Source organism: Pholcus phalangioides, unplaced genomic scaffold (genome assembly GCF_987345545.1).
Source record: "Pholcus phalangioides strain wild (caught in Gottingen) unplaced genomic scaffold, Ppha-v1.0 ptg000008l_1, whole genome shotgun sequence".
In the NCBI taxonomy this organism is placed as follows: domain Eukaryota; kingdom Metazoa; phylum Arthropoda; class Arachnida; order Araneae; family Pholcidae; genus Pholcus; species Pholcus phalangioides.
The window spans coordinates 36,247,844-36,351,846 of record NW_028301601.1 but is presented as its reverse complement, the minus strand read 5'-3'; the positions used below and the strand labels follow the sequence as shown (position 1 = coordinate 36,351,846).

Here is a 104,003-nt window from a genome sequence, read left to right as displayed (position 1 = left end):
AGCATTTCTGTTTAAAGTTAAAATTAAAAAATATTTTGATACTATTGTTTATGGATAGAATCGGAACAATCACCAGATTCTTGTGATACCAAACAAACAATATTATATTTATACCAAATAACATTACATTTTGATCAACATATACATCAGTCTTGATATTTTAACATCCAGTCTTAACAGTTTACAACCACAGATTAAGAGATATATGATATGGACATAACTACAAATTGAGAAAATTGCAAAAGTATCTCATCTTCAAAGAGATCTTATCTTAGAGAATATGAAACAAAATAACTTTGGTATGTTGCTAATCAATTTTCCACATCAAAGATGAGTTCGAAAGTGTTATTTTTTGGCACGTTTACAATGTTTTGTCTGAAATTGACAAGATTGCCACAAAATTTTTACAGGCTCTAAAATATTGGAAGAATTTAGAAGACATTATGAGCAACTTTGAGGTCTGAGCAATTTCAATGATTTTTTTAAAAACTGGTAATAAATTATAAATGTCATATAGATGTTGAAAAATAATTATTTGAGGCTATCCTCTTCTAAAATTAAATATCTTTTGCATATCCATGCAAAAAGTATCAACAATTCCATATTATACAGCTTGCAACAACCACTCTGATGCCCAGATTTGATTTCGGAAATTTTTAAATCATAATTACTTTGTTTTCAAATATTCTTTCATTCGATTGCTATGTTAGAGTAGTACAACCTGCCTATCTCCAATGGGAAATAATTTACAGATAAAGAGGATTTCAAGATTTATAGGCTCACAGGTGCATTAGAAGTAAAATACATCTGTTCTATACATTACTACAAAAATAATCTGAAAATTATTTATTATTTTCCTGGATAGGGTGATCAGAATTGAAGAAACCAGTATATGCGATTAACACTAGAAGGACCAGACTATACGTTATACCTATAAAGGCCACTGGCAGCCATTTTGATGGCTGCTTCTTTTCAGCACAATATAATTAATCATACAATTTAAAAAGAAAAAAAAAATAGCAAGAACTGTCCCACATGGTTAATCTATTAATTTCGAATGAATTTACTTCTTCCTAAGCATACAGGGTGTCCATAAAACGACTTTCCATCTTTAAATATATAGAGGACAACTGTGTTGAAAAGATTTTCTATTAAAAAAATATTGATAAACATTGCACCAACATCACAATGCACATTGTTCCATTTTGATGTGTGTCTTTTTATATGTGCATCAAGGTGTTTTATATTCAGACAATTTAGTTGTTCGCACACACTGCAGATGACATGTAATCTTATGGCACCATGAATTTTCACTATTGGGGAAAAAATACCCTAAAGCACTTACTATAATTTCATTCTACAAATTTATAAAGAGCAAAATGAGAAAAAACACATTTTTGTCTTTTTCATCCATATTACCTGATACAGATCAGTCTCTTCCAGAATCACTGCTTTCTCTTTTGGGTATATATAGCAAAAAGTCATGATCTGCATTATCAGAGTATGCATCATAAGTCTCCTCAGCCATAGATTCATTGTCAGAAATATCATTTGGTTGCGATATCATTATTTTGCAAACACGTCCGTCTTCTAAGAACCATTTCTACACATTGTTAATGAACCTCTATTTCCCAAGGGAGCTTATGAATCAGATGGTGGCATGAAGAGTTATGAAAAGTCTAACTAAAACTGAGTTCACCAGGTGAAAGATCAGAAAAAAAAAAGTTTCCTCAACCTTGGTAATAGAGACTATATATATAGCTAAATAATAAATGGTGTTTGGGTGTGAATACACAAATTTCTGCTGTGCCCATGAATATCCTTTTTAGCTAGTGGAGTACAATGATAGGGAATAAACCTAAAACAAAAACATTCAACGTAGCCCCCAACAAGAAAACATATAATTTAAATATAGCAGTCAAAATGACTGTTCTGGGCCATTCTAAGTATAAAGAATGATATCTCCCTGAACAAAATATTCAATGTCTTAAAGTTTTTTTACACAAAGAAAAATGCAAAGATAGTTAACAGTCACAAAAATGCCTGTCACAAAAAGTCAATGAGTGCCTATAGCAGATTATAGCATTACAAAATCAAAAACCATCAAAATGACTGCTCCGGCCATTCTAGTGTTAACTAGCTTTTTCAGCTTCCCTTCCTTTGGTAACAATTCTCCAAATTTTTAATTCTCGAATCAGAGCAAAAGTTTAATTACCTGGGAAAATTAGACCAGAGTCCTTTTTTTTATAGGACTTTTTAGAAAAATCTACCACTGGTTTTTGTTATAACTAGAGCCCGGATTATATGCACTAAAAAAGTGGCAAAATATGCTCTAAAAATATGCAAATATGCACTTAAAAATGTAAAAATATGCACTTAAAAATGCAAAAATATGCACTTATAAATGCAAAAATAAGCACTTGAAATACAAAATGTGCACTGAAAATTCCAAAATATGCATTAAACACCCCAGAATATGCATTAGAAATCTTGAAAAAGTCAAAAATTCCGAAATATGTATAAAAAAAGGGAAAATATGCATTAAAAAATACACCATGCAAAAAAAGCGAATGTGTTTTTAAAATACATGTTTTCTATTAGTGCATATGTATTTCATTTTTACCAAAAAATATCCCCTCATATATATGCATACAGCATATGCAAATAACTTCTACATATTTTTTATTCAGGCATTTTTTTAGTTTTCAGTTTGTTGTAGCTGCTCAATAACGAAAATAGCAGTAATAAAAGAATTTCGACACTATTTCTAAAAACAAAATTAACATTTTGACACATCTCTAGAAATAGCCTTACAATAAAACAGTTAGTAATCGTAAAATACTTTATAAATATGTATTAATTCACTAAATTTCACATACCGGGAAAAAAATCGATGTTATGAAAATATTATGAACAATATTTATTTGGAAAATTATAAAAAAAAAAGTGAGTTTAAGTAAACCTTCAAAAATATGCACTTATACTGGAAATTCTTTGATTTTATGCATTTATATGCATTAATACTAAAAAAGGCCAAAATATGCAAATGCATATGCACATATGCATTTGCATATAATCCGGGCTCTAGTTATAACATTTTTCTGGCATTGTGAGGTGGGAAAACCCACGCTGTGTGCGCCAGTGAAATTTTTTTAAACACTTCCAAAATATGGCCCACAGCTGCATACTCACAGTCTGACTTTGTATGCAGATACAGAAGTTTTATCAAAATCTTATTCAAATAAACAAATACATTTGATTGAATGGAAAATTCAGAGAAGTACAAAATTTAATGATAATAACGTGATCAGCACATATTCCCTGGACAGATCATCATGATCTGTCCAGGGAATTTGTTAGTGTTAGTAGACATTCATGCCCGACCCGGGATTCGAACCCAGACCTGCACAGTCATAAGCTAGCTCCCTAACCACTGGGCTGCCAGGCGGATTTAAATAAAAGTTTTGTGTCAGGCAGGTTTAACTATATTGAATCACAATTCATCATTTAGAAAATAATTTTAAATAGTTGTTTTATCATTGAAATAAAAGAAAGCAGTTGACCACATGAAAGTTAAATTTTATTGCAAATGATTCACCACCTAATATGTTCAAATGCTTTCAATTTTTCTCTTAATGTCACACATGTTCCCAGTGAGATAGAGTATTGATGACAGAAAAATACTATAAACTGATGGTCTATAAAACTTTTATATTACATTGAATTAACACTAATTCACATATTTGAAATCTTCAAACAACATTTTTCATAGTTCAATTCACAGAGAATTTTCACACATAAAGCTGTCAAAAGATGCTCACCCTTAGAAACATCTAACAGTAAAATATAATTGCACAATAAATCTGCTATGCACATATGTTTTCTTCTCATTGGCAATTAATTTTTTCACAAATGCTTGAATATTAATATTTTATTTAATAAATTGAAAATCTGGAAGAAACTATGAATCAACTCACAAATAAAAAGTGATGAGAGATTTCAGAAGTAAGGATTTAGCTTTGTCTTAACATACAATATAAGATCATTTGGATAATACAACTTTGCATAAAGAAAACTCAATGCAAACATAAATAGAATAAATGGAATGCTAATTTTTTTCTCCAAAACAAATGGAATGGAAATAACACTAAAGAAAACAATCATAAAAATAAAAGCGAAAAAGGTGAGAAGATAATTCAAAGCATCATTTAATGACTACATTTCATTTTTGAAGTTACAATAAATGAATAAATTGCAGAGATATGAATTTCTATTCACAAAATATAAATAGAAAGTTGATAGAAACACTAATTTCTATAAAAAAATAAACAATTTTAAGTTGCATAACTTTATATTAAATATTTATTAACCATACTGCCTAGTGGTTATGTCAGCAGCCTCTGCGAACTTCGATAACAATTAGGTTTTTTTTCCCCAAAGAAAGATTAACTAAAAGTGTTGTAAACACAACAAAAACTTTCATATTTATAACCTGTTAGATTAAGTGGAGATGTATTATATAAAGATTTTTTTTCATTTAACTATTAATATTTCAAAACCGATGACGTATCAGAAAATGCCAATGTAATTTTGAGATTCATCTCCGCAAAGAACTGTTTCTGAACTGCAAACTGAAGGGTTTTCACTAAAAAAAGTATTGATGCTACTGTACTGTAAGAAACATTCTAGCAACAAGATATCAACTATATGAGAATGAAAAGAGGGTAAATCATAGAAACTGTGAAATAAATTTTTATCAAAACTATCTTTCAAGGAGATTTTGAAACAAGCAATCAGATTTAGATTTAAAAAAAACATTGATAAAGTGAAAAAAAATTTTAACCATCACAAAACTGTAATGTATGAAGCTTACATCAATTCTAAGTGCTTTAACATGTAAATTCAGATTTTCAGTTTATAAATTAAATAGTACTACAGTGGAACTAAATCAATACGGCATCATAGGGACCAAACAATAAAAACATATTAAATAGGAAATATGTTTTTATACTGAAAACAAAATCAAGAAAAAAATTACTTTTAATTGGGAAAGCATCACAAGCAGGGACTTCTTAAATAGGATCCAATTTGCATAGGAAATTGATAAAAGTTTGTATTACTGTAACAGGTAATGATAATAAAGCACTCATATTACCATCACATTTATAAAAGAACATAAACTTTTCCTTTTTGTGTCATGTTTGATTAAATAGGAGAGAAGGTAGGGGAAAAAAAATTATAGGAGAAAAAGTAGCTCTTTTCATTTTTTGTAAAAAAAACTCTGCCTTGGAATAAAACAATTAGATCATTTAATGCTTGAAAAGCTGCATTTTTACTATGATCACATAATTTATGAAAACTAATGTAACCTAATCATAAAGAAAAAATTAAAAATTCATTTTTATTAATAACAAAAAGAATTAAAATAAATATAATCAATTACGTTTTAAGAACTAATAATCCTAACAATTTTGATTTTTGTAATTTTTAACTGGTTTCCCTTATAAAAACAAAAACATATAATAAAATCTACAAAAATATCAACAAAAACATAAAATTAAAATTTTTTATGAAACACATTAAAAAAAAAGAAACAAAACTTATACATTATTATTTCATATGACAAACAAATTAGATTTCAATTTAAACAATTTGGTAACTGGAAGTTGAAAAAAATAGATTTCTCAATAAAAATGTATAAAAGACAGAAAATTCTTTTTACTGATTTATGTAAAAAATATATTTTCACATTGCAAAAAATTACTGAAATTTTCATTAAAGTCACTGAGACACAAATCTTTCAACACAAATCTGTTTAAATAATTTGTAAATCACAGTTTTCCAACAAGAAAAGGAATGACTAAAAGATGACAATTATGAAACTACAAAGAAACAACTATCTCCGCATACTTAAAAAATATCAAGAGTTTTCCACTGGAATATTAAGACAGAACAAATGAAATGTAAATGCATCATGCTTATTACATATTATCAAAGAGATAACTGAGATATATGTAAACATAGTACTGTCTTACCAAAAAAAACATGTAATAAACAAGTTTGCAAGAACTTTTGCTAATGATACCTTTTAAGCTCAAAGGTGAATCTATCAATTCCTGTCAAGGAAGATACAAAATTGCATAGCCACAAAGTCTGAATTGATTAATTTTAATTTTTTATTTGCACCATAAACTATGGACCGAGATTCCATGCTGTTCTTGAACATGCTCTGAACTTTTTGTCTCTCCAGGAATCCTTATAAAATTTGTATTTATTCTTCAGTGATTGACAGACATTTTAACATCTCTTAGGTGATCAGTTTATGAAAATATAAACAGGGAACACCAAGGCTGGATAAATATATTGCCTGACATCAGAAGCAGCTCAAGTCTACCTGCCATCCTCATGCAACCTCATGCAAAGCCCCTAAAGATGACCCTGGTGGAGGTGCTGACAGGGCTTTCACTCAAACTAGTGAGTTTAACTCACTAGTTTAAACCTGACTTTTTTTAGTATAAAACCACAAATAATTTTCAACTGTACAAAATGTTAGTGATCATACATCTCTCTCTTAAAGTAACGGTCCAGCATTTTGGTCCAGGATGGATATACCATTCTAAATTATGGCCACATTACTGCTCTTACTGATAAGCCATCATTACTTATATTTATTCTGTAAAGATAAAGTAATGAAGCAAAAATTTTCAAGAAGCTTATTATATATCTATTTTTGGTGGTACAGCATCAAACAAGTAAGAAGTTGAATTTTTAGCCCCCCCCCCCCATGAAAGAGGACATTCTTGTTTCTGATATATGACGGTCCGACATCCTGTCTGTTCCCTCACAAGTTTCCTCAACATCATCTTCGTCAAAATACAGCTATGGCTCAGAAATGAGATTTCATTTTAGTTTTAACTACTGCAAAATTTTAAAAACTTAGGTGTCTAAATAAAGCCTATCTTAAGCTTCCACCCCTAACAACCTGCCACATCGTACACCTTGCACTCTCATTTAAGCCACCCTTGCCTGATATGACAAGGGAATGTAGAAATTTGGACTGGCATGCATGCCCCCTCCATAAGGCTGGGGATTCCAGCTTATAAGCCCTGTCAGACGATTATAATTTTTTTTCTACACTGTAAATTCACTATTGAGAAGTCCATGAAAAATATGACCAACAACCTGCCAAAGGCCTGAGGGCCCTGTTGCTGGATGTGGGGCCAGGCCAGCCTGTGATGATACAAGTGTTCCTACACACAATGTGTGAACTTCCAGAAAAAGGCTTTGTTAGGCAGTCATGATGTAATGTGTAGTCAATGTATTTTGATTAACTTTTACACCACTTTAGAGGTTTGGTGTGGTCATGGCAATCATGTCCTGCAACTATGACCATATGCTGGAATCTGGCATCCATCCAGGCTAGATTTTTTACATTCCTCTCACTATAGTTAAATACATAGGTAAAGAAAGTTAATGGGATTCGTCATAGGCAGTGTACAGAACCTTGTCAGCCAATTGCTTTTTTTGTGCAATCTCTCTCTCTCAGCTGTGAGTCAGGTTCTATTCCTAAAGATGATGTAACAGAGTGGTGAGGAAAAAAGTTATTTTTGGATATTAGTATTCAGCTACAATGTGGCAAATTAACTCTGAAAGATCATTGATTACCCATAACATTTTTTAAACATTCACTCTGTTACAATCTTTTACTCCATTAAAATATGCACTTTGTTTAGTGCTGATAAATAGGTAATGCTTGGAAATCCATGGCAATAAAAGTTCATGGTACACCGAAATATCTAACCCATACAAGGCATGTGATAGACTTCATAATGAGTGAAGATATAGGTCATAGATGAACCAATACCCTTCGCCCATTCAAAATATTGATATCATAGGTGTCAAGGCTTTGTTAGGCAGTCATGATGCAATATGTAGTCAATGCATTTTGATTAACTTTTACACCACTTTAGAGGTTTGGTGTGGTCATGGCAATCATGTCCTGCAACTATGACCATATGCTGGAATCTGGCATTTATCCAGGCTAGATTTTTTACATTCCTCTCACTATAGTTAAATACATAGGTAAAGAAAGTTAATGGGATTCATCATAGATTCATCATCATTCATTCATCACAGACTTGAAAATTTGTAGTTTATCCCGGGATGACACATTCCACATCAAAGAAAACATTTCAAACAAATAAAATGGAAAAACTGGGGATTTTTTAAAATTGTGACAGGTGGCCATATATAAATCTAGTTTTTTGGAACACATTTTTTCCTGCCCTGATTTTTTTAGCAATAATTACCCAATTTGCTTACTTTAACCATCATATTTGGTGATAACTACCGATTCTTCTTACTAGAAATCCTGATTCCCCATATTTTTCTTGAGAAAAAGGGGTCAGCCTGAAATTGCAAGGACTGGAAGAGTATTTTTTTTAGGGATTTCTCATTCAAACAAAGTTCAATATGATGACTTTTAGGGGTTTTTCTATGGAAATACGAAAAATCTGAAGAATTAGATTTCCAACTGGAAGATTTTAATACGGCTGAAAAATTGGAAGGCTTCCGGGCAAACCGGGTAAATCGGAAGCATTGGCACCTATGTGCCATAATTTGTTTCCTCTAATTTCTTAATCAGAGAAAAAATGCTACCCGACAGCTCATGTTCTAAGCTCCTCACCCCCGCATACACAAAATCAACACATATATCATTGGTGTGTATGGTGACGCATCACTAAATATTGTCAAGCCTTACAGACAAACAGGTTTGTGCAGGTGAAAATAAAATTACAGGAAACATTGCTGACAGCTGATAAGTTAGAATCTGAATCTCCAATTCAAGTGGTCTAGTTCTGATGTCAGGTCTTGATTCAGCCTTGATGATTCTCTGTAGCCAAAATAAGTTTAGAATTGCAGGTTCTAGTTTATTTGGCCATTGAGCCTATAGAAACATGCCATTCTGAATACAATTAACTTATTTAATCCAAACCTACGAAAAAATAAATGCTACACAAACTAAACTGAGAATTAAATTCTTTTTTAACAGACTCCGAAAGGTTTACCGAAAAAGTTGCAGAACTGATGTTAGTGCTAAGAAAAAAATTAGAGTATGAAAATTACATCTAATATTCTTGAAAATAACCACCTTCAGCAGCAATACACATAATAAACGTCAGTGCACAACTGTAAAAAAAATTGAAACAGGTTTCATAGACATTTGAAGACATACATTGAAGTTTTGTTCTCACCATTTTAGAAAATCTGTGCCCTTCTACAGTGGATTTCAATAGTGAAAAAAACGAGTAACATATGAGGATAGAGAAAGTGACACTTCTTCCATCAGCCATTCAGTTGGAAACTGCTACACAGTAACAGCAATGTGATGTTTCCCATTATCGTGTATGAGAAAAAAAACTATTTTCCATTCGAAATTGAGATATAACACAATATACTTTTTTCACCAGTCTGACCAAAAAAAAAAGTTGTTCCTTATTGATAGCCCCACATGGAGAAACAAACTGGTGGTTAATAAAACAACTAAATAACTTACTTTCTCCAGCCTTTTCAGAGCCCATACACCAGGCTTTTATAAGCTAATGCATTGGCTAGCTTTCAGGCTCTCTGCTCAACCTCAAAACCATGAACACCACTAAAAAAGATGTGAGAACAGAAAACTAAAAACTATAGTTTTTTTTTTTGGTATTTCATAGCTTTCAGTTGGCACTTTTCTAAGCTTAAAACTAAACTTTATTAATCCATTGATCAATCACAGACAATGCTGAAAAGAAAGAGCCTAAAAAATTTTTGCTGGGAACATAACTAATGTCAGAGAACGCATGTAACCAACTCTTTTATTAGCTAGATGATTACAGATTCACCCTCTGCAGGCAATGCTGTCTTCTCAAGTTTTCCAAGTTTTCTTTTAAGTGTGTGCCCAGTTCTAGAAAATTTTAGACAAACCTTATATAGTTTGTAACAATAGAACACAAATGTGATAGAAGCAGAGAAAAAACAGTAAAAACTAAATTTAACCTAACCATTAGCAAAAGTTCAGATGCTTTCGGTAAGATGCTAACATATAAACATGTACATATTTTTAAATTTCTTATGATACTAAAATAAAGAAATTATAATATTTTTTATGCATTTAACTAAAAATAATGTATATATATAACACTATGTTTATATAAATAAAGAGTAACCAAATGTGTGATCCAACTATACATATTTCTCTCATATCTACAAAGCAACAATATACATACTCACGCACATATATATATTATGTCATCTAGTTAACAATTTCATACCTTTCTTGTGTATGAAATCCATAAAAGTGTTCTCGGTAAAAAATTTAGTTTTCATCTTTTAAAACTCTGGATGTATCATACATGTTCTGAAACTGTCATACCTAAGCATTTAAAAACTGTTATTAAATTCATTTTATGTGGTTAAAATGCATGTCAGTTAATTTACATTCAACTCAAAAGATCCACCAATCACCTTGTCTTCCCCAAAAATTTGTTTTCACTACATAAACACAAGTTGTTTTTTCTCCCTAAAAATTGGTTTCCACATAATCAGTGAGATATACATTCACAAATGTCTGCCTGCAGACAATATTTGATCACGTGCGTCATCAAGAAGCTGTTTCTAAAAAAAATACAAGTTTTGATTTTCCACATCATGCAGACATTTATGCTATGCACAGGAGAAATCGCAAATTAGCATCCATGGATTCTACCAAGAGTCCTAAAGGGGAATCTAAAACAGCAAAAGGAAAAAACTGAAATGAAAAAAAATTAAAGAATAAAACAACTTTAGAGAATCATTGGGAGAATTATTTTATAAATAAAAGTCAATTATAATTAACTAGCACATAAGGAAACAACACGAGACAAAGGATGTAAGCATTGAACAATGTAAGCACAAAGCAATGTGTTAAATGCATATAATATGGCCATTACTTAAGACAGAACCTCGCTCAATAATAAAAACACAATCACCACTATTTATCAATATGCACCACTAAATATGATCACACATCAAGACAAATTTAAAAAAAAAAAATAATATTAAAAACATAATTGATAATAATAGCCAAAAAATAAATATAGTTCAAGAAGGGCGACCATACTTCCACTTTTTTCATATTTTCAGCTGCCTGGTCATTTTTGTGAAAATGCTTATCTAATCAGAAATCCATTATATTGACGGGAAATTGTTATATCATAGATATCAATAATTTGAGTATCTATGAGCTAATATGTGAAAAAATATTAACAAACCAGTTTAGAGCAAAGTGGTCACTCTAAAAGTTTAATCTTCTTTATCAGGTGTCAGAAATAACTAAAGACTTCAAATTAAAGGACTTTGTGGATATTATGCCAAGACAAATTTGGAAAGAAAAGTTTGTAGTCTTCACCACCATTAATCAAACCCAAGACCTCTAGCAATCTGGGGAAATGCACTGACCATCATAGCACAGAAAAATATGACTCCCCCACCCAAAACATTCACTGAAGCAAGACTTGCTGAGCAGACACATTGCAGCCTCTCTTAACTTCAGCAATTGGTCTCCAGCTGGCGACTGTAGGATAGATTTTTTTTTATTATTGTATAATTTTACTATGCATGTTCTAGGGGGAGACATGTTTTTTCCTTGTCTCTGAGGTACAATAATTAGTGCACTTGAACGGACTGCAAGAGACCTTAGATTTGATTCCTGGAGAAGAAACAAACTTTTCTTCACCTCAGCACAATATCCAGAGAGTGATTTGATATACAGTCGAATACCGTTATAGCAAAAATCTTGTTTTAACAAACAATGATGAAAATAAGGAATTCTTTTATAACGAAATTTTGTTAAAACAAAGAAATTTCTCCAGTCTCTTGGAGTTCGTTATAACTGGATTTGACTGTATTGTGGCCTGAGAGAAAAACATCATTCATTGCTAACCATAGATTATTAACAATGTTTCATTTACATTTGGCTGTGGCAATTATGTGATGTATTGTTTTCATCTGGAACATATATGATCATCTTAAAGATGAGTATTTTACTGACTAAAAAAGCATGTCTCAAAAAATTGATTCTCCACAAACCTGCACATAAAAGCAGGTTTGTGGGTTTAGTGAGGAAAGTGTGAATGTTAAGAGTAACATGTTGAATTCAACAAAAGACGAAGGGTAGTGCTTCTTATGCCTAGTGGGATTAATTTCCTATGGTCTGCAGGTTGGCTACTGTGCAGTTGTGTGGGAATTGTGCTGGACTTTCATTATCATGAGGATCCAGATTCGAATCATGTTGATGGCACAGTGGTAGTTGGCTGAAGTAGTTGTTCTGCGGTTTTACGGCTTCAAGGCGTGAATGCAAGCTGGTATCCCATTTAAAAAAGTCTCTGCACAGAGAGCAGACAGACCTTCAACACGATATTCACATAACGCGAAAATTCAACCATTTATCACCTTTACTTCAAAATACAGGATACAGATGGTAGCAGCAGAAGAACATGAAACAAGCACAATTCTGACAATATAAATACACTAGAAAAAATTATAATGCTTGGATTGGAAGAATTGGAAGGAAAGAGAGGAAGAGGCACACATTAAGGTCACATACTGTCAGAACACACATTCTGGCATGTAACAATTCATTAGAAATTATTCCGTAAACGAATATTTCTGAGGTGCATGTATGGATAAGTAGAAGTAGTCTGCAGATTAATAACAATTTTCGGCATAAAAAATTCCATTGGAACTTCATCTTTAAAATATAAACAAAATCATTTGCTAAATAATGAGCAGTAGGTGGATCACCTGTTACTTTGAACAAAACAACTTGATAACATAAACCAAAATCATAATTATATTTAATGACATTTTCAAAAATAAAAATACTAAAATGATAAAATTATCTATTATTTTAATAAGCAGTGCGTATAATACAGTGAAAAATTTTAATTTTAGAAACCGAGTAGAAACATTTAATACCATAACCTACATTGATGCAAATCATTTAAAAATAAAACAATAATGACAATCAGAATACTTGATGAGGCATTCAAATAAAAATATCTACATACTGTTCTGACTTCACTGTACAGGTAGCGAAGATGTACTGGCAGTAGATTGATGGAAGGTACCAGGAGGAACATTCAGTAACCCAAGTCTATGCTTCTGTTTCCTTTGCTCGGTCATCTAATAAAATAAGGAAAACACATTAAGGAAACATATTAGGAAAAAAATATGTTAACAAAAAATTAATATAAAGTACCATAGCACTTATTTTTATTGCTTCATAAAAATTCCAAAGAAAAAGGTGGAGAATTATATGCGCAAGAAATAATGGAATATATTTGAAAATACAGAAGAAAAATAAATGTACTTGGTCTTTGAGGTCAGATAGCTGTTGAGATAAGTTGACAACAAGCTTTTGTGTAGTTTCTAGCTGCGACTGAAGTATCCTCATCTCATTCTGTTCACTTTCTGCTTCATCAGCGGCTAATGACATGGCTCTCATCCTGGGAAACCAATCAAGGTTTCGATCCTGTGGGATATATGAAAATTAGAATCTCAAATCTGTTCAAGTCATTCATAAAGCGAAATTTTGTTCAATCCAAAGATTATGCAAAACAATTGAGCTATAGTTGTGATGTCACATATTAAATAAAAGTATTTGAACATATTTTTGGATCTGTGAGAAGGAAGAAACAAATTAAAGTCTGTAAACTATACATTTATGTCACTGTAAAAACAAAGAATATTTACCTTAATCATTGAAGCCACGTAACTTTCTGGACCAGTGAACTCTGTAGGGTCTTTAACTTTTACCAGAACAATGAAGTATAAGTAGTGCCACATATTGTGCTCGCAACGAATGTGCTCTTCAAATGAAACACTCTTATTATCAAAAGATGCTCTATCCAAACCTGATTTTAAAAGAATGAAAAACAGAAGACTAAGAATTGAAATTCACTATAAAAATTTAAATCTGTTTAATCGATAAAATTCTCATGGTCAAACAAAGGATGGCAGAGGGAGTTTAGATTTATAACAACGGAGGAATTCAAATTCTTCTGTTGGTGAATTGCTTTTACCTGCAAAAACATTGCCTAAGCATTCACCTTATATCAGAGAACTCTGATTACAGGCACCTCTTTAACAACTGCTTCACCGAATTCAACTTAGCAATTAAGTATTGATTCCGCTGAAGCAATGCAAAAAAAAAACCCAGCTGAATCCCACCACTGCTTATAAATTATATTTATGAAACAAAATTATAAGAAGCAGCAATAATCACTTGAATTAATTGAAACAAAAAAAAGACAAAAGATAAAGCTGCAAATCATTTTAACCCGATTATATTTTGATATTTTTCATCACTCACCGCAGACAAAGCATGTGTTCTTGAGTATTTCTTCCTTTTGCTGTTTTTCACTTCTCAAATCCGCAAATGTATCGATAATGACACCAAAAATTAAATTTAAGACAATGATGATGACCACGAAAAAGAACAGAAGATCATAAATGACTCTTGCAACAAATAATGGTTCCTACAAAAGGATAATAATCACCCACGAAATGTCAATGGGATCCAAAACAATAGTAATGCAGAAAACATTATGCAGTGGATATATATAATGAACTCAGTATAATGAATATATTTTATTGTAACTATTTCATTATAATATTATGAGTCCTAAATGTTTTCCTATTCATTCCCCCTCCATTTTTCACTCAATATAACAACCTGCAAAAGTCATTCAGTCCAATAAAGCATCCAAACTAAGTTAACTCCCCCCCCCCCCCCAATTCAGGACAGCAACTACATACTTTGTCAGTCAGGTCGAGCAAGTATTTTAAGTATTTTGGCACTCCTGTGTAATGTAGGAGCAGTTACAGGGTGAATTCGGCACCCTAGTCTAGAGCCTGTAGCACCAGACCTGCCTACTCTCCTCCTAGTTGCAGCCCTGTACTTATTTACAAAGAAATGAACAAAATCTATCCTGTATGTGTGTCCTTTGATAGTGAATTTTTTTCTATGTAAGTGTGGGCGTGCAATTAATTCTCACGATTTTTCTTATTTTCCTAACCTGATGCATTTTAATTTCAACTGCTTACATTGTAACCAGGTCCAAGATGTTGATGGCATTTGCATTTTTTTTAATCTTTTGATTTTTTTTTTTTTTTTGATTTTTTCCACAGTTAGGACACTTTTTCAGTTTTGGGACATTCTTTTGGTATATATTCACATTTTCTCTCTTAAATTTTTTCACAATAAAAAAGTTGAAAAAACTGTATCAATACTGATTGCATTGAGCACTTATGAGAAAATATGCTTGAATTTCTTGTAAAATAAAATGAAAGATGCTTTTCGGCTTCCTAGCCATTAACATACACAGGATTTTCTTGGGGATATTTTTTATTTGTTTTTATTACTACAAAAAACTCTATCTCCCCCCCCCCAGTACGCCAGTCATCAGAATGGCATGGTGGTAAGATGCTCATCTACCACCATGCAGGTTGCTGTCATGGTCCAGGGTTCGATCCCAAGGGAGGATATAGATAAGATAATTTCCCTAATGAGCTTGAGGCGACCACTGATAGACCGCTCCTGCATTTCCAACCCATCTCATTAATGGCAGTAAATTGCAATATAACGATATATGGCCAGAGTTGGTGTTTGGTGAGAAGTCGTCATCCCCCCCCCCCATCTATCAACAAAATCCTCCAGTCATATTCTTCACAGGTCACTTAAAATCTTAAAATAGTGAATATCTTATGATAAAACAAAAAATTATGAGAATCATCTCTGGCTCCCAAACCGGAGCCCTATTAGCCCAACCTTTGTGGGGGTCATAATGTCAGTGTTCTTAACCGATTCATGAATTACAACTCGTTTATTAGAAAAATTATTTTTTATAAAATCTAAACAAAAGAGGGGAAAAAAATTTACATATTGTTACTTCGCGCCGCCGGGTCACTCGTCGAACCTCTTCTCACCAGACCCGTCCCGTCGTGCGGATCTCTCCAGGGTTCTTCGCCGAGGACTTGAACATGGGTAGACAATCACACGAACGAGGATTCGAGAACAAATACTTGCTTTTATTTACATAAGCTGCTAAAACTGCTGGTAAACTAGAGCAGCCTTCCGAACGTCTTCTCCCTTCGCGTTCTACTTTCCGAGTCTATTTAGAATCTCGTTCTTCTATTATCACAATCGCATGCCACGCGAACCTTGCATGCGTTAACCAAGCCTCTTCAAATTCTACCCTTCGTAACATTGCCCCCCTCCTGGAAAGTTGCACGTCCCGGGCAATTCAGTCCTGAAATCGGTGAATTTCACTTATTCACTGTTATAATAAGCTAGCCTGTTCATATGGACCACCTTGAACTTCGACGATGGTGTCCCTTGAATCCGCACCACGACGTTATTCAGTATCTTCACGACACGATAAGGCCCCTCCCACGAAGTCTGGAGTTTCGGGCACATCCCTTTCCGGCGCCTCGGATTCCAAAGCCAGACGAGGTCTCCTTCCTTAAAGTCACGAGAAGTGGCCTTCGCATCGTAGCGCTCCTTCATCTTCTCGGAGCCGATGTTAATCCTGTCTCTGGCGATTCGATGCACATGTTCAAGGTGCTCTTGGAGTTTTCCAACGTAATCTTCTGTATGAAGAGAAGCATCAGGCGGTCGCCCAAACAGCAGGTCACTCGGCAGCCGAAGATCCCTTCCCATGAGCATCTGTGACGGTGAAAATCCAGTGCTCTCGTGGACGGCACTCCTATAGGCGAGCAAGAAAAGTGGTAACTTCGAGTCCCAATCCTGTTGATTCTTCGACACGAACAGCGAAAGGTGATTCAGGATGGTTCTGTTGAATCTCTCCACCATCCCATCGGATTCCGGATGAAGCGGAGTAGTTCGTGTTTTTTTTATTCCCAGAAGTTCGCACATGCCGATGAACACAGCTGACGTAAAGTTTCTTCCTTGATCGGAATGGATTATCATTGGGACTCCGAATCGAGACACCCAATTCTGTACCAAAACTTCGGTCAGCATCTCGGCTTCCTGATCGGGAACGGGATACGCTTCCGGCCACTTGGTGAAATAGTCCATCACCACAAGTATGTACTTGTTACCATTATGGGTCTTAGGCAACGGTCCTAGGATGTCCAAGGCGATTCTCTCGAACGGTGCACCAACGTTGTAGCGTTGAAGTCGGGCACGAGTCCGCTTCGGAGGTCCTTTTTGGGCGGCACAGGTGTTGCAGGCCTTGCACCATTTCTCCACATCCGCCCTGGACTTGTCCCAATAGAATCGCTCCCGAACTTTCTGTAACGTCTTGGTTATGCCGAAATGTCCACCCGTCGGGTTTCCGTGCAACTCTTCCAAAACTTCTCCCACACGGCCTTTAGGTAGAATAAGTTGCAATCGGAAAGTCTTTCCGTCCTCTGACTCCCAACGGCGGTAGAGCACGCCATTTCTCATCTCTAAGGAGTCCCATAGGGCCCAATATCTCTTAGTGGTCGGACTGGAAGAAGCGACGTCTTGCCATGCTGGTCGGTTTCCCACGGATTCTTTCAAGTGTACAATCGGTACAAGTGTATGTCGGCATCTTCCATCTGTGCCTTTCGGGTGTTCTCATCACTCCAAGGATCGTCACTTGAGACTTGAGATGTTAGCTGTCTCACTATTGGGTCTTCAGGCCCATATTTCTCTTCTGCCTTGAGGCAATGACGGCAGTTCAGTGGGCATGGTCTCCTCGACAATGCGTCGGCATTTCCATGCGAGGCTCCCATACGATGCTGGATCTCCATATCATATTCTTGCAGCCGCTGTATCCATCGCGCCACTTGACCCTCGGGGTTCCTAAAGTTCAACAGCCACCTCAAGGACGCGTGGTCAGTGCGAAGAAGAAATTTCCGACCATAGATGTAGTGATGGAAATGTTCGACAGCTTTGACGATTGCAAGCAGCTCCTTCCTCGTGACGCAATAATTCCTCTCGGGCTTAGACAGACTTTTGCTGAAATAGGCAATGACGTGTTCTTTGCCGTCCACTTCTTGTGACAGAACAGCCCCGATACCGTTGTTGCTCGCGTCTGTGTCGAGAATAAATTCCTTCTCTGCTTGTGGGAACGCCAAAATGGGAGCCGATGTTAGCATTTGTTTCAGGGACGTGAAGGCCTTCTCGCACTCATCAGTCCACAAAAACTTCTGTTTGGCTTCAGTGAGTCGGTGGAGTGGTCTCGCTATCTTAGAGAAGCCTTGGACGAATTTCCTGTAATAGGTGCACAGTCCTAGGAAGCTCCGAAGCTCGTGCACACTCTTTGGTTGCTTCCAGCATCCCACAGCTTTGGTCTTCTCGGGATCCGTCCGTATTCCTTCTCGAGAGATTATATGCCCTAGATATGTGACTTCACGTCTGAACAGACTGCACTTCGTCGGACTCAGCTTCAGGTTGGCATCTTTCAATTTCTGCAACACTTTGTTCAAATTCTCCAGGTGTTCTGAGAATGTCTTTCCCCCGATGATGATGTCGTCCAAATACACAAGACACGATTCATAGGACAGTCCGTGCAAAACGGTCTCCATCAGTCGTTCGAAAGTAGCGGGTGCATTGCACAACCCGAAAGGCATCACTTTGAACTGCCACAGTCCCTGTCCGGTCGTGAAGGCCGTCTTCTCTCGATCGTCCGGGTGTATTTCTACTTGCCAATATCCACTCTTCAGATCCAGGGTCGAGAACCACTGATGTCCGGAAAGCGTGTCCAGAGTGTCGTCGATTCTTGGCAGCGGATAGCTGTCCTTCTTGGTAACGTCATTCAGCCTTCTGTAGTCGACACAGAAGCGGGTGGAACCATCCTTCTTTCTCACCAGTACGATCGGCGAGGCCCATGGGCTCGTTGACGGTTCTATGACGTCATTGGAGTGCATATCCCTCAGGAGGTTACCGACTTCTTCTCCCTTGGCAAACGGGAGTCGTCTAGGATGTTGCTTGATCGGTGGATGGTTCCCGGTGTCGATACGATGTTGTGTCAAGCTGGTGCGTCCAACATCAGCTGATGACGTAGAGAAGACGTGTCGGAATCTCTCGATAATTGACTGAGCACGTAGTCTTTGATCCGGATTCAGTTGTGTGTCTCCAATCAGACTCTCGAATAGTTCACCAGAACCTTCTGACTGGTTCCCCGTGGAATCCCGAACCACACACGTGACTGGAACACACGTAGCGATCTCCTCGCTTTTCCGAACCTCCCTCGGCTTGTCACTGATGTTGACCAATCTAACAGGGACAACATCCTTCGACGAATCTATCAGAGCAGCAGCAATCAATAAGCCTTTCTTATTGTCATCAGGAAATTCTACTAATCCCAGTCGAAAGTCCTTGGTCTTCCCAGCTGTTCCGTGAATGATGCATTCCGTTCTTGGCGGGATCACGAAGTCCCGAATGGCCAATATCTTCCGTGGGAGAATCACCTCATTATCGCATCCGAACAGGGTGACGTGCTCTTTTGGCGTGTACAAATGATTATTTTTCAAGTCAAGAGATATCCTGTATCTTCTGAGAAAATCGAGTCCTATAATGCACGGGTCTTGGACATCAGCCACGAAAACAGTATGGCAATAGGTGACCACAGCGAACTTCACTGATACCTCCATCTTCCCATGCACCTTCACCTTCTCCCCGGTAACGGTCTGTAGGGACAATGACGGTGCTACCTCCAAAAGCCGTTGCTGGGATTTTTGAGCCAAATCGGTTCGGACGATGCTCACGTTGGCGCCAGTGTCGATGACCATGCGGCAAGGAAGTCCACCAATCTCACCTTCCACATATATTCCGTGGTCTCCGCCACTCAGCTGTGAGATCTGATAGACAATGGGTGGGGCATCTACACTTCGCAGCGATCTCTGCCCCGCGAGATGGCCGCACTTCAGTTTAACTGCTCGGAGCTTCGAGGGCTGACCCTCCTTTTGGAAACTGTGTGGGGGCATAACCGCCTTGGATGGCCTTCTTCATTGCATCCCCAGCAGGTCAAAGGCTTGGCTTTCCAGTTCCCACGGTCATCCTTGACACTTTTCAAGAGTTCCTTCAGTTCCTTGATGATGTCCGAAGCAGAGTCTTCCACGACGGCACCGCGGACCACCCGTCGCTCTCTCCTCGAAGCCTGACTAGCTGCTTCGAACTTCATGGCGTAGACCAGGGCACTTTTCACATCCTGGTATTCCCCCAGACGCAATGCCTGCTGGATGTCCGGATCCCTGACAGAGTCAACGAAGCACTGCAAGGTCAGTCCATTCCTGATGTCTGGTGGGCAATCGGAGTAGGCCAACAGCGAGAGTCTTTCCATGTCCATTGCCAGCTCCTGCAATGTTTCTCCGGCCTTCTGTTGCCTAGTCTTCAGCTGCAGCCGGTGAAAGTCCTTGAGATAATTCTCGCCAAACCTCAATTCGAGGGTGTTAGCCAGGACTTCGTAGCTGGACCGGTCTGCTACAGCGAGGGTCTGTAGCACCTCAGCCGCTTCTCCTCGGAGTGCAGCGGCTAGATGGAAGTTCTTGAGTACAGAGTCCCATCCGTTCGCTGAGGCGACCATCTCGAACTGCGTCTTATAAACCGTCCACGAGGTTCTTCCGTCGTACGTCGAGGGCTTGATGTTGACGTTACCTGCAGCCGGTAGAACGTGGTGAGGCTCCCCACAAGGTGCATGCCCTTCGATCTTCTTTTCAAGCTCTAGTATCTTCTGTGAGAGCTTCTCGTCGACTGCAGTAACAGTTCCCTCCATAACATTCATCCTCCCGACCATCCCGTCCACTGTACTTTCAAGGGTGGCCATGCCTTCCTTCACACCGGCGAGAGCCGTGGCGATGTCTTGCTTCACACCCTTGACGATATCCTCCTTGGCAGCAGCGATATTGGTCTCCATGCTAACTTTCATCTGGGCCATCATCTCCATCAGCTGCTTGAACTGTTCTCCCGTCTCGTTCTTCTCCATACTTCTCGTCTTGACCATTCAAGTCCTTGCAGCGTCGCTCTTCTGACACCAGTTTTGTTACGCCGCGCCGCCGGGTCACTCGTCGAACATCTTCTCACCAGACCCGTCCCGTCGCGCGGATCTCTCCAGGGTTCTTCGCCGAGGACTTGAACATGGGTAGACAATCACATGAACGAGGATTCGAGAACAAATACTTGCTTTTATTTACATAAGCTGCTAAAACTACTGGTAAACTAGAGCAGCCTTCCGAACGTCTTCTCCCTTCGCGTTCTACTTTCCGAGTCTATTTAGAATCTCGTTCTTCTATTATCACAATCGCATGCCACGCGAACCTTGCATGCGTTAACCAAGCCTCTTCAAATTCTACCCTTCGTAACAATATCATGTTGATACTGTCAAAACCTTTTCTTTCGACGTTCAGACATAACTGCCTTTTCAAGGGAATGTTGTTTAATTATTTTGATGGCATTTTTTTTCTAGTTTTTAGGACATTTTTTTTTAAGGTAATTTTTCAAGATTTTTTCAGAGCAACATCTGGGCTTTGATTATAACAAAATAATCATAATATTTTATTCCGTCCAAATATAAAATTCTCTCAAAAAGTAAATTTGTTTTTAAAATTTCGATATAACAACTTCCTGATATAATGTCCTTTTTTTTCGTGGAATGATAGCAGTCATTATAACTAGCTTAATTCTTAGATGATTCTTTCAATGAATCAAAAAAACAGTTGTAGTTAGTATATGACTAATGACAAAAGTCTGTGCAATTTGCAAATTCACCAGACTTTGAGCATTGAATAACATATGAAGAATTTAAAAAACTTCTGATATTCATATATATAAATATCAGAAGTTTTTAACTCTCCATTATGGACAATTCGTCTCACAGGTGCTTTACAACAACTTTCAAATATTGAATTAAAAAAAAAAATGTCATGCTTCATGCCTACATCTTTAATTTGTGGCTGAATAAACATTTTTTTTCTGAAGAAATAAATGAGCCTGTTCACCCATGGTTTAATGAATTGCATCAGGAAATCACACTTCAATATTTTTTGCTAACAAAATAAAAATGTTATGATTGTAACTTTCGATCTTGACAGAGGTCTAATGAATTATGCATATCTGATAATTATAAAAGCATTCAAAATGTGAATAAAATAAGAAATGTAAAATTTGAGTTCAATGTGTTGAGATTTGAATATGTTTTTGTTACAGATTTTAAGAGATGAGATAACAATCTTGTCACCTTCGAGCTAGGAGCTCTTAAAACATCACCGATTCCTCCCCCATTTCTTAGACCTTGATTTAAAGTAGTAACAATACACATCAACAATGAATCACATGCTCTCTCTTTGTCTTCTTCATCTTCAGGGTCAATCATAAGAGAGCTAACTGACTGAACTGATGCATTATTTGCTTCTCCTGAATGAACAAAAAAAAATCATTCACATATTTTCTCAAAAACTAATGAAAATCAATAATTTTCATAATCTTTTTATTTATTATATAAAAATAGCCATGTAAAATGCTGCCTAAATACAATTTTCAGTGTATTCCTTGAACTTGTGAAAATTCAATATTAGGTATGTTACCATTGTCAGTGTTATTGACAACATCTTCAATAGGGGCAGCATACATGTTATGGCCGTAATGTGGCTGCTGGCAGTTGCTGCTTGAGTCACCTGAACACAAGTCCTTATAACTTGCTGTATGCTGAGATGGATTAGGGTTTGCTGAGTCATAGGACACACCAATAACGTCTGAAAGAAATGAATTTATGAAGGCATCAAAATCTAAAAAAAATTATTACACAAAAGTAATAGATCTTTTTCATAATATATAGCGGGCAAAGAAAACATCTCTCAGTATTAGAATTACTACTGGACTTGCACAACAACACAGAGATTGGTTGTGATGTATGATACAAAAAAAGGAGGGGAAAATGCTAACTTTAAAAAATTCTCCTTATAATGTTATACCTGGCATAGCTGACATCTCTCTGACATCAACTTCCATAAGAAAATCATCACGAAAGAACAGATAACCAATGATAGAAAATAAGTATACAAGAATGAGAGCTAAGACTGCTGTCAGAATTATAGACCTCCCGTTTCTGGTAACGGACTTTATAACATTCTTCAATGTTTCCTCTTGATACACAACATCCAACAACTGAAATTTTCAAGAATAATTATTTAATCATAAAAATACAATAGTAATGAAAAGTATGTTCAGAATAGTTTCAGACACTGTTCCAAACGAATTAACCAGTCAAATGATAGAAAGACATAAAAAACACTACAATTGTACCTTAGCTAACAAAGATAATTCGTTCCAGAACTTCATTTGTTAGCCAAAATGCTAACGAAAACCTTTAAATTAAGTAAAATCAGACAGAGATACCTGATTTTAATTAACCTTGGAACCTTTTCCATAGATTCATTGTGTTTGAAACGCTAATACAATAGAAATATTTACTAATACAAAAAAAATATATTTTTTTTTTCCCTAACTTTTACAATACATGTGTTTAATTTCTGTGCATAGAGATATCTATCATAAATATCTATATTTTCAACAATTTTCATGAACACTAATCAAAATTTGAAGAGATAATACTATGAACAAGATGTATTTTTTGTTTTAATTTTAAATATTTTCAACATATTTTTGTGATGTTATAAAAATCCAATTATTGTGCGTGCACACGATCATAAATTATTAATGTTTTTTTTTTTTGTTCATGATAATAGAATAATAATGAATGTTGCTTGAAAAATAAAAATATAGTATTACAAATTATTCGACCTTCTGGAAGGACAAGTAGTCCCTTGAGGGTCACAGAGTGGGTGTATATGTTTGTCCATTTTTGTTTATTTATTATCTATTTTTTTTTGTCTCTGTCTTTCTTATGTATTCTGTAACGTGTTCTGTTTTGTCCAATAAAAAAAAAAAAAAAAAAAAAAATTCTAAGATAAAAAAAGATAAGTTTCATAAAATACTAAGAAGCACTTTGAAAAATGCAAACACTGACTGATGGTAGAGATAAACTTTACAATTATCACAAAAAATGAGTAACTTTGCCTGGTTTTAATTTATACAAAAATTGCCACGTTTTTAAGACAAATAAATTCAATTGGTCGAATGGTCGACGCGTTTCGGCTCTTCAATGGAGAGCCGTCATCAGGACCTCGTGGTCAGAACTCACACGAATGAAGAGTGATGTTTACGTCTGGTCGTCCGAAGAGTTCGCCTTTGTATTTGCTGCGTCCGAGTGGTCTTTGGATGCGAATTGGGGAGCCATCTGTTGTAAAGTGTTGAAAGTTTTTTCACGACTGAGGTTAATAAAGCCTGTCCAAGCTGACGAAATAGGTGGTGTGTTTCTTCCATCATTAACGAGGAAATTCTGGCATGTTCTCGAGGGATACTTCATCAGAACATGCCAGAATTTCCTCGTTAATGATGGAAGAAACACACCACCTATTTCGTCAGCTTGGACAGGCTTTATTAACCTCAGTCGTGAAAAAACTTTCAACACTTTACAACAGATGGCTCCCCAATTCGCATCCAAAGACCACTCGGACGCAGCAAATACAAAGGCGAACTCTTCGGACAACCAGACGTAAACATCACTCTTCATTCGTGTGAGTTCTGACCACGAGGTCCTGATGACGGCTCTCCATTGAAGAGCCGAAACGCGTCGACCATTCGACCAATTGAATTTATTTGTCTTAAAAACGTGGCAATTTTTGTATAAACTTTACAATTATTATGAACTTGTTTATCTCAGTTGTTGTTTATCCAGTTATTGAGTAAAGGAGAATTTAAAGGAAGAAGAAAAACTGAACATCTTTTTATTTTACACTATGTATGTTATGCAGTCGGGTTCATGAGTCATACAGATAAAAAAGTGTGTGAGGTGGTATGCTATGTGGTATAGTCAACTCATTGCTCTTTCACATACATGCAGATGGAGAAGATAAGTCTCTACAATGACACATTTTGATATTAAGAATCCTGACATATGCAGCTACCCATTCAAGTAAAATGCTCTCTTTTTCTTTAATACACATTTTCTCTCTCCCTTAGAGTTTAATCATTCATCTCACATGAAACACATCAAAATCTTTCTGAAAGAGAGGTGCATCTGGGCAGGGATTCCGCGGTGGAAATAAATTCATCTAACTTGAGTGACAGTTATGCATTGGATCCATTTCGACTGGCATGAAAATTTAACTCATGCCGCAGCTATTTTATGTCTCATTACATGCATTCATACCTAAAAAAATGTTTCTTAGCAGAGGCAGAAAAATGTTTAAAACAAATCTCCGTTAACCAACAAGTTCATAAGCAGAGACATTCATTAGCCAAGGTATCACTGTATTTGTTATTTAATAGTAAAAATTACTTATGTGAACTATATCAAGTCAAATTTACACATACCAATACACTGTAAAAAAAGGGATGAACACATAGGCCTAAAACACAAAATATTAGATACAGCATATGATACAATAGCTCGAAATCGGTGAGTATTTGTCGGAAACTTTTTGTGAATGTCCCATGATTGCCCATGATGCTAACCAAATGAACCGCTGTTGTAATAACCTAGATATAAAAAAAAAATATTTATAGTAAGTTGGAAAAAAAAAAAGTAGTATATTGTAGTCACATAGAGAGAGAGTACTTTTTTTTTTTTTTTTTTTTTTTTTTTTTTTTTTGTATTTTAAAATTGCAGAAATTTTTTATCATAAACTTAATTGAAAGTTTGGGAGCTCACTCTGTTGATGAACACATTTCATTAAGACCATAGCAATTATTTCAGAAAAATCTAATTTTAATAACTTGAATTCACAAATTTAAATAATTCAACTTTATTACAATTAATTGAATATTTTCAAATTGGGTATTTAACTATATTTAACATATTTAAACTCAAATAATTTATGTTCACAAATTTAAATAATAGACATCGTTCCCGTTTGCTAGAGACATGAATGTATAAATTTTCCCTTTTTGGGTATATCAGCTAGCTGGTTGGATCATTATTTTACTAAGAAACATGAATGTGTATCCCTATTGAAACACGTTACAAAACATTTTAGGAAAATAACATTCATAGAGTAACATGGGTAGAGTAAACATTCAAACATTTCCCAAGTATTGGAAATTTCCACATTCATGTTTATGGCATAAGGGGAATGATGTATAAGAATAATAATAATAAAATACTGTACGATTTTTTTTCAGCTAATCCAATTTCCGATGTGATGAAAAAAAACAGTTTGAACTCTCCTTACATTTATAGTGCCAAGTATCCACAGAGTTGGTTGAAGGCCAACTGAATAGATCATCCTCAACATAGAAGATATAACACATGCTCGTACAACTGATGTGCGAGCAACTGTTATTACTGTGGCAAATGAGGCAAACATCACAGTCCAAATCAAACCAGAAAGACGAGGATCAATGATACCTGCAATGAAAAAATTTGAGAAAATGTTGAAGCTATTTCTGTGTAGAAAAGAAGCTCATGTGCACACCACAGATTTTTTTTACATTTATTCATTCAGAGTACATGTGGTAGCATAAACTGCATTTCATTCTTAACTTTCAGAAGTCCTCATTCTTGTTCTCAAATAAATAAAATAACCTGGTGCTTTTTTTCTCCTTAAGTACAGTAGAGGCCCAAATTATCTAAGCTAATAGGACCTGAACCTCTGCCTCACATAATGAAGAAACTCAGATTTTATAGATATTACTATATTTTAAGGCAAAAATAAGATAAAGACATAGATGTAAACTGTGTTTGCATGAAGATTATTTCAAATATTTCAAACTACAACGTAAAAAAATGTCAAATCAATGATGAAATTACATTGAATATTAGGACTGTATTACATTCACAATTTACTTGTGTAGAATATTTAGATTATTGTATGTACTTTGAAAACAGTACTTCCATATAACACTTAAAGTCCTTGCTACATGCTGAAGATGTAATGGAACCAGTTTCTGACATAATATAATTGATGAGCAATTTTTACTCATCATTATATACTGCACCTACATTTTAAAAATAAATTCATGAAAAGTACCTAGGATAGCTTGAATTTTAAATAATCGAGACTCTACTATATGTGAAATCAAATATGATGCTGGTTTATGAAAAATTAGTAAATGGAGAAACTTCATAGCCATAAATTGTTAAAAATACATTTTATTCAACTCCACATCAATTTCTTCTCACCACAATTAAAATTGCATACGTGTTCAAACTAAAACATTAAGTCAAACTGAACATTGAGATTTAATGTAAAGAAAAATGAGTGAAGAGTTAAATCTTGAGATAATCTGAAAATCTTAACATGAATTAGAAATCTTAATGAATTCTTGTTAAAACAAAAATCATTTATTAGAGATGAAGCAATGTACTTGCTGTGCTTGCAGAGTACAAGTTTTTTTATCATGACTATGTTGCGTAAGTAATCTGGCCAGAGCATTGCAACAGTCTATTAAATATATGCAGAGTATACAAGGGGGGTCGATTACCTGAATTTTGAGTAATTATTAAAAATGAATGTTAACTGTAAATAGCACATATACAATTTATAAAAAGTTTTAGTGATTAAAAAAAATAAGAACAGACAAATAGAAGTAAAAGTTGACACTATACACACCTTTGAAGTCAGGAAAAGGGTAAAAAATGGCAACTATGATATTGACCAAAACTGCTAAGTTGAAAGCAATTGTGCTCCACATGGACATATGTCTGCTAACCCAATAGAGCAATGGTTGACCTATAACAAGAGCAGAACAATTTTACACATGATATTGCACAATGCTTCATGAAAGAAATCAAAGCAAGAGCTAAGTTGTACCATATTTTCTTCTGTATGATACGCAGATCTGTTAAAAAACTGGTTAGACATTTAAAAGGATGATGAAAATGCGGACAATCTGCAAAAAATGTTATCAGCCGGATGAGTATTTTGATGAGTCTGAATTTGAAAGTTTTTGATTGAACTGTAAATTTTGTTTTGAGAGTAAATAATGCTATTGGTACGTAAATAAATTTCATCAATTAGCATACCAATGAATTGCTTATTGGTACAATCAGGTAAGTTTTTATTTTTTCTTTTAAATCCTGCAGATAATACACCACCGCAGATATTTTACACATTGTTTTATTTTTCTTCAAATTTCACATGTGGATTATACGCAGGAAAATATGGTAATAATGCAATTTTCACACAATTTAAAATGAGGGGAAAAAATTACATGTAAACAGTCATTGAAGAGTTATGCGTTTTCAAAAAGGATAATTTCAATCACATAGCTCAAGAACATGACGCATTTATTATTAATAATAAGAATATAATAAGATAATAAATGAAAGAAGGTTCTTTTAATGAAATCTCTGGTATAAATGTTACCTCTTAACTTCTTTTGCCATTTCATTTCATTAAATAGGTCATCAATTCGTTCAAAGAAATCAGATACCTGAGAAAAATATGAGTATATAAAAAATGATGAATCTAATAGTTTGTATTAAGAGATGGTATTTTTTTGGCCCGAAATATACTGCCAAATTGAATTTTCTGGATGTTATGCCGAAACTAATATTTGGAAAGAAAAATGATTTGTCTCTTCCGGGAATCAAACCCAAGTCCCCTTGCATACCGGACATTCAAGTGCACTAACCATTACAACAGAGACTCATTTTTCAATTCCTTATAACATGCATTAGTGTGAAGCGCTGAGTGGAGACATAGCAGCCTCCCTTTACTACAGGAATTTTCGCCCCAGTTGGCGTTTTTTTGGGCCGAAAAAATACCATTTCATAATACAAAAACGCCAACTGGGGTGAAAATAGCTGTAGTTAAGGGAGACTGCTATGTCTCCACTCAGGGCTTCACACTACTAATGCGTGTTATAAGGCATTGAAAAGTGTGTCTCGAGTGCAGTGGTTCTCAACCTTTTTTGACTCACTGAGCCCTTTCTGATATATAATTTCTATGACGGAACCCAAATGGCCTATTTTTTATTTATACATCAAAGTTACTGATTTATTTTGTTAATTAAAAAAATATTTATAATTTTTTTTTTTTCAAATTTAAATTTATATTTTTCTCTAGCAACCAAGGAGCCCCAAGGGCTCTGCAGAGCACTGGTTGAGAACCGCTGCTCTAGTGTATTGGTTAGCGCACTTGCCTGGTATGCAAGGGGACCCAGGTTCGATTCCTGGAGAAGACACAAATCACTTTCCTTTCCAAATATTACTTTTGGCATAACTTCCAGAAAAAAAGTTCAATTTCTCACAAATAAAGCTTTATTACCTTTTCTATGTATTGCCCATAGAAATTTTATAAGATTTTCACATTCTAGATTACTAGTTTCTGGCTTATGTTTTCGGAGGAAAAAAAAATGAAATTTTATCATCACAGTACAATCCTGCTAATCCGAACTAATTAGGATGGGACCAGTTCGGATTAGTGAAAAATTGTGATTACAGGGGGGCTTGTCTTTTAAAAATGGCTTTTTTAAAAATAATAATAGTATGAGTGAGATAAGAGTTACAAACCAGATAATTCCGTTTAACAATGACCAAAACAATGCCAGGAAATTTAAGTGATTTTTTACCTTTTAATGTTACATCTTTGTTTCAGTCAATGGACTAAAGGGCGATACAAAATATCAAACAGGTGTACAAAAAATGTTGCTTCGATATGTCATTGAAGATGAAAATGAATCTGTTTCCATTCTCCAAAAAATGGAAAAAAATTGGGTGAAAAATTTTTACTGGCCTGCAGAAACATATGTAATAGAAACCTCGCAAAAGAAAGTCATGAAAAAATTATGACCAAGAACTGCTTTCAATGATAATCAAAAGACAACAAAGGAATCTGGTGAAATCCTTCAGCTTTTCAAATAAATCCCTGGCTGTGAGAAAGCAGAGGAAAAAAATGTGGGTGAAATGTTATTATTCCACTCTAACAGCAATAAAATTTTCACAGATGCAGAAATTATCTCAGAAGTTTCAACTGGCAATGACTCATCATCAAACAATGGGTTAGATAAAGTGGTTATCAAAGTGTGTGTCGTGTCTCCTAAAGACATCGCCACATTTATCAAGGGGGCGTTGGTTGCAATAGGCTGTAAACATTGATAATTGCCTATTAAGTGCTTTGTAGTGGTTCTTCCTTAGCATGTTTTGTGGTGTCACAGATAAACATTGTCACAGCAAGGGAGCCACAAATGGCAAAAGTTGAGAACCACTGGGCTAGATTACTCATTCAAAAAGAAGCTGAAGTAGGTTTTGAAGTCACCCTTCTATAAGTGGAATAGCATGATAATGCAACTCCTGCAGATATCAAATTTCTGAGATGTGATGACTATGAAATGCATCACCTGTTAGGTATATGTTGCTTCTTTAAATGAAAACAGAATTTTTTTAAGGCGACTATGTAATTTTCATCATTTTGAGCTATTTGTATTCATTGTTCTGTTGATGCTATTGAATGCAATTTCCGTATTGAGCTCAGCTTCCCTCATGCGGTAATGTGAACTACTTGTTAGTTGCTATTTGGCCGTCGTACTGTACACATGTTTGTATTTATATTTTATAATCCTGTGTTACTTTATTATGTGTAATAAATGTTTATATTATACATAATGTGTGTCTATGACATTGTTCACTGACATTGAGATGTTCATATGTAAAATGTAACATTTTACAATGAGGAATTGGTGTGTTCATTTTTTTCTATTGTATGTGATTCTTCCACTGTCTCACACGTCTTTTTCTTTAAGGGTTGTTCAGATTAAGCAGAATTTCAGATTAGCAAGGTTATACTGTATATGTTTTTGAATTATTTTAAATAACTATGCAATTAAAAATATATATATATATATATATATATTTATTTATTTATTTACCTTGCTACCCTGTTCATCTCTTTCAGCTGTATAATAAACATTATTTTTTGACTCTCTTGTTAGGAACTCACAAATCTGAGGAACTGGAAAAACTATTTGCTCCATTGTGCGGTCATGACGAACAATCTATAAAAAATAATGTGATAAATCAAGAAATATTGAGATAACAGTGTGTTTTATTTTTTCATAGTAAAAAATTGTCAAACAAACATATTACATACTTTCATGCTATTATTTCCACATTATTTATGTTAAATATGTTTAATTAATATAGTGATCAAATTATATATCTATAATTAAAAACCAAATTAAGATTTTTTATTCATAAAGTAAGAAACAAAATTACAGCTTCAAATAAGAAAGCAATATATGTCCAATATGGACCAATATGGGAAGACTTCGTCCATTTATTGTATAAATCAAACACTTTTATTTTTATCCACTTTTATTTCAACCAATAAAATTTGTGAATGAAGAAACAACTTACTTCAATTTGGGCTGTATGACTAGCATAGTACTGAAGCGCCTGATTCATTTTTGAGTCCGGGTCACACATATTTGGTTTTAGAAGTGCAGCAAGTTCTTTGTTATGCTGAGCAAGCTGATGACAGAGAATGTAGATATTGTGACCGACCTCCTTTGGTGAGACACCATCATCACATTCAACAACTTCTTCGCCATCATCATCGTCTTCGTCCTCTCCCTCTTGATGGTAGGCAGTGCAAGCCACATCAACCTGAAGCAATAAAAGGCAATGACATTTTTTTTTCCACATAAATCAGAATCTTTCAAGTTATGCATCAACAAAACCTATATGCTCATTATACTTAAAACGTTATCAATTTTAAAGCACAGACATTCTTTGAAATCAGTACAATTTAGAATGCGATTGAGATTTTGTGTGACAACAACACTCCAAGATTGTAGTCACAAGTGGAAAACTAAGAAGCTTTGGAAAAAGTAGTGAATGTGGCCAAGTTTTGTGCCTATGATAACTGAAAATTCAGTTTCAATCAAAAGCTGAGTTCGTGTTCAGATAACTTTGGTTTATCTGTCTCTAAAAAGATTTTATGGGTGTCTGCACTTTTTTATTTTAACGACATCATCCTTTCTCTTCAATATTCAACTTTAAAATATAGGCTAAATTTTAAAAACATACCAGCTGCTTTGGACTCATGTTATAAAGAATTCTTTCAGCATTTTCACTGTCTCCACGACTTTCCATGATTGCCAGAAGCAACTTTGATGCATTATTCTGAAAAATTAACAAAATAATGTTTGATTAATGTAGTGATTTTGTTTCATTCAGAACCAATAAAATTTCAACTCAATGAATATTTCACTGATACAAAAATCGCAGTTGAAAAAAAGCAAGTAACATTCACCTTCAACTCTAAAACAAGATCCATTCTTTTCTTCCCTAACGGATTGATGTCATTGAGAATCAGAGCAATGATGATATCAATGCCATTGCTTTCATGCACTGCAATGCAATTCTAAAAAAATTTAAAAGAACTTGCTTGAGGAATTTTTTGGGGGGGAGGTAAATGGCATCAATAATCAAGAAACTAATCTAGTAATTTACTTACTTGATTTTCATGGCATGGACCTTGACAATATTCAGTGAGTGTCTCTAAAGTTTGATTGACAAGGGCAACATTGTGTTCATTTATATACAAGCCTAACAATCCAAGACCACCAGTGGTACTGCCACAAATGCAATCCAAGAACATCAGAGTTTCTGAGACCAAATTGTAGTTGTTTTTATTGTTCTGACTTCTCAAGAAATTCTAGAAATATAAAGATGTAATGAGTCAGAAAATTTTGGGAGAAGAAATTACAAAAGACTACACATTAACCCTCTCTGCGGCATTGATCTCAGCATTTTAAAAGCCTTTTACTTATTTTAACACTGACAAATCCACTAAATTTGTAAAGTTTTTTCACTGAAATACTTTTCCCTATACCCCTTACTTAGCACCTGCTCAAAATTGGAAGAAAGCCTGATTCATTGAAAATAATATGGCATTTTATAGGGGTTTAGTGATTTCTACTATGCCACAGAAAGAATTAAAAGTAAATATCTAGAGTTTTGATGGGGCTTATTATATAATCACAGGATAATGTTATCATTCAGGTATCATTACCACTTTTGCAAAGAATGGAAAAAACCAAAATATCATAACATGGGGTAAAATATGTTTGTAGTTATCAGGACTTTAGATAATGTTACCTTTTTTTCCATCATAAGTTTTTGTGAGCATTCTTAAGCTAAAATTTTTAACCAAACTTATTTTTTCATTGTAAGTTATAATTATTACATTGAAGACTACGTGGGAGGCCATGTTATATCCTTCACCAACCCCCCGCCCCCAACAAAAATTTCTGTACTTAAAGTCGTAATCAGTCCATAGTATTTACTACAATGCATGCACATGTAGAGCTGCTTTTTGCAATGACCTTTCTATAGCGAAAGCAAATGTTGAACAAAAACAAATCATTTCCGTTTAGTTCTTGATCAGTTTCTTTTCAGTTGCCCATAGATAGAAATTCTTTTTCCAATAGACTTTCTCAACGGAATATATGGAATGTACCATACATTATAAAAGCATCATGATTTCTAATACTCATTAGGCAGTTTCTTTCCAACAACTCCCAATGGTTGAATAAAAAAAATGCAGCATTTTAGCAGAAAGACAAAAAAAGTACCATTTTACAATAATTTTTTTTTTTAAAAATGGAACGATTAAACATTTTGCAACCGATTATATGAAAAGAAAACAGTTGTCCTGTTTACCAACACCTGTTTACCATACATCCCATATGGCCAAACGAGATGTATGGGTCACCGTATTGCAAAAAGGACTTTCCCCAGACATAGTTATCATTTGGTTATTATTATCAGAAACTCAGAGTCCAAATGTAATGGCATTAAAAGCGGCACAGACTGTAATTTCAAAATTTATGCTTTTACATTCAAAATTTTAAAAATTCTACAATCTCAACCATTTAACAACCAATTGTACCATTTTAACCATTCTCAAACCATTTATTGCAGTGTTTTATACTTTCACATGAAATAGCATTGTTATTTTGCCACTGGCTTGAACAATTTCATCAACATGCTTCTTATTATCATAACAAGAAACATGTTGATGGAGTGTTCCAGCCGCGCAAAATGCTATGGTTATTTGAGTACCCTTAGTATTGTAGTAAGTGAGGCAGAGCTCCTAAGTCAGAAATTGAAATTTCTTTTTACTTAAAACTAAAGATGAGCATTCACGGGTCAAAAACATTTCTGATTGCTTCTGCATACTAATCCAGCACCTCCTGGAGATAGAAGGCCTCCACACTCTGCTTGTGACGCTAATTAGTAGTCCATTTCCCCTCAGAAATATTCATGAAAAAAAATATCCCTGCTCGTGCCAGTATCATCGTTCTGAGGAAAAGAAATGATTGGGCTCAGAATTGGCGATTTCTATGCCTCACATCCAATCACTATGCTGTATTTGTGAGCCAATCAGGAAGATTCTACGCCAAAATAAGACAAAACGAAATAAGATGCTGTGTTTCAAGATGTGGAAAACTTGCTAGGTAGTCTGAATGACGTTTACGGCAAACAGTGCAGAGGCGTTCTATCTCTAGGAGGTGCTGACTAATCCGCATCAGGTTAACAATAACATTAAAAAAAATAATAATAATACCTAATAGATATAATTTTGCCATTAAACTATTTCCAGGAAGAGAAATAAAGAAAGACGTTACAACATAATAGAAATATCATTGCTCCGAAAATTTTTTTTTCTCAAATCTCACTTGCAAATCATAGTTATGATTTTCACAAAGTAGCTGAAGAAATCGAAGGATTGGCTGCATGACCATGACTTCAGGTGGCAATTTGTTCTCCTCAGCATCTTTTGCTTTTTCCGCTTTCTCAGCTAGAATTTCTTCCAGAGCTTCAAAAAGAAAAAGGATTGAAAACAGAAGTTATATATATAGATTTTCCTAGTCGCAAAAAACAATATTTGAAAATGTAATTACACAATTAAGTACTTGAAGATTATCTATATCAGTGATTCCCAATGTGGGCATTAACGGCCCCTTGGGGGTGGTAGAAGCTACGGGTATAACATAGGATTCTATGAGCTAGATTGTGTTGGGGGAAATGGGAGAAAAAATTTCTGAAGGGGCGATGGGACAAAAAAGGTTTGGAAACTGATCTATATTATGAGCACTCAGTGAATAATAATAACTAGTGTAAGTTGTCAGTACTTCATTTTCAGGATACTATGATCACACACACATAAATTACATTAAAATATACACGAATCAGCAACAAAGGTGCTCAACCTTTAGGAGAGTGTGCGGGCCAATTCATTGATTTAAAAACATGCCTAGTGAAATGTGTGGAATATGTCACGATCACTTCGATGATATGGAAATGCATTGCAGGTCACTTTAGTCAGTCATGTGAAAATGTGCCCTAAGCCACTTGAGTGATCTAGAACTGTGCTACAAGTAACTTGAGTGATGTGGAACTGCATTGTAGGTGGCTTAAGTGCAGTGGAACTCTGCCACATGTCACTTAAGAGATCTGGCAAATATGTCATAAGTCACTTGAGCGACTTGTAAATGTTCTGTGGCTCACTTGAGCAGGGCTGTCTTAAAACCATATTGGGCCCCAGGGCAAAGTGATTTTTCTGAGATTCCCTACCAGACAAGACATGTTTAATTTCAAAAATTCTAACCAGATCTCATTTCAAGAGGGCCCCCCACACGTGAGGCCAGGGTAGGCCCATGCATACAGATTATGGCAATGTACTTGAGTGATGTGAAATTGCAGCATAGGTCACTTGAGTGATTTGTTGTAAATGTGCCACAGATCACTTGAATCAAGTGATTTGGAAATGCATCGTGGGCTGCTTAAGTACTCTGGAATGGTGCCATAGGTCTCACTCAAGTCATATTTTATGGGTCACTTAAGTGATCTGTAAATGTGCTGAGGGTCAATAAATGATCTGGAAATACATCACAGACCATTCAAGTAATTTGGAACCATAACATGGGCAGCTTAAGCTCTGAAAATGCGCCATGGGTCATTTAAATGGTCTGGAACTGTGTGGAAGGTCCCTTAAGTAATCTGTGAATGCGGCACTCAGTTCAATTTTACAAAATTAGGTTCAAGGTTGCAGGTTCTATCAGATGACTCAGAAAGCTACAATTAGCCCATGGACGGTTGAGCATATATGAGCAACAATGATAAAAATAGGGGGAAAATGCATCAAAAACATTAATCAATAATAAAAACTCAGACTCTATTGCTGTTTACATAAAAAAATACTTTAAAAGATTTGAAGTATCCCATATTATTAAAAAAGGGTCATAAGATATACTTACACTGTCCCAAACTCAGCAAATCAGAGTCAGGCGCAGATGCAGCAGTTGTTCCAAGATTTCTAACATGAGCATAGGCTTTGCTAGTGGCTTGCGCTGCATCTTCCAATTGCTCTTTAAGTTCCTCAGTCATAATTAGACCATTTTGTTTTAACGCTGGTAAAAAAAAATTTACAACATGAATCCTCAGGCTGGGTAAATATGTATATAGAAAGCAATGATGATGTGGCGTATAATATTTATATTTTTTGCAAAAAAGAAGAAAAAAGCATATTGATTGTTGTTATCCATCATCGTCTAAAAAAATGTGTGAGTATCAACAAACAACCAGACATCTTTAAAATTGTCCACAGATTACTTTTACACCCTACTGTATAAGTAGTTGGAATTGACTGTACTGTATGATGGCGGAAGTGAGTAACTGTTGGTGGCAAGTTTATATTGATCGTTTTGTAAAATTAAATATAATATGTATCATTTACGTTTAAAGGATTTTATTAATAATTTTTTCCCAAGCCGCAGTGAAATCATGTTACTGTACATATGCGTTAAGAGATTTCTGTTATCTGTCTATTCAGTTATTTGTCACAGCCTTGGTCCAGGCGGTGACAGTTAAACAGTTTTACCGTAGTTTTGTGTTAGTACAATATTCTATCGCCATCTATGACTGCAATATAAAGTGGCGCCATTGTATGTTATTATTATGGCATTTCTTGATGTTATCCATAAATGAGGATTATACAACTTTTGTCACTTAAGAGCTGATTAAATTCTGTTTGGTGATATTTAATTGCAAATTCAAATTTTATGAGAGTAATTTTTTATTCATGAAAACATGTAAAAAAAAAGAAGAGAGAAATTGATTTCATTCCTACTTTTTAAAAACAGGCTGGTGAATTACACCAGCTATTGGGCTTAGGATAGGCTTAGATCAGGTTTTTTTTACTCCCAGACCACGTAGTTGGGAATGTGGGTTAGTTAATGATAATAACAACATTGTTGACAAAGAATTACCCACCTCTGACTTGGATGGCTTCTCAATTGACACTAAATCACAGGGAAAATTAAAATGTGTGCTAATAAATTCCAGGAGCTTGGGTAATAAAAAAGATCTTTTAGAAACTATGATAGCTGTGGAGGGCCTGGATCTTATAGTTATTACAGAATCTTGGGCAAACGATGAATATGAATCTTTCTTACACATTTCAGGATACAATATTTTTTAAGAAATTGATAGGATAGGAAAGGGGGGGGGGGTGGAATGTTGATATACTTGAAATCATGTTTGGAGGCTAGAGAGTGTAACATGCAGAGAAGCGATTTTGAAACTATACGGGTTGAGCTTGAAAACAAAAAAAATGTCATAAACTCATTGTTGAGGTTTGTTACAGTCCACTGATCAGGGATCAAAACTACATCGCCAAACTTCATGATAAAATTTCCATGTGTGTAAGTGTAAGAGGGTTGTCATAATACAGGATTTTAATTACCCGGGTATAGATTGGGAGCATCTATCAGATAGAGATCAATATGAGACTCTTAAGTTGGTGCTTGATAATTTTTTGTATCAGTATGTATCAGAAGAAACTAGGTGTACCGCTATTTTGGATTTAGTTTTCACTAGTTCCGAGGATGTTCTTGAACATATTTTCGGAAGGGCGAGTTTTCTTCCAGTGATCATCGTGTCATCAGTTTCCTCTACAGGTTTTCTTTGGGTAAGGTTGATAACAAAAGACTTGTTCCTTGTTTTCAAAGAACTAACTTTGATGTTTTAAGAGAAAAGTTAGCAGAAGTATTCAAAGATTTGTTGGAATCAGTGGGGGTGGTAAGTCAGTGGGAAGAATTTAGTACAAGCTATCTTCTGTTTTGCGCGATGTCATTCCCTTTGTTAGGAAAAAGTGTTTGTATATCGCGACCCCTATGAGGGTTGAAGAAAGCAATAAAGGATAGCAAAAAGGAGAAGTTCAATCTAGTTTGGCAGATAACATTGGCTCCGATTCAAAATCACCTTTTAGGTATGCCAATAATGGATGTAAGGGGACAGTTTGCCCCCTCTCAGTAGGAGGGTCTAGGGTAGGGAGCAATGTAGGTATGTGTAGTGCTTTCAATGACTTTTCCACGTTGGTTATTAATAGAAAATATGATATTCAATATACAGGTGTTGCATGGAGTAATAAAATCCTCAGGATAGCAGCATGAGCAAATGAATGGAGCATGAAGTTGAGCATTAACAAATGCATGGTCACTCATTTTGGTTCGAACAACCCATGCTTCTCTTATGGGTAAAATGGTGTCACTATCCTGGATGCAACTAGGGTGACTGATTTGGAAATTCTCATTGATCAGCGACTTGAGTTTTCTCAACATTGTTCAGCGGTGGTAAAAAAGTGAATAGAATGGTGGGTTTTATTTTCAAAACAGTGTCTTTGTGTTCTCCTAAAGTCATTCTCCTGCTTTTCCGAGGCTTAATTCATCCTGGACTGGAGTATGCTGTAAGGTTTTGGAGAGCATACCTACGGCGGGACATAGACTCAGTCAAAGGGGTGCAGAGAAGAGCTACGCATGTCTTTGTTGGCACACATGGCTTGAGTAATGAAGAGAGACTTCATTTGTGGAATATGTTTACATTGGATGAACGCAGGTGTCTGGGAGATATGATAGAAGGTTTCAAAATTTTCAATGGTATGGATAGGATGGACCATGATTTATTAATTCGCTGTCAATCAACTGCTATTACAAGGGAACACCAGTATTGTTTGGTAAGGGACAATTCTTGGTTATGGTGTCACAGGGAATTTTTCTCTAATAGGGTTGTTAATACATGGAATAGCTTACCCTGAGGGGTAGTAAATTCGAACACAATTGACACATTTAAAAAGAAATACAATAAACATGTTGGTGTAAACCGAGAAGCTACTCATACTTAGATTAAGACAACCATAAATACATTTATGGGTAATGCATAATATTTTATCATGTGCAATTGGCCATTGCCCCCCCCCCCCCCGTCTTGATAGGAGGGTCTAGGGTAGAGAGCAATGCAGGTATGTGTAGTGCTTTCAATGGCTTTTTTGCGTCTGTTTTCAGTGACTGTTTTGTATGATATTTTATCATGTATATATATATATATAATTTTTGTAGTTGTATTTTTAATTGGGTTGTTGTATTTTAGTAATATATGACATCCATACTTGTTATGGCCATCTTTTTTCTCAGCCACCTTGTTGGGCATTTTGCCTGTTGTGGTCTTGTATTTGTATTTATTTGTATTAATGAAGAGAATGATTATGATGAGTGTTGTCATACTTTGATAAGGACTCATTAGTACATGCAGTGGAACTAAAGTGGTATATAAGTGGAAATAAATATGAAAAATGAAATTAATAATATGTGTGTGTATAATACATTTGAAAAAGTATTAAATCTTCAAAAAAGAATATAACCTCTGCTTCGCCGTCCTTCTTTTTCAAAGTCTTTGACGAGACCATCTTTTTCTTCGCCAGTTCTGGTGGTGATATCAGCAGTATTCACAGTAACAGTAGCTTTTATTTCTTGCTGGGCAATTTTCATCTTCTCAAAAAATACTTTGAAAAATTTTTCAGAAAAATTACCATTTGTAAGTTTCAGCAACATGGATTTCTGAAAATACAATAATCATAAACCTGAACTAACCATGACCAAAAAACTTTGGGCATCATAACTGAACCAATAACTACCTTTGAACATGTTTTGGAGAGTAAAAAGAATAGAGAAGGGTGACTGTAAAAAAAAAAGTTCTTATTTGAAGCCTTCAAAATAAAATGAATTATTATTTGACCATAAAAGAGCAGCAATCATTAATAAGGGTTTCATTGTCTATCCACAATTTCCATGCTTAAAAAAAAAATCTGGATAAGACGTGCAGTTTCAACTGTATATAATCAGGATTCACTAAATTGTACCACAAAACATTCCCTTGAATGTTGCATGAGAATGTTTCCCCTCACACAAAGATTTTGGCAGGAAGAAGAAATTTACCATGAAAAAGAACACTGTTTTGTCATTCAGTGCAGATATCAAAACAAAATATTGCTGAGTAGCGACAAGGCAGGTGAAGAAAAAATGTAAGAGGGGCACGTTGGTTATCTATATATATAAAATTGATTTTCTCTGTGTGTGTGTATGTTCTCAATAAAAATCTACAATTTTAGATCTATCATTGACAAATTTTGCATATATACCAAAAGGGACCAGACTTGAACAATAGGATACTTTAAAAGTTCGTCACAGCTGGGCAAATGCCTGAGATGGGCAAAAAACTGTTAGGCAACAATGTTGAAAAGGGTGTTCATGTTGTAAAGTTGTTTCATGTAGCACAGATTGTCATAAACATTAATAAATAATTAATGTTTGAGACAATCTGTATATTATAAACACACTGGTGAAATAAATTAAGAGAATTTGCATATTTTATCGAATTTTGTGAAAAGAACTGAACTGAATGTAAAACCACTGCCTCTAGACAAAAATGCAAATCTTGTACGTCAAATACGTAAGCGTACATGTGTGTGTAGGTGGAGCCAGTAGAGAAACAGGCTTTATAAGAGTGCGCAAGTTAAGACGCATTTCGTTCGCTAGCACACCTCTGCAAATTTCTTGGTGTTATTTTGCAGCAATCAGTTAATTTCAGATTGTAACAGTAAAAATGAGTAACCACCAACGTTTAGATGATGGAATGAGGTGGCAAATTGTGGGGAGCTTAGAAGCAGGCCAATCTCAAGTCCAGATTTGTAGAGAGTTCAATTTAACGCCCAGCGCCGCGTGTAACTTATGGAAACAGTTCCAAGATACCGGATCCATCGAGAGAAAGCCTGGGCAAGGTCGTCCAAGAGCCACAACGGCCAGAGAAGATCGCCATTTATCGATTATAGTGAGGCATAACAGGAGTGCTACAGCTTCTCACCTCTCTCGTGACTTGTATGCAGCCACAGGAACCCGTGTATTAAGGGTGACTGTTTCCAAAAGACTTCATGAGAGAGGGCTATTTGCAAGAAGACCTGCTGTTTGCGTCCCGCTCACTTCTACGGACAGGAGAATCCATTTATCATGGAGCAGAGAGCATAGAGATTGGAGTATGGATCAATGGGCGACCATTCTCTTCACTGATGAGTCCCGGTACAGCCTAAGCACTGATTCTCGCCGTACGTTCATATGGAGAGAACCAGGGACCCGCTACCTACCCTCCAATGTCCGCGAAATCGACCATTATGGCGGAGGAGGTTTAATGGCCTGGACAGGCATCATGTTGGATGGCCGCACACCTCTCCATGTCTTTGAAAGAGGCACTGTGACTGGTGTAAGGTATAGGAATAAGGTCTTGGAGCCCTATGTTCGCCTTTTCAGGGGTGCAGTTGGCCCTGAGTTCATTTTAATAGACCATAGCGTGAGGCCATTTAGAGCTCTTCTGCTCGACTATTTTCTAGAGAGTGAGGATATTCGCTGGATGGATTGGCCAGCCAGATCTCCAGACCTTAACCCTATAGAGCATGTCTGGGATGCTCTTTGCAACTCGCAATCCCCCTCCGGGAACCATCCAGGGAATGAAAACAGCGTTGCTGAACGAGTGGGACCAATTGCCACAGGAAATGATAAACTGCCTTATTTCAAGTATAAAATCACGCTGCGAGACCTGTATATCTGTAAGAGGGGACCATACCCCCTATTAACCCATTCTTTTGTTTATTCTGCAACCGCTGTTTCATACCTTCCAACGAGTGTTACGCACGATCATGCATGTGTATTGCAATTATTTAATGGTTATTTGTTTTGTATTGTATCAATGTATGTACATATCAAATTTCATTAAAATCGGTACAGTAGTTCTAGAGGTAATCGCCCAAGTCTGCAAATTCTCTTAATTTCTTACACCACTGTATGATGTCTATTTTACGAATGTGTATGTGTATAATTATTATGCACAGTTTGTGTTGCATTTTATGTGTTACATAGAGTGTTTTGTGGTACAGTGCCACCTGCCATGCTGAAATTTGAAACTATTTTTTTCAATTTATCAAAAAACTATGGACCATGGTAAGCATTTTTAGAGCAAAATGCACCTATTTTTTAATGTCGATTGGTTGATTTTTTATTAATTTTTAAAATATATATCCACATCTTTTTGCCTACCCTGTATAATGGTGACTTTAAAACAAGGTATGAGATATGATATAAAGACTTGAAAACTAATTCAAAGCTCTAGTCATGTGGTGATGAATTGCCACAGAAGATGCACCACCACGCCAATCTCCAAAGAAAGTTGCTTTGGAAACCCTGGAGAGAAAGTGAGAATCTTTCTTCTTTGCATGGGTGGGCATCTCTGAGAAAGGTGAATATAACCCTACTAGAAACATGTAAAAATGTCCTTTTCGAATATGTAGTTGTTAAATAATTACCCCAACACTGATTTAATTATAATGAATAAAAATGATTGGTTACCATTGAAATGGTGTGTATTCAATTGAAAAGGCAATAGTAACATCAAGGAGCTCTATATCTCCTCAACAATATATTCAGCTAAACATTTAAGTTCAAATAGAGTCAGAAGTTATGAAAATATTTACATGTTATTATAATCGAGCTCATAAATATCAGAATATTTGTAATAGGACAAAATGTTTCCTAACCTGTATCACTGGATTACCGCCTTCAAGCAAAGCAATTCCAAGCTCTACACTCTCTAAGAAGATAGCATGACTAGGATTTTTCATAATAAGCTCTACAACAAGATTTGATGCACCTTCTTGATCAAGATGACACTGTACTTCCGCAAGAGTCATTTCTGCTCTTGTTAACAAGACTCCTCCTGGCCCATGAGTAATAGGGGTGGAAGCAACAGGTGTTGCTTGCTTTGCAGAAGTTGGAGGGTCCCGTTTTAGTTGTGTCCCTCCAAAATATCTTACCAGCAGAATTTGGCGCAATGTTTCACCCTGAAAAATTATTAATCAGTTGCATAAAAAGCAGAAACATAAAATCTTTATTACACACTTTGAAAATACTCTGTTACAATAGATATGAATGTATAATAAAGCATTTGATTAGAAAAAAATCTGGAAATTAAAAACTTTTTACTATAAATAGGAAATTTTAATTGTGTAAAAAACAATAACATTTATGCAATTATATTTATTTTAATTCATTCAATAAAGAAAAGTAATTAACAAGTTTATTTGAAATTGGAGGTCAAAGTAGTTTCAAACACACACACAAGCTGAAAATTCAAGCATTATGTTAAAAAGAAAAATTCAATAGTGTTAAATTTATTATGAAAGTAACTAGCATTCATGATAAGCTAAGATGTGAGGCCCATCTTACCCGTTTCATATCCTCCATTTCTTTCTTGGTTAAAGATTTAGGATCACTCTTGTAAAGGCAAGTAAGCAAAAGAAGATAGACAAAAGTTGACAGGTATACATAAATAGAATTGACTATTCACATATTTGAAAAAAATAAAGATTAAATTTCACAAGTGCACAGCACTGAGGAACGAGAATATATAAGTGTAGGACAAAAACACATCGATAAGAGAAATGAGAAATGGAAAATTCCTTTTTTTTCACATAGCAAAGCTTAATATAAAAACAGCTGGTTTAACAACTAAAGATGAACATGAAGTCTAGAAACAAATATATACTGAGAGATTAATCTTTTAAAATATAAAAATAATAATTTGAGATACTAGTTATATTTGTTTGAAATTTCATTACCCAAAATTGCACTTATTATGGAAATTTTCATTTAGCGCTACACTATATTATGCTACACTATAATTTTAGATTTTATGAGCAATCATCAAAGGAACTTTTCAATATACAAATTGGACAGCACCTTTTCCACCCAATTACTCAATATCGAGAGAATAAACTTATGATTACAGTAAAAATATCTTTAAAATAGAGGAACAAAATGTGAAGTAATAAAATTTTATTTGATAAATTTTCCATTTAAAGAAAAAAACTGATTAAATTGAGGAAAAAAACATTTTAACAAATTTAATTAAGTGATACTAATTATCCAATTACGTAAAAAAAGAATAAAAAAAAATAACATTTCACTATAATACAAGATATACGAAGACTGGATATTGTGAAGATATTTATTATTTGAGATGTTAATTTTTTTTTTTTTTTAAGGAAGGAAAAACTTATGTCTGCCTCTACCGGGATGTCATATTTCACTATAAATTAACCATACTTTTTCACCATAATCAGGATCAAGAGACATCATCTCTTTGAGAGTTTGGAGCACTTTGATGCAGAGTTTTTCTTCTTTTTCTTCCAGCAGCCTCTCAGTATGACTAATGAGCCTGTAAAATAATTTTCAAAAGTAATGTCTTAGAACTCCAATGTCGATCACAGAGTTAATTTATGAAAGGAAAAGAAAAATCGGCAAAAAGTAAATCTGACACACAACAGATTAAAAAAATCCAAAATGTACAATGTGAAAATATTTAGACTGCAGCCAAACTATTAAAACTGAATAGCGAAAGCAAAGTGAACCTACTTAGAAATAAAGCCTCCATTCTCACATTTCTTACGAGCTTCAGTGCCTTGTGGAAACAGCAATTCTGGTCTGTGAAGAACATCTACTAATACAGATAATTCAGACTGAACCAGTGGATGTAACTGATCTTCTAGTAATGAAACAATATCCTAGAAATGCCAAATATTTATTTCAGTTTATAGATGTATCAATTAATATGGGATAACAAATTTTAATTTTAAGTGTAAATGGGTATTATTGCAAAGAAAATTAATTCTAAACAAATTGCAATACTCAAGCTCAAGCATTCAGCAATTTAATTTTGGGAGAGACAAGTGTGATTTGTAAGTGTTAGCGCACACACACAGCTGCTTTTAAACTCATACATGCTCCTCATTAACATTCGTCTAGGGAAATTTGTAATAATTTTCAGAAGTTTCGTGTGCATATATGTGTTGCTCTAATGTAATAATCAGGGCTCAGATTTTTGACCTAAAAATCTTAAAAATATGCAAGTCTTTATGACCTATAAAACATGAAAATATGATGTTAGAACTTAAAAATATGACTTTATAATTTTCCCACTGTTTCATTCCTTTCTCAGCTACTGTTTTTAATTTTATTTATTTATTTATTTTTATTATTATTATTATTAAAATTATTTATTATATAATTTTAATTTATTAAATTGAAAAATTAACTAAAAATTCATCAGTCGACCATTTTAATTAAAATTCTCTCACCTAATTCAAATGAAAACAATGCCTTCCTTGTGCACAATAGCTATTCCTTTCGATGTTCTAGAATCATGCAGAGTTTTATAGACGTTATTTTCAAATGCTTTAAAAACCCTGCTTTTGTTTCATTTCTTCTACGAAATATTTGAGGAAACTACTTTGCAAAGATTTTTTAAAATTTCAGAAAAAATTACCAGATGGAGCAATATTTTTTTTATTGCTCTATGAAAAAGGCTTGTCATAGAGCAGATGTCTAATCACAGCAATCTTGATTGTTTCTGAAGCTGAATTACAATATTGCTTTAAATAAGTTTTGTGCTGGAACAAGGGCTGGGCATCTCTCTTAATTAAAATTTTCAGCTGGTTAACCAAAAATATCTATTTGATTAATCAACAGATTAATAAAATTTTAATTGAATATTTTTGTAACTATTTAATATTAATTAATACTATAAAAATGAAATTTATTCATTTCACGCACTGATTTGCTATTCGTAAACAAGTGTAGGAATAGACTAAGAAATTAAGGCTGCCACTTGAAGCAATTTAATAATTGTATGCTGAACATATATTATACATGTATATATATTTTTTTCTTAAAACTTGGAATATCTTTATTTGGATTTTTTGGACTTTTTTTTAAATCAATTATTTTAAGTTAGTCACTGATTTTGAAACTACTTTTGTCATTCTGTTACTTTTTTTCCTTCAAACACCTCCGAAATCGTGCTTGTGAAGAAAGGAACTGATACTTCCAAAAATACGAACAACTGTTCATAGTGGGAATCTGTTTGATAATTTTTTGTATCAGCATATATCAGAAGCCACTAGAGGTCCTGCTATTTTAGATTTAGTTCTTACTAGTTCCAAAGATCTTGTTTAACATGTTTTGGTGGGAGACAAGTTTTCTTCCAGTGATCATTGTGTCGTCAGTTTTCACTGTAACTTTTCATCGGGTAAGGTTGATAACAAAAGACTGGTTCCTTGTATTCAGAGAACTAAGCTTGATGTTTTGAGAGAGAGGTTAGCGGAAGTCTTCAAAGACCGGTTAGAATCAGTCAGGTTTGTAAGTCAATGGGAAAAATTCAGTACGAAGCTGCCCATTGTTTTGCACGTCATACACTTTGTTTGAAAAAAAAGTGTGTTTGTACATCGCGTCCCCTATGGTGCACAGGTAGCGTGCATAAACTTTATCTTGAAAAGAAAAGAGCATTCAGAGAGTATAAAAGTTTACTTGTCATTGTTTACTGATAAAAGAAGGGTGTTTAATAAAACCATAACAAATAGTAAGTTGAATCTAAGTTGGCAAGATAGCAATGGCTCTGACCCAAAATCATTTTTTAGATATGTCAATAATGGATGTAAGGGGACAGTTGACTCCCTCTCGATAGAAGGGACTAGGGTAGAGAGCAATGTAGGTATGTGTAGTGCTTTCAATGACTTTTTTGCATCGGTTTTTAATAGAGAATACAATATTCAATTTATGGGTGTTGTATGGAGTAATAAAATTGTCAACGATATTCAAGTGGAAGATGTGGAGGTTCTAAATCTTCTAAAAAAATGTATGTGTGAGCAAAGCACCAGGAATAGATCACATCTATCCTAGGGTCCTCAGAGAATGTGCTAATGAAGTGTTGGGGCCAGTCGCAGATTTACAGGAGTAGTGTTGCTGAGGGTATCGTCCCAAGGGATTGGAAACTTGCTAATCTTGTTTCGATATTTAAAAAGGGTAACAGAGAGGCTGTGTCAAATTATCATCCATTTATGTTTGACGAGCTTCCTCTCAAAAATTTTGTAAATCATTATCAAAAGGCAGTTGGTGAATTGGATAGACGAGAATAATGTATTGTCGGATAATCAGCATGGGTTCAGGAAGAGGAAGTCAGACTAACCTAGTTGTGACTAACTTCCTTTGCTTCTATGATTACGTGACTAAGACTCTGGGTAATAGCAAAAATATGTAGATGTTGTTCAACTTGATTTCCAGAAGGCATTCGATCGGGTCCAACATCGTAAACTCTTGAAGCGTTTACACAAGATTGGGATAGGAGGCAACTTGCTGAATTGGATAGAATCGTTGTTAAGAGATAGGTCGCAATGAGTTATGGTAAATGGGGAATTCTCTGGTTGGACAGATGTCACAAGTGGAGTTCCTCAAGGAAGTGTCCTTGGCCCTATACTTTTTTCCACTCTTTATCGATAAACTACATCAGGGTATCAATGGGATTGCTAGTGAATTTGCATATATTTTTATGCAGGGAGTTACTCCAGTCCCACTTAAACAGGATAGTAGCATGGGCAAATGAATGGAGCATGAAGTTGAGCATTAACAAGTGCATGGTCACTCATTTTGGTTCGAACAACCCATGCTTCTCTTATGAGTTGAATGGTATCACTATCCCAGATGCAACTAGGATCACCGATTTGGAGATTCTCATTGACGAGTGGCTTAGGTTTTGTGAATATTGTTCAGCGGTGGTCAAAAAAATAGAATAGAATGCTTGGTTTCATTTTCGAATAGAGCTCTTCATGTTCTCCTAGTCATTCTTCCGCTTTTCAGAGGCTTAGTAAATTCCAGACTGGAGTACGCTGTAAGGTTTTGGAGACCTTACTTACAGAGAAACAGATTTAGTTGAAAGGGGTGCAATGAATGAATGAACGCCAGGGGCTCTGCCACTGGACTTATCCCGTTGCTGAGATCTCTTCCAGCCCAGCTACCTGGCAGAGTCTGGAACAAAGAGAGTGCACCTAACAGTCTGAGTGTGTAGCTAGTGTTGTGCTTGATATTCCAGTGCTGCCATCTGTACTTCAAATTGTGAGTGAAGTGTAATGATTGAATATTTGTTACGTTGTAGGCCTGTTGCTCTCTGTGGCGAGACTTTTTAACGGGAAGATCGGCTCACATTCGTGCCTTGAAGTTGGAAACCACAGAAAACCAACTTCAGCCGACCATTGGAAGGGGTGCAGAGAAGAGCTACGCATGTCTTCGTTGGCACACATGGGTTGAGTTATGAAGAGAGACTTCATTTGTTGAATATGTTTACATTTAATGAATGCAGGTGTCTGGGAGATGTGATCAAAGTGTTCAAAATTTTCAACAGGATGGATAGGATGGACCATGAACTATTAGTACACCGTCAATCGATTTTTTTTACAAGGGAACACCAGTTTTGATTGGTAAGGGAAAATGCAAGATTATGGTGTTGCAGGGAATTTTTCTCTAATAGGGTTGTTAATAAATGGAATAACTTACCCCCTAACACAATTGGCACGTTTGAAAATAAATATGGTAAACATGTTGGGATAAATGGAGAAGCTATCCATACTTAGAATAAGACAACCATAAGTATTCTTTATGGGAATTGTATATTTTATCATGTATATATATTGTTTTTAATTACATTTTTAATTGTGTTGCTGTGTTTTTGAAGTGTATGACATCCATATTTGTTGTGGGCATCTTTTTCTCAGCCACCTCGTGATTTTGCCTGTTGTGACATTATTTTTGTATTCATAGTGGAGACAATATATTTCGCCTTTCAAAACCTCCATCAAAACTCAATTTGAAACTGAAATGATCACATTTTTTTGTTTAATGGACTTTTGTTGAATGTCGAAAAATTTGATCAAAATATTGATTTGAATGTTTTAAATATTGCTACATATCGAAAATGTTATATATTGGTACAATAATTTAGGACATTTAATCGGTTTCATTAAATAAATCAAGCCAAATTGCTAACTTTTTACTCGTTTCAATCAAACTTTAATGAGATTGATTGAGTTAATTAACTACAATTTTCATAACTGCGATTAAAATAGATCAATTAACTGGCCCAATTAACTAAATGAGCCCTACAGTTGGAACTTCTAACACATTAAACAAAATAAAATGGAGTTGTACCCCCATCTGTCCTTCTTTTAAACCAAGCACAACTCAAGTCTACCATCATAGTGCAATTTACTACCATTTTATCTGCTTTCAAATGTGGAAATGTGCGAAAAGTGTGATTATGTTCTGTACTAAACAGATTCCTGACATTTCTGATACTCATTCAGACAACTATCTGTATCCTAGTGCTATGCATCATGTGAATGAGTTCACATGCAAGAAATTTGTTTTCCATGGAAAGTTGCAGATACCTGAATTTTGGTTTTGTTTTGCTAAGTATTGTCTTAGTGTTAGATACTATGCATCATGGCAGTAAACAACAGTTTGTAATTATTTCAAAAACTGATATCACAATGAATGACAAAAAAAAAAAAAAATAGTGATGTAGCTTTAGAAATACTCACAAACTTTCACAATTTTTCTTTTCTAACAACAAAAAATATTTCTATTTCAATGTAGTGTGAATTGCGATAATGATGACAAAAATAATTGACTAAAGAAAAAAAACTAATTTTTAGCTTTTTTGGATATTGAAAAAAATCTTTGTGTAAATGATCCAGGTGTTTATAAAATAAATTATTTTTTTATCTCTTTATCTTATAAAGAGAAGGTTTGTTTCAGGTGTCATACAAATTTTTTATATGGTTCATTTGAACATCTGCAAACTTAACATTGCCACAAAATACTTCTAATCACTAACAACAAATATAAAATTGAAGACAACATATTCTTTGAACATGTAGGCATGAAAAATCTTCATCATAATGTTCCACATTATTTGTATGTATGTATACAAACACTTACCTCATGCTTTTTAAGAAACAATAATAACAAAATGATTTGAAAAAATTCAGATAAATCTTTCATTGTAATGTATGAACAAAGTATTCACAAATAAAGAGATGAAACATTTCTCTTAAGCACCTGCAATCCTTCTATGATACTGCGGTCATTTCGGAAAACGCTTGCCGCTGATTGTACTCTTCTTGGCGTACGGGCAGCAGATAGCCAAGCTCTGGTGTGTTTACTGATTAGCGCATTTTTGTTAAACATAGCCGCAACTTGAGTATCCAAATCAACTGGTATAGCTATTCCACGGTTTTTACCTGAATATATTTGACAAAAACTATTAGCCAAAAAACACATTTCATTCTTATAATTACATAAATTATAAAATAAAAGAACTTACACAAAGAAATCATCTAAATGATTATGATATGGATAACCAATACATATTACAAAAAAAAAAAAAAGGTAAGAAAAACCAAAAACATAATGCATGTGCAGTAAAAAAATCATTGCAAAAGGTAAATATACTACCTACAAAATACTACCTTTAAATAAGTTATATGTAAATTATTATAGTGTTCATTTAATTTCTTGTACCATAAATCGATCACCGCTCACCTATATCAGACAATGTCTTTATGCAGTTCTCAACATTCATTCTCTGTTGGAGACTTAACCAAGAGCAATTTGATAGAAGAAATGCACCTTGTAAAAGGCGGATAAAAACTGGCTGATGTGTCTAAAAAGCAAACAATGATTTCATGGAGAAGCTGAAGTTTTTAAAGTATCAAGTATATGAAATCAAAAAACTGCACTAATCTAAAAAATATATCAGAATATTTTAACAGAAATGCCACTTCTGACAGCCATTCCTGAATAGGAATTACAAATCACCACAACACTTGGTTGGATTGATGTGAATTTGCTTATATACATGTGCTAAGAGCTGATTTACAGATGGGACATTTGCAGATTCACCAAAAAGGCAGCCAAATCAAACACTTGTAAAAAAAAAGGTAAGGTAAACTTTGTGTGTGTTTCATCATCTTATAATCATGTGCTCTGTCATGTATGGTTATATAACTACACATAATAAACAATTATTTTGGCAATATAATCAACCTATATAATTATCTTTCTTAGAGATATGCTAATAAAGGATTGTGTGCAACAAATTATGACTTCAAATTATAACCACAAAGGGGTAATATACAAAAATATTGATTATTACAGTCGATGCTTATTTTTATGAACTCGAATAACTTGAGAAATTAGTTTTTAAAATCCTAAATGGGCAAGATGTTCAAAAGTATGACTTATAGATTTCACACATTTCAGGCTGTTATGCCTTGTTCTAAGCTTCTTTGAAGCAGATGTTTCCTCCACTACTGCAGTGGACATCTTCAGTGCTGTTTTTGACAAGCAAAGAGATAAAATTACCTCCTTGGATGATCATTGTCTACTGACATTTTTCCAGGAGATAAGGAAGGATCAACCTTATCGCTGTGACATCAAGCAAGGGATGTATCGATGTTGACGGGTTCTGATTGGATGGGTGGTGATCGGAAACTTCAAAGAGTTTTTATTTAACACAAAGTGGTGTCGATGTATACAGATCCACACAAACACAGAAGCCAATAAACTGAACCTGGAAGTTTATAGGATTCTCTGTTTTAGTCGATGTCTACATCAGCACCCCTTTACGCTCAATAAGAACTTGTCTCACCGAACATTAAAGCCACTATCACCAGGAGCAAACAGAAACCCTTGCTGTTGCTGAACATGTCTTCCTTAAGGATCATGACATCCACTTCCAAGACACTGATAACCCCTCTTCAGAAACACATTTCTCTCGGCTAAACTGTGAAGCTATTGAGATTTTTAATTTTAAGCACAATGAGATAATGTCAATAGGAAGGAAGAAGGGCTGCACTTGAGCAAGATATGGCACCCGACACTCCGAAATACCAAGATATAAGGATGGTTAGAAAATAAATTCTTCCTAATTTAGACCCCCATTTAAATTTGAAGACTCTGATTCCTCACCCAATCAGAAGTCGCTACTTCCCATCAACATTGATACACTACTTGGTCGATGTCACAAAAACAAGGTTGATCCTTCTGCGTATCCAGCAAAAGCATCAGTAGACAACGATCATTCAAGGGGGTTGTTTCGTCCCCTCGCTTGCCAAAAATAGCACTGAAGATGTCACCACAGTAGTGGACAAAACATCAGCTTCAAAAAAGCTTAGAACACAGCATAACAGCCTGAAAGGTATGAAATCCATTTTAAACTCTGGCCGTGAAAGCCTGCCTTCTCTTTTTGAATGACATTTTGTTTGCTAAAATGTACGTAAAAAATTGTTGGTTGTACGTAAAAAATTGTTGGTTGTACGTAAAAAATTAGAGAGGGTTTGTAAAATTGAGTCATGACTGTACTATGTATAAAAAAATGAAGTGAAATAAAACATTTCCAAATTGTTAATGAAATCATATGCACATAAATTTTGTACATTTTTATTCATATTATAAGCTTAAGTATAAGGTGGGTCACAAAATAATATTGCAGGTACACAAACACCTAGCGACCGCAAAATTAAATGAATGCTAATAAAAACCGAGTTATAGGTATTTCAGAGTACGTTCTCGAGAATGAGATGAGAATGAAAAACTCATCTTTCGTGGCTACAGTCACAGCAACAAAATTTCGAAAAATTTAAATAGAAACACTTTATGCATCACAAAATGATTGGAGCAAACGCTGGTGCAGGATGAAGACAAACAGTTTTACCAAGGGGGTTGGTGCACTAACCGCTCAGTCGGGCACCTCTGTCGGATCTACAGAAAGTTTTTGATTGAGTGGTTAACATGCCAACCCCTTGGTGAGATGCTCTTTCTTTGTCTGTGTCAGTTTTTATGGTTATACCATTTTAACACCATGATCATTTTGCATTGCATAAAAAAGTACCAAAGAGTATACAAGTGAGTGTTGCTATTTGAAATTTTTGAAATTTTGTTGCTGTAATCGTAACTGTGAGAGATAGGTTTTTGTCTGTCATCTCACTATTGAACGCATAGTCTTAAACACATAAACATCAAATTTCATTAGCATTAATTATTTTTATGGCCACTGGGGACAAAGTAATTTTATGATCACCCTATATGTAATATAAATTAAGCTCATTTTTTTTTAAATATGAAAATTCATACTAGTTAGTGAATAACATGACCAAAATTGAGATTTACCCAAAGCAGAACAGAATAATAGGAAATAAAGAGAGTCTATAGAAAAGAAATTTTACTCACATCCATTAAGGAGATTTGTAGGTCACCTTGTGCCAATAACAGTCTAGCATGCATCAATTGCCTCTATGCCCGAAGAGAAGGTCACCCAAGAATACCATGAACATAAAGAGTTCAAACATAAGAATGAAAAAAACAAGCAGTCCATGCAAGAAAAAAAAATCATGCACCTAAAATACCTTTAAGAAACCAGCAAAATCATATCATGCAAAAAAAAAAGCAATTATTATAGAAAGGGTGATGAAAAGCACAAGACTTAGAAGCAGGAAAAATAAAAATAAAACCTAAACAACAAAAAGTATTGATATAGTGCAGAAAATAACAAGATGGAATTGATGAAAAAAAAAATATTTAAAAATATTTGACGAGTGTTTTGCAAAAAGAAAAAAAGTAATGCGAAAAAATTTAGTTGTCCCCCCCAAATCAAAAGAATAAAATTACAATCAAATAAAGTTGTTGGGCAGACACAGATTTTTGAACAAATGCATTTAATGGTGGTTGAATGTATGTGGCTTGATTAACTCGCTCTTCCATTGTGTACATTAAGTATTGCATAAATAAATGATATTCTTCATGTTGAATAAATATAGTGGAACTCTTCTTTTACAGACACTTGTGGGACGGGAAAATTTATCCATAAAACAGGAGAGACTAGGAATCCCATTAAAATAATTTAAAATAATTCTTTATTTTGAAAAAAAAAAATTCAATTAAAAAACCATAATTGTGTGCAACAGGAACATGTGTTGAACATCACAGAATTCAATTTGTAATAAAACATAAAAAAATTATTGTACTGTGTTCGAGATTTTTAGTAAAAATTTATGTTTGGTTGGTTTTAAATTACCATGTCTACAGAAGTCTTTGAAAGGTCTTTTTTTTTTCATCTATACAATGGCTTTCTAAGTGTCATTCTAACATTGATTTTTTTTTTCATAAAGGCGAGCATTCATGGTATTTTTTATCATGTGTCAGAGCTCCTCTCAAAATTACTCTAGAAATCAAAGTTGCCGATATAAAATTCAAGTCCGAGAGCACTCACTAGTTTAAAAGCTTTTGATGCCCCTGCTGCACATACTTGTAAAATTAAAGAATATTTTAATCAAAACCATAATTGCTAATTCATATAATTTAAGGGAAAAAAATGAATTTGTAAAAAAAAATTAAAAATGTATACAAGTTTCTAATGGTTTTAAGAACAATAAGCTAGATAAATATCTAGGAAAATAAAGAAATTCATGCACACACACACATCTTAATGTAATTTCAATGAGTTTGAATTTAAGCACTCACCCAAAATATTTTGTTTTGTGAGCAAGCATGGTAAGCAGGGAATGGGAATAAGTGAAAAAAAAAACAAACAATTTTAATCAGTTTGTCATAATTTAAGAATACTGGAGAAAGCTGCATAAAATTACATATTTGGTGCAAGAACAATTATTTTCAAAACTTAAAATTATCATTAACAATTATTTTCAAAACATAAGTAGAACAATATAAATAGAGAAATAACCTGTGTTCAGAAAAACTAAATAACCTGTGTTCAGAAAAACTAAATAACTCTGATGATTTTAGATTAACCTAATTAAATGATTTTAAATTATATTATCTACAAAGTATCCTTCATTTTGGTGTAGACAGCTGACAATTCAATTAGATACACATTAATGCAAGGTGGTCTACAGCAGTGTTTCCCTTCCAACTTGTAGTCTGTGGACTCCTGGGAGGGGGTCTGTAAGCACTGTATAAGGGATTGCAGGATCATTTTCATTTACTACCATTTCAGTGAATGACACATTTTGTGCAGTGAAATTGGAATTTATTAATTTTATATTAATTTTATTTATTATGTGTATGCAGATTACGGAGAAAAAAAACAATACATTTTACATTTTATGGGAGGTTAATGTCAACATTTATTTTGTGGGATTTTACCCCTTATGGAGGGGGGGGGGGGTCCAGAGCTCAGAGCATAGATTTTCACCACATGGGGGTCTGCGACATCAAAAAAATTTGAAATAATGGTCTACAGAATTCAGAAACTTTCTTATTTTGTGACAGTTCTTAATTTTTTTTAAATAAAATAGAAAATTTTAAACTGTAACATTGCAACAGTATTTATTCATTTTACCTGCTTCTATTTGCTAATTTTGTCTTAAAAAATAAGAGCAAAAAATTATACTTATTGTGCTTTAGTGGTTAAGCCAAACATTTTATCTGAGCAATTCAAAATTTCTGACACACAATTCAATATTTACCATTAAATGACTTATGTGACTCAGAGCTTGTACAAGGATACTTTTAACCTGAAAACCTTATGAGAATTTTTAGAAGGATTAAAATATGGCCTAGATCAGAGGTCTTCAAGGTTTGGGCCCAACAGAACTCTTTGGTAACATGTTTAATATGACATAGTGACCCACGGGCCTCAGTAAAGTGTCAAATGCGGCCTGCATTAAGTCAATGGTTGGATGTGCCTGGCCAAGAGGATTTCTGAGTGAATTATTTAATATTCAAGGGTTTGAGTAAAAATATGAAAAATATTTAAAATAGAACAAACACATTTTGTGCAAGTTCATAGAATGTGTTCTGATAACCAGAAATGGGAAGGGAAGATTAAAGCCACAAAAATATTAGAAAATCTGGATGCACACACCATTAAAATGCGCACAAGTACCTGAAAATGAATAATGATCATGCTGCCACCACCTGAAATATAATGGATATATTTATGGTGCATTAACCATAACTTATTAAAGTAGAAGAAAGATGAGAAAACAACATTCATTATTACGAAAAGTCATTATATATATATTTTTTTAAAGTCATATTACTTACTTTAGTTCATTACAGACTTTACGATATTGGAATTCTCCATTGCAAATGGTTTTGGATCAGTAAAGAGAATATATTATGCATCATAACAGTGGTGAGAGTCAATTACTCAAGTTAAATAGCTTTAATGCACATACTGATCAATACAACAGACGGCTTGAAAAAAAACCAGTCCATATTTAATCCCTCTCAAATATGTTCATGAAATAGCTATTCATGCTGATAAATCAGCTCTTCAACAATAAATAGCCAAAAGAACAAATGGTATATTTTTGAATTAATTGTAACAAAAGTTGTTTTTTATTATGTCTCTTCTCAAGCACATTAAAGATTTGGTTCATTTAAAATTTTAGATTAAAATTTTCAGCTAAAGAGAATCTTCACTATCAGTAGGGAACAAAACTGACATTGTTTCATGAAAAAAGCAACTTACAGCCTGACATGGGATAGAAAAAATTAGTTATCCATAACCTTTTTCTGTTGTTCTATTTGCCACTTTTTTTTAAACAAAGAGCATAATATAATAGACTATTTTCTCTATTTTGTTAGTGTAGCAAAATAAGGCATTCCATGAAACAACTTATTTATATTAGGGATAAAAAAATTAGTCCCGAATCAAAGAGGAGGCATTGATAAACTAATTTTCCATGATTTTAGAGATTTGATTATACGGTAGTCTCAAAAATCTGAGCCATGAAAGTTTGAGTTTCTGGATAATCTGATGCACTGAAAATTTTTCAATATCTTTCTTGAGGCCCATTTTCACTCTATTTTTTTTCCATTCAAGAATATATTGTACAGTAATTTCAATTTGAAAGGGACTAGGCAGCCTTTAGCCCTATAATGAATATAACCACCCCTAACTGGTGTAGTAAATTATTACTCCTCCCACAATAGATGTAGACCATTTGATCTTCTGGGGGGTCACTGAGAAAGAGGTGCAAGTTTAACCATTTTCTTCATTATGGTGGACAATGGCATTATTCCCCTAATTGCTTACTTAAAATCATTGGAAAGGCATTTGAGAGCTGTCAGCGTCATTCCCCATCGATCCCATCCCCACCTCTTATAAATCACTCTCACTCACACACACACGTCTGCCCCTTTTCACATTTTTTAAAGCACATCATATGACACCAATATCTCATTCAAGAATAAAAATGCAGTAAGCAAGATAATATTACTTTTGCTTTTTTTTAATAAAACTAATATTTAAAGAATTTTTTTTATTGTTTTTTGATAATTCAAGTTTTTTGATAAAACAAAGTAACCTGAATCTCATCCATCTCGGATTATTGAGACTTCTGTATTTGGAAATGACTTCATGACAAATTTCTAAAAGAGTATTATCTTTTTTTTTATTCCCCATCAGCTGAGATGGGAAAAGAAAAAATTTCATTCTCAAGTATTTACAAACTACTGCAAACTGTCCATTCCCAAAACAAAAAACTAATTCACAGGTATTATTCAATCAACCAATTCCTCAGGAATACAAACACAATTCTCCCATCAGAAGAAATTTTTATATCAGGTAAAAAGATTTTTTATATCGGGGAAAAAATGTGTCCAGATCCAACTCCTAGGTTGTAATTTGAAGATATATAAACTTCCAAGTTTTTGCTAAATAATTAGAAAAAAGGTAAACCAAAAAATCTAGAGCTTTAATTTTTTTTGCTGAAACAATATCGAAAATTACAATAGCTACAACAAATATCATATATATACCTGTACAGTAGTACTCTGATCAGAAAAAGGGGAATTGAAAAATGTTGTTATTATGTTCATAACAGAGTTAGTGACGTAATTCTCCAATGCAACATCAGCATGCTTTCTATCATGAGTGGCATTGCACACCTAGATATGAAAGAAACAAAAGTTATTGAAAAAAGTGTGCAAAATAAGACAAAATTAACCCTAACAGCAGCAATCCTGAGATATTCCGGGTTCTTAAAACTATCTGAAAACGAAAACCCTGAGTCCACATATGCTGTTGAAAGTTTTCTTTTATTAATAACATTTTGTGCCCCCCCCCTTCCCATCTGGTCAAACAACTGCTAGTGGGAAGAGTCGACTTTTGTTCAAAGTCTGATAACAGAAGGAGAGAAACCTTTCCCTTTGAGGAAGTATAATATTATTGAATACAGTATAAATAAAATAAAACAATAGTTTTTCCCCCTCTTCTTTGTTTTTTATTATTTTGTATTTGGGGACATTTATCTACTTGCAATCGGAAAAACAATTCTTATTGAAAATAAGTGGAAATTTCTGGAAGGTTTAGTGATTCCCAATGTGGCAGTTATAATGTGGATTAGGAAAATTTTAAAAATCGCTTAAAAGGTTAATCTTAACCCTTATATTATTTTAATTAAATAATTTATTAATGATATCACTAAATAATCCACCACATGTACAATAATACTTAGGAAAATAACACAGTATTATTCAATATTGGAGCTATTTACCATAGACATATCTACTAAAAAGTTTTCAAATAGAGTCCAGATATGATTGCTCGTATATATTTCCTTCATTTCAACTTCTGTATCGATAAAGCAATGACTCAGGAAATTTATGTAAGCCTCCTTCACCTAAACAAGAGTGAATCAAAAAATGTTTTGAGAAAAATCTGTCAAATTTTACAAATCAGCCAAGAAAAAAAAATTGTGATGCATATTCTTTTCCTCATTCACTTATTTCATAACATTCATTTCAGATTTGACACATTCATGAGTGATGCAGCAAAAACTTTCTCACATGAAAAAATGATGGTTCAAATGAAAAAATATTTAAAAAAAGATGCAGACTTCAGGAAGGCAGTCTTCATGGGTAACCACTTGTACGATGTCATCAAGCGACAACAAGGAATGGCACTTTATTTCAGTGAAGACATTTTTACCCTCTGTACAGCAAGCAAGAAGTTTCACCAGATTTATGTGATATTGCAGTGGTCCGGCTTCATCCATTCGTTGCCTTTCGGATTGCATCATTTTAACAAGATGAGCAAAAGATGTTTTGTCATTGTAAAACACTAGAACGTCTTCTCCAGAGTTTACCATCTGTAAAGATTAACAGACGAAGTATTCTGTCAATGATTAATCAAAGAAAATACATTTTTAGTGCTAAAGATATGAGTCTTGAAAGCAAAAAAAAAAAAAAAAAGTAAGAAAAGAAGGTACATTGAACTTCAGCCTTTACAAAAATCACAGCTGAATTCCTTATGATATTTTTATGCCACTTTATTATGATCAGAGATGTAAAATAATAATCTTTAGGAGAATATTCTCATCAAGGAGAATTGTTCTCTGAAAGGACTAGTATTATAAATAACTTGAGAATATTATTATTCTTGATGAGAATATTCTCAAGTTATTTATAGAGATTATTTATTGTAATAATAAATATTATTATAAATATTCTTGATAATATTCTCTGGAATTGACTATTATAAATAACTGGAGAATATTCTCCAGTAATTTATAATATTAGTCCATCCAGAGAATATTTCTCGAGAATATTAATACTAATATTATACTACAATAATATAAATAATTTATATAAATAACTTGACAATATTCTCCACACAGACTGAGACTATAAACTATTATTATAAATAAGTTGCAAATGTTTATTTTTGATAAGAACATTCTCCACTAATTTAATAATAGTAGTCCTTCTACAGAATATTTTCCTCCTCATCAAGAACACAGGGAATATTGAAACTAACATGGCTAAACTGCACGACTTGCAAAGAAATATGAGTGATAAAAATTTAAGTGTATGAATATTGAAGAAAAGAAAAGTCCTGTATCTTCTTAGTATGAAGGGTTTTTTTTTTTTTGAATAGCTTCCTTTGTCAATCAACTTTGCTTTAAATTTTTGCTCTGAACTTATTTCTGAAAACTTAATTTTAAAAAAAAGAAATTTTTTTATCAATATCTTAAAAACAGAAAATTTTGAAACCTCTCAAACTAAAAGTTGTCATTATGAAGTGATTATACTAAAAATTGTTTTGCTTTAAATGTTTTCGGCAATGAAAACCGAGTTATATTTCATAATGTAAACAAAATTAATTTTTTTTTAATTATTTGTAAGAGAAATGAGTATAGTTTCAATTATTCTCCAATTTTTACATCCAGAAGAATGTTCTCAGAATATTCTCATTCTCAGCTTTCTCACATCTCTAACTATGATAAATAATTTTCAACTGTTATGAATATAGCATATATTGGAAATTCGTTAAATTTTCATGTATTTACAGCAGCATATGAATAAGAAAAAAAATAGAAGTAAATACAGAATGGGAAAAGAGTGAATAACTGAAACTAAAAGGATTACTTCTTGCATAACAATGTCCTGACATTTCCGAATGTACTGTCCTTCTGCCTTCACAATGGTCTGTAGAAACTTCAAGTACTGCACATGTCTTCCATGCGTCTCAATGCAGTGGACAAAATGCTGAACAACCCTGTCACTTAATTCATTGCATAAAGAAACGTTATCCATAAATATGCTTCTCATAGTTTGAGCTTCTAAAAGCTGCAAATTAAAAATCAGAAAATCAGTTCCATGAAATGTGGAAAAATTTCAGAACAATCCTACACACTTTTTAATTATTTGTACAGAAAATAAAGAAAAACCAATTTAATGTTTCAGATTTAGCAATACTGATACTATATTTTTATTGTTCAATATGCACTGAACAATAAATTAAGATCAGTAAATATATAAACCTGAATAAAAGACCCTAATTCTCCTACTATTCTTAATTTCAACTGTCAAAAAACTAAATTATATTGTAATTTTTAAATCTGATAAAAAAAAATGAGGATTTTAAAAAAAGAATACAGTAAATATATATATTACAGTAAATGTAGTAAATCGATTGTAAATAATATACCAGCATCATTATGCATAATAACAGGATTTATCAGAATTACTTCTTGGTATGGTATTTTTTCGGCCCGAAATATACTGAGAAATTGAATTTTCTGGATGTTACGCCGAAAGTAATATTTGGAACTAACCAATGCACTAGCCCAGTATGCAAGGAGATCTGGGTTTGATTCCCAGAGGAGACAAATTACTTTGCTTTCCAAATATTACTTTCAGCTTAACATCCAGAAAATTCAATTTCTAAGGATTTATAACATTTATCATAATATATACATTCAATTTTATTCAGATTTTTTCAGACTATTATTATTCGTCTACCTTCTTCAGAAAAAATAATGATTTCAAAATTGAAATCAGATAATATATACATATATATTCAATTATTTATTTGTCATATTAGCCAGCATGCCGGAAACAGCAAGGAAGATCAGCATTTTGGAAAAATTCAAGTCACAGATTCTGGAAAATTCTTAAATATGCTCAAAAAAGTCATTGAATTGTCTGAATGCATATTGTGATCATTATCCAAAGCACATTTTTCCTGGGATGTAAGGAATTGCCTAGACACCAACATTCAAATTAACCAATTATAGCAATGGATTTAAATGTTTATGTATAAATATATAGAACATTTTCAAAGGCATAAACTTTATATAAATACAGATTCGGATATAAATATGCTATATTTTAATTAGTATAAGGAATCAATTTATGCCAAAAATTGAGTCCCAGAAACTGGGGGGGGGGGGATGATTTCTTACACATGGATATTATATGTTTGTCACGCAACAGCGTGCACACAAATCAATTATAGCACAATCAAAGGTTTGCGTGGAAAATAAAAAAATATATCTTTTTATATGTTAAAATAAAAAATATCTTTTATGAAAACTTTTTTCCAAATTTGAAACCCAAAAAATCAGGGAATTTCTTATACGAGAGGGTTCCTTATACATGTTAAAATATGGTATTATGAAGTAGAAAATGCAATGGACGTTTGTGTGAAGTGTCATTCTGATAACATGCAAATAAGTGTGGCATGCAAAATAACTCTGTGCAGTTCATCCAAGGATTTTAAAGAAAAATGCGCTTAGAGTTTCTTCTTTGTGGTGTATTTTGTTCAAATAGAATTCCAAATTTCACAAAAATTAGTTTGATTTATAACTAGAACAATAATTTATAATTAAAAATATATTGTACATTATAAATTTTACAAAGATACTTTTGACTGGAATTTTCATTCAACATAAACAAATAACTTGGTATAAGAACTTGTAAAACAAAAAACTGAAAGTTAAGTGTAAAAATATTAGTTTGAATTGAAAAAAAATCAGAGAGCATTATAATAGGAAAGATTTTTTGGTCTAAACTATTGAGACACTAATCAGTGGAACCTTGAATTTAAAAATATAGGAAATGTGTATTTATTTATTTATTTTTTTTTTGTAAGATGAATACATTTCTTTAATGTATGACTCATCTCAAAGTGAATTAAGAAATAAATAGATCCATAAGAGTTCTACAACCACCTAAATATTACATCAAATGGTATAGTAATCATCCCGAGTGTTGTATACACCATCAATGCTAATCAAGGTTCTACTGCAATTCTACAACTTATAGTGATAAGAGGACTTGCAAGCAGTGCTCTCTACATGACTAGATAGTGATATATGTCTAGCTAAGGAATCTTACCCTCAAATGAGACTGTTGAGGAAATCAAGTTATAAAAATAGGAGAAAAATAGAATTATTCAGTGAATGTAAAAATGATATAGTGAACAAAAATTTTATTCAAATCAATATTCATAAAAAAACACACACAGTATAACCCATATTATTACAAATTTCAGAACTGAACACACAAACAAATGTGTAATGAAGGTACAGTTGAACTGTACAAGCAGCAAGATAATTTAGCTCACATTAACCATTACACATTAAAACCCATGAAAGAATAAAAATCCTGATCCTACACCAAACAGCTCATTGTTTTGACATTTGATTGAATATGAGACAAAATATATAATAATGCAAACATGGACATTTATGACTACTCTTTTCTTATCAAATTTACTAAAGACTATGCTCAATAACTGGATAAAGTGCGCTTCTTTACCCTTTTTGAAAAATGTTGTAAAGATAGGGATTTTTTAAATTGAGAAAGTGTTTAAATAACAAATAAAATCAGAGAGTTTATTGGACACAAGGTAGTCATTTCTCTTGAAATATTTGAAATGGAAATATTAGCTGGGATCTTGTGCTAACGCTGTTCACACTCAAACAGTTGAGCTGTAAAAAAAATAGCTCTATACATAACATTAATTTCAATTAAAATTTTAATTTGTAACAAAAATTTCAGGGAAATTTTTTTTCTGATAATTAAAAAGATGACCCAGAAGTACTAAGGACCCCCAGGGACTAAGTCAAACTAAGTGTTTCCAGGTCAAACTAAGTTTTCTCACTTAGTTTGTCCTTGACCTTAACTACGTTTCTAGGGAAGATTTTAAGTTTTGTTTAGAGAAGGTCATTGCCCCTGAAATATTCACATTTTTGAAAATATGGTGCAATTTTTATGCAAATATGGTGTGTGATCTGTACTTCACTGGAGAAGATACAGACTCTTTCCCCAAAGACGGCTGAATAGATATTAATGCCATGAACGCAAACTCGCACATCATTAAACAATTTTCTAACTTTAATTTATTTACGGTTTGATAATAGGTCATAAATTTCATTAAAATTTGTTCAACTAGTTTTATGTCAAATACATGTTTTTTTTTGCATAATTTTTTATTTTGATATCCATAATAATGAATATTCATTACTTTATCAACTTATTATGTGTCAATTATGTTTTCTAAGTGTTGTTTGCACATTGCGCCTGAACTCAGTGGTCAACATATTGTGCCTGACGGAGGGCTAAACCATTACTGAAAATTAAAATTTAAAGACAATTTTTTTTTTTTTGTGAACATTACCCATAATAAATTATGAAACACAAAATAATTGGGCAAGCTACATTAGGCAAACTACCCAATAGAATTGGTTAAAATTAAAAAATAATAAACAAAATATGCATGAATATTGTATTTCATGTTTTTACAGTCAATGCTCATTATAGAGATCCCCTTCATTCCACGGAAAACTGATGTTATACTGGGAGGTCGTTATATCGGATGTTTTAAAAGAATCATAAAGTTTACTTTGGAAAATTGTACATTGCATTGTTTTTTAAAAGAAACGAACTCTTTTATTTTGTTATAATGTTGCAATGAAAATGTACCTGGCTTAAAAAAAATTATATTTTTTTTACTAGTCACTCTTTTTTCAGTCTCTTCTAATTATTTGATTTATTGACTTATGTTATAAATAGTGTGAAACAAGATTTGGATATTTTTTTTGCTGCTATCATAATATTTTGTGTTTTTTACAGGGTTGATTATACTGAAATAGATCTTGATGGATAAGGTGGCCGAACTATTTTAAGAGTCCTATTGCATCTCACAATTCATGACTATCCACCGTTAGTCTCTGGTGCTCTTCATCTGCTGTTTAGGCATTTCAGTCAAAAGCAGGAGGTTCTGCAAGCATTCAAACAGGTGATACCTACGTTCCTCTTCTTTTTAATTATTGATGCATAAAACTGATTCTGGTCTAAAAATTTTAAAAATAACTTATGTCTATGCAACTCCATTTTCAGGTTCAACTTTTGGTGTCTGGAAGTGATGTAGAGAATTATAAGCAAATCAAGAATGATTTGGACGAACTTAGATTGCTTGTTGAGAAGTCTGAGCTTTGGGTCTTTAAGTCAAAAGCAGAAGAAGCTTAAAATAAAGCTTAAAAATACACAGTTACATGCAGCAAAATAATAATAAGTTCACTTATTGTATATTCTCAAATTGAGAAATTAAGTAAAATTGTACCATAAAATTTAGAATAAGATGAAAAAGTCAAACATGTGGGAAGTGGGAATGAGCCATCATGTGAGAAAATAAAACAGAATGGTAAGCTAAGTTTCCAGTGATGGCATCGGTTAACCACCGGTTTTCTGTAGAAGTTATAATGCTTTATCTTTTAATCATCTATGTTTCATACCCTTTCTTCCTCAAGCATCAGAGGTGAAGGTCAAACACACTCTCAATGACAGATTTTTTTCCATTTCTTTAAAAAAAACAGAAGGCTGAGTTGTGTCCAGCAATTGCAACGAATTGAATGATATTTATCTATCTTTATATTGGATAACATGGAGCAAATAAGAAAATATTGGGACTTTTTGTACCGGTCCTTATAATGGAAGGGTCGCTATAATGGGCAGTCGTTATAATGAATGTCGACTGTATTTTATATAAAATTACATTAAAGAATTAAATTTAATCTGAGAGAAAATTTTATAGGTGAAAAATCAATACAAACTATAATAAAATAGTATTTATTTTTTCAGCATTTTTAAATCATTTAGGTACTCACTCCAGGATTAAGAAATAGATCAATATGTTTGTGAAGAAGGGATTGGTTTGAATGATTATCCAGACAAAAATGTTGCAGAAACTCGTGAGCTAACCTCATCAGCTCATTCATCCTAATGTCTTCTTTCTAAAAATAATAAAGAACCAGTGAATTTAACCAATATCAACATTACAGAATAATGATGTATAATAAAAGTATAATGAAAGTACTTTGTCTCAAATTAAAGTAGGCTTATCTTTCAAAAATACATTCTCAATATTATGGTTAATTAATATATATAATTTTCATGAACAAATATAACATTATCATAGGATTGGATGTACAATCAGCATCTACGCTCGCAAAATGCTGATTTCAAAATTTTGTTTCTGTTCAAATGCTTCAAAAGTCATGTTATAATGGAAAATAGTCTGGATTACATTGGAAACCATGTATCTAACATTATTTTAATGAGATTCAAAATGCATTGAATGTCTGACAAAGAACATAGATTGGTGTTATATGTCTGTATTAATTATAATCTTTAATAGGTGAGCATTTGGAAAACATGGTTATTGTAAAGACACCCAGTTTTGTGTGATGGGGTCAAAGAGTCAGTAAATGTAGGTGATCATATGGTAACAGTGCGTACTTTATCATAAGGAATCTGAAGAAGTTCGAGGATTACTGCATGTGCTCCCATGTTCCGTAATAAACGTTGCTCATGCTTACGAGGTTTCTTGCCACTTGGTGTATCCTGAACACATAACCGAGTTAATCGGAGAAGAATCTGAAAATAATCACATTCAATTATTATTTCAGGGATAGATACATAAAAATTTTGCCAAAAAACTTTCACTGGTATTCAGATTGAATGTGTATTTTTTATAGTAAGTGCAGTTTTGGTGTACACACCAAAATAAAGAAAACAATTTATGTACATAAGCTACAGTAAATATGAGAAATTGATATTTTTGTGGTTATTATTACATAATAACCAGTTATGCATACTTACCAATCATCTTAGTAAGTCACTTTTACTGGCAAATATGCATAATAATCAAGCGTAGGTTTGATAAATACTAAAAAGAATTATCAATTTTACCAGAAATTATGCATAATAACCAAGTGCCATTAGTAAATTTGATAAATATGAGAAAAATTGTAAATTAGTCTAGTATGTGTGATGAATATAATCAGACCCTGATATGATAACAAATTTTGCAATTGTACCCCCATATAATGATGCAATACATGCATGAATTTATCATATAGTAGGATTTATAATATTTACCAATGATATAACACTTGGGTTACTATGTATAATGGCTGGTAAAAATGGTCAATTTAGGGAAATTCATTAAACTTACCAAAATGCTTGGAAAGTATGCATAACAACCAGTTATTATGTGTATAATATTTATCACATTTATGGTAACATGTATATATTCTTTGTGATTCTATAAAATTGCTGACATTGTCCTAAAAATTTCACACAAAAAATATGCTTCACACAAATGTTATTTATTCCATAAATAGTCATTACAAAAATAAGTATTTGAAAACAATCAGTAGCAACATTCAAGTACTTAAATTGAAAACTTTGAATATAATCCAATACTAAAAACTTAAAATCTAACTTAGCATCAACGCAAGTGACACAAGTTCTCAAATTATGTTTTTAATACTTAAATTTTTGGGATGCTTACTCTGAGAAACATAGCAATAAGACATTTGTTCTGTATTTTATTGATTAAGTTGATTTTACACTGATTACACTGACAACACGATAGATCAATTCCATGGAACTTAAAGCACAGGCAAAGTATCAAAGAAATTAATAGATACCTGCTGTATAGTCTTATAATTTTTTCCTTGTACAGCATCAATAGATGGACCAATATCTAGGTCAATCGCAGAGCCCTCATTAGCAGCTGGACCTAAATCCTATAGTGAAATGTTTGATTAATCCTATCATCATTTTTATGTGTATCTTCAACCTCTTTTCATAAACTGTTAATTGGGAATTCATAAATGATAGGCATCCTCTTAATACAAGTTTAACACTTACCATTCCACCTTTCTTTTTTGTTTTCAGTTTTGATTCCTTCTTATCTTCCACATCAACATCAGCATCATCATCATTTTTGCTTTTCTTAGCACCCTCTTCTGCTTTTGACTTAAAGACCCAAAGCTCAGACTTCTCAACAAGCAATCTAAGTTCGTCCAAATCATTCTTGATTTGCTTATAATTCTCTACATCACTTCCAGACACCAAAAGTTGAACCTGAAAATGGAGTTGCATAGACATAAGTTATTTTTAAAATTTTTAGACCAGAATCAGTTTTATGCATCAATAATTAAAAAGAAGAGGAACGTAGGTGTCACCTGTTTGAATGCTTGCAGAACCTCCTGCCTTTGACTGAAATGCCTAAACAGCAGATGAAGAGCACCAGAGACTAACGGTGGATAGTCATGCATTGTGAGATGCAATAGGACTCTTAAAAAAGTTCGGCCACCTTGTCCATCAAGATCTATTTCAGTATAATCATCCCTGTAAAAAACACAAAATATTATGATAGCAGCAAAAAAAATATCCAAATCTAGTTTCACACTATTTATAACATAAGTCAATAAATCAAATAATTAGAAGACACTGAAAAAAGAGTGACTAGTAAAAAAAATATATATTTTTTTAATGTCAATAATACTGTATTATCCGAAAGTACTGTATTATACAGTAGAACATGGTTAATTCAAATTTTGGATAATTTGAACTTTTACGAACTCCCCTTGAGTTTTCTAATTTAATGTTAAAATTTCTATTTTAATTACATTTTTCCCCACTTTTTTGGACAATTCGAAATCGAAAAACTTGAGTTGTCCAAAATTTGAGAGCATTTTGTATGAGCAAATTTAGTTTAGAAAATTTCTACAAGAGAAGCTAGACTTTAGACTATAGTTTCTCAATCAAGTTGTTAAACAAAATTTTGAAAGATTAATAAAAGTTTGAAAATTTTGTTTTTCTGTTACTCTGTCTTATTTTGATAATTTAATGCCCATTTTAGCTTTTTTCAGCTGGAGTGCATCGAGACTATGTACCATTTAATACTGATTATGATTTTTAACTTATAGATCACAGTGTAACATTCAAAATCTGCTTTTTATCATCAGAAAGAGTATGAAAAGTATCAGAAAGTACAAATACACTGGTGAAATAAATTAAGAGAATTTGCATATTTTATCGAATTGCATGAAAAGAACTGAACTGAATGTAAAACCACTGCTTCTAGACAAAAATGCAAATCTTGTACGTCAAATACGTAAGCGTACACGTGTGTGTAGGCGGAGCCAGTAGACAAACAGGCTTTATAAGTGTGCGTAAGTTAAGACGCATTTCGTTCGCTAGCACACCTCTGCAAATTTCTTGGTGTTATTTCCCAGCAATCGATTAATTTCTAATTGTAACAGTAAAAATGAGTAACCACCAACGTTTAGATCAGTGTTTCCCAAAGTGGGCAATATCACCCCCTGATGGGTGATGGAATAGTCCAGGGGGGGCGATGGAAGCTACGGTTACACCATTGGATTCTATGGGCTTGTTTGAGTTGGGGGGCGATGAGAGAAAAATTTCTGAAGAAGGGGACGATGGAACAAAAAAATTTGGGAAACTATGGTTTAGATGATGGAATGAAGTGGCGAATTGTGGGGAGGCTAGAAGCAGGCCAATTTCAAGTCCAGATTTTTAGAGAGTTCAATTTAATGCCCAGCGTCGTGTGTAACTTATGGAAACAGTTCCAGAATAGCGGATCCATCAAGAGAAAGCCTGGGCAAGGTCGTCCAAGAGCCCTGACGGCCAGAGAAGATCGCCATTTGTCGATTACAGCGAGGCACAACAGAAATGCTACAGCTTCTCAGCTCTCTCGTGACTTGTATGCAGCCACAAGAACCCGTGTATCAAGGGCGACTGTTTCCAAAAGACTTCATGAGAGAGGGTGGTTTGCAAGAAGACCTGCTGTTGGTGCCCCGCTCACTTCTACGGACAGGAGAATCCATTTATCATGGTGCAGAGAGCATAGAGATTGGAGTATGGATCAATGGGCGACCGTTCTCTTCACTGATGAGTCCCGGTTCAGCCTAAGCACCGATTCCCGCCGTACGTTCATATAGAGAGAACCAGGAACCCGCTACCTACCCTCCAATGTCCGCGAAATCTACCATTATGGCGGAGGAGGTTCAATGGTTTGGGCAGGCATCATGTTGGATTGCTGCACACCTCTCCATGTCTTTGAAAGAGGCACTGTGACTGGTGTGAGGTATAGGGATGAGGTCTTGGAGCCCTATGTTTGCCTTTTCAGGGGTGCAGTTGGCCCTGAGATCATTTTAATGGACGATAACGCGAGGCCACATAGAGCTCTTCTGCTCGACGATTTTCTAGAGAGTGAGGATATTCGCCGGATGGTTTGGCCAGCCAGATCTCCAGACCTTAACCCTATAGAGCATGTCTGGGACTCTCTGGGGAGGGCAATTGCAACTCGCAACCCCCCCCCCTCCGGGAACCATCCTGGGAAAGAAAACAGCGTTGCTGAACGAGTGGGACCAATTGCCACAGGAAATTATAAACTGCCTTATTTCGAGTATGAAATCACGCTGCGAAACCTGTATATCTGTAAGAGGGGACCATACCCCCCTTTTAACCCATCTGTTAACCCATTTTTTCGTTTATTCTGCAACCGCTGTTTCATACCTTCCGACTCCAATGAGTGGTACGCACGATCATGTATGTGTATTAGAATTATTGAATGGTTATTTGTTTTGTGTTGTATCAATGTATGTACATATCAAATTTCATTTAAATCGGTACAGTAGTTCTAGAGGTAATCGACCAAGTCTGCAAATTCTCTTAATTTCTTACACCAGTGTAGTAATACATCAATGAAAGTATATTTCCTTGATAGCATTAGAATGATAAGCAAAAAATTGGGGAAACAGTTTCATAATGGATGATCACTCACACACACACACACACACACATGAACTGTTTCTTTAAATTAGGCATTGGACATGGTCAAGAAATTCTGCAGTGATGCTAATTTCAGAACATTGGAATAATGTGTACCATCCAGGATCAATTATTATAATTATAAATTATTAAAATTTGGGGAGCAATTTTGTAACTGATAGAATTTTAATAATTGATAATTATGATCCTGTAAGAATGTTGATGATTAAGTTGTAATTTGTAGTCAGTTTACAGATCCAGAATAGATTAATTGGATAATTTGAACTTTTTTCAGTGACTTTGGACTTTATATCAACCAAGTTCGCCTGCATTTATCCCAAATGAATAATACTAGATACTCAGATAGACGCTTACTTTCCACCAAATATTGCCTCAGCATGATGACTAATCCTTTCCAAATCAATACCTGAAATGATGAAAATTGAGATAACTTCTCATGTTAGCTGCTACTACTACTATTACACTGTACATTCCTTTGAGAAATTTCTGACAAATTTTATGCATGCAGAAAAAAAATGTGCAAGGGAAAACTTGAAGGTTGGCAGCTATGCATATTGTAAATAGCTATCACAGAAATGCACAAAACATACATACCTTTCTCTCCAATAGTGAGAGTTTCTTCAGTAGCTGTTTCATCATGACTTTCATCGAATTCTCTTTTGAATATTGATAGTAGACCAGTGATACGATAGTCAAGTCGAACATTCAAAATAAACTAAACAAAATGAAAATAATAATGAAGTATAACATTGATAAGTAAAATATATTCAAATGAAGTTTTTAAAATAGATCTCGGCAAGTGTTATTTATTCTATTAAAATTTTACTACCGCCGTAACTACCCCAGGAAAATAAAATGAATGAGTAATTTCTGTAAAGTAGAAAAAGTAAGGCCAATGGGACTTGCCATAGAAATTTATTATAGAAAGGGATCAGTGAGTGAAAAATATTGAGAACCGCTACTTTATACAGCTCAATGAGCTGTGTCAATAGATTAATTGTGCACAAAAGATTATGCAAAAATTGGAACTAGTATGATCATAATAATTTACATATGTTTTTTCATACATATTTTGCTGTCAAACAAGAAATTCAGCTCTTATATGGCTAACAAGAGTAGTTACTGGGCAAAACATGGCCCTAAATCAAGAAGGTTTGTGCAACCTTACGGACACTCTGTATTTCTCTGGGGGCAATGCTTCCATATGGAGGATAAAACAAAAATAAAGATGGTATATCATAGCTCTAACTCTGAGAGTTCACTGAAAGAGCTCATCAAAAATCAGATCTATTGCAAAATTTTTGACATAATTGTGTATCTCAAATATCATTCATCGGGTAATTATTGTGGTAATTTGTAATTATATAGTTGAATATATGAGAAAAATTAGGATTAAAAAGTGTATAGGGTAGAGTTTGTGATGAATTTTTGATTGCTGATATGCACTTCTGCTAAGGACATTTAATCATAACAGATGGCTGTACAACTTTTTGGATGTTAAAAAAGTTGATATCTTTCAACAATCGATTTCAAAGGTTGAAAATTTTATCCAAGACTGTGTGATTTAGGATTAGGGAATAATACAGTTAAATATGTGCTTGTACCAAAAATTTAAGGGACCAAACATTTGGAGTTCAATAACTTCTTTAACTAATAACCATTCTAATATGAAAATATTGATCATGTTGAACAAAATTAAAAAATACAGTAAAACCTGTCTTTAACAGAACCTGTATTAAGCTGAAACCTGTCTTCAATGGAAAAAAGTTGTGGTCCTGTGATTTCAATCCCAAAATACACATTAAAAAATCTGGATTAAATGGAACCTGTCTAAAGCAGAAACGGAAAGAAAAATTGTATCCTTTAAAGGAAAATTTCACACAACACTGAGTGTTTGGCGACCAGCAGACCAAAGGATCATACAAAATGTTAAAGTGCTCCATTGAAACTTTTTATGCAATCTATGCTTGGAAATGTGAGTTCTACAGTCATACATCATCCACCATTAGATTAGCAAAAATTTATTTCTGTAGTTGATGCTGTGGCTTTGATAAGCCATGTGTAGTAAAGCAGCTGCTTTCTGAAACTGTGACAAAATTTTTCGGAAAAGCAAGCCTTACCATGGGAGAAATCAGTGTAAGGTATTTCCTAATGATATGCAAAATATACAAAATTGTTTACACGCTGTATGCATTCTATGATCCCAAGGCTGACCAGGGCCGGAATTAATCAGAGAGGGGCAAAGGGGGCAACTGCCCAAATTTATGTGGGAACAAAAACACTGTTATAAAATCATCAAATTTTACAGTGGTAGGGGCAGCAAAATCATTTTGCTCTCTCCCTCTTTCCCTCACAAAATTCTTAGTTATGGCCCTGATGCTGTGGATTACATAAACACAGACTATAATGTACAAACTGAATTTCACACAACAGATATTGACACCCTGATTGAAAATTTTTGGAGGAAGTTAAAAATGACGTAAATGTTTCTATTTTAGAATAAAAACAAAGTAGCTCAGAATTTTATACAAAGGCTGTCAAAACCTAAATACAGTATTTAGTAATTATAGACTAATTATTTATATTTTATTTTTAAATTATTTACTTTATCTTCAATTAATTAATTTATATTTTATTTCAATAACACACGAGATCGTTATATAAGTTTACATATATTACAATTGAACCTTTGTTAAGCTGAAACCTGTGTTCAATGGAATAAATTCTCAGTCCTTTGAAGACAAGTTTTACTGTATTAGGATAATCACATTCACTACAAAAGACATTGATATAACAACTACAGTTAAAACCCACTATAGCGAACTCAGTTTATGACAAGCCTTCGAATATATTGAAAGAATTTTTTTAAATAAAGGTAGATGTAATTATAGAAACAAAACTAAAAGATTTCTATAGCATAACCTGTCACTTTAAACACCTTTAAATCCTAGACACCTCCCTATATTGGACAGTTTTGAATAGAATTAGCTATAATCCTATATCAAAACATGATATATATCCACAATATTCTATATCTTGGACATTAGACACCCTCTAGGTTCTTATTGTGGACAGGTACAGCTCACATTTTTGCTGATTATCTGCTTAAGTGTTTAATACTTGACAGCGTATATGAAGTTGTTGTTCATAGGGTAGGTTTCTCCACCTCAGATAGATTCAGAAAACAGATTTATTGAAAAAAACTTCATTGTTAACCTACAAAATAGGGTAAAACAGTTAGATTGTGTTTTTGTCTAGCACCCATATTTTATTATCTTTCACCCTTTATTTCTTAAGCTTTTTTTCTTTCTATTAATCTCTCTGCATTTCAAACTTTTGTTCAGTCTTCAATATAGTGTTCTGTTGTGAAGTATCAATTCAGACTTTCCTGCAAGTGTGAAAGCAAATTTTAACTTTGCATTAAAAGTAAATGAACGTTAGTGAAGTTGACAATTGAAAAAAAAATTCTTGATTAGTTTGAGATGTTTAATTAAAGTGTTTAAATTTCTTAATTGTAAGATATTGCTATTAATTAAAGATATATTATGTACACAATTATTTTATAACACTTATTCAAAAGGTTAATGCCTATAAGAGTAGTTACTATTTTGACATTCTACTAATAGTTAAAGCCTTTTAATTATGTTGTAAAATATTTCTTTGAAGTCTTAATATCTTGGACACCTCTCTAACTTGGGCAGATTTTAATGGAACTGTAGGTGTTCAACTTAGACAAGTTTCAATGTATATGTTATTCCAACAAAATTAGCTTACAAATAAATTGTTTGAATTATTTCTGAAGGTAATGCAAATATGTTATTCACCTGAAGAATTTCAATTATTTTCAACTTAGTATCCATAACAAGAGTATCTTCAGCTCCAGTGATAGACTGTTTCTTCTGCATACTGGCTGCTACTTGTTTAGTCATTCCTGCTGTCCCAAGCACCATGTTTGTCATCACTGCACCCATGTCTCCCAGAGATTTAAAAACCCCACCTCTAGCTATAAAAGAAAAAGAAAACATATCAGAAAACTTCTAGCAATCCTCCTCCTACTACAAGAACAAAAAAATAAAATAAATACATTTAAAAACCAACAGATAAATTATCCGCAATGGAGTGATTATTGATTTAATCAAAGTGTTGAAAAAAAATCAAAAATAACATGCTAATGCATCTACATGATAATTTCAGAAAAAGTAAAACCAATATTTTGGAAGAGATTATAGGGGTCATTTCAAAAACAACAAGTATCACATGCAGACACACAAAAAAAAAGATGAAATGAGATCCATGCTGGAGGGAATGAATAAGAATGATTTTATGGGACAGTTTCAAGTACCTGAGCTCTTTGATATGTCATCCTCATCTATTTCACCTGAAAGGTATATAATAATCATGTCTACAAAGAAACTACAGCCTACAAACTGTTCTAGTTAAAGAGGATCAAAAGAAAAAGAAAATATTCTAGCACTAAAACAATAACGGTGAACATACTGAAAAATGATACATAACCCCCATGACCTGAAATTGTATGTGTACATGCACAGCAAAGACAAGAAACACAGCATCTCAAAAAGTAAATGAAACAAATTATGGTATTTCTCTCAATAGGAAAAAAATTCTAAATATATTTGTGAATTAAAACAAAGCATACAAACGTTTTTGACAGCTGGATGAAGCGAAGATGAATTTAGGAAAGAGAAAATTCAACTGCCCTTGTGGAGAATCGAACCTATGTTCTCTCACTTGCCGAATGAGCCCCCCAGACCACTCGACTACAAAGGTAACAAATATCTCAATCCTTCTTTAGAGCTCGTGTGCACTGAATGGGATCATACATGAACGGTTGTACCTAATTTAGGTCAAATATCACAGTTGCTGACACTGTCACCAGATGGCAACTTATCCAAGGATGATGTCACTCTCCGCTATCTATACGAACTGATAAGGAAAGATTTGAGATATTTGTTGCCTTTGTAATCTAGTGGTCTATGGCGCTCACCTGACAAGTGAGAGGACTTGGGTTCGAGAGGCAAGAGCAGTTGAATTTTCTCTCTTTCCTAAATTCATATTCACATCAGCCAGCTGTTGAAAACCTTCATAAGGATAGCAGAGAGTGACACCATCTTGTGGCAGTATCAGCAATTGAGTGTTGGCCAGAATTAGGACAGTTGATGTATGGTCCCGCTCAGTGCACATGAGCTTCAAGAAAAGATTGAGATATTCATTGCCTTTGTAGTCTAGTGGTCTAGCCACTATGATGATCGAGTGGTCATAGTGACGGACTTGCATTGCGGGGACCCGGGTTCAAACCCCACTGTTGCCATAGTGGTGGTGGGCTGAAGTTGGTTTTCTGTGGTTCCAAACTTCAAGGTGCAAATGTGAGCTGATCTCCCCATTTAAAGGTCTCGCCATAGAGAGCAACAGACCTACAAACAGCACAAATGTAATTCAATCATAACACATCACTCACTTCCCTTCTGAGATATAGATGACAGCACTGAAAAATCAAACACAACACTACATATGCACTGAGACTGTTAAGTACACACACACAGTTACACCTCTTGCACACAACTCCTGCACACAACTCACTAGGTAGTGAATCACCCATAAATGGTGATAGACCTGAGTTGTGCTTGGTTTGAAAGAAAGATAAGTCTAGAGGTCCAGGGTGCTCACTCGGCAAGTGAGAGAATGTTGGTTTGATTCACCACAAGGGCAGTTGAATTTCTCTTTTTCCAAATTCATCTTTGCAGCAGCCAGCCGTTAAAAACCTTAGTATGAACAGTGGAGAGTGGCATCGATCTCAGAAAAATCAAGCATTACATCAACAAATCCACAGTTCCACAATAAATAACTTACACATAATTATTGCTTTCTTGTATTCTATAAATAAATGTTTGTTGAAAAATGCTTGAGTCCGACATGAAAAAAAAAATACACTTGAACCCCACTAATCTGAACACATTGGGGTGGAGACCAGAAGCAAATCTGATAAGCAACATGGTATGCATCTAAATAGATCATCTAAAAATTGGGGAATATCTTACCTTTTTTCTGAGGTTCTACTTCCTCAGCCACTGAGGTATCAGTAGATGATGGAGCAGCTTGCAAGAAAATTTTTGTATTTGTCACAGAGATTTTATAAAGCAAGATTTTTATTAATATAGTGACAGAAGATAACAAGAGGGAAAAAAGACTAGTATAGACTCAATAATAAGAGGGAAAAAAAATCCTTGAAGGCAGGCCATAAAGGTACGCATTTCAATCGGCTAGATTCTCCAGGTATTAGATACAGTCACTACCTCTTTGTACCGCCATTCAGTTTACGTCACCACTTCTTGAGTGGTTAAAGAATAGAACAATTCATGTTCATGGCAAAAATTAATATCCTCTTTCGCTAGAGGAGCCCCAAATCTGATAGTATAAAAAATTCCAATGTAACTAAAAATGAAAGTTTCTTTTTCAGTCAATATAAAGAAATCAACAAACAACTCAGAGGAAACTAATTCAAAAAAATATTTTTAGTTATTAAGTTTGCTTTACCAAGATTATTATTTAAAAAATTAAATCAGACTTAGTCTGAAATTATGAAGTCCAGCTATTTGTAATGCAAAAGGGGAACTTTTTTTTCTTCTACGTAAAAAAACGCAAACAGTAAAAATTTATTATGATAAAAACAAAAATTCAATTCTAAAAAGCACATAAAGAGGGTGAACAGAACAATATGAATACCCTTATTTTAACACAGTAAACTCAAGCTATTTCTGATACATGTGCATTTAAAGTCAACAACACATTTTCTTATCATTCGATTAGCTAACATTACTATTAATAACCCTTGTTCAAACCATTTTTTTAATTCACATTATGATAGGTCAGATCTGACAGACTAATAAAAACAAAAACTCAAAGGTTTAAAAAAAAAAGATTTAACAATAGTTATGTAAGACACATTATGGATAAGAAAAAAAAATTACCTTAAAATGTATATTGCAAAACTAGTTCAACTGTAAAAATGGTGTGCACATCTCATTCTGTTCATTTTCCATAAAATCACATTTCATGTATTTGAGAACAACATTTTTCATGATTATAACAGAAAAATTGTAATCACCATCCAATTCTGCACTGGACATCTTCCCATTTAAAAAACTTGACTCTGGAACACAGTCCAGAATGCTCAGCAATGTCTTAGTAAGCCTCAATAAATCACTGAAGCAGTAAAATCCAAAGTAGATCAACTCTCGAGCCAGTTTCACAACCTGCGATAAAACCAAAGAATGACATTAAAAATTAATTATAGCAGTGATTCTCAAACTTTCAGCACTCGCAACTCTCTTTCTATTTTCAACTATTCATAAAAGAACCACTTTAAAGCATAAATAGCCACACATATCAATATTTCCAGCTCATCATGATACTCTAGGAGCCCGATGCCCACCTTCAGCACATTGAGAAACAGTGGATTACAGTAACAGTTACATTAAAAAAAATTTCTAACTGAAAATTAAGGTAAACAACAGTATTACCTCAAAAGTCAGTTTGTTCTGTTCTCTGTCAGCAAAAGACCACATGTGTCCCACAACATTGCATAGGTAATCTTCAACAAAAGATATGGTTGGGGCGAATCTTGTACATACTGCTTCTTTATTTGGATCTGGATGTTTGTTTGCATCATAACTATAAAAAAACAACACATAAGTAATAATCACATTACTCATATTTTATTATCATACTTTCCAAAATTGAAACTGCACACAAAAAAAGTTGGAACTATCAGTAGAAATCAAATGAACAAAACCTGGATATGATACACTAGCATTTACAACTCCAGAATTAAGAATTCTGGAATACGCTGATACCTCTACTTACAACGATTTTTTTTCATGCTTCTTCTGTCTTGGCTAACAAACATTTTTGTTGATATATGGGTGCACGCACTAACAGCCAAAGCTAGCTGTGAGCTAAATTTTAGTGCCAATCATTATCGGCATTACTGTTACTTGAGCCCAATATTATCTTACGTATACCTCAGAATCTTTTCTAAATATACATCCACTTTTCTTTCTGAAAGTTTTTGGATCATTTCATGTAAAATGAAAGGTTCAGCTGATAGAAAATGGATGAAAAAAAAGGGTGGTAGCCTGTGTTTTGTGTGAAAATGATTTTCTATAGAAACCTATGGAAAATTGTGATTTGGATATCAAACAGGATTCCAGAATAAATCATCTTTGTAAGGATGATTTAAAATAACTCCTCAGTGGAGAAAGAATTTTTTTCAGGAAAGTGTAATAAATGATAGGTTTGCTTGTAAAAATGTTCTACAATAGAAGAAAAAGTCTCACTCTTGAATGGATAACTTCCTGGGTATATCAGACCAAAGTCGAGCATACTTCACAGGCGTTATTTGTTCTTGAGGGTCCCTATCAACATGCATGTGCAGCATAAGACGACAGAATGCTGCACGGAGATCAAATGGAAGATTTTCATCAGCCATACACCTAAAATGGAAAAACACAATTGCTTTATTACTTATGTTTGAGTGGGAAATTTTTATTCCGAAACATTTATGCAAATATAATATCAGCTTTTGTATGCAATAAACTGGGATAAAAAAAATGAAACTTCTAATTTTTAATTTGGACGAACATGAAAGAAAGCTGTACAGTATATAACATACTTTTGAATCAGATCTATATCCAAATGAGGTGACAAGTTGTTTATGGCCAAATACTGACGATCCAGGCACATTCCAGAAAACAAATCTAGTTGATGCCTAAAGAATACATAAATTAATATTAACTAACTTTGCATATAAATATTGAATCTGTATTTTGAAATTTATATTTATCAAAATGATATGTTCATTTTGCTTGCAGGTATTGACTTTTCACTGCATAAAATAGCATATTCTTATACAGTTAATGGTAGATTTCATGAACCTCAAATTTAGGAACCGCACTGAACTACTTTTCTGTTCTTAACTAATATACTTCTTTAAACGTCTTTCCCATATATGAGCTTTCAACATTAAAAACTAATTTTTTAAATCTGCATGGGTTTTGTAAAAACAAGCATTGGCTGTAGAAACATTTTGATAGCAAAATGGTGATTGCTTCAGATTCTATATTTAAAAAAATAAATATATATATACAACTAAGTGGACTGATCAAAATAACATTATTAATGTATGAAAAGTTCAAATAAAAAATATAAATAAATAAATGTAACACCTATAGTAAGAAAGAATGTCTTGATCTTCTTTGTTTCCCTCTGAAGCTCCATTTGCCAGTTCTCTGATGCTTTTACTTTTACGCCCATTGTCCCAAAACAACACAACATCTTCTTCCTCTTCCAGAGTAACAATTGGCTCTATTTCACCATTTTGTCCTTCAACCTCAACTTCTACTTCCATTTGAGTTCGAACCATCCTAAATGAAAAAAAAAAAAACATTATTATCATACCATAAATCTTAGAATATCAGTTGTGATGCTTATATTCTCAACCTACTTCATCCTGAGGAAAATGCATTATTTGACAAGTGCATATGATGGTGGGATATTTTTTGTGATAAACATAGTATGTGCAATATTGTTATGAAAATTATGTAAATAGTCATTAATTATTATTATTTCATTCTCATCAGTAAACAGTCACTATCCTATGTAAAAATGAGAAATAGGCATCTCTCTAAATATTTCCAAGCTGACAACAAACTTGGCAAGTCTGGTAACAGCAATTTGGCAATATCATATTGCCAAGAGAAGTGTAAAAATCCTGTGAAAATCATGTAGTTTGTTCTGGAAGGTTTTTTGTGCTTATATAGTGGGGCCACCAGAAGAGAACTAGGAGTTCTGTTGAGTTTTCTTGAAAAGATTCTCTTGTATGTTACAGAAGTCACTATCTTTTTAGCATGTTTCGTCAAAATCTCTGCTTGTAAATTCATGTAAATGGCTGTTCTGTGAAATAAATCTGTGTTGTCTTTTGAACTGCTTTGTGCTTTGCCATCTTGAGTGCTTGTGAAAGACATTATCCGTAACAATATAATCAAGTTCATATCAGCATAAACGGGAAAAAATTATCAGATTTAAATATTCAGACATGAAATAAAAATAAAAGCTGACCTTGTTTCTATTAGGATGTCAGAATTTTTCTCACTTAAGACAGCTTTGCAAATCAATTCTTGAGTGATCGGGATGGCAACTTTGTTTGATATGCAAAGATCAGACAAGTAATCTAGAAACCTGTAGAATACAATAGTTTTAAATTCAATCTTGTAAAAATACATTTCAGGGAGAAAAAGAAATGACTTAACAGTTTATGCAATAGCCAAGAACGATTTTCAAGTGAGATTTTTATACCACATAAACTACCTGCTTTCCCGATTCTTCCTCACAAGACTGACAAATGTCTCTATTTCAGCAGCTGTAATATGCTTTTCAAGTAACTTTCGATTGCTGTGAAGCAAGGCTGTGATTGTATCTTCTGCAAGTACATCATAACCTATTTGTTTTTGCATGAAACCAAACCATTTGGCAATGTATTCCTAGAGAGAGAGAGAATCTTGGCTATGTATAACAAAGTAAAGAAAGAAACATGTGCTGTACTAAAGCTATTTTAATTTCATTATATGACACTGTTCCTTATATATAAATTATGGTAAAAATGATGAATTCAGTGATTATTCATATTCAGTGATTATTACTAGTTTTTATGCTTAATCAATTAACTATTTCGGTGGATATGATAAATTTTGTCTATTAACAAAGAATTTATGACATTTACTAGTGATTATGTATATTAAGCTATCACTAGATATGATGTATTGTTAATTAACTACTCAAATTAACGCATATATATATGCTTAAAACCTCTCAGTATGAGACTCCCTGTTGTAGCAGTCTTTTTCAGTGGTCACGTCGCCATTTCAATTGAGCCCCCATGTCAGAAAAGTTTCTGACAAGAACAAACCCGGAATCAAACTCGCGCCATCTCTAAACATCCTTTGATACTTTAGGCAAATATCTTATCGACCTGGGCTACCGCACCCACTTAGAATAAGACAACCATAAATACTTTTATGGGCATTGTATAATATTCTATCATGTATATATGGTTTTTGTTTTTATAATTGAATATTTAATTGGATTGCTGTGTTTTAGAAATATATGGCATCCATATTTGTATGGATATCTCTTTCTCAGCCACCTCGCTGGGTATTTTGCCTGTTGTGGCCCTGTATTTGTATTTACATCTTTTCTGAAATATATGCATATGAAAATTGTCACTTACAAACAAAATCAATTTTCTCATGCAAGCTTTTCATTTCTCTTAGAATCGTTAGTAAATGTAAACATAAATCTGGCTTCAAATAATCACATTTTCATTAAAAAAACATCTGTACCTGATTTTTTCTGTAGTCTTGCTGAGAAAGTCTAAGTATTCTATAACAGAGACGACAAATATGTTTGAATGGGGCATGACGAGGATCGCTCAGCTCTTCTATGCGAAACATTGGCCCATCTCCACTGTCTTGAAATGGGGCTTGCAAAATTTTAAAAAGCTGAAAAATAGCATTTGAAAGTGGTCATGAGGAAAACAGGATATGTCATATTCAGACTAGTGGCAATGTAATTGCATATATTTATGAATCAGCTGGTTCATAAATGCATTTTAAAAACTTATTCAATCTGATGATATAAACATAATATTTTATATTACCCATAAGTTTCATAAGAGCAATTAGGCATGGAAAAGGCACTTATTCAGACACATGGTTATACACATGAAGTGCAAGACTCACCTGTTTCAAAATGTTCTGCTCTCTCATGAGTTTTTGTCTTTCTCGATTTGGGTGTGAAACAACTAGATCAAGAGGATCAGGTTTTTTAGGATCATTCTCTTTCATTGCAACAAAATAGATGACTTCTTGAAGAAGTTGTGTAACAAACCTACAAAAAAATGAATTAATAAAGTCAGTAAATGTACTATTTATATATACATATACAATCGAACCTCACTGTAGTGAACATGGGATGTAGTGAACTATCAGTCACAGTAAACTTTTTCAGCAGTCCCTACTGAACACCTATTTAACTAATGCTATTTTAAATGCTTATAGTAAACTGCTGAGAAAATGAGCTTATAGTGAACTGAAATGTACCTTCAGCAAAAATTTTTTTCCAGTTTTTCAAATGTAGGCTTACACTTATGGGATCCCAAAAAACAGCATTCTTTGACTACCGTGTCAAACCCAATTCTTTGACCCTCCCCACCGTTTCTAGGAATCCTTCACTGGTCTACTACCCAATAAACAGCATTCCTCTTTCCCCACCCTCTCTGCCATTTCTAGGAATCCAAAATTCATTGGCCCACTAAAACAGCAAAGCCGCTTAATATGAATCGACTCTTAATGCAGATTTGCTACAACAGTGTTTCTCAACCACTGGTCATAAGTGGTCCACCATTCCATTATTACCTATTGATTTCATATTAGTCATGTGTATGACCAGGTTCTCCACTAACAGAAAAGAAATAAACTGGACCATGGGCTTCCACAAGTTGAGAACCACTGCACTACAAGAACCCACTCTTTTCAAGCTACCCCTTGAAAAATTGGAACAATAGTGGAACAGACCTAGAAGCATCTGATGTTTCCCTCTGTTCTATCTCCTGCCACTGTCTTCATATGCATGTGACTGCTTTGGACTGAACAGATACGCCATCTCAGGATTACCTTTAAAATGGCAAATTCCGTAAAGAGGAAAGCATTTCAATTGATGATAAAATAAAAATAATCAAACATATTGAAGATGGAGCTAATCAATCAACAATATGCATGGAATTTTCCTAATCAAAATCTACAGTTTTCAACCTTTGGAAAAATCGAAGTGTGATCACGCACACACATCTCTACTCATTGATGCAACAATTCGCAACAGCTTTCGACACGTAGGTCTTTCCAAGAATGTGTTGGAGCAAGGAAGACACAGTATTGCGGACGCCGAAGATGAAAACCAGCCGATCACTATATGGCTGGAAAAGCATGTCGTAAATCTTTTCCCTAAAAATGAAATCAAACATTTTGAATCTTGTGATAATGAGGTGTTTACTTCAGATATTCCCCGATCATGACATCATATCAGAAGTAAAACAAAAGAACGATGCTGACGAAGAAAATTTCTTGCCCTCAGAAGAAAGTGAAATGCCAGCACCTTCAATCTCTGAAAGTGGCTGCAAGCATTCTAAATATTTTTTTCTTTGGAAAATGTGTGGAGAAAAACTTTTGACTCTTTCTTAATCGTCGATAAGAAAATTGAACTTTACATAAAACCAAAATGTATTCAATCAAAAATAAGAAATTTTTTCCATAGGATATAAAAATTTAAATAAGTAATACTACTTTAAAAATTTTCCTTTCTAATATTTGATTATCTATTTAGGTGATTAATAATTTATTTGTAAAAATTGTGTGTTATCGCCGGGAATTTTTTCAACAAAACCATCATCAAATGCTAAGAAATATTAATGTTTCAACTAATTTGGATATAGTGAAACTTGGGTTATAGTGAATTTTTTATTGGATCCAAAGACCCATTAAAAAGTTCAATAACTGGGTTTGACTGTATATATAAAGTATGTATGTATACAGTAAATGTACTATAATTGAGCACTTTCATAACTGTTTCAACTGTGCTATAATTGAGTTCTTATGATTAGTACTTAAAGTGATGCAAAAAAAGGAAGTTCTTCCAAATCCAGAGAAAGGTGAATACAAGAGAGGACAATAAATATTTTCACCATTAAAATTTATAAACCTAAATGTTACACATACTTTCTCAGAAAAGTTCTAGCACTGGACTCATAAAAAATGTATGAATAGTTGTTGTGCATATGCCTATATTTTTTAAGGCATGGATTACACTATAAAAGTTTTTAAAAAATCATTTTACAAAGCTTGAAAAAAAACCAACGAGCATATCGGTTCATTTGTTCAAATGTAAGAAGATGTCCATGGAAAAATAATGTGGATATGCATAGTGTTCCTAATTGTTATGTGATTGTGATTCCACGGAAAGGTGGTTCCAGAGACGGAACTGACTTCCTGACACATTCTAGTGAGACAGATGCTAATTGGGTGAAATCTATCTTATTTACTAAACTGTGATATTTTATTAATGTTAATACATTATAAATAACTACATTAAGTTTACTTGAAATCTAAATTATGTAACTGTTAATTTAATTGTAATAAATGTTTCAAGTGGAAAATGTGTCTTTAATCTTTAGTGTCATCTGCTAATGATTTAATCTTGGGAAAAACAAAAGAATTAACTGGGAGTGCAACCAGTTTAAACATTGTAATATTATTGTACCTTCTCTCATTTTGAATGATCTGACCCTTCTCCAAACTTGATGATACCGTTATCAGAACTTTACAGGCATCATTGGCAAAATCCAAGTCCCGAACTTCAGTGGCAGAAACTGGCACAATCGCAAATGCTTCTTTATCTTCTTTGATTGTAGCACAACCAACCTGGAATGAATAAGCACGTCAATAATCCACTGATTCAATCTAGTAATTTAATCATAGAAATATAATATAAATTATATATAAGTTAAACCTATTATGATAAGTAGAAAAGATCATATAAAGAAATTTGTTGCAAATACCAAAAAACTTAACAGTAAATATGGATAGAAACAAGTACCGTTCAAATTTTAGTATATGTACTGCTGAAGTGAGTACAGAGAAACGAGTACAGTCAGAGCCCCTTATAATGACCCCCCATTGTTCCATAGAAAAAAAAACATATTAGGTGTTTGTTGTATCAAAAATAAAACATATGGGTCATTCTTATGAAATAGGACAAAAAAAAAAAATTATTGCAAGAAGTCAACCAAAAAAAGAAAAATTCTTAGAAACACTTTACATGCTAATAAATGAAATATAGTCAGCAATGAAGTTTGCTAAAAATTCATGATAAAAAAAAATCAATTTAAATTTAACTATGTTAAGAGATAGGAAAATCTTACGAGACATTTCGCCTGTTTCAGCACTTAACTTGATATTTATGCTTGACAATCGCAACATGTTTCATATATTTTGATATTTTATTTTCAACCTGGACAAGCACTGATACTCTGAACAATTTTTTTGTCAATTGCATTTTTATTTATATTTTTTATTTGTTTTTCTTGCTTTTTTTTGACAATTTTATGGGGACAACAGGTGTCTAATTCATCTGTTTTGTTAAAGCATGAGCTACATTCTCAAAGCAAAGTCTCAGATGAAACATTACTGCAGCTTGATATTGCAATGAAGAAATTTGGATTTTATTTGCTTTATCCCTTGTTCCTTAACTTAGGACCAAACCTTTCTTTTGGTTACCCAATGCCAACTGAAAAACATTTCTGCATGTTTTGTAACACGAATCAAAAACTAAGCATGTTGAAAATATGGGCTTTTCAGAAATAATAGATGTCTCTGAACTGAAACCCATGATAAAGTGAAAATAATTTTCAATTGTATATTTCTCACAAAAAACAAAAGAAAAGAAATGAAAAAAATTAGCCAGAAGAAGGACATTTAATAAAAACACTTCTTTTTTTTCCTGAATAAACATATACAGTTAAATCTCAATAAGTCGAATGTGCAGTGACTGACAAAAAGTTTGAGTTATCATTAGTTCGACTTATCAAAAATCTTGATTCCAAACTACTGGAAATGAAGAAATTTGCATAGATAAATTACTCTAATACAATCATGTTTAATTGGGAATCAAATTAATAGTGTGGAATGGATAATTACTTTGAAGAAAGTCTTGCTCAAATAATGTCTTTGTTTTTTCAAGAATCTTGATACTGTATTGAAATACCTTACTTTAGAACAACAAATTTTTTCTTGAGAATTGTATTCCTTTTCATTTCATTCATAATTTTTTTTTCTTTCAAATCTAAAACACTTACAAATTTTACTTCTAAGTTTTTAAAAAATCTACGCACAATTAGAATTTGTGCTGACATTGAACGCTAAATCCAATCGCAATTGGGCGAAAATGAAATAGTGATTTCGAGATTTTGATAAGACCAGATGTGTACCAAATGAATTCCAAACACAGATGATCAAGTTGAGTGTCATTGGTGAGAGTTTGTCAAAAAAAACTGGAGTAGGAGGGAAATAAGGACGTTCCTTTATTTATGCACACTCCACGTTCACTTCCCCACAGGGAGACTAAGTACTTTTTTTTTAAATTTTCATCACTCCCGAAAACTTAGACTTAGAGAAAGAAAACTTCAAGAGTTAAACAAAAATTTTAATATTCAAATATGAAAAAAGTTCTGGGGCAGAGTAAAAAGATGTTCGAGTTATCATGAATTGACTGTATAATTTGTAAATCAATTTACAATTCTAACTGATTTAAAAGGAAGGGGTTTAAATGATGGCAACATTTTTCTCTTAACCTTTTCAACACAAAATCTGACATGTAGCAACTGTCGTTGTAGGACATTAACTAACGTTTTCCAAATGTCACAAATGAAAAAAAAAAAACCGGGGAAATTTTTATTTGGCTATAAACTATTCATAAAAAATATTCAAAATTGTAAAAAAAGATGAAATATTAAAGTATACTGGGCTTTAAAAATATATATTACTAAAAAAAAGAACATCTTGTTATTTTCAGATACGAAGTTATCATTTTGAAATTAGAAAAATGTGCTAGGGACAGCCAGGAGAAGGGCATTTTCTTAACAAATGAAAATTTGTTCAAGTGAATTTAAAAAAATGTCAAATGAAAAAAATAAAAATAAACTGGTGACTTTAGAAACTGAAATAAAAAATACAGAGTAGTGAAAAAAATTTTCTGTGTCAAATATATTTAATGTAAACAGCTGGGGACACAATTTTGTGAGAATCACCTATATAGATTAGTGATTATATGAAAAAATTTGAGACTTACACATTTTATTAATAGATGTTTGTATAACATTGGGTCGTTATAACAAGCATCGACCATATAAGGAAAAAATAAAGTTATTCTGGATTTTTTTTTCTGAATACAAACAGTTCATACTTTTGACATAACAGGCCGTTCCTCTTCTTTATCAATGGGAATAGTTGTGCTGTGAACCCATGTATTAGCACAAAGATGCCTTAGTCTCACATAAGATGACCTACAAAAACGGGGGAAATAAAATTCATAATATGCATCAAACTCTACATGTTTTACATCAACAATGCTTCAGAAAGCTTTGAAGATTCAAAAAACACACACACAGTTATGGTTGCACATTAGAGCTCCACATATCCATTCATTATCTTGGGGAAATCACAAGTTTTTCATCAACTAAAGTCATGATGAGCATAAAAAATTTCATAAAAAATAAAGTATATTTTAAGATTCAATATGAACAAATCTCCATGAGATATTACAAAAGCTTACTGAGGTACAAGATCATCGCCTCTGGTCAATGTTGTTGCATCTAATTCAAAAATTGATGCAATATCATTGGCAGTAGGTACAGCCACAAGGGAATATACATTGTTCTCTGTAACACCTCTAAGTTTGGAACGCATTGCATCAGGTGTTGGATCTTCATCAACTTCTGCAGCAAGGTATTGACCAGTTGCCAAGTGTTTGAATCTGAATAGACTATTCCAGTGTCCTGCACCACCTCTGCAAGGATCAATTTGTACCACCTGTAAAACAATCCTGTAAGTAACAACATTCTAATCCTTGGAAAGTGTTACTTATAAATCTGTATACATAAAATTAATTTTCTGAGTGTGTTCTCTATACAAATCTAAGATTTTAGACCAATCATTACTAAATATTGCATATGTATAAAACAAGACCTGACTTGAACAATAGGTACTTTAAAATTTTGTCAGGATAGGGCAAATGCCCAGTGCTCAAAATTGATGAAAAACCATCGGGCAACAATGACCTTCAGAATGTTTACTTTATTTACAGTGGTCCCTTAACAATTGTTGATAACTTTATAACTTCACAATGATTTGTCACTTCAATGCTCCCAGTATATGGAGAAAATCAAGGCAATGCCGCATATCTTTGCTAATATTTTAATATTTTCACAAAACCCAATTAACTGAATGTCTTCTGATTGATGAAGGTTTATAGTATAAATGTTAATTGTTTCTTCGAAAAGTATTTACACATTCACACTGCCACAGCTGATGCTGATGCGGAGATGAATTAAGGAAAGAAAGAAAATTCAACTGCCCTTGCGGGGAATCAAACCTATGTCCTCTCACTTGCCAGTTGAGCACTCTATACCACAAGACTACAAAGGCAACGAATATCTCAATCTTTCCTTAGAGTTCATATGCACTGAACAGGACCGTATATGGATGGTCAGATCTAACTCAAGCCAGAGCTCACAATACTGATATTGCCACCAGATGGCGACTTATCCAAGGATGATGTCACTCTCTGCTATCCATATAAAAATTTTCAACAGCTGGCTGATGAAAAGATAAATTCAGGAAAAAGAGAAATTCAATTACCCTTGCGGGGAATCAAACCTATGTCCTCTCACTTGCCAGTTGAGCACTCTATACCACAAGACTACAAAGGCAACGAATATCTCAATCTTTCCTTAGAGCTCATATGCGCTGAACAGGATCGTATATGGATGGTCAGATCTAACTCAAGCCAGAGCTCACAATACTGATATTGCCACCAGATGGCAACTTATCCAAGGATGATGTCACTCTCTGCTATCCATATAAAAATTTTCAACAGCTGGCTGATGAAAAGATAAATTCAGGAAAGAGAGAAATTCGATTACCCTTGCAGGGAATCAAACCCACATCCTTGTACTTGTCTGGTGAGACTTTAGACCAAAGGGAAGGGGACCAATGGAATGGTCCTGGGGGGATAGAAGCTATGGATCCTATGAGATCACATGAGTAGGGGGGGGGGCGATGAGAGAGAAAAAAATTCTGAAGGAGGGAATGGGACAAAAAATTTAGGAAACTATGCTTTAGACCCACGACTTTTGATCTTTGAAGGCTAGACACACTCTGCTTCCCATCTTGGAAGAGTGTCCTAGACCAGTAGACTACAAAAGCAGTGAACATCAATCATTCCTTAGAGATCATTTGTACAGAACCGTACATGAACAATCAGACCTAAATCAGACCAGAGCTCACAATAACTCTCACCTGACAAATGAGAGGATGTGGGTTTGATTTCCCACAAGGACAGTTGAATTTTCCTAATCAGCCAGCTGTTGAAGACTTTTGTATGGGTAGTGGAGAGTGACATTATCCTTGGATAAGTCGCCATCTGGTGGAAGTGTCAGTATTGTGAGCTCTGATCTGAGTTAGGTCCAACTGTCCATGTATGGTCCCAATCAATGCACAAGATCTAAGGAAAGATTGATGTTTATTGCTTTTGTAGTCTAGTGCGCTCACCTGGCAAGTGAGAGGATGTGGGTTCAATTCCCTGCATTTCCTGAATTAATCTCTGCATCAGCCAGCTGTTAAAAAACTTTCATATGGAGAGTGACATCCTTGGAAATTCACATTTGATAAGAGAAAATTTTTACAGATTAAAGAAAAGAAAAAAATCATTCTCTAAAAAAATCTGCTAAGCCACTTCCACACCAGGCAAGCTATAGCTGTAACTGTCCAACATACCAGATCAGCAAGCTGAATATCTGATCTGTAGAAATATTTATTGCAGTGATTTTAATACAGGGTAATATGGTAGGTGATATGGGGGAATAGAGGTAATTTAACTTTACATGGCAAAGTCAATTCAATATGTCAATCACGTAATACAGCATGCTCTTGTTTGTGCTTTGCCACAAAATGCTCAATGCTACAAAATTTAGTTGCAATGCAAAAAAACCATATCCCCACATGACCAGCCGATAGATATATCTATGGTATGCTACCACAACACTCAGTTGCTTTTTTGTTAATTTTCTTTGGAGGTTCACACATACATCCATGGTATTAATGCCCACAAACACCAAGACATACTTAGGTATGTTCCTCGTGCGGAAGAGGTTAATATTCAAACCAGCATTATATACTACAAATACTATAGATACTACAGACCAGAGTTGGACAAATCACAAAAAATCTGAGCACTGGAAAAAAAGTTTTAGCACCAAAAAACTTTTTACCCAAAGAAAAAGGTCCAAAATAATGCTTCTTTTGACTTTTCAGGGCATATAGTTACTCTCTTTCTCTTGTTGGCAGATATGCTACTATAAATTCTAAACCAGAATGTGCAAACATTCCCTCAGACTGCAATTTAGTAACTACACAAAGAACATTTTTGGCCCCAATACTAATTTTTTAGTCACCATGTCGACCTGGCACCTGGAATTAGTCCATCCCTGCTCTAGACATACAAAATGAATTGTCGCTGTTTATTTTATGCATCTGTTCTCAATACAAATTTTTGATTTTCATTCAATCTTCATGAATTAAATGATAGGTTACTTTACGTATTTTTTCATCTTGTAAATTCTGAAACTTGTCAAAAAACAGTTAAGCCATTGTTTCTTCATTCACTATGAAGGTAAAAGCACCGCAAGGTTTTTCCTATTAGTAAATCAATAAGCTTATAGTATAAATCATGCGTACCTCTACTTCCCACAATGCTTTGGAACTTGTAGCAGATGTGGCTGTTGCTCTGCTTGTTGATCTCAAGAACACATATTGTCTCTTCTGATATTCATCCATAGTTAAGAATTTTTCTTGTTCAGCATGAAACAAACGAACAACATCCCCCTTTTTTTCAAGAGAAAGTGAAATAAATAATTTTAAAATTTTTTTTTTATCAGGAAAGAAATGTAGAACTAATTGATAGGAATGTGGAATGAAATTGAATATGATTGCCTTATGGATTAATAAATGAAAATAACCTTTGGTGTGGTAATTGCATGGTCACTCATTATGGTCTGAACAACCCACGTTTAACTTACAAGTTGAATGGTTTTTTCTATCACAGATGCAACCAGGGTCACCAATTTGGGAATTATCATTGACAAGCAACTTGGGTTTTCTGAACATTGTTCAGCTGTGGTAAAAAAAATCGAATAAAATGCTTAGTTTCATTCTTAAAAAGGTCTCTTTGCATTCTCCTAAAGTCATTCTTCTGCTTTTCTGTGGCTTAGTTCATCCTGGACTAGAGTATACCGAAAGGTTTGTAGATCATACTTATAGAGATATAGACTTGGTTGGGGGAGGAGGGTGCAGAGAAGAGCTACAAATGCTCTTGTTGGCACACAAGGCTTGAGCTATGAAATCAGATGATTTCTTGAATGTGTTTACATTTGAAGAATGCGGGTGTCAGAAGGATATGATCGAAGTGTTTAAAATTTTCAACAGGATGGATAAAATGGACTATGAGTTATTAATACACTGCCAATCAACTGTTTCGACAAGGGGACTCCAGATTAATTTAATAAGGGACAATTCCAGGTTGTGGTGTTGCAGGGAGTTTCCAGTAATAAATGGAATAGCTTACCTCTAGGGGTCATGACTTCTAACACAATTGACACTTTAAAAAAGAAATGACAAATGTAGTGGAATAAATTGGGACGTTATCCATACTCAGAATTAACTTGGAATTAAGACAACAATAATTTATGATGGGCAGTGATAGAATATATATAATATAATATATATAATATAATATATATAATATATATAATATAATATATATAATATATATAATATAATATATATTATAATTATAGAATTAGATTTTTTTTCTTTCATGAAATATGCTTTTATATGCTTTTTATGTATTTTTGTTATACTTGACATATTTCTTATGGGCATTTTTCCAGTTGTGGCCTTTGTGTTTGTATTACTTTCACAGAATTGTCAGGTGAGAATTATAATATTTTTATTGTATTCTATCATAGCAGATCAGTCATTTGATCAGTCAGATGCTCAAAGTTATTCAAGAATAGGGTCTACAGCCTGTTGCTGTGCTTTTCGTAGTGCCAGCTGTAAAAAAATTGATAGCAGATGTCAGCACTACACATAACAAGCATTACACAGAAACAAACTTCACGTTAAGTTCATAACATGCACACACATATTCCGGCATGTACCAATTCATTAGCCATTCTGTGGAGGAATGTGTACAAGGTAAGGTTAAGTAGTAGCAGTAGCCAGATGCTGTAGCAGGGAAACTTAGTTTGGAATCAATTCAAAACAGCTGTTCACAAGTTTCCCTGCCATAGCTGGTATTTAAACCAGGCACATTGAACTAAATGTGGTTGTGGATTAGAACTTTGATTAATGAGAAATTTGAAATTCTGTATTAAAATATAAAATGGCCTGGTCGGACATACATATCTGAAGTCCCTATGTATATGCATATATACATGTAGATTATGAGTGTTGAACTTGTGACCAACATAAATCAGTTTTCTTACTAATACAGTTGATGCTCGATATAACGACCCCCTTCATATTGCCAAAAGCGGACGTTATATTGGGAGGGGGTGTTATATCGAAAGTAAAACATATGATAGTTCTATGAAAACATTTGGTACTTATCCTACTGGCCGTTATAATGAGCGTCGACTGTATTACCATACTGTTTGACATTCTTTTCAAATCTTGCTTGCCAACAAGGAAAGAAAGAAAGTGCCTGGCACATTTTTCTTTTTGAAATGATAGGCTTGGACTTAGAGTGTTCTCATCAGCTATTATTCATATTCAGCTAATGAGCCCATATTTACAGTGTGGCTCAAAATAGTTTTTGTTTTCTAATAAGAACTTGAGATCCCAAAATCTTGGGCAACCTTTACATAGGTAATCTTATTTATGTGAAACTTCTCGCTTTTTTACAAGGGATTTCAGAGCCTGTGAACCTCATAAAATATAATAGTAGCTCAAATGCAATTAGCGTGAATATTATAAATGATAAGAAATTCAGAGCATTTATATGAGAAACAAGTGAGGGAATTTTTTATTCAAGTAGAAAAAAATATTTTCATACTCCTTTCAACACATCATCAATATTTTCTTTAAACTCCATAAAAAGAGAGATCTTCCAACTTGTGTTACAGTTGACTGCATTTACCTGAGAGAAAAGTATTTTGATTTCAATAAAAAAAATATCACGGGCAGTAATCAACATAGTTGTACAAATAAATGAAAAATATAATATTTTGACACAAACCTCTTTACATCCAACATTATCTGGAAGGTCGTAATTACTAGCATGAAGAGGCTGCCCTGCATTCACAGGAGTAAGAACTACCTTATCACCAACGACAACCTTGATAATTGAAATGAAATATTTTTAAATATTTGCATGCAAAAGAATTAGCATTAGACAGGGACATGGAGAGCCAGTGTGTTCTCCCCAAGATGATAAAAAATATTTGTTGATATTTTCGTACAAAATTAAATTCTCCAAAGAAAATGCTTATTTTGGGGCCCAAGAAATTTATGGACCTTGGAAATGTGTCCCGTTTGCCCATGTAAAAAACAAGCACTGATGATGTGTTCAATTAAAAAATTTTCCCATCTAAAAAGCATTGCATATGGTGTGGTACTATTTTTAACTAAACGCCCTGTATATGCTTAATTTTAATATGTGATTATTTATTAAAAGTGTCACTAACATTGTCTCCAGTGGATCTCAACTTGTAGAAAGGCACAATGTAGAACCATGAGCCTTCATTGCCCGCTGAATCTAAACACACTCTCATGGCATTTTTCTCCAGCAAAGCAGGAAGTCTTTTGTTAACAGTCAAGTATTTGTTGCTCTTGAGATGGAGAAGCTAGGTGAAAGCAAATAAGAATTAATAAAAATGAAATAAAATACAAGCACCAAATATTATCAAATACAGTCATTCTATGGTCAACCATTCTAATAATAGTGGAGGGGGAATTGATCAATAAACATGTACACTCATGTCCATAAATTAAGGATAATGCCAGCTCCGGCAAATAAAGGTTCAGAAACAAAGCAAACGTTACTTATTCATAAAGCCCATTTATTAAACAAAAGATAAAGAACAAAAACGATGGTGTATGTATGATACCATACATAAAAACTAAGATTTTTGCTCCCTGGAGCAATTGTAAAAAATATCTGCTTTACAAAAACTTACTATTACATGGTTGGTATGATGGTTAATACATTGTATGTCTCCCATGCGATGAAATACAGTCCGTACAACGCCTAGGCATGCTGAGTATCAAATTATTGATCTGATCTTGGGGAAGATCACTCCACTCAGCAAGCAATGCTCTCTGAAGTTCCAGTACACATGTAGGAGGTGGTTGACGGGCTGCAACTCGTCGGCCAAGCATGTCCCACACATGCTCTATCGGATTCAAGTCAGGTGAGAATGCTGGCCATTCCATACGGGTTGTATCCTCAGATTCAAGGCATTCCTTTACGATGTTTGCTCGGTGAGGACAGGCGTTGTCATCCATAAACACAAATTCTGCGCCCATGGCACCCATAAACAAACGTACATGTTGCTCCAGAATGATGTCCCGATAAATTTAGGCTTTCATGGTTCCAGTTTGAACATGCAGATCTGTTCTGGAACACAGTATAATTCCACCCCAAACGAGCAATGCTGCACCGCCGTAACGGTGTTGTTCAATGATGTTGTCTTGGTGGTAACGGGTACCTGGCGTTCTCCATATGAAAGTCCGATGTGAATCAGACTGCAAGCTAAACCTGGACTCGTCGGAAAACATCACACAAGCCCACTGTGACGATGTCCACATTACATGTTCTCTACTCCAGGCTAATCGCTGCCGACAGTGAGTTGCCATGAGCGGAACACATCTGACAGGCCTGCGAGCATATAGACCAATATCTCCCAAACGTCTGTACACGGTTTGCCTTGAAACTGTGGTACCCGTGGCTGCAGATAGCTGACGAGACAGGTCGGATGCTGTACTCCGTCTGCTTCTTTTGGCAGTTACTGCCAAATACCGGTCTTCATTCGGCGTTGTAACTCTGGGGCGACCTGTACTGTAACATCTACTGGCATTTCCGTTATCTTGGAATCGTTGCCAAAGCCTAGAGATGACACTTTGGGCAATTCCGAGTTTGTCTGATACTTCCATCTGAGTATGCCCACATTCCAGGCAGCCGATAATTCTACCACGTAAAAAATCATCCACATGTGTCCTCTGTGTCATAATTATTCGCTTATGGCACTGAGCGCCTTACAGAACTCTTGTAAACAATTTTACTTCTTTGCCACCATTCCTTATATACCCCCCCCCTTACACTCTCGTCATTGTGACGTACTATCGGCATCATCTGGTGGCTTCCTGAAATTTGCACATCATTCTTGCAGATGTGTGTGATAATTCTACAGGTGAAATTTTTACTTTAGATTTCGATTTCCGTGTGATTCTGAATTATCTTTAATTTATGGACATGAGTGTAGAATGAAAGTATTTGACAATTTTAGCAATAATCTGATGTGACAAGTAATAATCATTTGGTAATTGCTTGGTGGATATTTTGTCTTACTCAAGTATCTCACCCAGTCATTAGATACTATAAATAGTATCTAATGACTTGGTGGGTAGATTTCAATAAGACAAAGTTGAGATATCAAGCTGATTTTCTCAAAATACTCAAAATTTTCATTAAATATTGTCTAATGATGAGTATAGTAGGACCAAATTATACATATATTCACAGTTAGGTCACAAGTTATGTCAAAAATTTATCTGAACAAGTCTTTCGAACCAGGGTGTTTGATCACCCTAATGAAAGATAAGCCTTCATTTCTGTTTTGTGGGGGTTTTTACACAAGTCAAAACCTGTTTGTTTATTTTCTCACCTAAGTGCTATATTTACTTTCAGCAGAAAGTATCATCTCAAGCTTTGTGTTCAGAGAATGTGTCAAAAAAATCTTTTTGCTTATTTTGAGACTGAAAATAACCAGAAATGTGATCACATTTTTCATTTCATTTTTATTAACTATTTATTATTTTATTATTTGTATAATATTTTATTAATTATCATTTTTAATTTATTTATTTTTATTTTTCAGATTTACCAATTTTATTGGTGATGCAAAGAAGCAATCACGTGACCAGACTTGAATATTTTTAAAACATTGAAAAAATTAAATTGGTACATTCTTTTTTTAGTTTTTGGGATCTTAAAATAAAAAAACATGCTGTTAAAAAACAGTGATTTTTTCAGTTAGGAAACATGAATAAGAACAGTATTATTGGAAATTTGAGAAATTATTTACTACACACCTGCATAACTCCTCCATATTGTATGACAGTCCCAACCAGCTTTTTGTTTTCAGATTCATTCTGCTTCTTCTCCAGTTCGGCAGCGTGCTGAGAGAAAATCATAAATGATTAAGATAAATGAACCCTTTATTTGACAGTGTTGCTCTCAAGCAACATATAGTTTTCTTACTTTTGAAGTGAAAAAATTTTATATTTTGAGCTGGTTTTAGCATTGATGCTTCTAAGCAACTCTTAACCATTAACTTTTTACTTTTTCATGTTTTACTACTGTTTATGAAGTTTCTATAATCACCAGATATATATATGGTTTTTTTTTTTGGTCATGTAACAGCATTTAAGGTACCACATTAGCTCAATATATATAACTCCTGAAAAAAGTTATCTACTACATATTTCAATGCTTGCCAGTTAAAGAAATTTGAGCAGAAAAAAAATTAAAACCCTACATGCATATATTTGAGGATACAATACGAAGTTTAGAATGTATGACAAAATGACAGAAGATTATGTTGCACACAAAATCAATTAATTTACACGTAGATAAACATTTCTCATACCATGGTTTGCAGGCAGACATGCAAGTTTAATTCTAGTTATATGAAAATTATTCAATTGTACAATACAAAAATATTGGTAACATTCATACAAGTTCAAATAAGGGATCAGAAACACATCATATAAATTAGTGATTTGTCAAATTATTTAACCTTTTTGTTGGCCCTTGGATTCAGAAAGGTTTAGATTAGATTATGTAGATTTAACTAGCTCATTTTCATTCTTTCTGTATCTTCATCATTTGCAATGTGTGTCATGTATCACCATGCACCAATAGGGGAAAAAGGTTTGCACATACTGATACACTACAGGTGGATAAATCAGTGCCTGGCAGTAAGGGACACTACTACTACACTTCTCTATGACTTAGGAAAAAATCAGTTAAAAAAATTTATTGCAGATGGCAGCACTACACATCACAAGCATTGCACAGAAACAAATTTCACGGGAGGTCACTATACATACACACACATTCCAACATGTACCAATTCGTTAGAAGTTCCGCAGAGGAATATGGATGAGGGGCATGTCTGGTGCAGTAGTAATAGTAGTAAGGGACACTCACAATTTATAGATATTTTGCTTAGAGATGCTTTGTCAATTAATTTAACCTTATGTTATATAAATATGTGTTTCTTATTGAAACCAACCCATGTATCAAAAAAAATTTCAAAGTTTTTCGTAATACTTTCTATAAATATAAAATTATGGATATATTTGAGCATTTTTGTTGCACCACAGTCATTTTCTGCACGCGAGGGTTAACTAGACTTGGACCTACAATTTTTTGCCTATTCTAAACGGCACCCTTTCTTTTACACTCACAGAGAGGTTGTTGCGCTAACCCCTCTGTGAGAGAACTCCTGCAGTAGCAATCTTTTCTCTGTGGTTATGTCGCCATTTCTGTTGTACCCATGTCAGGAAAGTTTATGGATATTTACACAATATATACTTACATGAAGAATTTTATGAATGTTCACGATATAAAAATCTTCATTCTGACTTACATGTAGTTTTTTGAGCAATACTGCATCAGTGGCACTTGTGGTACTTTGTTTGGCAGCTTTCCAAAATTGCTTTTGAGCAGAATATCGACTCATGGGACACATGCGAAACAGACAATCTGATAAAAGAAATAAATTGTGACATGATTCTAAAATATAAAAATGATTCAATGAAATGCACATGCAGTTAGCTATAAGAAAATTGGTTGGTTATAAATGAAGCTAGCTATAGTAGAATGATACCTCTGAATTTTTTAGGTGGTGAAGTCAAGTCTCCTGCATCTGGCTGCACCACACATCTGTCATCTACAAGACTATATAAACAATAGGGAGAAAAATAAATTGAAATCTAACTCATGAATTTTCATTAAGAATCAAATTGTAATTGCTCAAATAATAAATAATAAGCAGCGATTCCAGAAATAAATCTGAAATATTAAATTAGGCCTACATAAACATTTTTATGGGTAACATTCAAACATTTTGTTGAGTAAAACATGAGACCCCTTCACTTCATTCATTTTTTAGTAAACAGAATTTCTGTAGATATGATCATATAAATGAAGTTTTTCACTGAAGCATATAATTAACTTTTTCACAACTTTGGAATCATTTATAGGATGTAGGGTTTCACAGAAGATTCTGAGCTAAAGAGACATCCAGATGCACATTTACAGGGAGGGGCTTAGTGGGCCCAGGGTGGCAAGTTCAGAGGGGGTTTATTTTGATTTATAATGCCAACCACCTGCTAATACTCTGTAGATGCTTCATTTCAATTTAGTTCAATAGAAATTTGAGAGATTTACCCCGTGACCTCAGTACCCATATCCCAATAGTTTCTTGTGCAAGGACCGAGTGAATTTTGACATAGTGCTTGCCTCTTGAAAATTTTCAGGGTTCATGTACCAACTATGAGAAAAACCCCATTGTGGCTTAAATTTGCATGACATATTGAAATTTGCATAAATTTGATTATGTGCCTATACTTTTCCAGCATGCAAAATTGAATTTTTCAATTTTTTTTTTCTTTGAAGTTTCAGTTTATATGAAACTTTCCCCTCATATATTCTAGAATACATGATTTCTGATCTTGGATAAAATGATTAACAAAATATATCTGTTATTTTTAATTTTATTAAAGAATATATAGTGTGCCTAAACTTTTGTGCTGCACAGTACTGATAAAATTTGCCATTTGGAAGAAATAACAATCTTGATCCTTACTTACCCTAACGTGCTCAAAAATCCGCAGACATTTCCCTCTGCATATAGGGATACAATATCCCCAATGTGCAAGAAACTTGCAGAACCCATGGATGCCATTTACAGTCAGCTGGAGCTACATGAATACTCTGAGGCTTTCATGGGCTTCTATGTGTCCTAAAATTTTAAATATAACATATGGCAACGTGTAACTAAGCATATTAGTATGAGTCTACAAAGAAAAAATATGCAACAAATCACAACAGTCACCTTGTAAGCAATATCACAGTTGGATATTAAATTCATGTATACAATATTTACAAAACTAATGATAATATTCATGCTCAGTATAGACAATCAGTTAACTTGACATCTGTTTAATTTTCGATAGTTTTTCTTTAGTCTATGAGAGAATTTTTACCAAAATCTGAAATTTTCATGCTGATAAAGATAAGTGATCTCTCACATACCCTCATTTATAAGTTTTTCTCGTATAAGATATGTTTCTGCACCATCGGCCAAAGCCATAGCATAATGTCAGATGCATATTTACGGTTTCACTACATGTGCACTATACAAATTTATCCGCCATAGAATACCCTAAAGGGAGGAAGAATTTTTCGAGCAACAATTCATTATAAGCAAAAGAAGACACATTTCCTCTGTCACCACAATGATTTCCAGTTTGGAAAATTTGTTATGGTGACCAGGTGGTTTTTTTTTTTTTTTTTTGTCAGTATAGAGGGGCAACATCAGTTGTGAAAATTGATGAAAGTTATGTTCCCTAGGGTGTGCATGCAGGCATCTTCCTTTCTCAGTTTTAGAATCTGATTACCCTATGTTTAATATGCAAGTAAATACTGCAATCAATCTTGTATATAAAACTAGGTGAAATTTTAGAGGACAAAATGAGGCGAAAACTAGGTATATTAACTCCTTATCACGTTTATTCTCAGATAACAGCATAGGATTTTTAGGGCAAGATGACGTAAATGCACTTAACATAGGGTGAGGTATTATTATATTGGACTTCTGAATAAATTTGGGGAGCGCTCAGAATTGTGTTACAAATTTCTGTGGGAGCTGGAGTACCCTGCTTCCCCCGGCTCTGACCCCACTGTTGGGATTCCCTGAATCTGGTCCAGAGCTCTGGATTAAACAAAAGGCCCTAAAAGTATTGAAAACTTTCACTAATTCGGAAATCATATAACACTTTTCAAAAATTCAGCCTGTATATACCAGCATATCATGACAATAAATTCAAAATATTCTTCCATAAAGAACTAGATTATTCCAGTCACGTTTTCCTTTGCAACGACGCTGTCAAGAATCATTTGCAGTGTTTCCTATAAAGTGGTTGCAAGGCACAATAAACACTATTACCATAAGATACAAAGGAGGAAACATATGCGTGGACATTTCTCGAGTGAAACCAGCACACATTGCCACAGGCAATGAGCCCATTATGAATCATTACACCAGAGCAAGTCATCCCTCGAACCAACTCATAATTGCATATATAATTTCGGCTTTATGCATATTTTTTATAAACAATCAGTTTGTGTGACACTCACATTGGAAGGGGGTGCTGTGGCGCTGCAGCCATGAACAAAACATGCTTTTGGGGGAAAGGAAAACTGGTCAGTCACCATTCTGTCTGCACTCACCGATGTCATATCTTTTGATATTTGTATGAATAAAATTTTCATTTAGGCTACGTTCATGGTATTTTATGAAACTAAAAGATTACAGTGGAACTTCTGTTAATGAACAATTCGCATCATAAGCAAAAATTTATAACAAATTTTGATTCAGTTAACACTCGATGATACACATTACGAGCAAAAATTTTTTGCTTTTGTCAACACACATACAGTGAAAAAACAATTGTGGGTAGTATTTTAAACTGCCACTTCGTTTTGAGGAAAATTGTTACCTGATTGGATTATTGAACATGGCTTTAAAGGGCTAGCTCATGAACAGGAGCAAACATTTGTCGAAGAGATAATGCTTTTTGGGGAAGACCATGGAACCAGAGGTGTATGAAGATGACATACAACTACTAACGGTAGAACATGAAGAGGAATTTACCGCAGATAAACTGATAGTTTTCCTATGCAACAGCAAGAGTATATGGATGGTATCTCGTCCGAGGAAGAGCGAAGTGGGAAAAGTTCCTCACTCCAAATCAGATTAGAGAGATGTACAGAATGGGGCTGCAAAGCACAATGTTTTGCATTGTTCTGCAATGAGCCCTAGCTGACTGGAAATGTTTTATACTTTTTTTAAAAATTCTTCCAGATTGTTTTGCAGTAGCAGTGATTGTTCACCCAACCTGCGTCAATATTTCAGCATATTCTGATTTGGGGAGTGTAGGAATCTCTGCAACATTTTGTAGATAAGAACCACCCAAATAAAGTTGTAGCTGTGTGCGTGCAACAAAATCTGTCCAACGATAATGCGTAACACTCTTTTCCATTCTTGAGAAATACTAAAAAGGAGGCAAAAACAAGTGTCATTGTACAGTTCTTTTTCAAAGTCATTTAAAAAGAATAAGTTTCCTAACAATGAGTAAGTTATCCTAAGCGATAATCCCCCTCTCATCGTTTAGAGTAAGTTGATTTGTAAACATTATCAATGTTTATTGTACTGCATTAGTAATTTTTATGTGAATGAATAATTGGGTAATGTGTCATACAAGTTTCCATTATTTATTATGGAGAAGTTTGATTTTAACAACGTGCGATTTGGATAATGAGCAAGGTGGCAGAAATAATTAAGCTCATTAACCAAAAAGTTCAACTGTACATTAAAAAAAAACTGTCATTTCATTCTGTGGTCTGTGTTCTGTTTTCATTTGATCCACCATTATAACATGAACGTGATCATCACGTATTCCCAACAGATCATTATGATCTGTCAAGGAAATTTGTTAGAGTGTTAGTAGACATTCATGGACGAGCTGGGATTCGAACCCCAGACCTGCACAATCAGAAGCTAGCTCCTTAGCCACTGAACGGCCAGGCAGCGATTATATTATATTCATACATTACTTAGTAAATATGCATTTTCAATGCATATAAATTTCCACGAGTCTAATAGATCTTCTCCAAGGCGAATGGAAATAAACAGGGCTGCAACTAGATGCTTGGCCAGCACGCATATTGGCCCCCACTCGTAATATTGGAGAAGTTAAAGTGTGAAATTTACACCCCCTCTGATCTGACGACGCCCCCCCCCCCCCCCCAGCTGCGACCCTGGACATAAATAATAGATGCATTACATAAAACAATATGGAAAGATATGAATAATAACATTGTATAATTCGAACCCACTCCCAAATCAATGCTCATATCGAAACCTATATCTACAAGCATATGTGTATAAATTATTATTAATCATTGAACATAATTATCAAAACAAACGTACAGCCGGATACTTATTGTTGTCCCATTAAATCTCATTGTGAATAATTTCGATGGAAATAATAATTTAACAATTAATAATTTTTTTTTTTGGCACACCTAAATCAACGGATAAGTGATGAGAGTAAATAAGTGCAGGAATTATTCGACAATGAAAGAGCCAAATTGTTGTAAGGGGAAAAAAAATTACAACAATCTTGGTACTGGCTGATTTATTTACATGCTCTACAGTTGGGGGAAACAGTTTATCAATGATCAGCTCCTTCAATCCCACGTCGTAGCATTATTTACCTTTTGATCACATGGGTGTCTGTTGGCTACTGCACCTGGTGTAATTTAGCTGTACTAGTTGTTAGAGGCTGATTCCGGCGAATGTGGTGCGAAGGTGCCTACTGTACGAGGTCATTCAAGTATTACGTCAGCATCGGGGGGGGGGGGGGGGGAAGCGAGTTTCGGATTTGCTGACTTTTGATGACAAGGGGGGGGGGGTTTGAAGGTTGCTTAGGTCATCAACCACCCCTTTTTGAAGATATGAAATATTCTAAGCTGCTGACGAAATTTTGCTGACGGGGGGGAGGGGGGGTCAGTGTTTTGCTAATAAGGGAGGGAAGGGGTCAAAAATGGCTGAAAATCTGCTTACGTAATACTTGAATGGCCCCTATAAGGGAGAGTGGATTCGTCGTATGTCAATAGCTGGTATTACACTATAAAAGTCTGATAAAATCCCTCTTATAAAACTTAAAAATCCAACCGATAAGGGCCGTTCAAATATTAC

The 104,003-nt window shown here is 33.9% G+C and overlaps 1 protein-coding gene across 2 annotated transcripts; it reads right to left on the bottom strand.

Moving 5' to 3' along the window:
- Nucleotides 1–5,665: 5,665 nt before the first annotated feature.
- Itpr (Inositol 1,4,5,-trisphosphate receptor) lies at nt 5,666–103,471 on the bottom strand. 2 transcript variants are annotated; one of them, XM_089234567.1, is made up of 60 exons: nt 103,233–103,471; nt 99,829–99,980; nt 98,844–98,914; nt 98,604–98,719; nt 97,042–97,128; nt 94,416–94,574; nt 93,968–94,066; nt 93,785–93,868; nt 91,408–91,554; nt 88,226–88,482; nt 87,857–87,956; nt 85,157–85,317; nt 82,585–82,732; nt 82,186–82,344; nt 81,155–81,327; nt 80,906–81,025; nt 80,014–80,211; nt 79,461–79,556; nt 79,126–79,281; nt 78,310–78,460; nt 77,895–78,042; nt 75,114–75,149; nt 74,596–74,774; nt 71,366–71,486; nt 71,126–71,177; nt 68,137–68,302; nt 67,820–68,035; nt 67,597–67,695; nt 66,401–66,538; nt 65,770–65,895; nt 60,743–60,943; nt 59,212–59,463; nt 58,870–58,995; nt 58,133–58,261; nt 50,888–51,008; nt 50,405–50,586; nt 44,873–45,021; nt 44,564–44,675; nt 43,685–43,732; nt 42,997–43,299; nt 39,778–39,973; nt 36,338–36,490; nt 34,757–34,896; nt 32,530–32,730; nt 32,326–32,436; nt 32,100–32,195; nt 31,428–31,676; nt 30,941–31,066; nt 28,438–28,504; nt 27,682–27,801; nt 26,302–26,477; nt 25,445–25,609; nt 22,981–23,173; nt 22,594–22,761; nt 22,248–22,423; nt 14,393–14,558; nt 13,774–13,934; nt 13,391–13,552; nt 13,089–13,203; nt 5,666–10,789 (listed from the first exon to the last, which is right to left on the bottom strand). In XM_089234567.1, exons 2-59 carry the CDS (start codon nt 99,921–99,923, stop codon nt 13,099–13,101), a joined length of 8,412 nt encoding a protein of 2,803 aa, XP_089090693.1. In that variant the 5' UTR covers nt 99,924–99,980; nt 103,233–103,471; the 3' UTR covers nt 5,666–10,789; nt 13,089–13,098. The 2 variants fall into 2 exon arrangements, with proteins under 2 accessions (XP_089090693.1, XP_089090694.1); XM_089234568.1 differs by having other exon boundaries at nt 50,888–50,999.
- Nucleotides 103,472–104,003: the final 532 nt, after the last annotated feature.

Excerpts from the sequence above, each read along its gene's own strand:
- Itpr (XM_089234567.1), bottom strand. The coding sequence starts at position 99,923 with ATGGCATCCATGGGTTCTGCAAGTTTCTTGCACATTGGGGATATTGTA. Across the intron at positions 68,036-68,136 it reads TTCTGCAAGCATTCAAACAG|GTTCAACTTTTGGTGTCTGG; the intron begins GTGACACCTACG and ends CTCCATTTTCAG. Across the intron at positions 39,974-42,996 it reads GCGGTAATCCAGTGATACAG|AAATCCATGTTGCTGAAACT; the intron begins GTTAGGAAACAT and ends TTGTATTTTCAG.